Raw genomic sequence first — 121433 nt, 5'->3', positions numbered from 1 at the left:
TGTATAATTTCAGTATGGATACAGAGCCGCATTTTGCACCTCAACCTCGTGAGCGGCAGGCTCCTCCAGAGCCTCGCGCCCGGCAGGCCCCGCCCCCACCGCGGCGAGCTACAGCCCAGCCGCCACCACAGCCCCGGGAGCGCCATGCACCACCACCACCCCGCGAGAGACAGCCGCCCCCACCACCCCGTGAAAGACAACCACCACCGCAACCAAAACATTAGACCTCAGAGAGACATTGCTGTAAATAATAGTTGTACAAGCAAAGACTTAATATTATAACCTTATTATGCTTTTATGTAAATTGTATCATAATCTAGTACCTAATATATTGTAATTTAAAGAGAATTTATTATCTTTTAGGCATACTTTCTGAACAAAGTTAGATTATGATGAATATATTTTTAACCTTTAGGCGCACAAGTGTTGTGTCATGGCTTATGACATTGTGAAATTTTTAAGTCTGAGATAATGAGCCTTTTGTCTGTAATTGATGACAATATTATCTTTATTCATAACAAAAGTATTTAGAGTCTGCATTAAAAATACATTGTTATAATGTACCAACTAAAATACAAAACTTGGTAACCTCTTTTTTAAGTGCATATACAACCATTAGTTACCTAACTTAAATCGTGTATATCTAAGGGATTAATAATTGTGATCTTATTAATCTATGCAAGTTTCCTTGTGTACATAAAAAGTCCGTGCTTTGTTATGCCCCATTGGACAGGGAGTTTCCCTGGAATCATACAGAGATAACTAAACACTATTTTATTACAAATTTTATTAATTTTTAAGAAGTAAGAATATCTTGTTGGCTATTGTTAAACTAAGTTGCATTTACGAAATTTTATTAACATTCAAGTGATTTTGCATGTATAAATAATAAAGTAACTTTTACTTATTATTATTTCCGTTTTATTTATCAAACGTAAATTGTTCTTTTGGGAGTTCCCCTGCATTATTCATTATCAAGTGTGACCAGTTATGAAATTATGTGTGTTTGTAAAGTAAACTTTATGCTGTGGTAACACAGTCGAACAAGGCAGCGTGTTTAAATGGCTGTAGAAATCATTATACTTAAATATAATAAAATTCCCCTATGCAGTTAGTTCAATTCAATATCGACTAACTGCACGTTTTGCGCAGCGCAGCGGTTAACGTGGTCACCTCGCCGCAATGATTATAGCGCCACGTGTGGCGGGTTCGAATCTCACCCGGTACAAATGTTTGTGTGATAAGCACGAGTATTTATTCTGAGCCTGGTTGTAAATGTTTCTATATAAGTATGTATTTTGGAAGTTTAAAATTGTGTTTATCAGTTTTCTGGCTACCATAGTACAGTAGTCAGGAATCAGGTGACGAAACTCACACCCAGTTGTCCAATGATATTAATTTACTAAGGAGACTTTCTATAAGTAGGTATATATATCGAAAACATAAGTATGTAGCCTATTATTTACAACGTCGTACCGTGACTAATTCAAAATACTTGGTAGATGATGACAATTTGTGAAATACTTAGAAAACACAGCTGATAGCAGTTACCAGAATTTATCAGTAGCAGTACCTACGCATTCAATTAGGATTGACATGAAGACTGGTCCGTATCGCACATGCACAGTTTCAGTCGTGGACACAGGACTCGCGTGGGCGAAGGAAGTTCATAATCTACACGTGCCGTGATAAATCACCAAATCCTCATTCAACTCGGTGGACTCGAGATTGTGACACTCATATTCCTGAAAATGATTCGGCATACATCTTTTATATTTGTGTTATTGGCTTGTAGTGCTCTATCGCGGAATATTAAACCGCGAGAAGGACTAGTGGCGCCAGTGGTCGAGCTCTCGAGTGTGGAGAAACGAAGTGTCGTGATACAGAGTGCGTTTGATGAAGATTCACCTACTTGGAACAGTAGCTGTCCAGACGGATTCCAGCTTGACATCTCTGGCACTTGCCGCGAAGTGTGGGTCGAAGACTGGGACTATGATGCGCGACGTTAAAGAAATAATGATTTGTATTTAATAACTCCCGTCTCGCTTGCCTATCTACCTCTAAAGAAAACTACTTAACAATACTTTGGTAATAGTGAAACGCCGATTTTGCCACAATAAAAAATGAGATGAAACAACTACAATTTGTGGTTTTTATACATTTTTTATACCTCCCCTAAATACCAATAATTTAACATGGATAATAAGCATCGTATCACAGTAGGTAGTGCCTATATCGTTTTGTCTACCGACCACAGTACCTATATGAGTATCTACCAGAAGTATGAAAATACAGTGAGATACCTACCTATAACAATCTATTTTCGTAAACAAACATTATAGTCACGTTACATACTCAAAGTACCTACTTACTGCTATAAATAAAATGTAATGTTAGTTATTAACCTTGATTATGGCTAAACCAGATAAAATAACAATTCCAAATATTCACCGATCATTATTATCAGATGATTGACCTTGCAACTAAGTTAATTTTGTAGCAAGTAGATACTCAGCTAGTACATAATTAGACGATTACATACATTATACGCAGTAATACCTATGATACATTTATACAAAGCCTTAGACGAGCCTGGATTTATAGCTAAGCTAGGTAGTTACTTAGATGTAAAAGAAGCAAGAGAAGTTTGCAAGGAGGACGTTCAAGTTGCGTTCTCCTGTGGGAAAAGGCATGATTTTATGTACCTACATATATGTAGGTAGGTATGTACTTAAGTATTAAAATAGCATAATTAAGAGTTTAGGAGGGGCATAAAGAAGATCGTTAGTAGGTAGGTAATGTATATAGGTATTAATGAGACGAAAAACTTGTAACAAAATTTATTTTGCGATGACAAAAATCACCCGTGTAAATGTCATTATCACTCGTTCTGCGATGCTGTACAGCTTATGAATTAGTAGTAGGTAGTATATGTCAGTAAGTAGGCTAGCTTTTATTCCCGAGGTCTTCCAGGCAGGAGAGCGATGTACTTCCATGTATCAAGCTGGCCGAGTACGGGGTTGGCGAGGGCTGGCAAGTGCTTGGCAACCGCTGTAGAGATGGCACCCTGGAATCTGTTGACGTAGTCCACAAGCACTTCGTCGATCACGGCGTTCACGATACCGTCGATGTCACCACCGCCGATGGCTCCGGTAAGTTGAGACTGAAATATGAGAAAGAATTAGGCAGGTATCTATATCAGCATTGCATGCTCAACATTCTTCAAGAACTTGAATTTTTTTGTGATTCAGTTGGAAGTATTTTTACCGTTATTCAGTAACTCTCATGGTAACTTGGCCGTTACGTCTAGTGCCATAAAGTTTATATGAAATATAGGTACTCAGGCTTTTAGTAAAAATTATGTAATGATGTAAAAAGAAAAAAAAAATTCTGTCACTAACGAACTATGTATAATGTTTCATTATTTGAGGTTTTCTTACCTTGAATGAAGGAATTTCGAAGGCTGCGTTTTCGATTTTTTTGATGAGCACAGACGTGTTATTTTCACATGGTTCTAGGTAGAGTTTAGCTTGTAGGCGGAAACCTTCTGCTTTGAACCTAAAAATATAATTATGTATAACATAGTATTTTTAAAGGGTTTGTTTTTATTTGCTTGAATATTGTTCTAATCTGTAGTGTTACGAGTTAATAATACAAATTTAATTTTGTTTGAAGGACAAGAATTGCTAGAAATACTTTAATATAGCTTGATAATAAAAGTGCAGTTAGACTCACACTGCGCTTCCTTTGCCGTAAAGAGGGATAGCTGTGAGGAAGTCACCGATGAGGTCGTAGTGTTCTGAAATAAAAATATAAATAAACGTTAGTCATTTAACTTTTTGAGGCTAAATAATAGAGTAACTTTCAGAGTATGTTTGTACGTTTATTTGCTACAGATTTTGATAGAGAGAAAGAAGTTAGTTGTAAAGAAGCAAATAAGTATAAAGTTATTGATTTCATAAAATGTACTGTGACTTAATAGCACACCAAAAACTGTACGTAACTAGTGAACTGGTAATTAACAAAATAAAAACGAGCGTCCATAGACAGTAGACAATGAAAAGCATGCCGAGTTTTCCACTTTTCCCTATTTTGATAAGGTCGGTCTGCTAGCTTTTAAAGAAATAATTAGAAATTGTGCGAAAATCTGATCAGCGCCTCTAGCGGGCACCGTAGGAACTTTTTTTGCAATACATACAAGCGATAAATAAATATCACCGACTGTAGAAAAATCATGCTACGGAATATAGTGTGTAATAACAAAAGCAATATTGTCACGTTTATTAGCAAAAAAAATTATAAAAACACATGTATTGAGTCATTATCAACGATTAGATCAAACGTCATTGATAACGCACAATTAACCTTAATATTAACCCTGACTCACGTTAATCTAGCATTGTTATTTTTCATGCGGAGATAAAAATAAATACTTTGATTTGATTTCCTCGAAATATGATGAGGAGGAAGTAATTATAAAGCGGCTTAAGACTAACTATTAAGTGATGCTTAAGTAGCGGAATATTTTGAATACTTACAATAATAAAATTAAAAATATTCCTAAGTAGGTAGGTAAGGTACCTAGATTATCTAAACACACAGCTAGTCTCAAGACCTAGTCTTTTGTATTAAGTATATTCACAAAAAGCTACATACGCTTTCTGTAACAATGAGGTTTGAAATAAAAAAAGGAATAATCAAGTATCATAAGTTGGAATACACCGACATAATCTAATTGAAATATTGTAACCCTTAAAAAAAAGAGGCGAGGAGTGAAGGTCGTCTCTTCATCTTTTAGGATAGACCTAGACCGCCGGACATAGCTTGAAAGCAGTGGAAAGCTATGGGGAGACCTTTGCTTTAATAATAACTCTTAAAAAAAACCGTGTGTACGCATGCGTGTGCTCCGTCATTGTACGTTCCGCTCAATTACCCCGTCTATAGATGTCAACTTGGCTCCTCAGTACAAGATTTGTCTACATTAATACATTGTATGTACTTCGGTATGTAAGTATACAAGTACCATTAGTACATACGTATTACATAGCCTCAAGTTGCATCCGTGACTCGGCCCCACGACGCAGCGTTCATTATCTTTTACGTAGAAACGAATACACGTCAGCCATTGAATAGCTAATATCGTATTTTGATTAAGTACTTAATAACAAGTGAACACCAACAATATGTTTTGATTAAAACAATGAGTTGAGTTAAATTGCGTTTAGACTAGACTTTTTTTTAATGTACCTACGTACTTATATTACGAGTAGGTACAAGATTTTTTGTATCGCAATCATACGAGTAAATGTCTTTTGGTCTATAAAGACACACTGTACCTTTATAATTCTACGCCAGACAGAATAAAAAATGCAATACTTTCCGCACATATCAGAGCTACAGCATTCTACAGGTTTATAAAAGCTCCTCTGCTATCTACTTTCATTCAGCATTTATCATCATTATTTATAACTCATTTTAAATGCAGGTCATAATTATATCACGTTATCATGACATCATAGTCACCTGCACCAAATCAATGATATCATAACCATATCTGCACAAATATCTACCTTAATTAAAAATGCTTTTGTAAAAGTGTTATCTTACCAGCAGAAACATCGATGGAGGGCACAGAGATGTCCAGGTCGAAGGTAAGGTCACCCACGTTCAAGCGAGACCTGTGCACCACGAAACCACCGATACCAGTGGCGAGAATGTTCTTCAGATCCAAGTCGAGGCTGGAGAGAAAACCACATTTTAAAACAATACATAATAAACAAACTTAATGAGATAATGAGCTTTTTCCTCTGCAATCCGTTCAAAAGTAAATCTCAACATTCATCCGTCTGTACATCCTTCTATATGTAGGTAGGTACTATTGCGAAACTATATTTGTCGATTCTGATTATTTGTTTTGCCTGTTATGTAACAAATCAAAACAAACAAGGAAACAATCGACTATCAACAAAAAATACATCAAAAAAAAATTTGCCAGAATGCCTATTTTAAATTGTATGAGACTAGTATGAATGGTTTATAATTTTGTTACCGCTTCGAAAGTTCTAAACCAGTGGTTCCTAACCAGTATTTGGCGGACCGCCGGTGGACCGCCGGAGAAGTCAAAATGTGGTCCGCGAATGATTACCCTATTGATTAGCGAATTAAAATTTCCGGATGATTTTTACAGTTTATTTTTAAGATACTTACATAGATGGTCCCTGCAAACTAGAATAGTATAAAAGTGGTCCCGGATTAAGAAAAGGTTGGGAACCCATGTTCTAAACGGTTAATTCGTTGGTATCTTACTTGATAAGTCCAGCAGGAACCTCCAAGTGAATGTGTTCAAGTTCGAGAGGGTCCAGAGGTGGGATGTCGAAGAGTGAGGAGCCATTGTTGATGATGCGTCGCACGTACGAGATCAGCTGACGGATCAACTGGTTCACGGCCTGGTCCAACACCCAGTTGCGGCTTTCAGCCGTATCTGACGAAACATTATTTTACATAAATCATACATACATAATATCACGCCTGTTATATCCGAAAGGGCAGGCAGAGGTGCATGAAATACATCGACGTTTCGCCATTAATTATGTTAGCCTTATGTAAAAGGGAGCGAGCATATTGCCATTAACCGGACGTTACCGAACTCCGGGTTACTATTGAGAAATATTCTAATAAAGGTACATTTATAATAGCACTTTGCCTAACGCGGGAATCGAACCCTCAATCAAAGACATGATCAGCATTCGAATACACTACCGATCGCGCCAGAGAGGCAGTCAAAATCATAGATTACATTATAGGCATCTGCTTAAGGAAAAATTAACTATGACGACAATAATAATACGTTTATTACGCATTTCGATATGTAATTATCCTATCTGAATGATCTCTAAAAACCTATAATCAGTCAAGCGATATTGAATATCTTGTATCAGTTGTTGCGTACTAGTATGATATGATCTAGTTTCTGTAAAAATCTTCTTTGGGGGTAACCAAAAGAAGTCACAGAAAAGAAATTACAAATAACAGAAAAGATTTAGTAAGATTTAGTAGTTTAGTAGTAAAGATTAGTAGCAAAGATTTAGTAGATTTATTTAAGGTTCAGTCCTATTTTTTTAAAACTGCTGTATTACTTGAATGCAAAACTATAAACGATTAAGAACTTTGCTAAGAAGTCCAATTAAGATCAAATATGTATTGTCAATTCTTCTCAATTATTATTAGGTATGTAGGTATAGGTGTTTTCTCGAACTTAAGCTTTAGCATGCATCGGAACAGTGAAAATGATAGACAGTTGTAATGAGTTGTATAATTATTGCACGTCATATGTAACTTGTCATCGTTCTTGTGCATGTACATATGTTTAAGATACGTAGTTTCAATTAGCTAGATATTTCCCAGGTACACTAAACTACCACTTTTGATAACCCATCATTGCTTTAATAGAACTTATGTAACAAACAGTCAAAGGATTAGTCATCATATTCGTTGATATATAACAAAATAAAAGACTCGGAATGAAGTGTCGGTGACAGACAGACAGACGTGACGAATTTAAAAAGATTTCCGTTTTCGCCATTCAGCTACGGAATCCTAAAAAGAACGTTCTAGCTGATGTGATTACTCACGGTTCCGCTTGACTTACATGAAGACGACAGATAGACAAAATGAAAAAAGCCACAACATTTAAATGAAGATTGCTTAATATCTGTATGATGTCTTGGTATAACAGTACCAATGTAAATGTAAAACACTCCAGAAAGCAGTTATTTAAACAGATACTTAAACCTTGTTTCTATAAGTAGGTAGGTATATCTATAGTTGAAGTAATTATAAAACTTACTCGCGTCAACGTGGTTTGGTTTCTCAGCATTGGGCGCCGCGGCCGCCAAGGCACACAACATCAATACCAGTATAAGTTTCATTCTGAAACAATTACATATTTTACGTTGACACTGGCGGAAATGATTATAGTCATTAAAATTGTGCATCACCATGTAATGGCGATCGTATCTCATCCTAAAATATAAGTGGATAGGTATATAGTATGGCTAATAAACATTTTTTGACCATAATCTGACTACATTAGGTCCAAGTGAACAGGTAATGATTGCATATGTTTCGTGTACAATAGAGACTATTTATACTAGTTATTCAGGTTTAAATAATAATGATATTAAGTGTAAGCTAGTTATTTACTCATTATTCAGTAAAATGTAGGTCCTTGACGATATAGTGAGCGTACTCTAGGTATAATTCGCAATGAGTCTTTGGTATTACCCTGACAACATGAATGTGTGGTAATACCTCATATCTGTGAATAACATAATAAAATAATGACAAAGAGGATTCACCTCTTTTGACTAACCCTATCCTTTTAATACTTAATTCTCAGTTCTTTGTATTAACTAACTAGCTGACCCGCGCAACTTCGCTTGCGTCACGTAAGAGAAAATAACATTTTTCGTTACTACTCCGCTTCTAATGGCCATAGCGTGATGATATAGCCTATAGCCTTCCTCGATAAATGGGCTATCTAACAGTGAAAGAATTTTTCAAATCGGACCAGTAGTTCCTGAGATTAGCGCGTTCAAACAAACAAACAAACTGTTCAGCTTAGTATAGATGTAAAAATAATTGCACTTAATTGTATTTCCTGGATGTACCCGAAATATTTTTGGGACAAACTTGATAAACGATTAACGTTTTATGGTGGAAGTTAGATTATGCACATTTCCTGACACGATTTTTATACCTCCCACTCAATGGAACTTTTTTATAATTTTGCAATATCTAATTGCAATCGAAGTATCTTTACTTCAAGCGACCTTATTGTATGTATTTTAAAAGATACTTCGCTGCTTCTGATGTGCGCGTGCCAGGTCCACTTCCCTAATTGAAAGTCGCTTGCTTATTTTGGATTACGTCAAGAATCGTTCGAAGGAGTCTCAGGCAAGGCATGCAAGGTGTTTCTCTTCACCGTTATAGCAAGTGCTTCGTTTATCATTTTAAATACACAATAAACTTCGAAAAGCCATTGCACTTGTTGTAATGTAGATGTTTGTTTTTGTAAATAGTAAAGTTTCAAGAATAACTCACCTAGCGGTTTTCACGACACACAAATTCACACTGTACGTCTTCCGTACCAACTCGGTACCTATAAAATTCCCGATCAGCAGTGATTTCCTTCATCAATCATATCAATATTAAATAACCAGATAAAAGTCATCAGTGTCGTATTAAGACACTTATCAGGATTAATCGTAGTACCCATTGTTGTTTTTTTAGCAGTTGTTGAAAGAATAAGAATATATTAATTGACGATTATAACAAAAAGAGCTTAATCAAGTAGCAAGGAGTAATCGTAAGATTGTGCTATCTTTATAATTAATTGATTTGTTTTATCAATTACGTTGAAGGAAAAAAACGGCAAAAAAGTTATTTGCGGAGTAGTTTCTTTCTTCCATGTATTTGTAGACATCTCTTCAACTTCAACGCTTCGACACCAGGCGACAGAAAACATAGGTACTTATCTACCTGATATTTTATTATAAAAAGCATAAAATAAGTTTAGACCTAAGAACGAAGTGCTCAAACTACGACTATACACAGTACGTGGTCTAGATTTAGAACGAAACATTATGCTTACTTAGGCATACACACCAACAAAATATAAAGCTTATGATCTGACACATACTATGTTAATGATTCGAGCAGAACTGAATATGTCTGGTCGCCTAGAAAGTGCATCTTTTACCTTTTACTTTTTAGTTGACTATCACAAATTTTGATGGCTTGTTGCCGGTCTTACTACATCAAGTATCGGCTAATTGAACACTGTAAAATGTTGACAGATTTGTTCTCTTATTCTTTTTTTAATTTTATCAATCGGATAATCTATCCTTGACTGATAATCTGACTGATACTTACCTTCTTATTCATATATAATATACACGCAACCATAGCTGAAAATGTTTCCACGTTTTACAGACTGCAAGTTCGGAAGTTGCATTTATCGACATAGGTACCAGCTACTGCTCGCGACTTTCTCCGCATGAAATAATTTTCTGGGGTATAAAACATACTAGAGGCTGTTCCGGATATTTATATTATCTGTGAACCAAAGTTAATAAAAAATCTTAAAGTGGTTTTTGCGTCAAAGAGTAAGAAACAAACATATATCTATAACTTTGTTGATATTAATTATTTTAGTATAATTTCTAACTTTTTGGCAGTGATTTCTTTCCGAAAGGAGAGGTTAGAGGAAGGATAATGAGTTTCCACAAACGTGAAAACCCTGCAGACAGCCTATTCCTATGTCATAAATAACAATGCCTTTAATCAATAAGAGGTAACAAACAACTCGGCGGTTATTGTCCTGAGACAGGAATATTTCATGTATTTATTCCTATAAATATATTTTTAAAATTTATGAATCAAGTTACGGTTGACGCATGTCGGTGCTTTAGGTACCTGTGTAGATTTACAATCCAATCCATTCTACCAAGAGTTTATTTATAAAATCATCTCATTTAAAATAAAAGAAAACCTATGACCTTTGGTACATTCGATTAAAGTTTTAGTTCTGTTGACATTCTGCATGTAAATAAACTAGTTTATTTTTAGATTAAAACACCTTGCTGCTTTTTTATACACGATTAAAGTATGGAATTACTTTTTGTACTTATTAACTAATAATGCCAATTATACAAATATAACTCGTGCAACAATCTTTATTGTACTTATATCTTTCTACTTTGTAGTTTATCAACCTGCCAAATGTCATTTTAACTGGCCGTGGAAACTGAATAAGGACTAAGTAAGGACTAAAGAGACTACCTACCTGACGCATTTTTTACGTTTTAAGCAAGACTTTCCAGGTTCTGGCGAAGGAAGATTCAGACCATATCTTACTATTTTAAGTCTAAGGAGAAGATATTAAACTGGAATATGCGTGTTTACGTTTTTTGTGTTCACATCATTGGTCCCGCGATGACGTCATGAGGTCTATTAATATTCTGTATTTATGTAGGTACTCCGTCCGAATGGATTACTGTCTGATAAATAAATTATATTATTATTATATTATACTTACATCCGCCATATAACAGGTAGGTACAGGAATCCTGTTTGTTTGACGTACACAGGTAACAAATACAAACCAAACATGGAATATTTAATACATCAGTATTTTAATGGGATTATATTAATTGAACATCTTATATTTAACGTTATATACTTAATAATCTCATTATTATTTCTATCAACAAATTCATTCAGCCATACTTCACTGGTGCCTTACAATCTAGGTATAACTCACTTCGACAATCACATTGTGCTTATTTATTCATTCTAGGACACAGCACTTTCAACACTTTCGATTTGTCCATCATCACTAAAGTCCATTAATCTTTTTTAACACATTCTCCGTTTATCTTCACGTAGCCGGCGGGACACGGGTCACCGTTGAACGACGACCTCTCACCCAAGTCCACAACAGCAGGGACTCCATCTGAACTATTGCTGTTAGGCTTCACTGGCACATTGACACTGCTTGCATTCGTATGAGGCGGTACAACAACATTTACTTTGTCATTCGAAGGTTTCCTCAACTCAACATTAACATCGTTGTTTACCTCAGCACTGTCGTGCCTACTCTCATTATCTGTTATGTCCAAAGGTCGATTCATCTTTGCTGGTATCTTGGACGATATAAAAAGTTTTCGCTTCGGTTCGTTCCCTCTCACGGTCGGCGGTGTAAGGTTATAGTTGTCACTTCCGTTGGGCAGCGGCGGATGACTGCGATCAGCTGGTCTGTATGCGTTCGTGTACAGCCGTGGTGTAGTACTCTGATATCTCCCGAGTTCTCGATGTAAAACCGGTCCGTGCTTGTATGCGGGTGCGGGCCTGAGGTTCGTAACTTGTGACGCGACTGCCTCCTGGCCGTGGATTTTTCCTACTGCTATAATAACGAATACGATGACTAACTCACTCATGACAGGATAATTATCAGTTAGGTACAGTTATAGGACTAGTACGTTATGTTTCAACAATTTAGCGAATTTATATCAAGTGTAACGGCTAGGAATGTGCTTATTGGGAAACAGCTGGAGGCGTAATAAGGAATCTGTTTGTTGTTCATTTGGCTTCACGCTTTTTGCACTTAAGGCCAAGACATTAAGTTAATTATGGTTTCGTGAGGGCAATAAATGGAAAATCATCGCTAAGTAGCTCCACTAACGTCACACGCTAGAATGTGTGGAATAATTTACGGCTATCAAATTTAAAGCAAACGAATGCGTAATACTCAAAGGTGGGATTTACAAATGACTTTAGATTCCCCTAAAAAAACCGTGTTTAACTTATCAAAATACGTTTTATTATTTATTATTCAGGAGGCATTTCATAACAATCATCTACATTGCGTAGGTACCTATGTATAAATAAACCTCAGGTCTAAGACTCACATCATTGCTATGTAGCAAACATACAAATGCGCCGTTCACAATAAAAGACATAGGTATACTTACAAGGAAAATAAAGTAAATATCCTGTGTATAAAAGTTGTGATTGATGACATCATTACATAGAGATTTTACGATGATGAACAACCAACAAACATAAAATATAAACAAAAATAGCATTTATTCGAACACCCGATATAATTATTTTCAAAGGCGTTCTGTATTCGCCTTAAAAGGTTAATCATAATTCATAGACGAGATATAAACTAGCGATTGTCTTCATAATAACTACTTCGGAGGCAAAATAGTATTTAGAAAAACCTTTTTGTATTCTATGCAATTCCTCATCTGCATGTTGTGTAACTGCATATACTGCATTAAATACAATCAAGCACGATAAAGTTTTTCCTCTCTTAATTCGAATCAAGTAAAGTAACTGCGCCTTGTAATTTATAGCGGAACTACGGCCTACATAAATATTCAGTAGCTGTCTAGGTAGTGTTAAGTAGGTGGTTGGCATTGAAAACACAGTTATTAATTATGGCATTTAATTATAGACATAAATTACAATTTCGTATTTCTTAAAGTTACATTTTAGTTCACTTAACTTTTATTTTTCTTTGTTGTCTATCCTTATGTCTATCGGTAGGTCTTCGTCGGCATCGGCATCCGCTGGTTTAGGTTTACTGTTATCGTTGGTCTCTCGTTTCGGGGCATTGACTTCTATTTTGTCACCACCGTAGATGTATTCGTTAGGATTGAGCGGCACGAACAGAGGATAATCGTCAGCACCAGCCGGATTTTTAGTAGTTTTTTCTACCTTGTCATTATTATTGTGTTCATCTGTTTTGTGTCCGCTATCGTTCGGTTTTTCGTTGTTATAATGTCCGTAATTATTTCCACTGGGAGGTTTACTTACAGTGTCATCGGTAGGATTTTTTACAGGCTTGTTGATGACGTGTTCTGTAGTTTGTTCGTCGTAATTTGGTCTGTCTTGATTAGGGTTTTCAGTAGGACGAGAAGGCCGATTATAGTGTCCATAGTTATTTGGGTTTTTGTTTCCATACTGGTTGTTATAACTTCCTTGCTGGTTGTTATTATTCCCGTAGTTATTGTTGGGATTGCCGTATTGGTTGTTGGGATTCCCATATTGGTTGTTAGGATTCCCATACTGGTTATTGGGTCTGTCGTACTGATTGTTCGGGTTGCCGTATTGATTGTTCGGCTTCCAATTGGGCTTGTTCGGATTGCCGTAATTACCGTTACCTTGATTGTGGTTGTGCCCGTAGCCGTTGCCATTCTGGTTTCCATAGCCGTTGCCATTCTGGTTTCCATAGCCGTTGCCATTGCCATTTTGATGGCCATAACCGTTGCCATTGCCGTTCTGATGTCCATAGCCGTTGCCATTGCCGTAACCGTTCTGATGTCCATAAGCATTCCCATTGCCGTTACCGTGCTGGTGCCCATAACCATTCCCGTTTCCATATCCATAGGAGTTGTGGTTGTGTCCCGGCTTATTATGTGGCCTGTTGTTGCCGCCATTTTGATTTTGCTCTTCCTCAGTTTCCTTTATAACCACTATAACAGTTTGATCTGGTTTCCCTGGGCGGTCGTTGTATGAAGGTTTGCGATGTCCTCCTTGTTGTCCATGTCCATGAGCGTTGAAACTTACTTGTCCGCCCGCATTAGCACCGTGAGATATTCCCAAAAACGCACCAGCTGCCTCGTGAACTTTCGAATTCACTTCTAAAGCTCCATTTATAAGTCCTTCTATCAGCGATCCTTCACAAAGAGTCACAGCTGTCACCACAAACAAAATGAAAACAGATTTCATTTTGCAAAACAAATAAATTAAACGATAATGAAGAGATGCGCTCGCTCAGGATGTCTTGCCGAGTGCGATGTACGTTTACGTGTGCACACACTAAGGAGTCATCTTCACAATAGTACTGATATTTTTATAAACCAGTTTTTGACTCGCTTATTTATGTAGAAAAAACATATTAAAATATGCAAAGGTTTTCAAACATCCCCTCGCTTTGTCCGTTTCCATTATACTACGACAACAAACGATGAAATATAATTATCACGCTATTATTTTATTAGTGGGTATATGTAAAAATTAACACTGTAAGTAGTTAGGTTTATGAAGTATTATGCAAAAGTTGAGAGGTTATTTACATATCCTTGTTTGATAATTGTGAAACAATGCTCTATATTACATTTTTTATACTTGGGATAATTTTCAGTATAATTTTCCTGTATGTCGTCACTTTATTGTGTACAGTAGTTGCGTGATTTGTGTACATTGACGCGATACCTCGCTACTTAGTTATAACTCGTCAGAATACTCGATATTAAACCCGTTTGCTCGTGGACAGTCGGTTCACCTTGATTTTGTACTTGAGTTCGAAAAACACGTCATGAGGTCACACAAGGAGCTGTCTCGACACAAAATCAGTGTTAAAACTCGATTTCGAATTCCAATGTCGAATGGAAAAACGTGACCTGGAAATAATAGTCTTACTCATCATAATATATGCGTGGAATCCTAGTGCCGTCTGTAAATTATGCGGGAAAACCCGATCAATTGGACGATCAAGTCTGCAACACTTATGTCCGGTTTCTGAGTACATTTAGCGGTAATTTATCAATTCAATTGCGTTTTTCTTTATGAGTTTAAACGCTATTGAATAGATAACCTACCGCTAGATGTACATCAGAAACCGGGGGTTAATAGTCTGAATTAAAAAACAAGCAAATGCTTGAAATTTTACTGTATTTTTTTATTTACTTCACCATAACAACTTTGAATTATGCTACAAACAGGTAAACGCAAACAGGTTTTCTAATGTATGCAGTCTTTAAAACTTAAGTAGAATGCGAAAATCTTAAATAAAAATCAAATGTTAATGTTTATTTATGAAAATTAATGTTAATTAAAATGATGTCATTGATTCGTAGGTATTTCCTAGAAACCATATAGCCTAATGCCTATTGGTCTTTGAGTAAAGAGAAACTTATTTAGATTTTGTTGGCCTAAGTAGATATTATCAATTTTTACACACGACGACCACCCTTGCCTTGAACATAACTTTCAAAATTTTTCCTAAAAGTTCTTTGTACAATGCAGTCTGCACTCGTTCTTATAATTTTACTTTAATATGATTAAAGATTATTTGATGATGATCATAATAAAAACGTAGATTACCTGCAAAACTGGTTAGGTAGCATCATAATATTTTAATTAATTTACCTTTGGAACTAATCAAGTCAAAAGTCCTATTAAAAATAATAGCTGACGATTAACCAAATCAATCTTAATTAATTTGATTATTTACTTCTAAGGGATATATAAAAACATATGTAAAATCTCATCACATTTGTTAGTTTAACATAAACATTAATTAAGAATAAATATAATTTAGTAGCTGTACCTAATTATGAAAGTGAACGAAACAGAACGCCTGCTAGAAATCTATTATTTCAGTGCCTGACCTTTTTGATATAGCATTAACGTATCTAGGTGTGATGTAGTAGAATAAGTTCTTGTCCATAATTTCTTGATTTCTCAATGTTGTCTACTATTGGATGGATGCGATTGGGTACTTGCAGATTACCTAAATTGAAGCAAAGTTACAGAGGCCCAAATCAGCCCAAAGTTTCAAAAGTTACGTACGACAGCCAGAAAAGGATCTCGATCGGTGGGAGCACGGATCCTGAATCCCGATTTGATGCTATGATGACTTGTAGTGTTCTGAATGAAATTTATTAAAAGTTTAACTAATTCTTGCGACTAGTCTAACTAATCCTCGTGAGAAAATCCCTTTTTATTTTTGAATCAATAACTGAAATGGTTTCTAAATCTGAAATGGTACATTCTTATTGCCTATAGATTTTCACATTCAGGCGTAGGACAATCATTTTGTTATTTCCAAAAACTAAGCAAGAAAATAAATTAATTCAACTCTTTTGACCAATTATTCGTATGAGACATAAAAATAAAACACGAAATTTAATTAAACTTTATTGCCAAGCATTTGCAAGACGTCATTAATGTATTCAATAACAGTGTCACTGTATGTAGCAGTGATGTATTTACTGAATCTGTTCAGATAGTTAGCGAGGAGGTCTTCTATCAACGCGCTGATGATGTCGTCTATATTGTGGTCGAACTCTGTGTTAGACTGTAACAGATTTGAAATTGATTATGAACTTTCCCACCGAGTGCTAGCAATTCGGACTAACTAATAGGTAAGGTAGGTAAGCTGTTTTCGTTGATCTCAGATTACCCAATGTTACCGAAGAGTTTTATGAAAGCTAAAATTGTGAAATACTTAGTATGTGCTGAGCTAAGTGCCATATACATACGTTGTTCGGGGCATGTTACGAAGCTCTAGACCATTAAGAACGTTTTAACAGAAACCGAAAACTAATATCTGATGTTTTAATTGACATCTCAAATATAATTATAGTTAAAACTAGCTGACCCGTGCGGCTCCGCTCGCGTGAATTTCGTACTGTTGCTTATTCGTTTGAGCACGCGAATTGCGAAGCACTCGATACACCTACACATAAAAATGTTAACAACTCTTTTGTCATCTAATGGTTATTTACGAAAGGGACCCGAAAGGCACACAATGTGACACAGGCTCAGGCAGGCCTGATTTCCTGTGGTTACCTTCTTTTTCGCTCTCGTCTGTATCCGTAGCAGTTTACAGTGTAAAATATAATACCTTATAATAGACTGACCATTGCTTACCCGTCTGGATTCAGAATATTATTATAGGTCCTATCTGCGCCGGAGCTCTTCAGACGCGTAAAAATGTATACTTGCGATGATACGTCCGAAACCGCGTAACCCGTAATTATTTTTTATACTTATATCATCCGTTGTTTATTTTTTAAAACTTACCACATAGTCTGTTTCATAGCTATCCAATTAATTTCCTTAATGCAACCAATTAATTTGGTTATTAAATAATTATGTGATTCGAACAACAACGCCATCTGTCAGTTGCGGCGAACAACGACAACAAACGAAATTACTCGGTTTGCCATCTAGGATATCCCGATCGCACCGGACCCACGTAAACCAACACTTTTGTGTAATATATCATACAACATTTATGTTCGAAAATCTTATAAATGTATAGCCTGTTTTAAAGGTATTTTTTTTTACAATAAAGCAATCAAAATAAATTCATTAGGAAAAACATGCTGTGTTGCGGACTAAAACGCCATCTATTGGTTGGTGCAAACAATAGGTATCGATACGGCAGGCACCGCGTTAACTATATGCGGATGTTGTGAAATGTATTGCAACGCCATCTATGGTCTCTTTAGGGAAACGCAGGTTCAAACGATTTCTAGGTATTTTTTCAATTTTCTAAAAATCTTTGAAATTTTATGCTATAAAAAGTATCCTAGAAATTGCTCCACTACTTATTCTACGCATATACCAAATTTCAGTGCATTCTATCCGGTAGTTTTTACGTGATAGCGACACATACAGACGGAGGACAGACAGACAGACAGACAGACAGACAGAAAAGAAAATTATAAATTGCAGATTCGGTATCAGTATCCGTTACCAAACATCCCCCATTGGTTTTTTTTTAAATATATTCAATGTACAGAATTGACCTCTCTACAGATTTATTATAAGTATAGAAATAGATAAGGCATCATAAAATATCTTCGTGTCGCCATGCTCAGGTAAAGTGGCCAAAAGACTGGCAGCATTGCCACTTTAAATGACACTTTTAATATAGTTTTTACACATTATTGTATTATGATTCTTACCACAATGCGTTCTATGCTGAAGTCTCCGTCCTCGAGTTTGTCCAGGAGTATCGAGTTAAACGACGGTTTCAAATGTAGTGTTCCCCAGAATTTCATGTTGTAGATCTCAAAACTGTAACATTATTAAATCATATGTAGATACATTAATCATGCGATTTCTAAACCACTTTAGACCTTTATGGAAAAGAAACTCTATCACTTTTCGAAAAAATAATTTAATCAATATGAGCAATGTTTAAACTAAGACGTGTATTTCAAAAACCTTTTCTTATATACTTACTGAGCTACACCTTTTCCTTTGATTGGTACCGCGTAGTAAATATTCCCGTCGAGCTCATAATAATCTGTAATAAGGACAAGAAGATGTCACGTCAGGAATAGTTAAGTATAAGTTTAAGACTCACCGCCATATCGTTTGTCGTTGTTGTGCTTTGTTTGGCCATAGACCTTAGAACGTGTATATGATGAAGTCCAACCGTTGTTGAAGGGGAGATCTAACTGTCGAACTACGGTTGGACTTCACCAGTTACCTATATATTAAAAAAAAATAGCCCTCTATAATGTCCCACTGCTGGGTACTGCCTCTCTTGTATTAAAAAAAAGTTAGGTAACTTTATGGATTAAATCCCTTAGTGCCTTAAAAATATTAAATTAAATAGCTTCATTACCTGTATGTAATTTCAGTACAGGAATCAATATATTAAATCCTATTGTGGGTTCTGTGGTAGAGAGGTTAATGTCCAAAATACGCACATCACTCAAACCAGACAAGCTTCCTTTTGAAATGCTCACATTCGCACTGAAAAAAAGGAAAATTAAATAAAATAAGAACCAATTAAAACGGGTTTGATATTTTTAAATCGTTTGAACACACTTCTGAAAGTAGATTTTAATAAATAGCTTGAATGAAACATTGAACTACGCATGTCTTGGAACCTTTGGGTTTGCTATCTGCAACTTATTCAAATCCATATGTATTATGTGATGAACTAATTCGAGCATAAGAGTAACTTTGAACTTCTCAGGAATACCTAAACATAAATTTTCAAATTATTTTGTTACAGTAATTCGCGATCGAGTAAAAATGAATTTCGTAAACGAGTTGTTAACAACAATACCTTCTAGAAAGGAATATTATTGTTAAGACTTTAAGAATCCATTGGAATTCCTGCTTCAAATACTTATTCAATTACCTAAATATTTCTCCAGGTACACTCAACTCGACTCCGTTGAACTCCAATGGATCCGGAATAGCGATATCAATGTCTATTTCACCGAGTTTCTTTACATTTCTTATTAGTTCAGTGACCCCAATACCTGCCTCCGTATCTAGCCGTTCAATAGGATTCACATCTGAAATAACATGAATGATTATTTACTTCTTAATAATAGACTAACGAATAAATCTAGTGTACAAAGTAATCATGCCAATAAATATACCTACATCATTGTAAAAATCATAGAAAATGATATTGTTATATTTACACCGAATAAAAAAAATCCTTCTCTATTTAATAAAAGAAAATACAACCAAACTTTTCAACTCATATCCTCATTCTTAACAATATCGTTGATCAGATAAAATCACTGGCCATTAATCGTCAAAAAACTTTGAAAAAGCCATTAAAGATTTATTTTTATTTACATTTTTAAATTGTAAATGGCTTGGAGGTGTTTTTTTTCCCTAGTTTAGGCCAGTATTTTTTAGCGGAGATAATTATAATAGATCAAACTTTTTACTTAATTATGACACTATAAACAAAATATATCAAAATAAAAAAAAATGTTGCAGTTACACTAATTCTGTATATAAATAATAATATGCTTAACAAATAAACTAGTTTATTTTTTATCCAACTTGGTGTTTGATCATTTTTACGAAAAATCAAATAGTTTTCATTAAACCTAACAATGGAAATAATAGTACAAATGGCGGCCTTATCGCTATTGTATTTATGGGAGTTGCATAGTTTATATGATTGTTATTGTAGGGGTTACATGTTCTTGTTTGAACCAGCACCTTTGTCAAATAAAGATTTAAAAAAAAAACCTAACAATGGAATATTTTTAACATAGAAGTACGTACCAACACATAACACGCTTTGATTTAAAATGGTTAACAGAAATATAGACGCAATTAAAAAGGTCATGATTAAAATTATATTATTTGTTTTTGTATAACGTCTTTACTGTTTAGCCCACAATTCAGAATCTAATTGACCACACAATAAATTTTTGTTTACCAAATGTTTGTATTATAGTTTTATCAAATGCACTTTCGTAACCGGATTCTTAACTGATAATTTTATAGATTACCTACTGTGTAAGGCTCCGTCATCTGTTTTCTTATAAAATTGGTTAACTTAGTATGATTGTTTACCATTATTTTTGTCATCGAAGTGACGAAAAATGTTTTAAAATTATATTAATCTGAACTTCTAAAGTATTTTTAATGCTTATTTTAAATATGAAACGAAAATTTTACTAATCATGAAAAAGGTAAATGAGTTTTCATTTACAGGGAAACTTCATCGGAAACTACGTTACGTCGCGGCCCGTAACTGTTTATTTACATTAATAACATCAAAGGTCTGTTGCATCAAAGGGATTCCATACGTTTACATACAGTAGTAATATTTACAATCATTATTATTCATTACCTTCGTCATAATTACCACGATAGTTTGTATTAGGTATATTCAACAACATTTTTAAGTTATAATAATACGAGAACTTTATCAGAGGGTTCATCGTTTTCTAAAACAAAAATCCCATACTTACCTATTCATATTTAATTGAATTTTGACAAAATAATACAAGGATGCTCATAAATCTACCCACACATGTAAAATCGTTGGAAACATAGATTAACACAAAAACGAAGTCGTCAAACTGCATTATAAACTACATCGTAAATGTCAAGGCAGTACAAATGATGTTAATAAATTAAACCGAACATTTCATTCAGTGAAGTCTCATAGTCTGCAACCAATGCACAAACTGAATGCGCGCCAACCTGCCTGCATGCTCGCTCTAATTGTTGGACAGTTCAATGTTTTTCACGGTCAGTGGCAAAGCCAATATTCCTTTACATACTTTTGTTACAGTCGTAAATAACCATTTGTATTCTAATTGAATTATTTTTCCCATGCCGACTAGAATTACACAATGATCCAAATGTTATTTAGGTCCTTGACACGATTTAAAAGATAAAATGTTTTTAAATGCATATCTGTGACTGAATCGGCGCACCCGTCTTGGTGAGACTAGGATTTTATGTGTGTATTGTCGAGTGTGACATTGCATAACGTAGCCATAACAGAGGTACGAGACAAACGATTGTGTTCCCTAAAAAGGCATTCTAATGTTTATGGCGTACTCTACAATTGAAGAATGATCATGTTCGAAACTACGATAGACATAATATGTATGGATCATTGACCTGGACGACCTAGAAATATATTTTATAACAATTGTACACCCACGATACAGACGTCTCGATTACGTACAATTTTTCCTTGTTTTGGTAAAAAACATCGCCACTCATAACCACCGTGTAGCACATTGCACTATGCTGTCGTTACGCTGTTTTTGTTTTTCCTGAAAAGGCAATACAAGGATTGTGCTCTCATATTATCTTCGAGTTAATTACTATTTACAGCTTTTATGCGTATTATATTATACCTTGGGTGTCACATCCTTCTTAAGACTTAAGTTCCAACGCGACAAAACTCGTGCCTATACTTGGAGGGTTGAGTAACATAAATTAGGACTTACGTCATATGTTCAGCTTTTAATAGCCACTAGGTATGTCCTAAATTTCATATTCTGACGTACCAATTGACACAAAAATTCACCCGGGTCAATATGTTGACACACTTACAACTGTTTTTATGAACAAGTCTATGTGATCACTGATCATATTTTAATTACGTTTGTTGTTTTTATCTCTACCTGAAAGAGAGCGATTGTAATTGTTTGTAAACTTAGATTCGTAAAACTGTCCAAGCTGGTGCCAGCTTGGACAGTTTTAACAAGCAGTTATTATACAAAAATAGGCTCTTATAACTGTGTCTCCAAGTTAATACGAGTATATTAATACGGACTTGTCTTTAGCAACCGTGACCAAAGCTTAGCTTGAAGTCTAGAATCTAGGGCTTGACATGTAGCTACTATTCCTACGACTAGTAAAGCAACGGGGCAATACTAGCATCTTATTTATAGCTCAGTTTACAGTCCAATTATGTCAACAGAGGATGCACACGTCAGCTTATGAGTGATATAACGTGCATCCATACAACTGTCCCGTGGATTGCTTCATCGATAGTTACGACCAGACCACCACGATTTATTGCCTTCTAATATTTCTGTTACGAATGAGTGCTCTAGCCTCCATGCCAGATGTCAAACTCACGTCATGTACAACAAACAACCGTTGACATAACTAATAGAGGAGCATGAAACTCGTAAATCAATTAATACCCAACACTTTGACCGTAAAATTATTTTTTATTCCCAATTTAGCGTTTGATGATCGGTTTGTGAGCGTTTCTAGAATTGGGTCACTGAATTGTAGCAGAAATGGAGCATAACGAAAGGAAGCGAGTAGTAATTAATACGATGGTAATTAAATTCTAGGTGCGTACGAATGTACGTTACGCGAAGATCCTTAGATCTCATTTGTTTGGCGACTATGTAGTTGTAACTTGTATTGGTCTATTGGTTGAAGCAAATTATCGCTCTAGGAATTTGAATTTATTTCTTCAATACAAGAATTTCCTTCCCTATTTACAAAAAAAATCTAGTTCAGTACAATAACCGCTTAACTACGGTAAGCGTGTAAATGAATCGTTATTTGAGTAGTTACCGTCTTCGTGTTGAAACTATAAATCTATAAGTCGAACGGTTTAGTTAAAAATAACTAACAGTTGGTGTGAAAACAATAAATTCTTCTAATTCGTATCTGCTTCCCGTTGATATAGGAGCTCTGAGCTCTATTCTCGTCAAGGTCGTGTTGTACTTGGCCCTACAGGTAGGTACTATAAGCCCCGCCTACCTGAAGAAACGTAAGTACTACGGCGTAGGATGAGTATAGAACTATGGAAGCGCGCAATATAATTATTATTTAATTTTGTCTTAGCTTATTTGCTAGAAAATGCTTCAAAGTCAAGGAAATCTAAGGAATACATTATATTCAAAAATTACAAAAATTAGATAAGGGCCCAGTTTACTGAAAAAAATGTTCCCTAATAGAAAAGGGATTGATTCAGGTTTAGAGGTTGGTCAATATTTTTATAATGTACCTAATTGTTACTTGTGATAGATTTTTTCGTCAACAGCAAAGCTTATTTTAGAAGTATTTTACTTAATTAAAAAGTAGAGTTCACCTACTGGTTGACTATGTACCCATTCACAATTGTGCCTAGAACGCCTGAATAACCCTAGACTAGTAGTCACAGAAAATTTTATTAGAGTAATTAAATTGGTCTATCATAAAAGCTTTAGACAACTTTGTCAATGTATAGGCTGCTATTTATTCTGTGCACAGAGACTTCATCTCGTTCAGTATTCGATGGACTGTGCCGGAACACCATAGAGCGCTCGCATCGAGACACCCGAAAAAGTTCTAACTAGCGGGAAAATATGACAATGTTTTAAAAATATTCGGCCAGTGATTTGTGGGTTCTATTTTCAAAATTGAGTGGTTTTTAAATTGTCGACATGTGGCGAACTGTTTTACTACTTTCGGTTTTATTGTATACGATTGTTACGCACGTTACGACAGCGCCGGCGTATTACCATCACAGTGAGTTGAGTTACATTATTTTGGATTTACGTGGTTTTTCTGTTTCTTAGTTATAATTATCTCGTACTTAACAGAAATCTTACAATTCATACTGTCTTTGGGAAATTCAAGATGAGCATTATCCATAAGGCATCTAAGTGTAACTTAATTGAATCCGAAAAGTGATTTTTACGTGAGCTTTTAAAGTTGGCAATCAATTTTAACGATCACTTACCTGACTGGTGTACCTACAAAATCTTCGAGACATTTTAATTTTACCAATTGATAATTACAAGAGTTTTGACTAATATTTTTGTACTTTTAAAGCCTAACGTACTTACTTATGATGGTATGATCGTACCCAGATAGATAGAAGAACTTTATGTAGAGCTTCCAATGTTAGACCTAGTACCCTTCTGTCAACTTTACCTCTTTCATCTTAATAGGATAGGATGCTGTCACGATACCATACTTTACATACCTATATGACATGTATTCAAGAGATATATCCGATATTGATACAATTTTTAATTATACATTTACCTACCTACTGTAAGTAAGTATTTGTTCAATTAATTGCCATAATCATGCTCGAAAGATAATGATAAATGGTCGTTTAACGTTCAAAGATCATAGTGTTGTCGTCTTCCAAAAGTTCAAGAGCGGAACAAATAGGTGTCTATTGCTCTTATCCACAACGAATTCAGGACCAATTTACAGATGCTTCGTAATTGACTGACCTACTTTTTTTATCTGGTAGATAATATTTAGGGTTCCATAAGATTAACGGGTTTTTTTTATAAAAATGTTCACCTGTGTTCGTACGTAATTTATTTTCACTTAGGTTCCCAGCTTGTACTTACTCTTAATTATATTTACCGCCATGGTTATGATCAAAATTTTTGTCACCGTCTAGCCTTTCCGTTAAACACACATTGTCTGTGCCTCCACGTGTGTAATATTATACTATACCTATTAGGTGAACCTCAAATTGTTAGGGTCTTAAAGCCTTTCGGGATTAGGTACATTTTTTTTATTTTTAAGGTCATTTTTTTACTAAAGGCAGCTTTTGCAATGGAATTTATTTTCGTGTCGCGGGATTACAATCTACAACCATCGGACAAAAACTACGACAGTCCCAAAAAATAAATTGTGGATCACATAAGGATTTACTGCTCGTGGGAATCGAATGAACTCTTCAATGACCACCCTAACTACTACGCAACGGATGTCAGCAAATTATTTTTCTGTACTATTTTATGAGCATCACGTTTTCTTACCTTTTAGCTCGTGGACCTGCATACAGCATAAGCAATGTGCCAGATCATCGTAGTAAACAGCCGTACATAGAGGTGCGTAACTCTACGTACCATGGTAGCGGGCCGCGAGAGGAAGCGCGAGCGATGTGCTCCGTCAAGACGCAAGAAGTCAACGCCACTGCTAACGCTACCATTACCAGGAGGCTACACGGAGTTGTGACTTCTAGTAAGTCAAATTTTATCTCCATTTTTTAAAAAGATTTAGAAACAATACAACGGATAAATGTATGTTATACATAAAACTAAATATCTATTAAGTACCTTAGGGCGCGCTCCCACTGTGTCGTGACGACAGACAATCATGTAGTTTTAAGTGTCGTGGTTTATATGTTTAAATGGAGGTGTTCACATATAGAACGACACGACTTACTGTCGTCTACGACATTTTTTGCAGTGATGACAGATTATCGTGACAGTGGGGACGGCTAGATACGACAGTCACTAAACGATAAAAATAATTTACAGCAAACAATAGTTATGTCGTAACGTAAGGAAGTGATAAATTAAACCACTGCACGACAGATTTTTGGTATTGCTAACTAGTGATCTTAAGGACGGTCAGACAGCAGTAAAAGCGTCATAAATTATACCACATGAAACTTTACTTTCTTTTGTCTACAGGAGAGCTACATTCTTCCATTCAACGGCTAGAAGTGATCATATTCGGTCAGATGCAGCAGCTGTGGCAGAGTCTGGACGCATTACGAGCTCAGATAGCGGGCACGAGCGGTAACGCGCTGCCAGCCTACCCCGATAGACGAACTATTTCATTCAGATATCAACCTCGGAGCTGAATATATCTACTTACTTACCTAAGTTATTTCAGGACCACCAAGACTAACAATTACTTTAATTAACACTGCTGTTCATGACGAAAATGGTTTTTCAGTATGCCAACCCACATGTTACGTAAAACTTACGGCTAAGCCTCATTCTTTCAAATGTGACAGTGATGAGTTATATGCCTATATGTTTATACCTTATACTTTCTTTTATGAAATTTAAAATAGAATGCGATGCGATGACAGACAACGTAAAAATAAATTAAAAAAAAAAACGATACTTCAAAATGTAATGAGCAATCGCACTTGCATCGTGTTTGTAATCTTGCGTCGCGTTCGTTGCATAGGAAAAACAATGTTTTAGAAGCTTGACTAATCCTTAAATCTTTAATCAAGTAAGATGAATGACCTCTGCAAATATTGAGATAATTGGTTTACTCTTAACTCTGGGAATCGTATTCAGAAGGTCAACACAAATTAGAGATGTGCTAATGAAACTATAGTGATTAGGTGCGATATTGCGATGTATGCCTGATTTATAACTCACCAAAGAATAAGGGATATCTTTTGATACTAATTATAATAATAAAAATGTATTTGTTATATGAATATGACAGAATTATAATTTTTGTACAATTTATTCATCAGTAATTCTAAGGATAATAAATATGGTAGCAATTTTAGAATTGAGGGTATTTCTTTTTCCTTTGAAAAATTTTAACTATTTGTGCGACGCGTTTTTAGTCTCTTGTGGCTCGCAGCCTTACTAGAGCAATGATAGCTCATAGCATGCAAAAAGGATGTCGTCATAAATAAAAATACAAAGTTTTTATAAAGTTCCATTTATTAACAATTAGTAACTGAATATTTCAGCAGCTTACGCGAACTTTCACGTCGGTGTGGCTCCTCCTACTCCTACTAGTGTTACTAGTTCGCGCAATAACAATAAACAAATACCTCGTTAGTTACAAGTTAAATGAGTTTAATTCTAATGTCGTTATTAATAAATATTAACAAACATATTATTATGCATTTATGTCTTATATTATATTTAGAAATTTGCATTAGAATGCATGTACTTATAGAAAATACAGAGATTCTCTTAATTCATAATTTAAATACCGTTATTTTAATGGCGCCGTTTTCAGTAAATAATCGAACAACTGCAGTTATTATATAATGCATGTCTACACTAACTTATTATATCTCATGGACGGATGTATTGATTGAAGATTTGCGAAAAACTTAATTTTGTTCGTTCACAATCAGTCGTAGCTACTCTTGGAGTTCGGGTTTGTGTATTACTCAATAAAGATGGATAAGAAATCTAATCAAACTTTATACAAGTGTTGAATGACACATTTCAATTATACTGTACACTTTTGTTCAGATAATAAAGTTACAGAATGAACATAATCCATGATTTAATTCACAAGTGGCTAATAAATCAATATTTTGTACAACATGTTTTAGATTAGCTAACCCCTTTGGAAGACAACACGAACACATCGAAACCAATGAATATGAAAGATGTTATAATTTGAAAAAGTTGTTTATTTTAATACACGAACACACAATTGCGGTATACGTTTTAACGTGCACTGTAAACGATTGTTTATCGATTGTCTTCCAAAGGATGTTAGCGTGTGTGTAGTGCGCGTATGTGATCAAGCCGCGCTGGCCTGCAAGTAGCGGCGCAGTTCCTCCTGCGTGTCGAAGATCATGACGGGGAACGGCGAGCCGGGCACGTGGCGGCCCGCCCATCGGACCTCTACTCGGTAGTCGCCTGGCTCCGTCGGAGAGAACTGCACGTAGAGAACAGATTTCATGAGTCATTTAATACCACAGAGAAAATAAAAAAACTTTCAAAAAAGGAAGTCAATATATTTCTATCTAGGGAGCTTATAGATTGGAAACAATTGTTAAGCGATAGCAAAGATGCGTTTTTTCGAAGAAATAGATAAAGATCTAGGCAACAACATTTGGCTAGGCGACATTGAAACGATTGTCTAACAAAGGAGACTGGTCTAGTATTAAAGCAAAAATTCACATATTATATATGAGAATTTGCTACCATCCAACATTTTATTCCCATTTGATGACAAAATACACCTTTTTGTTTATGTCAATATAATTTATCAGATAAGTGCATACGATACCTGTAATGAAACTACAGTTTGCGTAATGTAACAATGACATTTCGACATCGTATCAAATATTAAAAACACATGCAATCATGCCGTTTAGTATGATTTATCAATTAGTCATGTGAATCAGTATTTCATCACGTTATACATGTTGTAAATAGGTTCGAGTGCGTAATTATCTGATAATAGCTTTAATTTTATCTGAATCTTTATTTAGTTCAGACAGCCGTGATTTGGAAAAACTAAATAATAATAATTAAGAAGTGAGTAGTGTAAGATAAACTATAGAATAAAACAATGAATACATTGTTTAATATGGCTTAGGAAGTCAAAAGTTGGCTAAGGAACAGCGAAACGAACGTCATTCATATCAATACTAAATGCAGATTTTTGTTGTAGTTGCTTTGTAAGCGAACGTGAGTCCCGTACATCGGACGTAGGTTTTCTACTTTAATACGCAACAACAACAGTGCGCTCCATCGACGTCAGGTTAGGAAGGAATCAAGACTTAAGAGTACGAAAGCTAATATTATTATAACGAATAGAAATTTCAGTACGTTACTTACTTTACAAAGTATGGTGCGGTCCTTCTGGCTCTCCCGCTGCATCTCGACGCGGAAGGCTCCCTTGGGCCCGCGCACCCGCACGGTGAGCTGGCCGGCGCCCGCGCCGCGCGTGTCGCACAAGAACCGCGACTGGAACGTCGCCAGTACGCCTGGCTCCACGCCCGGACCGTACACACGGACCTATGAAAACACCAACAAATATTTAGGACGTGTTCATAAAATAAAGCGAATTTACAGTTTAGTAATTATGTTAATTATTTGATTTATGTACTGCTGACTGCATATAGGTAAATCATGTGGTTCGGCTATTGGATAAGATCGTTTCGCGGGTCAGATAAAGTGCTGTCAGGCTTTAATTAATATTAGAATTTTAATTCATGCAGCAATTTGTTCGCTACTTATTATTCTGACAGCATATAATAAATGGCGAAACGCGGGTGTAACTCATGTATACGGCTGCATTTTTGAGTTCAACAGGCGTGTATAAATATTTATATGATGTATTTTTGATACTGTTTCGGTATTTTGTCTTACCTTGGAGGGGTCGGGTGCTCCAGCGACTTTGAGCACGAAGGGCGAGCCGGGCACGTGCTCACCAGCGAACTGTATACTGAGCATGTGTCGGCCCGCCTCCGCCGGCTTCACGTTCAGCGTGAACGTGCCGTCACCGTGTTCGTATAGTTCACAGTACGCCACCTGAACACAAACAAATAATATATGTAAATATATAAATCTTTTCAAGTAATATACTTATGTCAATCACGCTGGCTGTTATTCAGCCAGCGTGATTGACATAAGTATGTCAATCATGCTGTATAGTGGGTTGGTACGTAGGTTCTCTCATCTTTGAAACAAAAAAAGTTTAAATGTCTCTTTATTAGTTTTGATAGATTCTTGATTGATGTTTTGTCACAGTTCTCTAGACTAGGTACCATCTAACCAACTACGATAGTATTTAGATTGAAGAAATTAAATATGTATGTATATTCAGAGAGGCTAATTAGCCGTACATTTCCGACACATTACGCTACATAAAATGCGAAGGCGTCGGATTTGGATCCTCAAATACCAGAATTTATATCAATTTTGTAGCGTAAAAGTAAAGTAGTGTGTGTACCTTGTTGGGTCCGGTGCAGTGCGCGGTGAGCTCGCCGGGCCCGGCGCGGCGCGTGTCGAGCCAGGCGCGGATGTCGCGGCCCAGCACGCCGCCCGCCAGCCCCGAGCCCGAGCACACCACGCGCGACGCGTCGCCGCTCTCCGCGCCGCCCGACACGTTCACCGTGAGCGGACAACCTGCACCACATCATACACGTTAGTAATCAATATAGTTAGTAATAATGCGCGTGATATAACGTATACGTAAATACAAGTACCTTTGCTTGATTTTGTGTTTTAAGCTGCATGTAAAAATAAAACAAATAACAGTTGAAATATGTCTTATTGAATACTACTATGTGCGTATGTACACATATACGTCATAGGTAACGTATACGTCGACATTTACATTTCCACAAGCAGTTTTATCAGTTGTTTCGGAACTGAAGCCCTAAGTTTTTATCATTAAAAGATACATACGGCGGACTACTAAGATCACATATACATATTATCTCATCTTTTATAATAATATTGGCAATATTGGCAATCGTGACTCACCTTTGACAAGTCTTCCAGCCCATAACACTCTAAGCTGATGTTCTCCCGGTTGTCTGGGTGTGTATGTAGCTCGCCATAGTCCAGGACCAGCGGCTGCTAGCGCAACGGGAATGTTGTCGCCGTCGGGAGACATCAATGACGCCTCCGGAGCGCCCGGACCGGCTGCGCTACCATCTATAGGAAAAAAAGGAAAATTCATTATGAGGTTTCTAAAATCTCTCTGGTTTATTTTGCAATAGATTTTTCGTCTTTTAGGCTTATTATTATTACATTTGGTATTTAGTCTACAACCACACTAGGTTATCATTTAGACTTATTTAGAACTTCAAACGAATAATTGGTAATGAGAAATTTTAGGATTGGTGCTAATCAATTGAGTAGTCATTAAAGATCCCTGGCATATGAGCTTTCGATCTCAGTTTACGAACATTAAAGAAAGCAATGTGAATTATATATAATGAGATTTTCACCTATAGTGAATACGGCGGGTGTATGTGGCGCAGCATGTGCCAGCCCACGTCCAGCGAGCGTGACGCGGTCGGCACTGGCCCCCGGCGCTAATAGAGCCCGCCTCGGCGCGCCCGCTACCAGAGCACCGTTGTATGTTAACTCTAGCTCCTGTTCTCCGCCCGCACCGCCGCCGTTAGAACCAGGGGACTCGCCTGACAGTGTCACTACTGCACGACCTGATACTGTTTCTACACCTGGGAACAAACGAATAAAATTATTGATAATCGCAAAGAATAAACACATCCACTTAACATTATAGGAGTAATAGAACATTTCGAGTATGAACCAAATTTTAGTTAATGTTACATATAGTTAAAAAGTATTTTACACAGACGAAACCGTGTGCAAAGTAAAGTCAAGGAAGTATTTCTTTTTCAATATAGGCTGTAAGAATATGTTATAAACGTAAACTTACGTTGATGCCTGCCAGCTAGTAGGCACTCTAGCGTGCCGGGACCTGCATTGCTAGTGTCAAGAACAAGCTTGGACGGCGCTCGCACACGTCCTGAACCGTCCGCGCCCCATCCACCGACAGGCACGATTGCTGATGTGTCTATTACCTAAAATAAATTTAAGAAATTAATATCTTGATCGAGTTCCTCTTTATTTTTTTGGCAAATAGTTGGATAGTCTAATTTTTATACTGTTCCTTGAACGATTGTCATCAGAATTATATATATAAATATCAATCTCATATCATTCATCTTCAAAATCTCATATAATCAAAATCATATATCATATATATATAATAATAGTATAAAAGTATAGACTCTATCTCAATGATTAATCAAGTTACTATTACTTATACGGTAACTCCGGCGATCTTTGTCAAACAATACTTTAGGTTTCTTAAACGTTCCTGTAGGTCTTCCAATTGGCTACATATTATTTAAATAATAAAATGTATTTAGAGTGGTAGTACAAACCTTAACAGAGAACGGACTGCCAGGCAGTGGTCCTGTGCTGGTGAATATCCTGACTTCATATAGTCCTACTACTAATGGTATGTAAGCGCAGAGCCACTCTCGAGGCGCACCTGCCACCACTCGGCACTCTAATAAACCGGACTCTTGGTTGTCATCTTTGTCTTCTGTCGTTAATCTTTCAACCTGAAAACATAATTCTTTATTTAATATTTATTATGTAAAATATACAAGTCTGGAAGTCTAGGGAGAGGCCTTTGCTCAGCAGTGAGACACAGAAATTGGCTAGATAAAAAATATATATATATATATACAAAACACTACTGAATAGTTTAAGGCACATTTATGAGAAACGAAGTCACATAAATGTTTATTTTGCACGTACCAAAATTAAATTTCTAATTTCTGGGTCAGACATTTTGTATACAAATGTTATTTTTTTATATTAATTCAATGTTTAAGATTTCATTAAAACAAATCAAAAAACATTGTAAAGGGTATCGGTAGCTTAGAACTTGCGAATATTTATCTAACGAGATTTAGACATATTATCAAGAGCAAGTAGCCAATTGGACTAGTAATAAAGTTCCCTATTTATTACGAGTTGGAAATGTCAGTTGTAAGTACCTGTACAGTGGGCGGCGTGTCTTCTGTGCAGTGTATGGTGAAGGCAGCTTCCTTGCCGACATGAGCGTGCGCCAGCCCCGTGCCCGCGCAGCGCGCCACGCTGCTGCTGCGCCCGCTCAAGATGCCTAGCGATACTGGACTGCCCGATACATTTGCACCTGGGACAAATTATACCACATATTATGATTGTTATAACGAACTTTATTCCGAAAAATATTCTTTAAAAAGTATTTTGAGTTTAAATATAGCTCAATTTTTATAAGAGATGCGCGAAACGTAGGCTTTCGTATTAAAACTAAGTCGTATATCTTTAGTTTTATTTCAGATTTAATTTCGAACTTAACTGTGAAAGTATACCAGAAAATCGGGACAAAAATGAATTATTTTTGCTTTGGTTACGCTCAGTTAGCATTATATTATTATAATTCATATCAATAAAAAAATATATATAAAAAACGCGTGTTTACCTCCATAAGTGATGTATATCCGGTAGTGCGCGGGCACGGTGGGCCGCAGGCGCACGCGGTACGTGTGTCCGTCCTCGCGGATGTCCACGGGCAGCCGCACGCGCCGCTCGCCCATCGCCTCGCACACCACTTCTAGTTCCGCTACACCCGCGTCTTTTGTGTCCACTGCAAAGAAAGATTTCATTGTAGTATTAGACAAGGTATTCATACAATTTGAGGTAAAAGTAATAGATCTATCGAAAAAATACAGATCTAATTTCCTTATGTCCTTTCCTATGTTCCTTGTGTCCATAAGGTGTCGTAATTTGCATTTAACTAAGATGCAAAGAAATCGACTTTTGCACTTTCTTAATACTAAAGTTTGTTAATAATAAACGTGGTGAACTTGAAGGGCTCTTCATCACTTTAACAAATGCAAGTTTTAAACCCATTTATGTTTATGTGAGGAAAAATATTTACCTGTGAAATTGATAGGTGTCTGTGCAATAATGTTTCCTGTAGGTAGTCCTGATATAATCACTCTGTTCGGATCAAATGATTCACACGTGTACGGGCTGCCAGATACCGGCTTTGATAAGTGTAGTACTTCTGCAAATATACAAAGAAAATAATGAATAAGATGCTGACGACGATAGACAACGGAGTCTTAGCAATGGGGTCAAATTTAAGTCTTTTTGGAAATGCTATCTCACCTATGGTGCTCTGTCCGACTTCAGTGATAGTATATTCAGCTTGCAACAGTCCCGACTTGGTCTGATAACATCTTACAGGCAGTGCTCTCGAGCCAGGGCCGGAGACAACAACGTCGAACTCTCTCGCCGGCCGGCCGAGTGTGTCGATACTGAACGACGCCACTTTGTTCACTTGCGCTTGGTATAAACCGAGCCCGGATGCTGCAACCTGCGTTATGAACGATCATTGGATAAAATTGTGCTGATAGATTTAGAAGTATTTAGGTTATTAGTTTCGTTTGTGGTTTTAATGGCCGATGATTCATTTTCTAATAATATAAATGGGTCTGATTCTGATTTTGGGATATCAAATATTTTTCTAGTCAACTGAGATCTTGAATCTTGCTTCGTCGAAAGCAGGAAGCGCTAACGGTTGCATACATTCCACAGGTCATTCGCTTGGCTTTTTCTAAGGTGGCACACTAGCTCCCGATGATAGTACAGGTACGTACCTCCTGCGAGTGGTGCGCGGGCTGCACGTCGACGATGAGCGGCAGGTTGGCGACGGGCGCGCCGCTCCACAGCAGCGTGAGGCGGTGCGGCGCGGCGCGCGCGGGGTGCCACACCACCTCCTGGCGCGCGCCGCCGCGCCGCCGGACCGAGTGCGGCACGCCCGCGCCGCCGCACGTCACGCGACCCGACAGACGACCGTTGCCTGCGCCGCTCGTGTTCACTGCACACACACAAAGTCTCTTAAACGAAAGTTGTACACACACAAAACCTCTTTGAGAGTAGTTACACATAACACACAAAACGACGTCAATGTTGCGCGTACGTCCATTAAACGCTTACACCGGACAAACACCACTGTGAACTGCATTTAAGTAGTCGTTAGAACTCAACTCGGCGACTCAAACAATACATTGTTGCAAGTATAATACGTCTGAACAAAAATGCATGGCGATCACATCTACAGAGATCATTGCACAACCCACAATCTTCGTTAGGAAGTTAAGAAGTTAAAAAAACAAAGTAGATGAACTCACCGGTGAGTACAGCCGGTCGGTGCGCCACCGCGTCTCCAATAGACAGTACTTTGACGGCGGAAGCGTCGAGCGCCTCCACATCGGCTACCGGTCCCCTTGAACTCCTCACCACGTATCTTCCCACGCGACTGGCCGGGAACGTTAGCAGGCCGGTGTCTTCTAGATGTGCTTCAGCCACTCTCGTTCCGGTTGGTGATATTACTTCTACGTCTGATAAGTTCTCGTCTATTTCTACTGTGGCTACTCCACCTGCATGTACAAAATAGTATGTAAATAAAATGCAGTCAGACACATCACTCAACTCTTAAGGATGGTGTTTTTGTCCCTTTCACATGTCATTGTATCAGAGTGCCAGAAGTGTTTTTGAAGTTCATTTAATAATTAAAAATGTGTTAGAAGTTTACCTGTTACCCAAGTTTAAATTATCATTGCATGTAACTTAAAACAAGTCGTGATACTACGTATTGCGTCAAAATACTTAATAAATAACACCTCTAATATATATATTTTTCAAATAGTTAAACGTTACTTACCGATTTGTACATAAGTATGTGGTTCGCTGACTCGACAAACAAACGGACTGCCAGGTACAGGCTGTTCATTGAACGTGACGGACACACGATGCGGCTCCCGCGACACCGGCACGAACGTCACGTCGTACAAACCTCGGGCAACTGCCACCACCTGTATATAACACAATACAATATAACAAACATCATCATGGCTTAGCCTCTCTTCCAAACTATGCTGGAGTCGGCTTCCAGTCTCACCGGATGCAGCTGAATACTAGTGATTTACATGAAGCGACTGCCTAACGTTAACGACTGTCAAAAATCTTCGATATTGACAGCCGGGACCCACAATTTTACATGCCTTCCGAAACACGGAGGAACCCGATATGTATAAGATGGTCACCCATCTACAGAACAACCTCGGCAAGCGTAGCTTAACCTCAGAGATCCACGCAGCTGTTGTTAACTAAGTCACGAGCTCCTCACTAAGCCACGAGCTCCTCAATATAACAAACACATGTTATTATTTGTATTAGATTATAATAACAGGTGCTATTTACACAACGTTTTGTTGTCGTTCACTGAATCGTGTGTGAGAGTATGGTTTAGTGTTTATGTTTATTCTAAATGAAAAATAAAGCTTTGTTTAGATCGTAAAGTAAATAAACACGCGTCCTCGTTTGTTAAATCTTTACATCACGAAAACACTAACTTACAATATCATTGTTAGCTAATGAAATTCATATTATCTGCAAGTAATAAGATTATCTTTAAGAATCTTTAATTCTTCTTTCGCTATTTCAGGCTAACAATCAGACAGCTAGTTAAATTAAATTGTAACATTTGTTTTTCATACATTTTGCTGTCACTATATCTAGCAAATAAGTATCTTACACTAATTTATAAACTGTAAACCTGGCGTAAGTTTGTAAGATATCCAAAATAGTGTAAGAATGCCTTACCTCTGCTTTAACAGTAGTGGATGGTGTAGAGACGACAAGCTCGAGCGTGCCTTCACCCGCTCCGGCGGCGTCCACACTGAACGTGACCGGCTTGCCCACTTCCACCCCTCGCTCCTCATCCACGCCGTCATCTAAGCTCAGTCCTTCCAGAGTACCCTCCAGTTCTGTAAATATTTCATTGATAATACATAACACTATAGTACATTCACTGATATGTTCCCAATAAAATAAGGCGACTTAGCTGACTATTCCATTTTTGACAAAGGGAGTTAAGAAAGAAAAACATGGAGACAATATGGAGAAATAACTATTAAAAAGACAACCTCTACAGCCTGAAACGTCTTATTACACAAGTTGAAAATACAGTTTAAGGGCCACTTTTGTTCCCCGATAATTGTAATATTGGAAATGTAAATGCGAAACCATAATAGTAAGTCATTAACAACGGATAAAACAATTGTTACATACCTCCAGGTCCCAATCCAGTGACCCTAACACGTCTAACATCATACACGTTGCAGGTAAACGGAGAACCAGGTACGTGTCGTCCTGCACAGGTGACCTGCACGGTGTGTCGGCCCACCGCCTCGGGCGTATACGTGGCCGTGTACCGACCCTCGCCCGTAGGAGAGATGCGGGCACGCACGTTCGTACCGCCCGGACCAGCTACGTATACTGTTGGCTCACCCGCTGTATAACAAAGACACTATTTTATTACCATGAAAATAGATTGTGATTAGTTTCAGGTATCTTGAATAAGCCCGCATCGTTTTTAAAAAGAAAAAATACGTAAAATCTATAATATTCTGTAGAATCTGTATCACATATGGTGTTTTTTTATAGACTTGCGGATAGTCTATTGCACTACAGTAGTTAAAAAACTGAGTTCCGTTGTTCTATTTTCAGGTTAACTAATAAACTTAGAGCTTGAATATAGATTTGTTAAAAGAACAACAATATTTAAAGTACACTCGTATATAAAAAAGGTATAATTTATGCCATAGGCTTACAAAAACCACACCGACATAACAAATTTATCCACTGGTGAACACAAAAACAAATGCAAACTACATGATAATGTGAAGTGAACACCCACTTGTCAACAGCACAACGTTAAACTTGCTAGTTGTTTTCAGTCTACAAGCTAACTTGTATAAGGTGACGTACAATGACATTTTACACAACTCCTCAGAAACGAGCGCAAGTGGCCACTCCGCGACGTCATCTGTTACACTAACACTCAGCGAGCCACTTGTCCCACACATTTTCTTACAATAAGCCCTCGTATAAACAATGATGCGATACACAAACAATACATAACAACAAGCCATTATGCCTAGTTCTAACCTAAACAATGTTGACTTTGAACGTTCATCAATATTTACACTAACTGATTTTGTATTGCTTAATGTGACGTAATTATAAATCAAAACTTTAGGTTTTACACTTTACCAATATATTACAGTTCTGTGCTGTTTTTATAAAGGATTCTTCCTTTATAAAAACAGCAGTTAGGCAAAAAAATTATAAGTATAGAGACTAGTGTTGATAGGATCACCAAAGTGTAGATATTTACCAGTGATCGCAGCTGACATTTATTTAACTTTTTTTTAAGTTATTTGTGCTTTTGTTAGTGAAAACTTGTAATTGGCTATATCTTGTATTTTAAGTTTGTGTATTCATACTGTTTAGCGTTTTCGTATAAATCGTAAAATTGGACTTATTGCATTGATATAAAATGATATAGACGATATAGTGAACATTATATACTTACAAAGGAAGCCAGTAAGGTGTATATCGGCCGGTTCAGCTCTAGGCGCGGACACCAGGCCGGGGCCCGAGGCTCGCGCGTCCCCGGCCGGCGCGGGCGCGGTCACGGCGCAAGTGAAGGGCGAGCCGGGGACCGCCTGGCCGTTGAAGCGGACCGACAGTGTGTGCGGCGCTGCTTCTACTGGCTTGAAGTTTACCTAAGAGGGCAGAATGATAATAATATGAATTATTAGACTATGACTCTAGGTATCTAGTAAAAGAATTTTAATTTATCATCATTATATTTAAGGGAACCTTAAAGTTTATTAGGTTTGTTCGAAAGTATTTCTAACAAATGTATGATATATTTTATTTTATCCTGCAACTCAAGGACGTGCACCACCTGCAGTGTTTCCTAAAAAAGGTGCACGGTGGGATAAGCGTTCACTTGTTTCATTAATGCGCTTATCTTGGGAAGTAAATTTATTTTTACTACTGTTGCACATTTTGCTAAAGATACAAAGCGTAGCCTTATTTAAGATCTCTGGGGAAAAAATAGCACTTCTTTTGGTTATAAAGATATCTTTTAAATAAAAGCTATTAAACATTAAGTTGTGACATATAGAAATAAAGTAACTTCAATAAAAACTGCGAGCCATAGCTACTCGACTCACAATATAAAGCTCTTACCTTAAATCTGGCATTTCCTTCACTTTGTACATAGTTCGGCACATTCCTTCCATTCACAGCGACTATTATTTCTAAGTTGCCAGCACCTGAAACGGAAGACAATCTCCTTAAATATCTACACATTTTTATATAAAGAGCTAATGTACTGAAGAGTTTCAAACACATCGTTACTGTCGTAAAGCTTTAAAAGTATTAAATTAGTTGTCAGTATGCATGTGCTTATTATATCGGGACTCACAGGATAAATTTGTGATTAATTGTGTAGAGGTGAATGCATAATTGATTGATAATAATTATGATTATATTGTTACTGCAATTTATTGCGTAGGACATGAGCAATGACAATGACGTAACAGTAGAAAGGTAAATGACGTTTGATAGCGGTAAATTCACTGGAATACTAAACTTCGGATCCATTACATCAATGCAGGTAAAACAAACAACATAATCGGCTACTTGGCTAGTAGATAATAAGACAATTTTTAAAAATGATTGCCACTCAATTATCACGTCTTTAAGAGTATTAAATGAGTGATAAACATGTGGATTCTCTCAGTTCAGGCAGTCAACATGACTTAGAAATTTTGGATGTACATTTTACTTGGACGAGTTTTACATTTTTTTGTCAACTCAATCAAGTACCCTTTTCATTGTCTACAAATATTGTCATTGCCCATGTGAACAATCAATTTCCACTAATAAATATTACGTATACTAGAAAGAAGTTTACCAGCATGTGAAGCGTTGATGGTGAAGGAGACAGGTCTGCCGACGACTCCGGGCGAGATGTCGGTGACGTTGACTCGTGCCGCGCTGTATGCCTTCACTAGGAATGGACTGCCCTCCACGTGCCCGCCCATTGCACCCGCGCGCACCTGAACATGATTATACAAAATATTACATCAAAATACTTCAAATTGTGATATTTATAAAGTATTACATAAAGGCTCCTATATAATAAGTCTATAAGAACTGTTGTAACATTCAGCTTCTCATACCATTGACGATTACCCACAGGTAATCTTCAAAGCTAAGCAAATTATATTTCGTCAGTTTTTATGCATTCGCTATTACTTTTTCTATCAGCTTATCTATCCGTAACTAATTATTAGTGGAACCTAATGTAAGAAGTTATTACCTCAATGCTGTGATCGCCAACGTCGACAGGTATGAATGAAATGGTATATCGTTTGCTAGCTTCATTTTCCCCGATAGTTTCTTCAGCTGATACCTACAAACAAACAAAAAAACATTTCAACAAGACACAGGCAGCACAATTTTGGCAATATTGTTCTCTTTGACTTGACAATTTAGAAATGAAATGCAAGTTGCTCGTGAAAAGGTAGGCAAGAGAGTCACAGTTCGCTCTCTTTAATTGCCAACTACTATTGTAACCCTTTTTGATTTACTGTATGAAGTATCGAGATAAAAGTCAAATAAAAAGCTTTTAACAGTAATGTCAGTATTAGTTACCTGCACTGGCACCGGTCGCCTGGCTGGTCCGAGCACCTCCACGTGTGGTGAAGTGGGCGAGTCCACGCTGAACGTATACGCCTCGCTGACGGACACCTTGTCGGGCGACTCTCCTGAGCCCGCGCCGATCACCCGCGCCGGTGCTGACACGTGACACACGAACGGACTACCTGTAAGGTACAAATGTTTTAGTCAAAGGTTATTTTCAAAAAGATGCTATTCCACCATTCGCCCTTCTAAAAAAAATTAACTGTCTACCGATTTGGGAGAGATGATGGATTGGGATAGATAGATAGGGAAGATACTAGGACCCGCTTCAGGAACATAACATACCCTTAAAGCACTATAAAAAAAAACTACCAGGCATGCAAAAACTCCTTAATTAAATTCTTTAGCTGTTAAACAGTCTTTCTAAGGTTGCATGATAAGTAAAAATAATAGCTAAACAAAAGTACTTACCAGGCACATGATCTCCATTGAACCGTAACTCCACAGTATGAGGACGAGGGTCTCGTGGTGTGAAACTAATCGCGTACGTGTGAGCGCCTTGCGCCGCCGCAGCCGTTGGTACACGCCCACCGTTTACTGTCACCTCCAAGTTGCCGGGACCCGCTGCCATCGTCTCCACTGTACCAAGGAAAGATCAAATTAGTTATTCCGTCTTAATTGACTCAGTTCGAATTGCTACTATTCTATGCAAAATGTATGTGAATAAATTCTTCGATTTGTGTTTGCCACTTACCCAAGAATGTGACTGGTTTACCGACGGTGCCATGCGTGACATCCTTGACTCGGATAGCAGTAACATCATACACCTAAAATAACACAACAATAATTGATTAAAACTATAATTTGTACAATACAGTCCCTTTTGAACTACCCAGTGAAAATAGAAGGCAGTACAGTTTGAACAATAGATATTAAAGGTAAAAATAGTGTTCTGACCTTGAGATGGAAGGGGCTGGCGGGTATGGGCACGGAGTCGACGAGCACGTTGAGGCGGTGCTCGCCCACGGCGCGCGGCACGAACTCGGCGCGGAACACGGCCGCGCCCGCCGCCGCCACGGCCGCCGGCACGGACGCGCCGTTGGGCCCTGCGCGCCAAGTGCACGTCACTCTCCGCCCCGCCCTAACGCTCCCTACTACCCCCCTCCCCCCACGACTCGGCGATGTTAGAGTTAGGGCGAAGCGGATGAGCTTATCGAATATGAATGTTACATCGTCGGGTTATTTCAGTATCTGCAACTGAAATCTTGTCATATTTACGCGATTTGTTGTCATATATAGAATGATCTTATGTCTACTGGTTAGTGATAATCCTAACGTTTCTACATAGTAAACGTGTTAGTAGTTGTTAGTACTAATATCTAAGCTTTATTAGGTGAAGATGTGTTAGTGCAGCGAAGCTGTCATGATATTATTTAAATGATAAGTACTTCGAAATATAGTTTTTTTTTATCTTTTATATAACTCCTTTGAACCTATCGACCTCCCAAATTCCCTTTAACGTCTTATTTTTTTCAGATATCCAATAATACTTATTGGTACTTTTCTCATTTATACCACCCTGAAAAAACAATCAGACAATTACCATACATTCTTAGCACAAGAAGCAACATAGCGAAATGGAAATGTTAAAAGATTGTTAACAGTACAGTGAAAAGCTGATATAGCATTGCTGACATATCTTGGTAGTTACATACATAAAGAGTAAATTAGTACAGCCTAAATCTAATATTACTCATAAACTCATAAAAAAATAACATAAATTTTGGTAATGAAACTTTCATATTATTGCAGTATAAACAAACTCATAGTTGCAAACAGTTAGTTGGACTCTTACATACTTCTATATAAAACAACCAATTACTGACTGAGTAACATACATAGAACACTGACTAAGCCTTCATAGTTCAATGTGTTTCTTCAACACATGGGTTTTGAGACAGTGTTGTTAGCTCACCCTCAACATTGACTTCAATCTGGTCTAATGTGGCAGTGGGGTGGTGCAGTGTGAGCGCGGCCGGCTGGTGCAGCGGCGCGGGGCCCGGCACTGTGACGCGGGCGCCGCCGCCACCGCCCTCTGACACTTGGATTATAAGTGGACAGCCTGGCACTCGCATCTGAAATTATTCATTAAATCTTAGAAGCAAGTAATAACCAAATGCAGAGACTATATTACTGCTGAAATCAATATTTGTGTATCCAAAATAGTTTTTGGAATAGTAGCATTTTGGGTCTACTAGTTTATAATTATTCTTATCTTGTCTTTCTTAATAGTAAGTGAATACTCCTGGGGAAGTCTATTCAGATACAACTGTGTATCACAAAGTTCAATAGCTTATATATTTGTGCATCTAACATAATAAGTAATGTAGAGTTACTTACTTTGTTAAAAGATACATTGACAACATGGTCGCAGGCTTCTGTTGGAGTGAATGACACCATGAAGCGAGCATTTCCCTGAAAAACATTACAATTAAAATAAATTATTACTTAGCAAACAATATATCAAAGTATTATTAAATTAAGAAACAAGCATCAGACTATTAAATACTTGATAAACTGAACTACTTAACTATAACACTAAATAGAAGCAATCATGTCTACCTCTGTAACTGGTATAACACTCACAGAATAGGAAGGACACTTAATAATCACATTTTTTTTATCTGTGCAATGAAATTCTTTTGTTTTTATAATGTATTAAGTTATGACTTACCTGAGGATGAACTTGTGTAGGAATATTAAGACCTCTGGCTGCGACAGTGATCTCAAGATTTCCTTCTCCAGCCTGAGCAGCATCTACAGCCAGCTGCACAGGTACTCCGACACGTGCTGATGTGCCGCCGTTCACACTAACTAGCTTACTGTCATATGCTTTGCACACAAATGGAGTGCCCTGAAAAGTAAAGAATTTTTTTAAGTCCTTGAAGAATACTGCAATTAAAAAGTAGTTGCATTCATTACGTTCACTGTAAGACTTAGTTATTATTACTTTGTTAATAAGTCGTTTACAAAATTAAGTGGCATTGTTTAAATCATCTTAACGATGCGGTTCCTTATCACACGAAAGTAAAGAATAATAAAGTAAATATTATATACAAAGGAATACTTACTGGTACAATCTGAGTGTTGTATTGTGCAGTGAGAGTATGTGGGCCCACATTTTTTGGTGTAAAACTAGCCACTAGGCCAGTCACTGCATCTCCTGTAAGCCGAACTGGAACGTCGCCTCTTGGGCCACGCACCGTTACTGTTAGTTCGCCACCAGCCGAACCTTCCACTCGTACTGAACATGATGCTAATTCTCCAACTGGAATCAATTCTGTAGGAGATACGAATAGTAAATAAATGTGATATCAATTAAATTAAATTCTTATCTACTTCGCGCCATTTTCCATTTCACATGACAGTTTTGGACGGATAAGAAATGACACATAACTAAACGTTCAAAAACCAGAGCGGCTGAAATAAAAGGGATTTTATATGTGTAAACTATTTTTTATATGAATATTATTAAGTGTAATCTTACGTTTATTTAGTGTACTTAATTAAAAGTGACCGATTCTTCTAATATTATTAACAAGAAAAATATTTATGAGCTGAATCATAGCGATACTGGCTGTGTAAAATATAAAAATACAATAAATGCCCTTATAACAAAGAAGGAAACCTATTATTTTTAAAATTAAAATAAAAAATATTATTTTTAAATAAGTTATAATGGCGTTAGGCCTATTTTTTGACACGTTAATGCCAGGATTACAGCAGTATAAAGAATATTTTTTATTAAAATTTCTCTTAGTATTTTCTTTTTTTTTTATAAAATAAAAATACACAACTGCGTTTTTTACGCAATGATACATAGACGAGAAGATTTTATTAATGCTAATTCATAACAATACTGGCTGCATGACCAAAAAATACAATACATGCCTTTAGAACAAAGAAGGAAACCTATTATTTTTAAATGAGTTAAATGGCGATATTGCGAATTTTTTGACGCGTTGATGCCAGCCTTACGACAGTATATAAATAATAATTTTATTAAATTGTTATCAGTCTCTTTTCTTTTTTTATATATTAAAAAAAATGTATAGGTATAACCGCGCCTTTTACGTCAACAATACATTATTAAGCATTTTATCATTATTTGGGATAAAACAAAACATATCATAGGTTTTGTTTTATCGCTCTGAAAGGGTTTTTGTACATAATTTCAAGTTGGAATTGAGTTTATTGAATTAATATTGATTGATTACTAACCCACTTGTGACGTATCGATAGTGACTCTTTGGGCAGGCGCTACGTGGAAGATAAACGGTGAGGATGGCACTGGCTCTCCATTGAATTTGATATCTACTCTGTGAGGCGTTGCTGCTTCTGGACGCCAAAACACGAGGCACCTTCCTCCGCCGACCACCTGATGAATGATAAAGAAATAAGTTAGTTCAATAATATTTGCTCCAGGCTAATTAATATATAATCACTTGTGATAATAACTCGGGACTTTATTTTACGGTTAATAGTACCTACTTAAAGAATAGCAGTCTTGGCAGCCCCTTACTGTCGCTTTGAGGTTTTATATTGATGTGACGGGAGCAGTGGTTAAGTTTGTTTGTTTTTCTTAATATTCATAGTTTTGTTAAGTGAATAAACTTAGGAATATGTAATATCATTATTTTTACCACAGAGTCATGAGAGATTATGATTCACGCAAATAGTGGTGTAGTTTAATGGCCACATTGGTGGCATTCTTGCGTCTTCCCTCGGGTACATACATATTAAATACTGCAGTGACCAATTCGCATGGTAATTTTGTGACTACAACTTTTTACGGCCACTAGTATAAACTAGGCCGAACGACCTCTAAAACTAGGGAGTGCAGAGATACATCTGTAATCCGTTCAAATATTCACCGCTCACGGACATACGATTGTTTCCAGTGCCTATATGTGTCTCACCACTGAATATAAGATGGAGTAGCCAATAATACCCGCCTTTTGTCTGATTGATCGACTTTGTTTAGCAAAAGATATATTTGTCTGCGAAACAGCTACATCGCTACTGAAGTTGGTTGGAAGATTTGGCTATTTTGGATTTAATGCTTGCATGAAAAGATGTCAAAAGACAAACTTAGGTCTCAATTTAAGTAAGTACTTAACTACTATTGTAGAAAGACTAAAATAAAATAACGCTGTATCTTGCGTTTCAATCAATTAAGTATTTCGTAAAATCAAGCTTCATAATTTAACACTCGATAACGTGGAACCGGTAAATTAAAACACAAAATTAAATTAGCAAAATGTTCCGGTTAATATAAATTAAACTGGGTAAGGCGATTGTGAGGGCCTCGTTTAAAGTTAGAGATTAATGTCGTAAGCTCACCTGCACGTGATTAGGGACCTCGCCTTCGTTTATTGAGATTTCCAACTGTCCTTCTCCCGCCGCGCTGGCATCAACTAAAACACAAAGTTTTATATCAATTTCACATTTCTTCGCTGCACATAACTACATTCTGAGGTCTAAATTGAACGATGACCATAATCATTACTTATTGCAACTTCAAGTTACACAAATTATCTACATTCTTATGTAATTTAAAGGTAAATATGCTCGGGAAATAACTAGGATAGGCATAAAAGGTCAAAGTGTGTTGTGTAATGGTTAGAATCAGCAATAAGTATGTATCGAACTTCTACCATTTGTACTATTTATAGCACGAAAATTTAATTCCAAGTTAAAATTGTTAAAGGATATTAAATTTTATTTAAAGATTCATTCGTTGTAGTAATGTTTCTACTCCAGATTAAGTCTGGTTGGTAAACAGCGAACTGGCAATTACTTATACGAAATTTATTAAGTTCCATTAACAAAACTTTAAAATTGGAGTCATCGATGAAGTTGAAATACCGAACATAAAACGGCTGACTGCTTTTAAAGTATTTTACTATATTAAATTTGCAAGGGCAATTAATAAAGAATTTTATCGTCATATTTGTAACATATTGGTATTTTATTTATCCGTAGGTATAGGGCACAACAGTGTGTTGCGTCGACGCATCGTGTACATTACCAACGCTTGTCCACGAATCATAAAATACTAATGTTATGTGACGTCGTTTTTACAATGAGTCGTCGCAACGCAATGTTGTGGCTTCACCCTAAGATTACGTTTGTTATATTCTTACCTCTAAATTGGCATTGTTGTCCGACCACCGCGTTTCCAACGTCTGTGACTTTGATGAGGCTGGCGTCGTACACCTTGGCTACAAGCGGACCTGCTGCTAGTTTATCATCAGCAATGGATACCTGTTACAAATTCAGTGTTAAAATTTAATTATTTATCGCATAGTTAGTGGTCATTGGTCAATCTTGTATTTAAGTTCAGCTATGATTTAACTGGGACCGACATTTAACGTCCCTTCCGAAGCACTGAGATGTTTAGACAATACTATTAAATGGCCATCTGTGTTAGTGTTAAAAGTGGGAATAAACTGATATAAAGTACAATGTTTCATAGGCTCGGAATTCGTTTAATAACTGGCGACCTTAAAATATTCTCCCTAGAAAATGTTTACTAATACGAGTAGAGTGTAGGTAGCGAACGTGTTAATAGTTTAATAAATCATCGACAATTATCGTTTGGATAGTTTTTATAGCATAGCGATATAAATGCCTCATTTGCCAAGTTGCCAATTAACTAAACGTTGATTCAAGCGATGATATCAAACGATCGCCAACACAATAATACCTAAACATGTTAAAATGTTTTACGGCATTATATTTTTAGAACGGAAGCCTACGTTTTCAAGACCTTTTAGTTAGGGTGAAGGTCAAAGTTCACCCTTTGGCATTTCAAGGCAAATGTAGTTAAATTTTACTAAATTAAGATATTTTTCTTAAAAATAGTCTCGTTCCCAATATTTCTGCTTCTAGTTATTTTAAGTTACCAGAATAGTTACTGTAGCAGGTATTGATTTAGATAACCTACCTCAAACCTATTATTTTTAGTATGTTTTCGGAATTGTCGATAATTGATAGAGTAGGGGAAATTATAACTTTTATTAGAGCAAGCTATCTTTGGCTGTATGACTGTGTCGCTGATTCCTCTGAATTTCTTTTTAAATGTTCTATATTATTGTATATGGCATTAGCCACTTTTAGTTGTGGTCTGTTTGATTTGATATAAAAATGAGTGCGTGCTTACATCGATCAAGTGCGTGCCGACTTCTTCAGGCGTGAACTCGATGCGGTAGACCCCTGGGCGTTCAGCCACGTCCAACACTCGCGCGGTCACAGGCCGGCGAGACGGCGCCGTCACTGTTACGCCAACCTGTAAATATAAACCACTTATTTATTATTTCTGGATAAAAAATAACTAGTATAATATAAGACAAGAAGAATGTTGATAGAATATCTGGACGTTATCGATCGTGGCCTTGGATTTTCTGCTGTGAAGTTTAAGTTGAGGATCTAGAAAGTGGGAACGCTCCTCCACCGGGATCAACAATAAATACAGTTGGGAAACATTGTTATAAAAGATTATGGATAAATTAATTGAAATTATTCAACTACCCGCTGCGCACAATTGGCGTGCGGTCTTAACTAAGAATACATCGTTCTATCATTTCCCATGTGGCTCGTAAAAGGTTAATACAGGATTATGTGAGTCTCAGAGGTAATAATGTTTATCATTCAACTTTTAACACCGACTCCACGGTCAGATAATCAATACAATTATCTCTTGTTTTTTATTATCTTCTTTTTTTCTTTCTTATTTTATGTACCTACCTACTGGTTTGTATTAGTGGCCCAGACTAGTAAATGTTATGTTGTGTTACAAAAGTACCGTTGAGAAACAAGCTGACTAACAATTGTATTTTATTAATTAGATACAAGACTGGTTTAAATGAGTATACAAGACGTTTTTTATTCACAAATGCTATCATGTTACCGCTTCACTTGTTACCGACCGGTTCTATTACACACCTCTTTCATTACCGTTTATCGCGCCTTTTAAAAAATTGAATTTTTATTTAAATTGTGTTTCCACAGGTAAAAAATAAAGGTAGAAATTGCCGATAATTTAATTACAGGTTCTGAGCTTTACCGTCGACTGCGTTACAGCACGTGATGCTTGAATGAAGAGATTAATTGATACAAATTGATACGAATGAGCGCTTCACGTATCGAACTTCGTGAAAACACTATCCGTTAAAGCGCACCTCTCTATACGATAGCGCATGATTGGTTGAAGGATGTTATTTGACGCTATGAAACAGCAAGTGAATATTCCATTTAATGTTTGTTAAAAGGGAGAATAACAATTTCTTGGAGTAACTGTGTTTATGTGAGACTGATACATTTAAAACATCAGAGTCAGTCGTTGTGAGAAAATTGTGGACATGCTAACATACATACATTCTGATCTAAGAAAAAAACCTTATTTGAAGTCAGATAAAAACAAACGAAAGGAAAAGTATTACCTCATTTTTGGTGAATGTAGCTGCCCCTGGTGAAGTAGAGATCTCAAAGACGGCTGGCACTCTCGCAGGGATTAGCCGAGTGGGCTCCCCTCCGCCGCCACCCGCCGGCCCCGCCATAACCTCGACCTTCCACGGAGACCCTGTCAAAAGAACACATTCAATGAAATACAAATTTGCTTAGCCATTGCATTCGAATAGAAAATAATTAAAGCGCAGATTTTGTGCTAGTCATATTATTCATTTGTAATGTAAGTGTGCGTACATTCTTATTGTCATCCATTCTATCATTACACATGTAGTAGTCTGGCGTAGCTTTCTTATTTCCTGTGTATCGCACTTTCTACCGGTTTAGAATAAAGATGGAGGAGACTTTCCAAGAGCTTTCACTGATAGGGGATCCATATTTAGCAATGAATCACCACTAGTGACATTTTTATCTATCTGTCATTTCCGTAGATCGAAGAATACAAATCAATCCTGTCCTTCTGGTATGAAAATCAGATTTGACCATGACTGAACATTTCTAAACAACCAATCAAAACTAATTAGAGAATAGGTACAACCTAACAGTATCCTGACCTGGAACGGCTTTGTTACGACAATAGCGGCATTTAGACAGTATTTTGATTGCAATTATAAGTGTGTAACTAATCTACCGTTGAACCGAAATTTCAGTTAATAACCGAACTAAACAAACGTAGGATTCGTCGCTAAAATATCAAATACCACCCGCATTCGAATACGACATTTATACATATTTCCACTTGCTAATATTGATTACAAAACTGATAAACCCTTACTCGATGTGGGTAGCGATCGAACGTTTTCGTAGTTTGGATATAATGGCACACGACATGATAAATGGTGTAACTGATCGCACGAACGTGGGTAATATTATCATCATATTTAAGTTTCCCATATAGCCACTTTCACTATTGTACGAATATTTTATCACATTTTAACAATAGATTACCGATTCATAAATTTTGTAAATATAACTAAAATCTTTCACGAAAATTCTGATGGAAAACTAATTTTCATGAAACTGACCCATTCCACCATTATTCTGCAAAATGTGAACCCTTTAGGTAGAGTTATAAAACGCGTTCAATGCAGGTAATTGGAAAGCTTCAAAGCAATCAAGCTTATAGCTATGCAGAGTGTTTCAACGTTAAGCTTACGCATATAAATTGTGTAGGTAAACGAAAATGATAGGCAGAGAGAGACGATCAATCAAGTCGTCAAATTGCTCATAATGATGGCAGCTGGGGCGGTGCCATCCAAACTGCGCGTTTATGCAGATGTACTCGCACGTGTACACTGTAGAGGTAAACTCTTTACCTCGCATGTATTTACTAATCAAAATTATAGAAGACATTTTTAAAACAATTGCAATTGTTAAAAGCGATGCGCGATGCCTGAAAGCGAACCATGCGTTTGTATCAATTGCCAATAAAACTTTACTATCGTTTGGAAATGAAACTTTATTAGTTGATAACTAACTTTTATGAGTTAACATCATTATTGACTAGAATCGCAGCATTATTTGGTAGGTACCTACTTTAAGAAACCGCATTACGGCTATATTGTAAGTTTGACTCTAGATGAAAGTATTACTAAAACAATAGACTATGCACACTAATAAAATATCTTACGAAATGAAAAGGTCAACATGGCGGAACGTATTGCCGCGAGGTCGTTGATTAGTTAATTCTTTTTTCAATAAACCTGCAGATACAAGATATGGCAGGTGGTTGAGAAACGTTTTTTTAAATACAACATGAAGATACATGCGAAATAACTTTTAGTTACAGCTGATAAAATATGCTACGCTGGTAAAATATGTACTTGAAACGGGTTTTCACCAAATCCCCTGCCGACTGATAATGAGATGTTTTTTTCGAAAACCCCATTGCCTGAAGCGTGTAAGTTGAATGGGGATTTTCAGTCGGGAATCGCATTGTAAAAAGACCAAATATGATGAATAATAATACTCGTTAATGATAACACTTTCTTATTAGAAGACACGGCCTTGTCCTCAGCTAGAACTAATAATACATGTGGGAAGATGAACAATGGAAACAGATGAAGAACATGGGCTTGTTATTGTTGTATTTTAGATGAGTTTATCGAACTTACATTAAAGTTATTGTACCTACATTAATTATGCTTTACCCTGAAACTTTGAACAAGTATAAAATAAACATGCAGCAAATACACGTCATGTTTTTATTATTTTTGCGAACAAGTTACAGCAAACATATAAAATTGTTGCATAAATTATGCATTCTTTTTCGACGTAATAAATTATTATGATATGTTAGGTATTCAGAATTAAATGTGGATATGAAACAAAGAGAGGCTAACAAGAAAATAACTTTTGTTTTTTGTGTCTAAGGTTTAAATTATACTCGTGGTATCGGTCAGTACTTCCTAGTTTTGTCCTATGAAAAAGTGTATTAGCTATTTACGATGTACCGTAAAGTACGGCAGGGCTAGAGTTGGCGGACATAGTAAGTAGTATGAAGAGCAGGCTGGCCATCCAAGCCACACCTGTTTGAAGCCGGACTGCGCCGTTATGGCCGCCCATACTACTTCATTATATAGTTTTCTAGTTAGGTCAGGCGAATATAACTAACGGTATATGATGTAACTAGCGATTCAACCCATTTTTTACTGTACTTATCTTTTTTGTGGATTCTTTATTAATTTAACAAGCAAAAATAAACGTTTTCACTTTCTGATTTTCATCTCGGAAGGAATGCCTTACTTAGGTTCTACATTTAATATCACTAAATCATGTGTAAAGGAATACTGTAAACCGTATAGAGAGATTATAATAACGAGAACAAAATACTTATAGATAATATTATCTATAGTCTACTGCAATGTATAATGACTGCAAACCTGTCTAGCAATTTAAAGTGTGTGCTTAATTACACCGCCTACTTAGCGCGACATAAAAACTGATCTTTCGTGCTACCTACCCTAGTCCGTTGTTCTGAAAACCCAAAAAATATACAAAAGATTTTCGAGTTTAAGTGAGTGATTAAATTGGAGGAGTCCTTTATTTTATAAGAGGAATGCTCATGAACATCGTTACAAACACAAGCCGGTCTGTGAGCGGAATTGTTCATTTCTTCCGAGATTCAGCCGAGATAAAACGATGTCCATTATAAAATACATTTCTATGATTTACAAGTTGTCTCTGTGCTATGGAGGTGTGTTTGTTTGCGGTGGTGGTGACCAGTCGAGCACGACCACTAACGGCGAGTTGGCGTAAATAATGGTTTCCAATTCAATCACATCGCGATATTATCGCCTTTTAGAACACTGCTCATCGCTCAGATAACAGAAATATTAACACGGTTAAAACTTTTACATAGTCTTATTATCTTACGATAATATAACGAAAATGGAATATTGTTTCTTCATGTCGTTTAATTACTAAATCTGCCTTGAAATGTTAAAATTTAAACGTAATTAAGTTTTATGTACGGAACAAAGGTTCAAATTAGCCGTGTAATGAATTTGGTTAACTTTCTATTTTCTATTGTATTTATGTAATAGTTCGAGCAGCTTTGGCAAATATTGAATAATTTATGATACAATCAATGTGGCAACTTTAGTAGCTGATCATAAATACATGTATCTGGTAGCGGGGAACTATCAAGGTGATTCATCGCAGCTATCGGCTACCTACATCTACAAATGCTTGACTTTATAAATGTAGTAGATAACTATTAACTTCATCATGCAAATTAATACATTAACATACTTGGTAAATATTTCTTAGGGTACCGTTGCGTGTAAACTTCTAATTGGCAGTCATATGAAGTAGACTGTATTTTCTAAATGCTTTCTCATTTAAACGACCTCGGAAGACATTAGGGCAGTTCGTATTAAAAATACAATGGTATGATCGCATAGCTGTAAGTATGTATTGTCTAACACATTAATATGCGTATCAAAGTATGCAGTTATCCTTGGATTTCTATACATGATAGATAAGTTGCATTTAATTTTTGACCAGTGATTGTTGCCACTGTTACGGCCGTTCTCTATTATCTAACTTTAATAGGGTATAGGCCTTCTAAAACAGTCAAATCAACAAGATATTTCTGGTTTAAAAAAGCCTATTGTGTTATAACTTATCTATTTTTTTAGTCATATCTTTAAAAAAGAGATAGGTGTTTAAAAGTAAACATGAGATATTAACTCAAATAGTACAGGTATCAACAAAGGTGTTGTATTTTTTTGCATGAAAACCAATCCAATATCCATAGTCAGATAAAAATCATTGTTATGTAACTAGTATCGAGATTTTGTCTGTTTAACGCTTGCAAATATATTTGTAAACAATACTAGTGTTGTAGGTACTGAAGAATTTAAGTCGTATCGTCGCAGCAGTCTGCAGCGAGGTGGAAGATTAGTCTGGAATGGCTGGACAGATGACCGAGTTCAAGATCTATTCGTGTCATAAGTACTTATAACTTGTTTTCAACCGTACCTCCTTACTGTTACGTTTTCTATCAACCATTTAGGATGTGACGGATACAGCCATTTCTATAATAACTTGTAGTAATCATACTCTAACTGGATTTCAAGTGATTTAGAAATTACGAAGAAAAAGCTACTAGTTAAACATTTAGATGAGTGTTATTAAAGTTTGGCGTTATAGCCGTGTCCACGCCTATAAATGTCTGTGAATCAGTTACGATCTAACGGTAATATTCTCCACAGAAAAATGTGTTTCGTTGAATTTTATGCCCGCTGTGTTACGATATGGGCGTAAATTGTTTTGCAGATGTAATTCGTAGTTTGTACAAATTGATTTATATGTCTAGAAAAGTTAGTTTCAGCTTTATTAATGAAATATTTGTCTGATATCTAACACCGGTCGCTCTAGATGGGACAGCTAGATTTAAAACCGCTATTATCAATATCAATTAAGAATATCTACCTAAGTCTGTCTGATCTCGGCGATTTTAATTGAAAATATATTTAAATTTCTTTTGAATTATATTGATGGTACGTTAACTTGAGAGAAATTATGAATAAATAGTGTACCATAACTTGAAAGCGAGAATATAAACGGCACTATTTTTCAAATATTTATACAGTAGAAAATGTTTGCGACATTAGCTCTCACAATTTCCGTTCGTCGGTGTCGTTGTATTTAGCATAGTTGTGGATGGAGATATTTAGGTGCATGTATTCATTCGTGTCACTTGTAAAATATTAGTACATGTTTAGTGTAATATCGAGAGCAGTTTCTTATCAAACGGTTATTGTTACGAAAGTTATTAAATGGAAAGTTATCCACGATACCAAGTAGCGGACTATCGCGAATCTTAACGCTCGAGGGACTTAGTACAACAGTGTCTCGCTATGATCGCTCCTTCGCTAACTATATTATTACGCTCATTACCTACACCAAATTATATAACTATGCGATAACGTTGCATAATCGATTTATAATATGCTGGATTTATTGAGATGGGTAAGTTAAGATACATTTCATAAGAAGAGCAAGGTAGAGCAGACATATTAGCACCTAGCGGTTGGAAAATAACATTCTCACAATAGAAACATTGATTTATCAGGGATCTTATCAAGGAGCGATGGACATGATTGTAACATATTATTATATCATAAGGAGTAACAAACATATTTATAGATCCTCACAAGCCTCTAGTTTATAACAGCAAGCAATGACATACTCGCAATTTTGACGATATTCAAACCAAATCCGAATTTAATTCATTTCTATTAGCTAATTGTGTAATAGCAAATGACTAATTAGCAATGCAGATTTCTAATATAATGTGAAATTGCAACACAATTTGCGAGACAGGATATGAGTTCTCTTTACATAAACATGTGTACAGTCATTATCTAGATTATAATTACAATGGGTGTGTTGCATTGTAGCGTGTGTTGTGTGCTTATGTGCTTAACGACGGACGGTGGCGAAGTTATTCTTACCGCAGATATTATCTATCACAGAGGTGCTTAGGGTAATGACAATAAATTACGACGTACGCTCGCAGATTACCTCCAAGGTGAACAGGTCTTCGTCATCGATTTTAATTTACCAGACAATGGGCTCTGATCTTCAACATAAATATTATATCAACATGTTTTTTGCATAAATTCCCACGCATAAAATAATGTAATCTAATAAGATATTCTGTAGCCACGAGATCATCGCTGTAGACAGCCGCCGAACAAAGAACGTTTAACATTGTTGAAGCAAGTTTTTGTAGGCGTCACGGCAAGTTTCGAGTTATAATTCAAAAGAAACTTTGATTAGATATTAATTACAAGTTTCAGTTCCACTTTAAGAACCATTAGTAATATAGTTATATAGCAGACATTAAATTGTGGGGTAAGAGGTCGAGAACGCAGGTACCTGTTTAATTACTGAAGGTTCATTGGCCCTTTTAAAAGTAGGCAAGTATATTAATTATAAATTAATTAATATTGTCTAATGGAGTGAATATGTATGTGACGTGGCCGTAGTATCTATTTCACAAATTTGGAGCACTTAATTGGTATTGATTAGTGTCATTCAACATCATATGGATGTTGGCTAACTAAACTTTAGATATAAAGCATAAAGAATGTTTGGCACATGGTTTTAAGTTGTATAAAACCGAGCTCTAATCAGATACGTAAAAGTTAAACTCTGGGTCCCTGAGGTAAATATGTATACAACAGACATCATTGCCAAATGAAATGAGGCTCTGACAGGAAGAGCAGATTTTAAAGCAAAAAATAGGAATGAAACGAATTTCCACTTATATTAAACTTTGTTCTATTTAATTAACAGAGGCCTGCATAACATGTAGGACAAACTAATTAGCCTGTCGCAAGGTACGTGCATTTTGCATCTACAATACTACCTCTATAATATATCCGTATAACCCGAACTAGTTGAACGAATTCAAGTGAAATATAACACGGCTAATGCGAGTAGGTGTTAGTGAGAACAACAGTTGGTATTTTCGAACAAAGCCGTTTCTAATACCCAGTTGGTGGCTGCCGTTTCCTATTTCCTAATAGCGGCACGTTGGGCGGATGTCACGCGTCCAGCTATTGTTCCACCATCAGCGCTCGCCTTCCTACGGGAGACACCACGACCAACACGAGGGGTGGACCACAAAAGGAAATATTTTTGTTACTTTCTTTATCTATGTTGGTACGTGGTGCAATATTTTTCTATTTCCGTTGACTTTTTAACTATAAACGTCTATATTTAATTGTTTTCTAGGCAAGTAATGAGTTTTGTTTTCTGTATTTATTGGTAACATTCGTTTCTATTAAACGGATTGATCCGGTCCGGTGTGTAACTGTAAAGCGAGTTGTCGTAAGCTACTAAGTGCTCCAATTAAATTCCATGTCATTTGTCAACTCGACTCTAATATCTTATTCATCTAAACGTACATAGCCGTTAATTTAGGCGATAAATTCTAATTAATCTCTACATCCGTTAGGATCGTCGAATTAGGGCGTGATATGAAGTCTATTTCGAGTATAATAGATGATGATAACTGCACCTATTTACCCGTTTCCATCAATTTAGTGGTACACGTATTGTATTGTACCCAAGCGATTTGGTATTGTCTCGCCCGCGCCCCGTCTGGTGACCTCCTTACAGGCTCAGCCCACTTCGCACAATCAACACTGTCGAGTACTTTACCTATCCGATGCGTAAAACATGCGCGTGCGTCGTTCAACACACCTCGGATATGACCTACACTACACAGGCTACACAACCTCATTGCCTTACCCAAATGCCTGTATAAACTATCGACACGAATTTCTAAAATCTGTAGACAGCAGATGATTTGATGAAGCAAAGAATAGGTATATTAAGTATTGTTTGTATAAATTATATACATTATACATATTGTTGTATATTTACATAATAATGGCCACTTAGAGTGAAATATTTTTGTAATCATGTCATTTCAACTTTTATTAATACTGCGAATTCCGACTGCTCACCAAGTAATTTAAGTGGCACCTTTGTATTGCAAAAATTAAACGCTGTAAAGAGTATTTGATTCAGCCTTTCGGTTACAGGTTGTCTTTGGGTTAAGGTGTCTTATTTAATTTACTATTCAATGTTATATTCAATGGCGCGTAACAGTTTATAATACAAACAAAGGCTTATATAACTGATATTGTAAGAAACAACAGTTCACTCACCTAATCTAATAAACAAAGGGTAGCGAGTGCTCAGTCAAATGAGAATGATTCGCGTATCGGCCGCGCACGATACCCCTGATACAGGCGATACAGGCGATACCGTGCGACAATCGTCAAGTAGAAAGGTATTTAGACAGCTAATGCGGGCGAGCCTGTTGTCCTCGGAACGTGACTCGTCCAGCCGGCCTCCATACAGCCTCCGATAAGTTCCCGGCCGCCTGCCTTTGATGGACCTTTTCAATTACTCCGTGCCACCGCATCCGCATTCGACACCACAGCAAATATTACAAAACGTTATATTGTGGGCGATGAATATTTGTCAGCCAGTTTACGTGAGTTATGCACACTGACTAGTTAATTATGGAAATTCCTTGCACAAACAAATCGTTAATATTTAACCGAATATTTGCATTGGAATTCGTAGCGCTGAGTGCGTCGGTTTGATCGATGCCATAACATATCTGTATGCAAAGTGACGATTTTAATATGCAGAAAAACCGCCTCCTACTATATAGTGCAAATCGGCCCGGCTCGTCGGTCCACTTTTGTGATTTATTCACAGAGAAAAAAATCAGTTCTAAGACTGAACAGTTATATCCATAAAATTTTGAAACCGTTATTCATTTACCTAAATCATTTGATATCATTCTCATTTTGAATAAGTCAATTTAAAATATAATAAGTGTATGCTTGTTAAGAAACATGTTTTTCTCCCGTAGTCACGTAGTTTCGAAAGCTATGCAACGCAGTTTTTAACCTGTTTCGTGCAGGTGTCGCGTAACCTACGAACGTTTTAAGTAAAACCACGCTAGTTTTAAGTGAATTACAGGAAAAACCAATCATGGCTTGCATCTAAAACGCCTAAGTATGTTGCAACGAACCTTAATAGCTACGCCTGTTAACGTGCAAATTATTTGCGATTTATATAATTCTTTCCTGCATTTAATGCTAACAAAAAACTAGTTGTGCGTTAAACGTTAGTATACTTTTGCCCTCCACTTACAGAGTTTACTAAAACATTTTTACTGTTACTAATTACGATTTCGTGTTCACACCAAATGGGTATTAGTAACACTAAATCAACTCATAAAACAGGATTTTGTTCATTAATTTTAAATATCATAAAATATAGTAGGCATAGATGGATAATATGCATATGAAACATGCTTATTGAATTGAATATAATGTATAAATAATTAGTAGGTGATCATTTAAATTATTAGCCCCCTTACGCACTAGCGGTTAACCGCGGGAGCGGCTAGCCGCGCGGTTACAGTTAAATATGCAACTGCCTGACAAAATTGTTGGCGGTTATGTTGCGGTTCACAGGCGGTTGTATATTAAACTATAACCGCGCGGCTAGCCGCTCCCGCGGTTAACCGCTAGTGCGTAAGGGGGCTTACTAGTGATAGTGATGTATGGCATCGGTCAACTTGGATTAGTAAAATCGATCGCCGAAGAAATAACTTTAGGCTGTACGTTTAGTACGGTGACTAATTTTATTACATTAAACTGTAAAAATCAGAGATTTATGATGTAAAATATTGGTCTATGGTAAATATAACAAATCCAGTATATTATATGGGTAATTTTATGAAGTAATAATTGAACAATATGTCGTGTATTAGAAGAGCTTGAAACATCGTTTTTTAAATTATACCTACTACTGCCTACTAGTACATCTAAATGTCTGTTAGGAGTTACAGCTGAAAAAATAAAGACAGCATGTATTTTTATTCATTTTTTATTGATATTTAACAGAACAGAATTGCTTGCCATCAATTGCAGTATTCCTATTTAAAGAATAAACCACCGTCTTAAAGCCAATACAAAATGATGGTTAACATAAAAAGAGTAAAATGTAGAAAGTAAGGTTTCCTGTGAACGGGAGCAGCGCGGCTGCAACCTGATGCCTGCACCGAGCACGCAACCCGATACTCAAGAGAAACGTCTCGCTAACATCTCGCTACAATGCCTCCTATAAACGCTCTTTTAAAACGATTTTAAATCGCTAGTTTACTCAGGTTTATCGATGATTAATTTTATAGATTCTCTATCGATGTATCATAAAGCAATTCATCGATAGGAAAGTTCGTCACATCTCTTTTATATGTTGTGAGCTATGATTGATTATCGTTTTTTATCTCAGGTATAACCCTAAACACATCCCTTAACTCCGTGTGCCTTAAATGTTAACGTGGTACATGAAGTCAGGCTTACCTTATACCCGAGTGAAAAAAACCAGTCGCTTAGATAACAGAAAGTGTGGAACTACTAATACATGATTCTGTCGTTTAAATGTAAAATACGGTATAATCAGCTAGCAAATGTATAATGAATTCCGAATAGTTTCGGATTCAAACATGTTACGGTTAACGCGTAACACATAACATGGTTATGATAAAATTAAATAATGTTCCTAAATAATTGTATGCGAATGAGTTTCAAGCCATAGCATACACACGCGGAATAATTATATCCATCAGTATTATCTCGGAATAATGAATAATATAGCTTTGCATAAAAATAAATATTTACAACGTGCCGTTCTTAATTAAGTTCTGTTGCCGTTTTCATTTTAAAACTACCATTATACAACCTTTATGGCAGGTTTAAAGTACTTTATGATGGGCTCGTCTTTATTTATTTTACTGTTGGGATTTCTAATCGTGTCGATACACTCGATACTTTCCATAGCAACGATGGGAACGAGTGCCTGCCTAATATGTTAATGTGTTTTAAGAATAGTTGTTTAAGTTATCGCGAAAAAATAAACTGTTATTTTATGTATTCAATGACCAGTCCCTAACAGTTATTTATATTTTATTCATTGAATACCTTAGTTTATTTTAAAATGATGATCAACTAGCGTAACCTTTAATTCTTGCGCGAAATCTGTTGACAAACTTACGGACCTTATATTCTAAGCACACAGATTAAATAACCATATTTTGAAGGAGGTGTATACGATAAATACAAACACTAACTTAATGTACAATTAAAAAAATATAAGATATAGTAATGCCTTAATTTTAAGTGTTTTTCTCGCGTGTATTTTAGAGGACGCCAAAACCATAGTGTTCGGTCATGTTCGTTCATTTTGATACGATCTATCACCTTACGTAATTTGTTACATAACACTTTTCAATATGATAGTGTAGCAAAAGTGGATTTGCATATCTACTATTTATATCTCACAAACTTGTATCAAGAAATAGAAAATAATGTCTAAGGAAAGGTTTTAAATGTGGTTTAACCACTAACAAGAATTCAACTTAATGTTTTGCTGATCGTATTGTTTTCGAAATCCGTAATTTTACACTCGCAGTGCTCTGCAGTTCTTTGCGATTGTTGTGATAACTTTGCATACAGCATGTCGTCTTTAAAGCCTTTTTCGAACTTGAAACAAGACTTTTTTAGAACTACCTTAGTTCAGAAAAACATACATATTCCTTAGATTTATGACAATTATAATTCCATTCTTTTATCTGGGCTATTAATACATCATCCACTATCAAAGAGCAACGTTATTTCGTACATTTTATGCATGAGAAAAAGTTAAAAACAAACACGTAATATTCTTTCTCCGTTGACAAAGTACAGCACACGAGCAAACACTAGGTATATTCATAAAGACTGATTTTGACACTATCACCGACATGTTAGTTAACTTTCGTTACCAAAAAGATATTCAACATTACAAGTTAAACTTGATTTTCTATAACATTTGAAACACCTTTCCGTAGTTTAGTAAAGTTGTTCTCAAGTATTCGGTCATCATCTCTGTTCCGTGCTGTGAACACAATGACGTAACAAGAAAGTGATAGTACATGTATGTGTAATATGTTTGCATATTTAACTTGGCCGAGTAAATAACGTGCAACTTACTGCCGGGTGCTTTCTTTTACTCTGATGTAGTTACTTCTAACCGACTTCCTTTAGGGTCTTCTTAATCAATGGAATGTTATTTATGTATGGGTTCTTCAAAGGCGCTTCGATCAATTATCGTAATTTTTTGGTTTAAAAAGGGACTTTTCAAAGAATTCTGCAGTAATGGAGATGACTCTTCAGACTGTCGAGTCCCTAGCACTACCTATTTTATTTGGTTATTAGCTGTCAAAAAAACTGTTTGGTAAGATAAAACTCATTTTTGATTAAGAGCAGCAGATATGACTTATGTGATGGTATAACGTTTCATTCGTTCTGTTTGAGAGTTCCCTTATAGGCGGTGAGTTCTATTCAGTAATTCTTAAATTTATTCAAGTCATTCGACTATCTCTTTTATGAACACCCAAGTCTATGTAGAACACCATCCTTGCAATATTTACCCACCTTATGATGTTACCATAAATTACTTGCATGGTATGTCCAGTGCAATCCCATTACCACCTGATAGTCTTCTTTTATTAACTTTAAGTACTATTAAGTACTGCGGTATTTACTCGTGGTGTTACGATTAATGTCGCGTATAAAGTATGGTCACATTATAACTTGTCGAATTATAACGATGTCGTTATACTTTGTAATTAATTCTGTGGCAATCTTTGTTATAATTCGCCATTTGTATGGTTGGAATGTTAATGGTGCGATGGGTTTTGTGTGAAGTTTTTATTGGTGACACAATACGGTGTTTAAATGTATTAATAAAACTGAGTATGACTGAAGCGTCTACAGTAAATCTAGACTCTAAAATTGCAGATCAAAATTGATTACCCCGACAACCTCGAAGGTATTGCTCAAAGCTCAGTAACCTTGTTCATTACAGAGCGATAAAATAAATTTGAGCAGTGTTACGAGTGGTTTGATTCAAAGAATGAATTTATAGATGATTATCTGGTTATTGCGGGTAGTTTTTGCACACAGCTGCTACTAGTCACGCTACATCGGACCGAGCGTGCGATAGCCTGTGATGAGTGCTACCCATAAAAACTTTACATCCGTTATCTACCAAGTGTAAAAGAAAATTTTACGTGATATTAACCACTAACCTACATAGTTTTAAAGCGGATATTGGGTTGCATTAAGCGTGGGCCTCGCAAGGGGTGTGCGTGAGAAGCGGCCCTTATAAAAGAGTTCAACGCACGTCGACGCGCATTGTATGTACCCAGTCGCGCGAAACGTAGCCTAGATCCAGAATGGACATACGCACAGGTACTGGATATGGTGTACTTAACTGTCACTGATACATATTGATACACAGTGTACTGCAGGCGCCTAGCAAGTACCACCTAACTTATGTATGCTTCTAGGTATTTCTTATCGATATCAGTATGATAATTCGGTTATCCTAGTTTTATAAGGGGAGTTCTATGCTGTATACTATAAACACAATGTTCCGGAATGAAATAGAATGCCTATTCGTTTGAATGTTTAGGTTTTTACGGAATTAATTGTAACTTAATTGGGCTAATGGCATTTGAAAACAACTAGTTCTCACGCTTTGATACGAGCGACTACGTCTATAATAAATTAAATCTTATCTTGAAGCGTGGTTTTAGTACAAAGCAAGACTACATATAAATACCAATTAAGTGAAAAAGGCTGTGTATAGGTTGGCAATGACGTGTCGCGCCCACACTGATGAATACAATACGGATGTAGGAATACATGATAGGTATGCAAATACACTCACTTATCGAGGGCGGTGCGACCTCCGGAGACAAACTCGCGTCCCCTCAGCGACAGTATCTAGGGCACTGCACTGACCAGACGAAAAGAAATCACAACAATAACACTTTCATAGAACATTCACTACACCATCAAGTCTGTAATGAAATCGTCCAGCTCAACTGTTCTTGTGGCGATACGCAAAGATCAGAGAGGCACGGTGTTACGTTTCTTCAATATTTAGCACATTTGCGATACGATACGCGGCGAAAATGCATTTTGATGGTTCGGAGGCATTGCCTCGTTCGGAAGCGAGCGCGACTCAAATGTCAGACACAGGCGGTGCGCAAGCGCAGAGTCGCCCGCGCCCAGCCGCGTGACGTCACTGTGGTATTCAAAATGGCGGCGTGGAATTCGAGAGCCTACATGTAGCGACAGCAAAAGCAACCAGTTTGTCACGTTGCGAGCCCGTACGGAATATTTAGTTTCAACTTCATTATTGCCATTGCTTTTTCAGACTGTAATTAGAGCCATTTATTTTAAAATAGACGTAAATATTTTTAAATGTCAGCAACGGAACGACATTTCAAGCATAATAATGGTGACAAATAAAATATTGTTTCATACTGGTGGCAAGTCTTTGTGGATGCAACAATTAAAAACTGAACAGACAGCTATAACTTGAACTGTAGTGTCCTTGTCACACAAGGTCACTACAACTTTTTATTGGTCTCGTTAACCGTTATGAGCTTTATGCTGGTATCTTAATCATTTTGACTCAGTTTCTTTGACAATTTACAGAATAATTTTTATTCAAATGCAACTGTTGTTATTTAGATTCACTATATGTGTAAATGTAACGTGTGTGTAAAGCTTTATCCACGAGTGTTAGCACTTGTAACTGTGTCAAGTCGTGGGCAATTTGTATAGATCTCATGAAATATGGTTGTGACGTGACGTCAGCTGTTTAAGCCCGCGCTAAGCGACACCTACCCACGCTGATAAACGGAGCTAAAGCGAGAAACACACCGAACTTGCACAACTTACACAATAGTTTGTAACGCACGTTCCACCGCTTAATTATACTAAGTTGCATTTACAGACTGACATGTACACCTTTAACAGTAATATTGTATCGTTATTTACATTGTGCCAATACGTGTTTCTATGTCATGCTTTGATTTAAAATTTCGCACATAGTAATTTCTTTGTTAATTACAAATTTGCCCAACACTCAATAATTGCATACGACCAAATAAGTATTTAACATACGCAATTCTTAGCGCAAGTAATACTACCGAGAAAAAAAAAGTTTTGTAAGATTTTTAACCAGTCAGTACATAGCCCCTTTCACTGTCACGAGATGGTAAAACTTCTCGCTCGTTCTTTAGTTGGGTAAAAGAAAGAGAGGGAACATAAGGTTGTGTATGCACTTCTATTACCGCATTTAGCGCTTACAGTCGACGTCGACTCGAAGTCGAGTAGGAACTGGGGCACTGGCTATTTGTAAACTCGACTCTTTGTACGTTCACGACTGGTGGCTAGGTGATTTTATCGGAAATTTAATTGTGTTTTGTTTATATTTAACCTTCACATTTAGTCAGTCTGATGCATTTTTTTGGATTGAGATATGTCAGATGAAAAAAGTTTTGAACAAGTGTTTAATCAATCCACAGTAAGGAAATTAAATTAGAAGTATGTGATGAATAGTGCGTTTAACTCTTTTGACCTGAAGACATAATTAAGTAAACTAACACTTTTCTTATTGCCATTCTGTATTAAATAAAGACAAACAATCTGTTTTGAGATTTTCGCATAATTCCAATAATTTAACTAACATAGTTATTCTGAATGTTTCAAAAATAACAATGCCATCAAAAACATTCTGTAAAAACCTCAAGTCTCGCCGTAAAAAGTTGTGAGATCTATATAATACCAAGTCGATTAATCTATTTAGTCTCTACTTAAAGGACCTTCTGTCTTAAGTTATTACGTATGTTATTATCATGCCAATTAAAAAAAAAATACCTTTAAAACAAATAGACCGACCTGGCCATCGCATGATTTGATTATTAGTATGTAGGTATCAAACTACACAGCACGACGAGAAGTTAATGCTCCTGAAATGTTAATGGCGAATTTGTGTTTTCTTGCGATGACCAAGTCGATCTATTTGTTTTAAAGGTATTTTTTTTTAAATTGTGACAATTCAAAATTTTAACAAGTTGTCATTCTTAAACTACTGGTTCAAATTGACTGAAATTTTAAATATACCGTGTTTATACAATGACTGATTAGTTGCTGAAAATCCAGGCTTCTTGTTTTATCCACAACGAAATTATAGGGGTGTCAAAAATAGCCCGAATTGCTTCGAGAAAAGGATGTTACGGCTGTGCCGCTTTTTTTTGCTCGACTTGCGGGGGCACTTCCGTGCCCCCAGATGGTAGGACGCAAGCGGAAATAGACAAAGTGGTTGTACTCTTAGCCGGAGATCCCCGGCTAGCCTTCTTAACACAAACCTATATTTGTCTGAACAGATTCCTGCACAAACACTCTGCTTTGAACACATTTTATGTGCTGTATTGGGACACATTATTCGAAGTTTTGTTCTCGTAAAATCAAGTATTCAGGTCTGTGTGCTCTTGCTGTAATACTAGTGTCTCGTACAAGCTTTGCTTAAGCTATTTATAACAAAATATACACACATAATACAGGGTAGCCTGAAATCTAACAAGATTTTTTGTGGTTCGATACTATAAACTTAAACTTATTTTTTACGGTTTTTTATTGGATACAGGTCCTCCTAGTGAGGAAACCAATAGATAGTCTTAAGATGTAACTAGTTAACTATAAAATTATTTCACCAAGTGATGTTTATGTTTCAACAGTTTGTTTAAATATTCTAAACATTATGATTTATTTTATATACAATAAATATTTCTTTCTTAGTTACTTACATTTGAAAATTCGAAACTCTCTTATATTTTTGGTATAGATTTTATATTTTATGTCATTTTTTAGATGGACATTCTCATTGATTGTATAGATCTCCAAACATCGAAATTGATTTGGATGACAGTATCAGTTAGTTCAATATGCAATTCCGAAAAGGTCTTCAGACATTGACGATAAATGCATTTTGTGAAATTCCTCGCAAAAAGATAACGGCCCTAGAAATATGTACCTGCATTAAATGAAAATACAACAATAAACTAGGAGCAATTGATGTGAGTAGGTAAATATGGTAACGGGGGAGTAATGTGGGTGTTGTTGCCAGCTCACTAGAACTAATAATGTTCACTAGGTGTTTGCAAACAGCTTGAAGGGAGTTAGTTCCGAGTTAGTACTGTTTACTTCATACAACTTGCACCTATGTACATGTCCTTAAATAAACTTTAGTTTTCATAACTGAGATTTAATGATATTGAGGAATAGTTATTAGTTCTGCTAACGATTTTGTCGGCTTGTGAAGAATTTTCTGGTAGAGAAAACAATAAATTTAGTCTGTCTAATCTTTAGATTAATGTCACCCAAAACTGTTCAGCAGCTTTTGCGAAAACATGATTTTTGTCTGAACGGCAGTTATCGGCAATTTTAGTAATTATATGTATCGTGTTTCACAAAATGTGCCTGAGTATTTTCTTTAGTTCTAACCTTAAAGCTCAGCTCCAACTAAGTGAAAATATTATGTCCTATTATTCCAAAATACTCTCCTTGGAAGGTTCCAAAAATATTTACCTAATTCCTTGTTCAATAGTTTTTAAAATATTCAAGCATAAGCAGTTACTTGATTGATGTAAGTAGGTAAGCAGTTAGCGGCAGTGAGACCGTGTAGTCCGCGACACGATACCGACTAACTACATAGAATTAGCACGCAAACTCGTACCCGCTGATTAACTGTACCGATTTACGCATGTACTTAAACATTTAAGTACTGGTTAGTGCCAACAGCCAGCCTACGAGCCTACATAGATTCCTACGGCCCTTGCGGAATTCATTCAGATTGAGACGCTATTAACAGGATATACGGATAACTTGTTTACAATACATTTGCGTATTTATGTGTGAATCTGTGCATAGGCATGCATGTATATTTTCCTCAGTTAGACATTATATTTGCTATGCATATACCATTTAATACGTACCTAATAGAAGTTTATAAAGTTCTTAAACATAATATCGAGATGAATATTATTTACGTTGGCTGATCCTCCTACTGTTTTATTAATAAAAGTCATGTAAGCACTGATTTGTAAATATAACTGATTAAGCTATTTTGAAACTGTATGTAAGTAAAAAAGTCAAAACACTGTATAACTAATCATAATTATATTATCAGTAAGACAGTTACTTTCAATTATCAATCCAATGACGACCTATGAATCAAGTTTCGTGCATATTTATACTATTCACCATAAAGAAAGCTGGGCAACAAATCACATGTACCTCTGTAAAAAGCGTGTTAGCATTATCGTAGAAGTCTGCAAATACCTAGCGTTGTATTTCCTACATTGTTTAAATTACTTTACCGATATTGATAGTGTGGACTCCGTTACCAAAGAGTACGTTTTATCGAATCTTTTGTTATTTCAAATACAAGGAGTCACGAACCAAGTAGTTCTTGTATTTGAATGTATGTTCGCCGCATGTGGTGTCAAAAGTTTGAAATTCAATTATGTTGTGTGATGAAAGTTATGGTAACCTGATGCAGACAATCTGCAAGCCTTTATCTTAAGCCAAGCAGTATCTGTTACACCGTTGTACATATTAACAAGAAACTCTTTGTATGCAGTTTCCTCAAATTGATGTTGTTTTTAATTATTTAAAATAGAAAACGATTCAATTTATTTTTAAATTTATGATGACAAACTCGTCGCTGACAATTTTCTGAATGAACTAGCTTTTACAATATAAAGTTTGGTAGCAAAATGAATAAAAAATGATATTGGAAAGCTCACAGGTTTGCGTTGGTTAGTTATATTCGAGCTTTTCTATGACGTAAAATATAAAATAACACCTACAGAACGATGCTACTGCGTACAATATACAACATTTTTATCCGGAAAAATACATGAAAACTCCGGTACAGCTACATATATGTAGGTATATACTTCTTTGTGTTACTATATGCTTTGTCTATTTTAAAGGAGGATACAATTTACAATCACTGTTGCGTAATAGCTAATGGTACGTTTTCCCATTAGAAAAGTTGTCAATTAGAAATGCAATGTAAAATCACCGTCGCGTTGACACTTTCATGTGCACCGCCTTACGTACACTTACGTACGGTCGAGCTGGTGTTCTAACAGCCTAAGAACGAACGACATTGCGTTTCTAAGGCTCGTAATAGCTCCGAATTACACGCACCATGGAAACGCACCATACACTTTCTACATTGTGCATCAAGTACTGCTCGCTATGATTGTCGCTGTTTTACGCAATTTTACCGTAATTTAGATAATTGAACAATACTCAAAAAAATTACTTTTTATACACGTAATAGTGTGTTGTCCAAAACCAACTATTTGGAAACTATAGCCGTCTAATAAGACCAATTAAGAAAAAAGCGTTTTGGCATTTGTCCGACAAAAACAAATCTCTAATTGGTTGTTGGTATAGTAAAGATATCATAACATCACTGATCCGAGCAATTATTTTGAAACGATATCTGTAAGAAAAAAATAATCGTTGTCCAAGATATCTCATAACAAGGATACAGCCATTTCTGAACTTAGTTGCAATATTAACGGTGAATTATTTTCTTAAAAACCTGTTAGTATGAGTGGGTAGACTGCCGTCCAAAAGGCAGAATGGTTTTCAAAAGATTTAGGTTTTAAAAACAACTTTTGAGATTTTTTTGATCTAGGTTTCCGTTATATTGTATGATTCATTTAACCACTAATCCAAATACCTACAAACGGTGTTTGAGAAATGTCGTCTTTTTCCTGTTGCAGGCTGTAAATCTACATAAATTAGAGTAAAAGAATGCTAATTTATCCTAAGCGGTTGGGAAAAACCTAAACGGTTAAGACATGTTCTAGATAAGTGTGTACTTGTGTAGACACAATGCGTGCAAGTTGCGAGGAGTACTATTGTTGCAATTTTGATTTGTTTCATTCAGTGTTGGTATGATTCGCGCTCGCTCCTTTGTTCTCGTATTCCCGTAATCACGTACAATTTATACAGCGAGCGAGTTCGTGGATGAGCCCGCCTTCTCCGAATACGTTCTGTACACGAAATTGTACTCATAGGTCTATGTCTTCTTTTAATTAATGCAACGGCTCGCGCTCCTCTTTTGCAACGCAATTTTCGTGTTTCATTTTTAAAAAGATAACGAGAATGTATAGTGAGCATTAATACTGGCTGAAATCTGTTCATTTGACTGGTTTATAGTAAAAATGTTTGATGAAGAAGCTAATATATAATTACTATAGTCATGAACTCTTACATTTTTGTATCGCTAGAATTAATTGGATTGCAAATTCCATCGTTAATTTCTTTGTAAAGTCATATTGTTTGTTTATTTCTGATAATATGTAATAAGAAATAGGTATTTAGTTTCATATTTGTTGTAGTGATGAGAATGAGGTTAATTGATTTCTGCTCGCGTTCTTAGAAGCGGTCGCGTCGGAAGGAAATTTGTAAGTAAATGCAAATAGGTACGTTACATTGGTGCGCAATTACAATGTAACGCTGTAGCGCATTTACTATCAAGGGAAGGCGGTTCGTTTGTGCTACACAATACACTCGGAACATGATAACTTTCCTAATTGTATTATCATGTTTCCGCACGATTCATTGGATATGCAAAGTAAGAAAATGAAACAGTAACACGCATATGTACTTACCTAATCAGAACTATTCGTAGATATGCGATGTGTACTTCCTTGTGATACGATTTAATTGTACTAGTTTCTAGTGAAATTTAAACAATGTATTGCTGCTTCATGGAGCTTGATAATCGGCATTAAAATTGAAATACATACTTTTAGCTTCTTTTTATCTACAAAACTAACAAAACCGTAGTTTTTAATTTTGTCTTAACCCAACAGAGAATAACACAATTAATTTAGGCAAAATGTCAGCTAAGAAGTAGAATCATTCCCATCATCTCCATCCACATAAAGCCAGTGAAGGCCTCCATTCAACCGTCAGCAAAGCTTGCTCATAGTAACATAGCAAGTGGCACACCACAAAGGCTCTTGATTTTGCCGTAATTATCCAAATGTTGCTAATAAACCTATAGAAACAAATCGTCACCCACCTGGCACATGTTCATCATTGAATGTGACTCGCACGGTGTGGGGTCGCGGCATGCGCGGCGTGAACGCAGCCGCGTACCGGTGACCGCCCAGCGGTCGCACCGAGCTGGCCACCAGCGCGCCGTTACCGCCAGACACTTCGAGCTCCAGGTGACCTGGACCAGCCATACTCCCGTCCACTGGTAACATATATCACTATGTCTAAACTCCGTTCTTGGTAAAGAACAGTGGCGCGATTCTGTACAATCGGTACTAGCGAGTATCGAAAGTTTGACATTTAGAATGTACTGCCAAAATAATTACTAGCCCGTCCGTCAGAGTCGCTGATTAGATTTTCATACAAAATTTCTCGATTACAAGCTGGTTGTCAGTAGTCGATAGTCAGACAATCGAGCTGCTGTTCGTGAATGTATTTATAATGACGATTACAGTAGCTTTTTCTAAAGTACAGATTTAAATATATATTGTAATTCGGATGTTATTAATCCCACACCATGACAACACTTAGGTACAGTTTGCCAAATATTTTCTGATCCATTTGTCGATTATTATCCGGCTAAGTTAAGATCACAGAATAAACTAAGAAAAATAATCCAGGATCTACATCATTGAGATCAACGCGTTTATCTTCGCTGTTTTTCGCATTTAAGAACAATAAATACTTTGAATCGGATGAAGCCATTTATTTTAAGAACTAACATAAATCAACAAAATCATCGTAGTGTAAGCATCGGTGCGAAACGTTGTTACTTGCAGGCGATTATCATCACGTCATGCGTACACAAACAGTATGTAATTATGTTCAAGTTAATTATCTGTAGTTTAAAACTCTGTACATATAGTTCCTGTTGTCTTGATGTCTGACAATGATAATATAAATTGATGGCGTGATCATTACTTCTGGAAGTCTCTATTTTAGGCATCTGTTATTTTAACATTTAGTAGAAATTAAAAGTAATTATCTCGCTAACGATATCCGCGGAAAAAATCTGCTCCTTCCACTCAATGAAGGATAACCTTGTGAAATGAAACTTGAAAATAGCGTCCAATCTTAGCCGTTTTTGGTATTCTCCTAACTCCGCATTTAATCGCTTGATAAACGTACAAAAGAGGAACAACTTGAACAGATATTATAATCTTAATGATATCATCTCATTCCGCTGCAGACGCCATTCAACTTACCTATGAATTCAACCGGTTGTCCGACAACTCCTTTATAACTTGGTTTTACAACTATTCCTTTGGCACCTCTATTATTATCCCTTTGAATTGGTCTGCAAACAAAAACTGTTATTACAACGGCGACAAAGTAAAACGTAGCTGTAAAGTTTTTATGTATAACTATTAAATGTCTAATTACACGAAAAGTTGCACAATTTGAGCTTGTCATCAAACTTTAAGTAAAAACCACATGACAAATTGCGTCGTTCGAATTAAAAATTCTCATTTTGTTGCATAAAATTAAATTCGTTTTGAATAAAGCACACTCAGTAGTTCTTGTGAAGTATAAAATTTATGCGATCGTGAAACTGTCTCCTGTTCTCAACAGCATTATATTTTGTGAAAAGACTGAGGACAGGTACTTATCCCATTCGGTCTTTCATTCCGATCTTTTATCTCGCATAATGGAATAGAATGCATTCTTTTAGATTACAACAAAGAACTGTACCGTCAAGTTCAATTTACTTTCAATTTTATGTTTCATTGTGTGAAAGGTATTTGCATTTTGGAAATACTGTGGGAATACACCTAAGGAGTTCCGAAGTTGGTGGAAAGATTGTTTTAAAGGTAGAGCTTCGAACAAAATATTGTTGGAGAAAATGTGAACAATCAATTGGTATTGATTTTACCTGAAACGTCCGTGTGCTGCGTCCGTTTCAGTGCGGGCCCCCCCGGCCGGGTCGCGGGGGGGCCTATTGGATAAAAAAGACTGTTGCTGTTGTTTCTCCTCAACGCTACTGTACGAAGAGTCCCGGACCACGTATGTGCTCTCCCGTACTTCACGTTTACTAAATTCTTGCTGCAACAAATATATAAAGAAAATATTTAAACTTCTTAGGTCACAAAAAATGAAAAATTGTACATATCATAAAGCTAAAGATAAGTTTACTTATACGATTTTCAAGTAATGATAAGAAATAAACTGTTCTTTGGTACATTGGTCACACACAATACAGTGAAAATCGTTACTATCATGACTGCTTTGCTCGTGATGTGTAATCAACACGTCAGCCGATGAAAATGACGTGACCCCCTCGGGACTGTTCGGTGATTCGGTGAGCCAACGTAATTTACCCACTACGATTGTTTGGACATTACAAATCCCAGAATGGTCTTTCATTAAGACACTTCATACACATATAAGTAAGTTTGTATAGATTTATAAAGGTTTACTCGAAGAAAGAATGAGAACGCCGTAGTAACGGTCAAGTGAAGTCAATGGTCGTAATGTTAATCACGGGAAGTTATCCCATTGTAGCGGAGGGTCCTAAGTGACTAGCTGTAAGTGCTATAACCATGGGAGTCACGCACACTGTTTACATAGTTGAGACTTGTTCCAAACTTACACTTGTACTATTACGTAAGGGGTCAGCGTATGAAGGCGACTTCTCGGCTGTTAGTTGCGGCATCCCACACGTTGTGATTCGTATATGAACTGTACTCTACTCGTATTGTACACTGCGCCACTGTGTATGCTAAACTTAATTTTAAACTCGACGCTGTCCTAGATGTTCGCAGTATTCACTTCGGTACTGCTCCCTCTATTCGGGATTACATTCTATGGGGCGCCCCTACGTGTGTATAGACGTACCTAAGTAAAGGGTCCACGTTAGATTAAACTTTCATACGCAAAGTTCAGAAGCATCCTTTTATTTTATATCCCGACTTGCAGACCGTCCAGAAATACCTACCATATTTTACAAGTTCTGTTAACTCTGTAAACCTTTGAAAATACGAGTTTCTTTTTTTAATGTAATCTTAGCTTCTGTTTCTGATTCTGACGTGACCTGCGTTACGATTTTTTCATAAAGTAAATGAGCTTTACCAATTTGTAAAAGAAACAGTGTGGGAAATTGCAACATTTGTTTTTAGGTACAGAGTTGAGAGATTCTCATTTTCCTTGTAACTTTTTCATACACTTTATATTGAGAAACGGTATAAGAATTACGCTTGAATTTATGGTTCTTCTAGTGTAGCAGACTAACATGACTCTTTAAAAAGAACTGATGTTTTTCATTTATGTAAAAAGTCTCACAAGTCTGCCTTTATTATTCTACCATTGTTCTATTAGGTATCACTCGTTAGCTGAAATAACGCTCCACGTCTTGTCGTTTATTTATTTGTTGGTTTATTTAGGAGAGCGCGCGTATGTGTAGACAAAGAGTGGCAGTACTTACTCGGCTGGTGTAAGTGTCGGACTCCCTGTCGTCGGCCAACCGGTCGAGCTGTCTGTTGAAGGAGTCGCGTGAGTAGTCGGTGAACTTGTTGAGTTGAGTGTTGCGTTTTGTTTCGCGGTCCAGGGTGCTCTGTCCGTGGTACCGCTCCGATGGGCTGTTGGGGGACTCGAGACTACGCACACAAACGTTTATAATGCACCACATGTAAATTTACGAAAGACCGCAGACAATTAAACACAGCGATCTGTACTTGTTTTATACTTAGTTATTAAATGTTATTTACGTTTCATATTAGATTATTTAATTTTGTGGGCTATTAAGTGCAGCATGTCTTACCTGTTAGCGCTCATCATTTGTCTTGTTTTCTCCACACTTTCCCAGTCCTTCCGAGCCTGATACGGTTTCCCGCCTGGATCACCTGTGCCTAGAGTAACAATTTTGTTAATTTTATCTATTACTAGAAAGCTAGGCTCGCAAATGTCGACTAATTTAAAAAGATTATTCAGGTTGGGCACTTATTTGCATATCGTCGCTATTCTATTGGTCAGCTGTCAGATACAAATTCGGGTCGTTGATTTATAGAGCGTACGTTATCTCTTACCGAAGGGAAAATGGTGAGCTGACTTAGCGAAACATAAGTGCCTGTATAAACTGTGTTCCTAGTTATATGTATGTTTAAGTTCACGAAATTGGTAAACAACTGATGATACGTTCGATTACTATTTTGAGCTACAGTTTTGTATGATGTGCATATTAGTGCTTATTAATATCAATTCGATAATTTATGTGAAGCATGCCGACAGTTATCATGTTGTGCTAAGTCTGCGAAACTGCGGTAACAACAAGGTTATAAATACTTAACTAATTTCATCTATATATTGACTGACAAATGACCACAACTTGCTTTTTCTTTCGGCGAATATAGCAGACTGTCTTTATCCGCGACATATTTTTGAATAGATATCGTGATGCGATTTCAAGTAACTTACCTGGACTGCCAAGTCTCCTGCGTTCGTTCTCCAGCGAAGAGTAAGGGCTGCCCTGATCCAGGTTGTCCTGTGATCCGCTGTACGAGCTATACATTTTGTAGTTAGATCGTTTCTCCACTACCTTCTTTGTCGTAGTCACTGGACTGTATCGCTCGACTGGACTGCTTACTCTGTGAAATTAAAATGAGAAAATATTGGTGGTCTATCGCACTGCAAATTTTTATTTCAAATCAGGTTCAGCCGTAGCAAAGAAACTTACAGAAAGACATCTATTTTATATTAAATTGTCTTGATTGAATACTGCTCATAACACACCTATTGACAATCTACTACTACTTTAGCTAAACAATTGTTTCATTAAGAACAGAAAATAATACTTTTGTGCACTTTAGTAACATACTGTCACGTAACTAAATTGCAAGAAATGATTCATTGTCATTGTCACGTGCAGTTACAATTAACCTGTTATCAATGTTTAGTTGAGTACATGTATCATTTGAGTAATGTCCCAACTAAGGAAACAGTTTAAAATACTCTTAATACTGTTTATAAATAGTGTACTAAGTAGGTATTGCTCGTGACGTCCGCATGTGAAGGTTTCCCGGGAAAAAGTAAGTCCAGAATACAAAGAAATGTACGTTCTAGTTATTACGTATCTGTGTGCTAAATTTAAGACCTTTAAAGGGTATTTACGAGAAAGATATATCTCACTTCTTATAACTGTATTTTATGCTTTCTTTATCATGAGTAGAAACGTATTTAGCAACTTTTATCTTTTCTCCGTAGCATAGTTTATACAAACGAGACGCAGGTAATGAGACGCTATCACGTGTCAACCAATTATTTCGTATTTCTTAGAACCAGAATAGCAAAAACAACTGTATGTGGACATAGCGTATATCTCTGTAGGTCCGGTAATTGCTCACATGTAATTAGATACCATGTACCGTACCGCGATTCTGTACATCTATCGAGTATCGGCTATTGACTCGCTATCGAAAAATTTTGTATGAAAAATTGATCAGCGCCCCTAGCGGATTTTTGCAAGTAAGTACTATGTTCTTTAATGGCGCCATTTTCCACCAAACATTAAAATAAAATTAAATTAAATATTTTTTTTTTGCTGGAGCGCACTTATCGGCAATTCGAAATTCGAATTTCGAAATAAAATAATAATTCTTTCCATTTTTAATTTTCATAAATTATTTAAATATTCTATATTAGATAATTTTAGGAAGACGAGGCCAACAAGGCTGAAAAGGTATTGTCTCCTTTGCCTGCTTCAACGTAGAAAAAAAAAGACGCTGATTCTTTTTTTGTGTTGATAATGTTTCGTTGAACAACATTAATTATGATATTTTTATATTATTGATTTATTTTTACTAATACCGTTTAAAGTAGACTATAATTTTTATTTATGAGATATAATACCTTTCATGATTATTTTTTATCCACTATATAATATATTTAAAATTTAAAATTAGTTTATACACAATTATTACCAAAGAAATTTTATTTAAAGAACAAATTTTCAGAACGAATCTTTTTCTCACTTTAAATGTCAAGTTTTCGACTTTCGATACTCGATAGCACGCGATTCTCTGCCGGATTGCTGCCGGTTTCCTAACGAGTTGCTCGATAGCAATGTATGGGATTCGATAGCGTGACGTTAGTATCGAATGTACAGAATCGAGGTACCGCACACTACATGTTGTTGGCAACGGAAATAAAATAACTGTTGTTTACTTAACAATATCAGTATCACATTACGGCTTCGCGAATATCTTAAAAACGTTGTTTATTGTAAAGAAAGTTCGTGGAAACGTTTATTACAAAAGTAACAAATAAAGTCTTATTACTAGTTGTACACACAAACTATGTAATACATGACGGAGGGTTTATGAAAATTGATTTGTATTTGCAAAATAATAGCTGATTTACAACGCGAGCTTAAAATTCAATTAATTAATTAGCATACATGATACAGAGCGAATGTGTTCGTCGTAGCATGCGGACTGATGAGTAGCGGGTGTAGTGACACGCACCTGTTAATTGGGCTGGCGGTCCTGTTCAAAGGGCTGTCTTTCCTGACGAGGGGGCTCGTTGTCCGGCCCACTGGACTCGTCGCGCGGTACGGACTGCTCGCTCGATATGGACTTCCTGCCCTATTGACGTCCAACCGCGCTCCATTCCCCAAATGTTTCGTTGTTATCGGACTCGCCGTTCTGTTCCTAGGGCTCTCTGAACCGTAACGCGTGTACGTATCCCTCTTTGTAGCTTTTGAAGTGGAGTACGCAGAGTCGGTCACGTCGTAACTTTTTTCCTTGATGTCGGATCCGTAGGAGGATTTGTAATAATCGCTGGAATCACGTCTCTCCTCGCGACGATCTATTGAGCTCGTGCTGTGCTTAGTTGTGTTCGAGTCGTACAGATTGTACTGGTTCATAGGACTCTCTGATCTCAGACGTGTCACTGCAATAAACGTGCATCACTTGTTTTTGTTGTACGGATAAAACTTACGTGTTTTCAATATAAAACAAACATTGGTACATTTGTGAAAAAGGAGAAGCGAGATTCGTCTTAATTTGAACATGTATTGTACGAAGTTTATGCTATCATACTATAGTATACAGAAATAGAGGTAGTGTAGGTTAGTTTATGCAGATGGACGTTACCTGGACTAGATATCCTTGCGTAAGCTGGCGAAGGACTCGAGCTGTCCCGGGGCTTCTTCGAGCGAGATCCCACTCTAAACATGTGCGGCGATCCGTGAACGTCGTAGCCGTTGAAATATATGTACAACTGGAATACATCACAATAATACAGCAATGTTCATACAATACAAACTATGTAGTTGCAGATGATACTTGAATATGTATATCTGTGTTTGTTGCTTCGTGTTAGATGTTTTCCTCAAAGGTTATATTCTTAATAATGAGCTCCGGTATTAAAATATACGTATATTGTTTTGACAGATCAAAGAAATGTCGATCTATTTTGGGGTCTGTTTTGATTGAAAACAAATCCGTCTTCGTCGCATGTTGTTTGAACCCTCGCTTATGACGTACTTCTAATATATAAGTCTGTGTTTTCCTGCCATTCGTAGAACTTCTTGTTACGGTATGTATTTATGACACACATAAAAGTAAGTACATACAGTAAGTACGGTCTCTGCCTACGCTCATAATAAGAGAAGAGCTCAGAATAGGAGGTGTTTTCATAAATAAATTATGAATGAAAATTAAAAAATAAATGTATCAAATAAGTTTGGTGATATACAAATGCTGACGTAATAATTCCTGGTATCTACGAAACAATGTCTACTACCTGGAGAGCTTCTAAAATTCTACGTAAAGCAGAGAATGCATTAAATTGCATATTTGCTTAGTTTACAGTGTCCTATTTGTGAGTATAAAGGAGTCAGTAAACAACACAGATATAGCCTCATATTAATAACCTGTGGGTGGTAGTATAAACGAAAAAATCTAAAGTACTGTTTACGATGTCGTGGGTTGGATTCCCGGGTCAGGCAATGTGTTACATGCGTTTTAAAATCGCGGAATAAGGTGTATCTATTTACCTGTAGCGCGATTCTGTACAACTACAAAATTTCTCAATGACAGATCGGTTGACGATAGTAGTAGAGAATCGAGCTGCTGTTCCTACATCTTCGTATGACAGATAACATAGTTATAAAAAATACTCACTCTATGTTTTCCAGGAGCTTTAGGCATAAAAGTGGCGCGGTATTTAGTCGCGGACAGTTTCTCGAGCGCGCACATAACACTGCGCTTGTCATGAACGATGTCTAGTTGCAGGTCGCCTTTGACTCCACAACCACTGGTGTCCAGCTCGAAGGAGTGAGGCTTGAGAGGCTCAGCTCCTTCTAAAGCGCCAGGACTGAGGCGCACTCCGGCTGGGTCGAATACTTCGCATGTGAATGGTCCTCCCTGAAAATATATTTATTATAAAAACTGATTGAGGGAGACTGATTGAGTATTAAAGCCAATATGTTTTGCTTGTTAAACAATTTTTAGTCGACAGATGACTCCATAACAGAGCACCACTTTGTAATAGAGTCGATGTCCATTCGAGATATCACAAAATGTTTTAAATTAATAAAGGATTATTTCCATTCTACTGTTAACTTATCAAAGGTTTTTTAATAAAAAAACCTAGATAGGATATTCAAAAAGAAATAACCTTCAGTATCAAGAACTCTACATTTTTTACGTAGCTGAATAGTAATTTATTATATCTGACTTTACAGAGGCGAAAAGACATAGAACATGCATCTATATTATATTTATAATTTTCAGTAGTAGATCGTACACAATAGTGTATTTCGAGGTACCTATATAATGTACATTCATATCATTTCCTGCAACATCAGATTATTATTGACGTTGGAAGCTCTACAAAGACAGTTACCGGGAAATCGCGATTCCAATACTCGAGTAATAAGCATTTGCAATATTGCCCGTATAGGGCTTCATACATCATTTCTGGGATTGGAATTCAATATATTTCATGAATGCATCGGAAATTGTATGGTATAGTATAAATAAATGTATTTTGAGAACTCACACATGATCATCTAAACCAACCGGAGCTAGTATAATGGAATCGGATACCTAATAAACTAATTTTTATTTTTCGGAATACTTACTTATATAGATACATTTACGCCCAGACTCAAAACAAATACTCGTACTCATCACACAAATATTTGTCCGTGGTGAGAATTGAACCCAAAGTGGCCTTACGGTTATTGTGACAACTTTAACCACTGCGCCAAACGTTTTGTATATATAAATATAACTTACTTGTATATGGTCACCCTTGTAAGTGATAGCGATGGTCCATGTTCCTGCCTCGTCAGGCTGGAAGGTGGCGCTGGAGGCGGTGGTGCCGGGCGCCGAGGGTGGCGGGTGCCGAGCCTCGAGCGGCACCGCGCGCCCGCTCGGAGAGTGAGCTGTCACGTCTATGTCCTGTCTCCTAGGTGCACCTGTAACCAAATCACTGTACATTATCTATACTAATATTATAAAGCTGAAGAGTTTGTTTGTTTGTTTGAACGCGCTTATCTCAGGAACTACTTGGTCCGATTTGAAAAATTCTTTCTGTGCGCGGGTCAGCTAGTAATTTATGTAAATCAAATAATTTGTAATTGGCCACCTAAACATGGCCAGCTGCCAGACTCCACGGTACTATGGTCATTTTCGTTATTGTCTCAGCAGCCAGTTCCATGATCGTAATTTTCTAATGGATAGAATACTGAAACTGCACTTACATCTGATAAAGCTTTGAACTGCTGTGTAAAATATAGGGTTAGATAGTTTAATGTTTACGTTCTTTTATCCGGTCGTCTTTTAGCAAAGATATTAAATTTCAATAAGGTTTATTCTGCTACACTTATAAAATCGTAATCGAATAGGATTTAAAAAGCAGTATTTGGTAAGATATTAAAGGCGCTTTTGGAGCGTTTATAAAGTAGAACTTTTGTCACAATTTAATTACGTACGTGATGTAGATTCTTACCTGTGGCACTGACTAGTACTTCAACAATACTTCCTATGGCACAAGGCGCCATGCCTGGCGGTGGGACTGTCACCAATCTCGGTAGAACTCTGAAGAAGTATCTCCCGTCCACTCTGTAACATTACACGTATAAAAAAATATTTAAAAGTTCAAGTAAATTACGCTTTTACAAAACAATCAAGCAAAAAGGTATGTGCAATTGAATACATTCCAAGGAACACACATACACCGTGCATAATCGTTAAAATGCAACTCGTGAATCTTGAATTTGCATGTTAAAATAGATAATTGCGGCCGATAAATTTCCAACTAACGCGTTGCACATAGCGATCTTGAGCGATACGTGAGTCAGTAGCATGACTGCGGTGACAATAACATTTTTATTATTTAGCTATAAAATGTATAGTTTACCTGATGTCGTCAACAGTAAGGACTATTTCATGCATGCCAGCGTGCTCGGGCACGAACTCGCCGGCTCCTCGCGCGTCCAACTTCAGTCTCGACTCTTGTTCCAGAGGGTTCACGATTGACACCTTCACCTCCGATATAGACAAGTCGTTGGACACGCTCTCGATCTTTATGTAGGTCTGTAATGAGGAAGCGCGTCAGTACCTACTGCGCTCGATTGTTTGATCAGCTGCTTCGGAAATTCAAAGTCAAAGAAGTAGTTCAAGGATGATGTTGAATGTTTTTATTCAGAATATACGTCATAACTAATCCATACAAGGTAACACTCTGCGTAGTTAAAGCGTAAGTTCAAAGTTGTCCGATAATTTTGTGATTCTCATTAATCTTCCTTTTCCCGGAAATATCGCACGGGACACTTCCGGCTGTAACAGATATCGCACATTGGGGAATTTTTTAAGGCTTCCGTTTTCCCGTTTGAAGTAGAGAACCGTAAAAATACAGATAAATTAGTGATCTTAATCTTATAATACCCTCTGATGTTCTAGCTTTCGGGGCTTCCGGCTTTTATTAATTGGGGAGCATTCCAGCCGTATAAAAACGGGGAAGCGAATGTTGTAGAATACTTTATAAGGTCGTTTTATTTGATAACATTTAAAGGTAAGTTTTGACTGAAAATAGGAATATTTTGGTCAATAATGTAAGCAGTCTTACTGCTGGTTACACATAATATCGTTTAGCTACTTTGCAAAACCTACTATCGCGATTCGAGAAAGAATAAGCCTATCTCGCTTTGAAGATATGACTTAGAAACCGGCCAAAAAGGATGAATACACACTAAACACATAAACGCTACAGTGCTACTTACGGGTTCTCCAACTCTTCCGGAGGTAGAATCGAGCGCGACTCGCAGCATGTCGTGAACAGGCGGGCGAGGGGGAACGTTCCTCAAGTGCGTGGCCCAAGTCATCACTCCCAAGTGATTTACGTCACTCTGGCTCATGTCGCGAGCTGATAGCACTGGCTGGACACCTGGAGAACAAGAATAATATTTTTATGAACTGCATTTGTAAAACTACACCCTTTGACGGGTAGGCATAGGCTAAGAAAATCACTTTGGTGCACCCACACTTATAGTAGGTAGGTATTATATTTGTCATTCCCACATGCCGATGATTTGGTCCGCCTATATCTTCCTAAGAATAGTTTTAACTTCAAGAATAATAAAATAGTAAGTACCTTTATAGATAAGATCACTAAGGTTGTACTACACTATCAGTCTGATATTTAACTCTGTTCCGTCGTACAGTTGTTAAATATCATGAAATACTGTTCTAAGATTGGACAAAAAGTTTAAAGTTTAACTAATACTTTCAAGTTATCCGAGTGCCTCAGTAACGGTACCTGTTTTATTTCAAAGCCTGTAAGTGACCCGGTAATGAGACATTAGATAGATGGTCGGTGATGATCTATCACTGTCGAGGTATCTCGAACCACACCTACAGATATTAATGCGACGGTCTTATTTGTCAGTGTCATTACAATCTCCATTTAAAATATAAATAATAAATCATTAGCATTTAACTACTTAATTTTATCCTAACAATATAAAACATTCTACAAAGGTTTTGACTATTATTTATTCAATACGATAACATATAAGATGAGATACTTCATACTATCTTTACATATACTAACTAACTCACAAAAAAGACAGAATATATTTACAATTAAATAAATAAATAAATTTAACCCATTAATGTCCCACTGCTGGGCAAGGGTGTCCTCCCGTAATGAGGGAGGGGTTAGGCCTTGAGTCCACCACGCTGGCCAAGTGCGGGTTGGGGACTTTGCATGCCCTCAATAAATGTTTTTAATCAAATTTTAGGCATGCAAGGTTTCCTCACGATGTTTTCCTTCACCGTTGGAGCATGTGATAATTATTTCTAATACACACATAACTTCGAAAAGTCATTGGTGTGTTGCCTCGGGTTCGAACCTGCGACCACTTGCGTGGGAGGTATCAACTTGTACCACTCGGCTATCACTGCTCATATTTACAATTAAACAATAAAAATAAAAAATTCAAATGATTCCAAATCAAATCCATATTCATAGTTCGATATCGATCTAATGTGGGCAAATATTTAAATAGTAATTCATTGATAAGTATGATTTATTGTTCGTTCGCGGATATAAATTAGACAATCGCACTCACATTCATTAATAATAGCGACAACAATGTCAAACTATTTGATATTTATTTGTGTTTATTGTAATTGAATAACGATTTCAAAATAATGCCGACCATTTAATAAATCATTCATGTATTAAAATATATTTAACTTTATATGAACTATCGGCTCGTCCTTGCTCCGCCTAGGTTTTTGTTATAGAAAATCACATCGTACAAACTTTTTCATCTATACCAATATTATAAAGCTGAAGAGTTTGTTTGTTTGTTTGAACGCGCTAATCTCAGGAACTGCTGGTCCGATTCTAAAAATTCTTTAAGATTAGTCAGTTAGATAGCCCATTTATCGAGGAAGGCTATAAGCTATACATATATCATTACGCTACGGCCAATAGGAGCAGAGTACCAGTAATTTTTTTTAACAAAAATGGGGAGATGTTTGACCCATTCTCTCTTATGTGACGCAAGCGAAGTTGCGCGGGTCAGCTAGACTGGTGTAAAATATCATAAAATAAAAAATAAAGGTAACGCCGTCGTAAAATGGTACAGAAATCATTAACTGCGTAAACACAAACAAATAAATATTATCGCTATATTAATGTTTTTCTAATTTATTACCCAGCAAAGGTCTTCAAAGGTATATTAAAATAGTAATGTAAGTTCAGTGTAAATACATTGCATGGCTGTAGTAGACTGCAAAGTAAAGCGAATGGATCAGAAGCACAGCAACTAACTAAACGGTGTAACGTTTTTAAATTACACGTCAAACACAGTATTCACGCAAAGCTACTGCAAGCTCATAACCGTTTTAATACGTATAATGTTTTTTGAAATTAATATTGGATGTTCATTTGCATCGTAAGTTTACTGGACAGTGGTTGTAAACGACTAACTCTCGGTTTCTGAATAAACTTAGCGGTAGTTTACCTATTCAATAGCGTTTTTTATTTGAGTTTTAACGTTATTGAATAGATAAACTACGTTAGGGGGTAAGTTAGTCAAAAATCGGCCAGTTTGCACGAAGACCAGCTTGTTATTAAGGACATTATGTATTTTTTAATCAAGAGATTCGATATCGCATTCACTGACTGTTAAGCCTTCAGCAGTCTTCCGAAGGACTGAGATGACCCTGTTGCAATAAGGTACACATGAGGCCATCTATGAAATGTCAGCACCAACTGTTGCTGTACTCCATAATCGCACCATTCCGCATCAATGCGCTATATGAAAGTATGTAGTTTTGTCTATTTACCCATTTTCTTAGCAGCGTCCAAAGCCATTTGGTTGTTCTCCTCCCATCGCGCGGGTTCACGTCGCAACCGACTGGGCGGCGGTGCTGGACCTCCTATTGAACGTACCAGCTCGTTCGCTACTCGACCATCGTTCCAGTCCGTCTACAAACAAACAAATTATAATTATAAAGAATTTTATTGTATTATCTTCATTAAGAAAGACAAGGCAAAAGACATAAAGGGAAAAACTACGGCTAGTGCAACTCATCCGAAACGTCAAGTATTTAATGATACCTAATGATCGGATGATAAATAATAATATTCATAAGACGCGATTAAAATACAAATAAGGAAAATACCTGCAGAGGTTCTTAAAAGATTACATTGGTTTGCATAGAAGCTAAAACTTTTTCTACTTATTTGATAAAGGTTTGTTGAGAGTTTAGTCGCCGTTTGAGGCTGAAGGACAACACTGGTTAAACTTGATTCTAATCATTTACAGTGTAAATAATAAAAACAGACTAAAGATGATATCTACATTGTTCTTACAATGCTATTTATGCAACGTCACAGACAACTTGTATATTTTTAATCGACTAATAAACGAAGAACTTACGAAAGTTATCAAAGTTTGATAACAAGGAAACAATTTTAAAATGCTTGAATGAATGTGCTAAATAATGTAATTTCTATGGTATTTCACATACATTAATTCAAAAACCTTGAGATAAACGGGAAAGGTCGCGAGAAACCAATCATTTTCATGGTAATTTCCTAGTCCCTTGCTACTCACCGTGAAGTTTGTAATCGCTCTTTCGAGTCGAGAGTTGACCCACTCAAGTGTGGACTTGAAACCTGCGGACTCGGGCTTCATGAAGTATGACAGGTATGTCATTCCTGACAGCTCGTCTAACCACGGTGAGGCCAGGTACTCCGGCTCTAACACCATGGGTACTTCCAGCTCTCTGTGCGCGAGTCTCATGGCGCGACGACAGTTCTCCACCGCCTCGTGACGATCTGTTACAGACATAATGATTGACATCACATCTCGAGTTTCACAATCGCGTGCTATATCTGAATATCAGCAACACAAAGACCGTATTGAATGTCCTCACTGGCATATTCGATTCAACACACCATCAGTATGTACATTGTTTATTGAGTATTTTGTTCTCTACGTATATGTCCATTAATGTACGCTGGAGGACCGTTGCTTATTAATTTCATATAATCAATTTACACGCCCTTGCGGAATTTCCAATTACTTTTAAAGACTGGTCTGACGCTACCGTGTAATGAAATCTGTCATAATGAATACTGACTGAGTTCCCGCCAGTGCGGGAAAACGCCGGGCTTGCAGTAGTCGAGCAGCGCGGAGAGCAGTACACCGCTGTTCCAATCGGTCGTCAAGTTGTTGACGCGGCACTCCGGCAGTGCCGACTGCAGCCACGATAGCATCAACTTTCTGCAATCAAACATCAATAAACGTGCAATTTGCCACTCACTTCCCTTGCTAAGCTATGAACAGTGCAAAGCGCAGATCGAACGAGATCTTAGCTTTATAATTTTAGAAAACCACTTAAGTTTCCACCACCATGTTAAAGTCAGATCGTTATTTATTAGAAATCTAGCCGTCGCTCTAAGGCGAGGACAAGTTCTTTCATCATTTATACAACTTTTTGTCTTCCTTTGATTGCGTCTAACTATTGGCGAAGGAAATGAATCGATGTAATAGCATTCCTCTTTCATTCGATTTGATTAGTTTATTCAAAGACACCTAACAGCACCATGTATAGAGCAAACTGCATCAAAGTTAGTAGATTATTTCGTGTGAGAAAATCTTTATGTGGTGTTACTAAACGCCGGAGCTATTAAGCAAGCTCAGTGAGCGTATCCTAGGCGCGCTTATTTTAAACGCAGTCTAGAGGCCCGGGCAGCTGCGCCCGCGCCTAGCGCTAATTGCTATTACGCCAAATAACCATTTTCTGCTCTTTAGATACAGTACTTTTTTCAAGGTTCATTACATCATCGCGTCTTGGTGCAATTGCATCGTTTTGTGCGATAACCACACCCACCTACAATTTTTTGTATTTTATTTTCATTTAACCCAAACGCACCTACTCATTTGGCATATGTATATGAAGTAGTTATTTTAAAGGGCAATTTTGGAAGGAAAGTTGAATAATGAACTGTTTAACTATTTTGTCTTTATAACATGTAGGTATGGTAAGTGGAATATGTTTTCACTTTTCGTTAGACATTATAACCATCCTTGCGCTTGATATGACAAAAGGGCTGCACTGTCGGCTGACCACAATGTAAGTAAACAAAGGCCCGTGTCGTCAGAGCCCTGCTTTGCGGCTCTCCTCTATTCAAACCATTATGTCAAGAAGATGAGAAAAGCGAAGCCTTACAAGAATAAATAGTCTTCAAACCCAATTCACCCTGGCCTGATTCGAATATTGCTTCATAAAATACATTACATTATCTTTGAAGAGAAAATGTTATTTGTTGTCACTACACAAAACGTATTATTCAGTAAAATATCCGAATAATAATATCTACGTAGGTATACCAAAGTATAGCTCTGATTATTCAATAAAAAATCTAATGAATATATATAATAATCTTTTTATAGGTATACTAAATTGTAGCTCAGTTCCTCTGTGAAGGTTACTGGAGAAAATTTGATTTCGTGTTTGTTAACTGCATCTAACTGATCGTAAACACAATTAACATTTAACTAATAAAACTCTTTACCTTGGTGGGAATTTGCTTCGGCCGATTTGGTAGCGAACGATGAGTGACCAAATCAAACCCAATATTAATTTCAGATTTCCGTTTACGATGTCCACGTTTCCTAGAATATAAAGTATTGATTTAATTCCCATAAATAGAGGGCGATCAAAATAAGATATTCATAGAAATTCGACACATTCAATCTTTAAAAGTCTGATAATAGTTATTTGTAAACTCTAGAAGAACTAGGCCAATCTTTAACTGATGGTAAGTTAGCAATCTATCTATCTTTGCAATCGTACCGATATTAACAAGTTTGACGCCATCGTCTTCAATAGCTTGCAGCGCGTTCGTGACGTTCTCCAGTTTGTGGTGCTGGTTCGTAGGGTTGTGACTCCAGCCCTTCAATCTTCTCCCTTGAAGAGCTTCTACCAGCGCACACAGCACGGTCCCATCTCGGAAATCTTCGACTAGGTCTACAACCTACAGAAAACAAAGCATAGTGTGAAATGAAAATATAGTCAGTAGTTACTTGCGGTTTACAAAAGTGAGTCAGAAAGGCCATTTTTGTCAAAACTCGCGCTTCATTGAAAATACAATATTTACCTTTATATTCATTGGCTTTAGGGTTTCGTTGACCCAATTCCTGAAGGTGTTGGCTTGTATCTCCACCCAAAGGTCCTCGTGGCCTTTGATAGCCATGCCTTTGGCGGCGGTCCCCTCAGGGCTGCGGGCCGCGAGTCCCGCCTGTGTGATGCGGCCCGCCGAGCCCTCGGCCGAGTGCGCCCGCACGCCCCCGTGCGTCACTCGCACCCCTTCCATCCTCACGTATTACACACTACCAATCAAATAACCCCGTACTCTATTTAATATCACTTCATTTTCTTTGGCAGCACACATCGTTGTCATCTGGAAAGATAATTGACTCATGAATATTTAAGATCGGTTTCTTGATTCTACAGAACGATCTAAAATAATACGAGGAAAACTTCGCAACGGTTTGCCGTAATTTATATGGATGTAATCTTGTTCGGAAAGACCTTGCATTAAAGTTGTTCTTTGGATACAAATACATTGTTTTATTATGTACACCGTTACGACCACACCCACTCAACAAATATGCGATAAATGTTGGAGCTTATTAGCGTTCTGCGATGCTAAGTAGGTAAGTAGCAGTGAGGCAGTGACCTCCGTCGTATCACGCAGCTTGTCTCTCTCGCCAATGTCAATGAAGTCTGTACGGATCTAGAGTTTTAAGCAGATTGATGATGCATTGTCACTTTGGCTTTGATTGATGGCTCTTTCCTACAAAGGCTGACGAGACCGCGGCGCGCGTCGATGTGAGATTCTTAAAATATATGTACCTACATAGAATAAACAAATTACATTGTATTACGAACAACAAAGGGTGTTTTTTAGCAGAAGTAATGACCACCAGACCGTTTCGATGAGATAATGAATTTAATTATGAAGATTTTTATATCACAACAAAGCTGGGTTAATCTGCTTACGTGCACATCGGGGAATATTAAAATGACACAGGTAAAATCCGATACAGGTATGCTCCTAATGATTACAATGTTGGTTGAAGCCATAACTGTATCATTGAGCAAGGGAAGCATTTGACTCGGCTTGAAATACTTTTCTTTGACGCCAACATACGAGAGAACGGCAGAAGTCATCAACAATATATTGCGGTGTAAAGTACTGCGCGGTAACATCTATTACGAGAACAGTTTAGGATTACTGCCGCGATACGTCGGTAAAGATGCGGTTCTACTGACGCCATGAAAATCAGACAGTATACTTTACCTTTTTATAAAAGTTTCCTGTTAGATAACAAGTAATTATACATATGTATATTGTATTATTATGACAATGATAACAGCGGTCATGTCGACTAAGGATTAACGACACTAAAATTCTAAATGAAATAGTGTGAGAACAAGTCTCAAATAAAAACGCCGCCTTTTTCAATGATATGAAGAATTGAAATTCTCATAATTATTTCAGCATTTAGTTCGCAATTATACTTCTTAGTCAGTACTGTTGAATACGTGAGGTATGTTAATGATGAGTACGGCGCGTATATCGCGAGACCCTGCTAAGGGCCGCTGCAATTATTTCGCAGAGGATAAAGTTAACATTTGCTGAGAATATACCGTCGCAGGTTCCGTGCCACGCACTAATTAGTCGCCGAACACACTTCGCTAACATGACTGACTGCAACCAACTCAAAGTAACGCAGTTCTATTCGAAATTGTGTATCACTGAAACACAATTTTCATTTCAAAGAGCACAGTTGTTTGATACTCGTCTGCATTTTAATATGAATAGTTCTATGGAAAATGCTGAGCTGCTTTTTTCCTCCCACTATACGGTTTGTTTATACGTATTGAATCTGAGTTAGAACTGTGCCGAAAAAGTTCAAGCACCATTGCTAAATACCATGGTCATGGTACATGGGGTACCTACCACTAACAGCGAGGATTATATACGTGACTAATTCTTAAGGTTAAGATGCTTGTAAAGTGAATGGAGGACTTAGTCAGAAAATGTTCATGTTCGTTATGTGCAGAGTAATAGGTAACAAAAGATTTCTTTATTGGCAGATAGCTTTATAAATAGTATCCTGTTCTAAAGAATAATAAGTAAATAAGCAGTTACACAACACCCCTCAACTTTTGTACATTGTTTGTTATATTTGAGGACATCTCGCTACAATAGCCTTGGTATCACATTTACAAAACAAACTTATCCATTGTTTGATAAAGCTTCCTAATTTTGGTGCGGTATTTTTTATGAAACGGAACAAAATGATTATAACGACCCGTGGGAGATTTGCGCCGCGGCATCCATTAATTAGGTAGGTGTTTTCTGACACATGAAGAGATTCAAAGCAAACGTAGTATAAATAGAAGCGGGGTTTTAGATCCCTCAAGTAATCCCCGCTCGCACGCGCTCTCCGCTCCAAGACTTGGCTCGATTCGCGATTTGCTGTTCAAGCTGACATGCAAGGGACAGAGGGTTAACTTTGTTTATGGGTAATTACGGCCCTCATCTTTACTTTTTGTTTACGACGCGGGTAAACTTCCAAGGGTTTGGTATGCGCTCCTACAGGACCGTTTGAAACTACTTGATGCGAGGGTCTACAATGATAGCTCAGCCACGTTTTATAAGTCATGTAAGCGAACAATTTTATTATCCACCTTAAGCCACAAAGTCGGATTTATGCCACAGAAACTTAGCGAAATGTAGTTTAGTATAGATAGATATTTTAGTATCCTCTGTGTTGTTGAAGAAGTTTGAAGACATTGGTCGAAGAAGAATATTTAGTTGTGTCATTTGAAAATTATAACATTATTATTGGAGCTAGAAATACAAACAAAAAATAACTATCCGAATTACAAATCATGCTTCTCAAAAAACACAAAGTTTCAGTCAAAACCTCTATCATTTCCTTTTGAAAGGTTTTAATCCATTAACATAATTAATACCCAATGATTTACTAACATAATTTATGTAAATTATAACCATTCAACTGTTTGTATGGAAACTATAACTGTGACAAGAAAATAGTGTGTTTTTCCAAAGAGGAAGTGAGACATCAATCGGAACCAAGCTCTATATGTATACATACGCGATACACGCCATTTGCCTATTAACATTAATCTAGTACCCACACAATACGGGGAAGGAAGATTGCATGAGGTTTTTTATTAGATTGGGTAACGTAACGGTGTGCTCATACGAGAGTTAGTGCTTATTATGTGGTAATAATATTACTGTTTAATAGAAATTTGAAAAGAGTTGATATTAAAAACCATTACAGTAGCACGATACTCTATCACTTTTATCTACCGATAACCGGTAGCTATCGATCATTTTTGCATGAAAATCCGATCAGCGCTCCAAGCGTGCATCATAGGAACTATTTTTGCAGTACTTTTAACTGTCAAACCCTCAATGCTCGATAGTATTGATTGAAGCGTATTGCGCAAATAATATTTATATTATATTTATACCTACAGATGTATTTACTTTAAACTACGTGACGTTAATTATATTATCATGCCATGATAGAATTTTACGGGATTCGGGGTTGATAGATGACATGGAGTGTATTGATGAATACAATATGGCGAACTTTGCCTTTCAATTTGGCATATGGAATTTAATAGTATTTAGTTGCTTGTAGCAAAAAGCCAAATAAAAAACAATACTAGTGCTTTGTTTCGTTCCACTCATCAAATACCAAGCTTCCTGTTTTTATATGAAATTCTAAATAAATATTTTGCCTATAAATTGAAAACGTTCGGGTGTCCAATTTAGTTCCGTGAAATTTACAAATTCGCGCTAGCACAAAATATTTTTGCGTGCCATACAGGAAACCTAGTGCGTTACGATAGTTCTTTTTTATAGTAGGCATCTAAAATTCTAAATGTGAACTGGAATATGTTTACAATTAGTTTAAAAACCAGTTTTATTTATAAAGATAATATAATATTTACATTTTTAAGAGTACTACCTAGCAATAATCGGAAAGATCTACTTGTCTTTTTAGGTTCGCATTAAAGCCGACGAAAGAATGCAAAACGATCAATGAAACCAAGACGACTTCTAATTAACTTTATCCCGACAGTAACTAACATTTAGTACCTACATAATGTACGTGAATACATATACTTAAAAGGTCGTAGGATGATCGGCGTACTTATGGCCTAAATGTACGATACTTTATTAAGACGTCTTGCTTTTCTATCTTTGTGAAGTGATTTGGACATAGTCTTTTAAATATCAACCTTCTAGTTAACTATATTGATGCGTTACGTAAGGCTTATTCGATTCTGTTTCAAATATGATGTGTCAAAACTTTTATGTCGTCTTCAAACTTATACAATGAAGACTCATCACAATCGTTAAAGAGAACGCTTTATTTCAAATCGCTGAATCTCGTTAAAGTATTGATCAAGTACAATACATAAAACGTATATTATGATCGAGTGAAGCCCAACAAAAGAGAACAATGATTGTATTGGAGGCTGTATCGAGGCGTGGGTCGCGCCGCGTTTAAATCGGCTCACTTATTATGTAAGATATTCTATTATAACAAAACAGTGGGCAGTGTTTGCTACCACTTCCCAGCTGATGAGGCGTCACCTCTATTTTAAATGATTGACTGACATGACGTCACTGAGCACACTTTGCTCATAACTCAAATATCACATCGACGTGAACGAATACTCATTAACAGAAAGAATTTATGCTAAATTGTTAATTGCTGCTCATCATGCTATGAGGTAAACTGGTCGAGAGACATTGATTCACGTAATCTACGGTAAATATATCGTCTTTTATGGAGTGTGTCCGCAACAGTTTTATGTGTGACTTGACTAGGACTACCACATTTCCATATAATTTTCTTAGCAGATGACCTTGTTACTTTACCATGCAATGATAATAAATGTGATGTTATTAACTTAAATCTTTAACTGTCGTTTAGCATATAAATTTACTATGTTATAGATTACGGGAATAGACGGCTGTGAATGAGGTAAGGAAAGTTTGTAAGGATCACACAAAGTGGCGTTTCTTGCCTATCCCTATGAGAAAAATATTCTGTACATATGTATGTATATAGAATACGGAAATTAATACGAACACGCGTTTTAATTGGAATTCATACAATCTTAACTATTGGATAACTTTTAATATAATTCAATCAAGTTGTGCTAGGGATGCAACAAAGCAATGATAGTTGAATGGCACGGCAGTAGTTAATTATTATGCGGAGTGGAGATAGTATTAAATACAAAAGCTAGTTAGTGAAACTTACGCTAACTAGATTGGACAAGTTGTGCGTCAGGATCAATCGTCGCATAACGAAATGCAACTGGTGCTGAGAACGCTGACAATGTGATTACCTAAACCCATAAACTTAAGCTACACTTTGTTGAGAACTTGGCAATTTGTATACCTATTGTATCAGGTACCTACTACAATGAAAAGATCTACTTTTTAACGATACGACTTAAATAAATACGACTTATAGATAGTACGCAAAAACAACAAAATAACAACGAAGACGATGTCCAGAGCGATGAGGAAGGCTGACCTCACTACCATATGGAATTCATAGCATGGAAGAGATAGAGAGATTTATACGAAAAATAGTTTTAAAGTCTTTTACCCTCAAAATACAAAACAAATTAAGATGAAACTGTACAGTACTGCAGATTATAGATAAGAATAACTCATAGGCAATAATTGAAAACGCGAGAGTCAGGTCAGCTACTAAGACATAATTCAAGTAGATATACAAGCGAACATTTCTGCACAAACAGTAAACTTATTTATTTTATGACTGTGAAATTGTCCACAAAACAGCGTGGTTAGATGTTTAAGTGCATAACGGCATAGTCGCACTCACGCAACTGTTTCTAAAGAGGCTGACAATCACAACACTGCACTTGCAATATAATTTTATTAAAGTCTATCGCATACTAGATACTTGGGAATTTATATTACTTTGCATGTAATAAAATTTAATCTAACCTCTAAGTGAATTGCAGGAATGCTTTGTTGCCAACGAAAATTCAATAAACATTTCGCAATCTGACAATCAAGTCGTCAAATGTTCCGACATTATTACGTTTAATAACAATTTTCGTATATTTCGTATGTTGCCCTATTTATAAATTGTACGCAATGATTTTAATTTAAAAAGTAATAAATGGAGATGCAAGGCATTTTTCCTTATAATAAAAATCTGTTTCAACTCAAGCATAACGTAAAAACGACAGATCGAAGTGAAACTACGAAAGAAAATGGAAATCTTGATAATTTTATCCCTTAGAAAAAACTAAGTGAGTACATGAAACCAGGTTTAAACACAGCCATATTAGGTATTGCTAGGGCTAATCTCTGTATCGTGACTAAAACATTCCATCGTTATTAATACATATATTAAGTCAGAAGGACATGATCATGAGGTGACATGACTAAAGTCGCCCACTGGCGAGTTATTTGAATAAATCATAAGTGATGACTGTATCTTAATTCGTTGAAAAACACGATGATTTTTTCCGGTTTAAGAGCTCTAAGGTATTTATAATTAGCTGTTGCTAATTCGTCCTACGGAGTGATAGAGTCCTTGATATTTTCATAACGAGTATATTGGAATATCTTTTTTATTTCGTATGTGTATAATTAGTAGTTTAATGGAGGAGAGAAGAGGAGGGAAGAGGAGACGTAAGCAATACTTTACAATTATTGGTTTTTAAAAGACCATTTTAAACTGTCGTATTTTTCTTAAAAATTTGGTATATAAGGTGCGATCTGGACCCGACGAATGTGTTATCAAGTCGCTATCTACAATTTTATATGGATCATCCGATCGTGATCATCCTGCAAACAGCGGGTAACGATTTTTGATACTCCATGATGGGCTCCCAAATGATCGTCCTAGTCTTCCCCACAAACTCTTTATAAGGAAAACGTACATTCTAAGAAAAATCTATTCAGAACCAAACTTAACAGGATGTCAGAGATTAAGGAATGTCGTCGCTTGCGGAACTAAGCTATAAAAAAGTGTTTTTACAAGTTAATGTAGTTCATTACATGTTTATTACACAAAAAGGTTAGCAGTGGGCCGGTATTGGGTGTCGATGAGGCTGAGCCACCCACCGGGCTTGTGATTTGAATCACTTTATGGCGGCTGATACACAGAGCTGATTATTATGATACGCACAACGTTAACTACAGATTCAGACGCTAAATGTCACCGGGACATTAGCGATGAATTTCAAGCTTTCAAGTTGATTATTATGTTTTGAAGTAAAGCTGTTTTTAAAATCGTTGGGGTAAGATCGACTTTTGATCCTCGAAATGATGGTCTTTCTTCAATTATATCCCTTAGGGATACTTTATTGGTGCTCTGTGAAAATTACAAATATAATAATGTACAAGTAGGTAAATAAGTTACGAATAAATGATCAAGAAAAAGTTATGTAGAGTTCCACACTAGTTTTACTTCCTTTAACCATAACGAAACCACTACTTGTTATTATTTAAAAGTAAATACACCTAATAACGTACTCGTCCAAGTAATAGCGTTATTGTTCAATAAATAATTGGCATCGCTACATCTCCCTCCTTTACATACATAATGTTGTTTTATCCGCTCACACGAACGTGACGCGACGTAGATTGATCACATGTCGTGATACTAAATATAAGTACCTACGTACATCCATCGTAAGTATTCAGTACTCAACCAACTTTTATAGAACAAGAATAAGTAATCTCAACTAAAAGTTTTTTACAAATAAGTGAAATTAAAGGAGAGTTCTTCCTTTTCTTTTATGTCATTTAGACGTTGGGGTCACGGCATATTTGTATGGAAATGTGGCAGTTAAAGAACGTTGTAACAATTCAAGTCTGTTGTAGCGGGGACTGGCTGAAGTTTTCAGATGAAATGAAGGAAATTTTGTCAACATCTAAGCTCGGCCTCGCTCGCCGATCAAGTTGTAGGGTCAGTCAATTCAACCGAATTCCGTAAAAGTTGTCTATTTCATCTAGATATAACTAATAATGTTCCATTATTTAAATTATATTATCTATTTATAATACTTCCTCCTACAGATGATTGAATAATAGAAACAACTGCAAGTACAACATTGAAGACACAAATAAGCACATTGTAAGCGTTTGTTTACTCGCATATTTATGTACATGTATAACACATATTTATGCAGACTATTACCATCGTAATAGAATAAATGTACCGTCTAATGTTTGTTATATATTGTGCAGCGATAAATAACGTATATTAACTGTTATGTGTGCATGTATCAGGCTGGTAGGAAGTGTATTATGTAGACGGTTCCGTTCCGTCACCGCCGTCACACGAGCCACTCAAGCGCACGCCTTCAACACGCACTCTTCCGATGCATATTTCAATTAGATGGAATATTTCATGGCACATTCTGAGAACTTTTAGTTTTCTATAGCGTTGTTGATGTTAAAGTATTGTTGCTTACGCTTGTCCTGCATTTAGAAGTTATTCTACAACTACAGTAGCTCGATTCTATACTGTTATCAACTACCGAAATCGGACTAGTTATCGAGACATTTTACAGACATTTTAGACATTTTTTGAAAATCTGTTTAGCGCCTCTACTGGGCTCCGTAAAAACTACTTTGGCAGTACATTTTAAATGTCAAACTCTTGATATACGACAGTACCGACTCTAGAGAAATGCGCTACCGTTTATATTCAAATGACGAAAGTAATCATAAATTTTTGTGCCGGCTTTAAGAATTGTGGCGTCATATAAAATTGATTGAAAGTTTAGTTTTCCGCTCAAAGCTACCATAATATTTAATTAAGATACGAGGTAAATGGTAAGTAGTATTTTTCTTTTAGTTAATAGAGTATCAAAGGCATTAAAAGTAAAAGGTACTATCACTTACAAAAACTTTGATGGCGTTTTAATTTTAAGGTTTTTTATTAGTTTATAATACGTCGTAAACTCACCCGTCACGCCTATAATCCTCGTGAGAGTCAGCAGTGCTCTACTTTTTATAATGTGAAATAATTAGTGATATAATTACATCTATACTTAATATTATAAAGCTGAAGAGTTTGTTTGTTTGTTTGTTTGTTTGAACGCGATAATCTCAGGAACTACTGGTCCGATTTGAAAAATTCTTTCAGTGTTAGATAGCCCATTTATCGAGGAAGGCTTTAGGCTATATAACATCACGCTACGGTCATTAGGAGCGGAGTAGCAACGAGAAATGTTACAAAAACGGGGAACATTTTTACCAATTCTCTTAGGTGACGCAAGCGAAGTTGCGCGGGTCAGCTAGTATTATATAAATTATATAGTTGGAAGCTATAACAGCGTGTAAATATGCGGTTCAAATTAATAGTAATGGTGTTACTTTATAGCCAGTAGTTTGACCTGAGTTCGTACCTATATTATGTTTAACCTGTGGTATGCTGAAGCACTTATTAGTACTTGAAACAGTGCGGTACTACTGTTCCTATTTCATTCAAAGAGTTAATTAGTAGGTTTTTGTTGTTAGTGACTAGAATTGGGAAAATTACGTCTATAGTTATTAATGCATAGGTCCTAACTGATTCGTCTCTGTGTAACTCACTTAAAAGTAACTATGAGTTTGTATAAAGCTCTTTCCATAAATCACTACTGGTGGTATTGTCAGTCATTGTAACGTCTTATATAAGTGCTAAACCTTCATTCATTGAAATAGTCCCATTAGGTCATGGAATAAAATAAATATCTTTTAATTTGAAAAAATAATCGCGAGGGTGTTGACATCGTCGTACGTGTGCATTTTTACAAAGGATCCCTAGTTACAGGAATTATCTCCTAGCGTTTTAATACGTTACTCGAGAGATTTCAGAGGGTTACGGATTATGTTAATTAGGGGCTGGTGACAGATAAGCGGCCGTGTAAATCAATCGATTGCCAAGGGTGAGCTTAGTCATGGTCAAGAGGCACATGGGTGATGAATTTTGTTTTTGAATGATGTAGAAATGAGTCTGTAGGTATCAAATGTATTATCACCCCTGTTCTAATGAGGGTTTTCGTGCAGATGTATGTCATTTTTATATTTCAAAAGTTACTGATTTTGCTAAATGTCTTGCCCGCTAAGTTCAATTATTTTTAATAATTATTTAAAAATAAAATATTACGATAGCTATATTCGATTAAATATCTATATATATATCTTCTCTTGTTTTTAGAATATTCCCTTTGAAAACCATGAATAAATTTAGTTTAAACTGGGTTGTATAACATTTTGTAATAGGTGAACAGTTGAACACCCACTTTACTAGTTCACAGTAAAATTAAATGAAGTAGAGCGACCCACAAACAAATTATAAAAAGTATTGCCGAATGTTAAATAATAGAAATTACTCTATTATTTCTCAGGTCACGGCGACTAATCTTCAATGTCTTATACTACGAATAAATTAACCTTTATGACATTTCGAGGTGGTTCAAAATCGTACCAATAATGCGAAAGTTTGTTACTCTTTTACGCCAAAAGTATTGACCGGATTTTGATATCAGTTAATACTCGAATAGTTTTTGGCCTGGATTAGCTCATGGAATACTTTTTACAATCAGATCAGAACCTTGTAGGTTAAAGATACGAAATATTTAGCTACCATAGGACTATCGTACTTTCTTATAGTCCTTCACTGTAATAGTTTAAATTCCTTTATCACTATTGCGGCAAAACTAAAGCGAATAGTTACGATCCAAAATAATGTTGACCTAATAATGGATATGATTTCACAACTTCACTGCAGTTCACGTTAAATAAATAAGGTTATTGCCAACTAGTCACTAAGCAATGTATCTACTAAACGTCATTCACGCAAAATCAAACAAAAAATTTGTTGCAATCATTTGAATTATAAATCACGAGGTTATTATAATATTCAAATTGGTACCAAATAACCAAGTCGTAAAAAATTAAGAAATTTTAATAAAAAATTACGCTCATGAAATATCTTGTAGATATCAATAGCTTATAAAAATGCAAAAAAATGCAGATGCCGATTAATAAATTCAGTTAATTGGCTGTTTTTTTCTAACAACAGCTGACACTTCACGAAACGAGATAGAAAGTAGATAGCGTAGAATTATGCACATTATTTACTAAGATGACTGAGCATGCTCCGGTCCGCTGGAGAAGTGAACCTGTGTAGATCGACAGATGCGTGTATTGAAACAGTCCTGTGCAGTTTTGCATACTTCATGATGCGTCTGAATAACGTAGATATACATACGTTAGTCAGTAGTACTATAGCGCAATTCTCTATAGTCGATACTGTAGAGTATCGAGAGTTTGACATTTAAAATGTGCTGTCAAAACAGTTTCTTCGGGGTCCGCTAGAGGCACTGGACCAATTTTCGTGCCAAATTTCTCGATAGCTAGCCGGTTGTCAATAGTGGTACAGAATCAAGCTACTGAGTAGACCACTCTAGTAGACCGTAGTGTATTTGACTTTAGTAAAGAGTTTGGCTTGAATAACTATTCAAACCAAACGCTAGGAAACGTCACTAGGAAAACTTTTCTAGTGAAATTAATGTCAGTATATAGCCTCGGTAAAAATAATTTAACATTTCTTCTTTCCTTTGACTTGAAGTTTCTTACAACATACAGATGCGTCCAAACCATACCCATACACTTTGACAATTCACGTTAATTAGTATTTTGAATCACAGGATTAGAAGTTATGGCTGTCAGTGCATAATATTAAGATTACGTCATAAAAAATTGCGAATGAATTTATAAATAAGACGCACAAATTTAATTGTGATGTAAATATTCTCACCAAGTATGTCAAGATCGTTTAAATCTCAAGTTTTTAATCAATGCTTACTAGGCAGATAGTCTGCTCGGATATTTTATTAACAATATCAAATGTATCTTGTACATTTAGACATATTAGAATTTTGTTTAAAAAAAAAATACTTTATTTATACGAAATTACGTAACTCCACTAAGGCTTTTGTTTCGTAAAAATGGTATATTATATTTGTACGAAATTAGGAAAGTCCACTAACCTAAATCATAAAGAGTAGTCAAACCCTACAGATTCAGTTCATTGTTCGTTTATTTTTCAATCTCGCTAACAATACAATACATAAAGGTAACACTAACGACCTTAGTTAGGTATTTTTCTTGAATCGTGAACGAAGTAGGTGTGTGTACAAAAGGAATAAAACCGAGGGGGTGCTAAAATTGTATAATTTTATTTTTAACAAGCGGCTGGCTAACGACGTGCTTCGTGCTCGGTTGCGTCCGATAATGTGCAAACCACGTAGAAACACCTATCTATATAATGTATATTATAAGTGATTAAATACCTCTACGGCGTTTAACAACGCGCTGAAATCGGAAAATAGAGATATCAAATAATACATTTCAACAGTAATGTCAGTAATGTGACCCAGTCATGTGGAATATATTGGCATTTTCATACTCACTATTTGAAGAACGAAGTAATTTAACGATGAATTAAATTTACGTTTTTGTAATAAAATGCATGAGATTGGTTCATCTTCAGTACAGCTAGTTTTACACAATACATTTTTTGGTTGTGTTCGAGAGAAAAGTAAAAAATAACGTATTGTTTTACACCATTTCCGAATGACTTCAAGGCAAAGGTAAATTAAGTAATTGAACTTTGATAAGATGATCATGAAGATGGATCAATAATAATTGTCCGTAATAATAACGAATTGATTTTAATTGAATGATAATTTCGTCTTAGTTGTCGTCATAACTTAAAAAAATTGACTTTATTACACTATGTCGATTTTAAACATTGTTCTCAAACTTAATTCGGCCTGGCATATCATTTGAAGGTGACCGTTGACCCCAACTTACTTATACTTTTTGTCAATGCTCAATGCAAATGTTTAAAAAACTAGTTCTTGAGGTTAAGAATAAAGACAACATTAAAGTAAACACATTTGTTGATAAACGTAACAGTTTAAATCATCAGAGTCTAGTATCAAAATTCCAGTAATATTATCGGAGATATAGAGTGAGATATTTAGCAATAAATATTACGTTAAGAGTACGTTTTGTCATAAGAGGAAAAGTGTTTTAAAAATTCACAGCTATGTTTTCAATAATTGACGTCAGAAGATTTCAAGGGCTCAAGCGTCACACAGCCTTCGTTATAAGTAACCCACAAAACGAAATAAACCGAGACTACTAACAGACTTACTATTATAGAAACAAAAATAAATATCTACATAATAACATTCCTCGTCATCTCCGAATACTTAGCAGACGTTAATATTTCATTCACTTGAACTTTGTTACTCATGTGCGAACTATTGTGTACAGACAATACTGTCTTAAGGTTTTTATCATAGTTTTAAGTATTTGTCACTCTGTGTAATTGTCACTAATCATTGATTTATAACAAGGTGACGACACGTGCGCGGGTGGGTGGAGTGCGAACAGGATGATGTCATTAAATCTACATTTCTTAATATTTCTCACTTTCTGCACTTGGGAAATGTTCAGAATGCGCAGCCTTCGATGACACACTACTCCATTTAACTTATGTTATGCAAGCGACAAACCGGTCAGCTGCAATAATAGCCGAGTCATTCACAAAATCAGATGCACCTGCCTCGAATACTACGATCATAGTATCAGTGAACACTATAAACATTACCTGCCATTAAGCACTACGCTAATTTTGTCAATGACTCGATACAAATGAACGCTAAACTAAGCAGCACGGCTAACTTACAAATGCCCTTGTTGATCCTAAAACAGCAGATTAAGGTACAAAACAAGGTATTTATCACACTGTTTACCTCATTGGTCAATATTTAGGAGCACATCACAAGATCTTTCTGTCACTTCACTGTGTTAGCACTAGTATTTGGTTTGTTTTGAAGGTTTTAAGCACACAAGTGTTCGTACTATGTGTTGTGTAAGCGCGTATGGGCGCCGAGCATGCGCGGGCGAGGCACTAGCCGCGAGGAGTGACGGAGGCAGCAGGTTGCGCGGGAGTGCCGCGCCCCTCGCCCCGCGGAACAAGGCTGCCCCTGCGCCGCCGCCGCCGCCGCCGCGCACAGGTATTCCGACTGTGACGACAACGTGCCCATTTATGTCTTTGGACATGGTTGATGGCCATAACGGCCATATGGTGTCTTGCACTCGGTGCGATTAAGTTTTTTCAATGGAATTCAGTAATAGTTGTGAATTACGTCGAGGTGTGGGAAATTGTACCCATAAGAACTCGAAAATTACTTTTCTTCCTGTCGTCAGTTATACTATGTGCAAGTATATCTATAGCACATAACATAATGTTCTGTAATTACGTGTGAGTTAGATAACATTTAGTTTGGATTGTCGAGTTCAAAAATAATCGTGTGTTAGCAGTACTTACTAAGTTTGATGTATTCGTATTAAGTTAGTCATTTTTATGTTTATTGATGATTCCGGAACAGTAGTAACATGACTGTATGTGTACAATATTACACGACATAATATTATACGTTCATTTGTTATTATGCAGATCGTAAAAACAATGTAATAAAATAATGTTGGAAACGATTTATGTCGTACGAATAGGCTTTATGGACGACTCTATATGGTATGTTCGTTTATTACATAATTTACTGTCAAATGTATGTCAAATATAACAACATAAATATGTTAGAATTGATTTGATATCGACGTTTGTCATATGTAGGTAGAGAACTATTTCATTATGATATTTCTGATTAAGGCTCCTTTTTAGTCCATTCATTCTTTTCTTTGTAAGATAGGTATTATGCAAGATGTGAGCGTCTGTCTTCTCTAAAAGTTGTGAGCGGTCCTCATTTGCTAACCACTGATAACTTTTAGATTAAATTAGACACTTATGAAAATTTCGAAAGTGGTTTACTACAATATCGATTTCTTACTTAAATCCCTTTTCAAAGATATGAATAAATAGTTTTTACATTTGGATATTTAACCATTAAAATAAGTTTAAAAGACTGTAGAAAAAAATATGTTAATCATGTTACATGTTTAGTACCTATATACCTACACAATAGTTTCCATGTATCCGGGTAAAGGAAACATCAATACAAAGGCAAGTCGAAATGACAATTGAACGAATTCTCGCGGAAGAACCCGTAGCGATTGTCTTCGACCATTCTTATTAAGGAGCTAGAAGAGCCCGACACATGTTTTAGGAAATTTATGTAATAAACACATGTGCACGACACACGGTCGCGAGACGTCACCCAGCGCGAGGGAATTATTGTCAACGTTTCGTACGAGCACAGAGCACACCAACTAAGTAGATATTCGTAGAATTTATTAGTGTTTGTTGTGTAAAGGAAAGGAAAATGTTTTCGTAATTTATGTGGGCATAAATTATTAATACACCGCCCTCCGCAAGCGCGTGCAGCTATCTGTAGAAGAGTTAAATTGGATTCAAGGGTCGCAGAAGGTTTAATTTGATGCGGGTTTGGTCGAGCGGGACCCTTTATGTTAAAGAGAATTTGTCGATTTTAAATTCTTCGCAATATTTTGCCGCTTTGACAGCGCTACCCGTCCTTCCATAAAGCCCGAAAAATCCGTATCATATAAAATATGAACGCAATGTCACCATTTATTCGACATGACAGTGGATACATTTAAAAAGCGAACAAAAACACAGACGTAACCGAAGAATTCATAAATATCGATCGTTCATTTCCTCTCGAAGTCCGTATAACGATACGATGTTGTTTCAAATGATAGAGACGCGTGCGCCAGTGCACGGATGTTGAGAATTGTCAGGCGAGGGAGGAGGCCGAGCCATCCTAACTCGTGAATAAATTTGAATGAATGAACAGAGGACACGACGACATTTGGCCTTACAGGCCACAGGTGCCGACGCTCTATGTATCCATAAAATCGCCTCCGCCGAAGGTACGGGAAAATCTGTGCAAAAAATACAACACGAATTAATGAATTTTGTTTCAGAGGCGCTATCACGATTCCTATTGTTTTGAATATTAAACAGGTACAAAGACATATCATTACCGGTACACTTATTTAACCAATTAATAAATAAGATAAGACTACTTGCCCACAGATAGCTTAAGCTCATTGTGCAAGACCTACATAAACGGTCCTGCGAGTTCTTGATGTAAGTAATTGATTCTTGAATAATTTGTAAGCTTGCAATTTCGTCTTGCGGCTACATGATAAATAGTTTCGCCTTTTTGCTTTTCTCTTATATCATATTTTCTACACGTATATAATGCTCCTGGGATAGACTATAAAAATATCCGTAATAATAAACAAATAATATCAACAAACAATTAAGTCATGTTTACACAAATTTATTGTCATTTCATAAATATATTCGACGTACAAAAATCCATGATTTGATACAATCTAACTGGGAATACTGAAACTGCAATTGAATTTTCATGTTTACTGGGCGCAGGTGAAATGTTTCAAGAAAAATTTTCAATAAATGAAAAATGGAATTGGTTTGCTGCCGGGAAACGTATACACTTGTCGACATCTTTCTATTTCACTGTTTTCTCTGTGGAACAGAAATATGTACTATTCTATAAAATGGAGGAATTTTATTTTATTTTTTAAAGATTCTCTAGGGCTGTCCTTTGTGTTCTAATTAAACGCGTTGCGGGCTCTAGAGCGACGTGGCTTTCAACGTGCTCTGGCTTCAATGAACTGGGGATCAGCACGTGGTCGCCTCTCCGCAGCTAATAAAAGTTCACAAGTTTTTGTAAAAACTGCTTCGTTTGACCAAAAGCCTTTATTTAACATACTATTGACATACATTCCCTTTTAGAACCTTTTCGCGGGCTAAAGATGAGTCAGTGAGGTCGGTTATGATGACCGCTCGTTGAATGATGTCACCAGTATTTACGTACAAGCGAGCATGTTAAAAAAGACCGTTGTTACGTGCAAATAGCGTGTCATAAATATCTGTGAGTGCTCAGGAAACGAGTTCACTGATTTATCCCAAGTATGAAATGAGAGGCCAGTAACAAAATGACGACCCGACCGTGCTATTTGATTGATTGATAAGGGTAAGCAACTTGGAAGCAATCTTTTCTTGAATGGGTGACCATTTACAATAAATGATTTTCCTCTTTGCCGTAGAATTTGAGTAGAGCCATAGATACTTGCTGCAATAAACACATTTATGGTTGTTAAATAAAATAGGAAATGCAGAATACGACGGTCAAGCCAATGCCAAAACCAAAATGTCTGTGAATATTCCAAAGGCTTTTTTAATCTTTAATAGCCAAAAGCGCGAAAAATAGGACAATATTATTTTTTAACTAACGACAATATTTCACTTACTCCACACTTATACTGGAACTCACATAACTTAGGAAATGTGTTGCTGAAACCACTACATTACATGTTCTAATAATGTTTGGTACTTACAATACTTTCTAACAAGTAATTACGTGTATACGCACAGGAACCGAGTTGGGCCACACCGAAGCACCGCCCGTATAAATGTTATACTAACGAGTAATTATAGTAAATGGCTTTAGTTTTCTCCATACAATATGCATGTGAAACTGAAATTAATTACAGTTTTGAAACGTTCCCAACAAACAAGTGGCCCACTTTTGATACGCTTCGGACATGTTATGTTATTATGAATGTTGTTAATTACTTTTCGATGAGCTATCCTTGCAAAGCGTTCTTTGATCACAGGTGGGCAGATAGAGTAATGAGTATTTACTACTTATATCATTATATGGTATTGTGACGACATGCGAAACTATGTTTTTACTTATTATTTCTTTGATTTAACGTCAATACTATCATAAAGAAAAATTTATAGAAAGAAGAGCATGAGAAACGTATTTTAACGTTATCAAAATGTCAATATTTATTGTTCTTGTATTGTAATCCGAACGAATTACTAGTCTAGTGTACCAAAACACAATGCGATACATTATACAGCTTCTCCAGCCAACTCCTATCCATCCACATGGTACTGATTAATTGAACCATCCTGCAGAATTCTGACATCTGTCTAAACGTCGCCAAATGGTCGGCAACAGTACTATCCAAGACAATAGCCACTTCAGGTATCGCTTCCCTCATTCACATCTAACCGCAGAACATATCACATTTCCATCTACATTCTACAATAATGTCTGTTTCAACTAACCAATCCAGTTTCCTTGTTGTCCTACAGCATTGTAATGAAAAGCGGTTTTGTATGCACGTAGCGGTGCGGATGGGGCACAAGTGAATTAAAACTTGTGCCTGTCCACGAGCGATGCGCCTGTAAACTGATCAACGCACAATTACATGGTCCAGTCTACGTCAATAACGCCGTTACTGTAACTATGTTTTACTGGTTTACTGGAAATTTCAAAAGGTATTTAAGGGAGGCAATTAAATTTCACGCCCACCACATTGGATAAGTATGGATCGGCAAATGTTACAAATCTATCAAAGTGATTCCCAAATTCTTTTATATGTAGTTTTGCGTATGTCATTTCATTAATGTCTTTGTCTTTTCTTAGACCTACTCATATCGAGCTATAAAACTTTAAACAACTCTACATCAACTAGGTACTCAAAATATCTTGTTTTGGATATAATTTTTTATACGCCAATAATCATTAAAATACAACCGAGATAATATGTATGGACGTTCATTTTAAGGCAACAACAGTATTATTTCAAGATCAACCGCAGTTCAATTTAAATTAAAACAAATATTCCATTCAGAAAGGTGTGTTATCTTTATGAAATAATGAAAATAAAACCAGAATGTTTTATAAGACAATAGTGTAACGGCAAATGAGCCGGTCTCGTTACGAACCCGTGTCGGGTAACTGAATTGCAATTTATAGCTTTCTCGTTGTTTTTCATAATTTATAAGATTAGCGATGCGGCGGCGTCGCAAGACCATTATAAATTTCAAATAAGCTTGATTTATAGTGTAACAATAAAAACTAATGTTTTAATTACAAGCCAAATTCATTATGTTTTGTTCTTCTCGCTAATTGGCACTGAGTAAACATGGCGACGAGACTTTGCTTTGAGATCTTGTACACAGAAATATAATAACAGAGGGGACCTCAAACTTTGTACAACAACGTGTGCAAGAGCGCCGTCTCGTTGCGGAAATAATTGTATAATGTTTCTTTCAATCTAATTATCAACATGATTGATGACAAAAAACATTACCGAACATTATTGTTTTGCACCAAAGTAAGATTATTGTTATAAAGTCATATTAAAATATGTGCTCGCTCATAATAAAATATATGTTACATTGCGTCTGATTAAAGACATGATATTCAGCGTACCTATACATTCTAAAACAACTCAAATAGAGGATATTATTATACAAGTTTCCGTATAAAGATAACTGCGGTCAAAAGTCCTAACTTAAAACGATTGCGAAAGCAAACTAAGTTCAAGTATTTAATTTAAGATATAAAAATACAAAAGTAACCCGAATAAAACATAAAACTTCTAAGTTTATTCAAGTTTAGAACACTAGAACGTATTTAATTCAAAGTAATTCATACATTTTGTAGAAGAGAAGTTGGTTGGCCTCGTGTACATTGGCGTGGCGCATTAACTTTAAACATTTCGTTTTATAACTGCGCACCTACTACACTATGCAATGAAAGCAACTTTCAGTTAATTTACTAAGTAGTGCAATACTAACCTGAGCTACATGCAGCCTCTATTTATTTAGTTATTGTATCGTAATTTAAACATCCACTCGGCCGTTACCGCGAGAGTGGAGCTCCGTGTACTATCAAAACAACTGCGGCACAACTTTAAGTACGATAATTGTTCTTGAGATTTTATAAAGTTAGTTTGTACTGTGCAGTGTTGAATATAAGTTATCGTTCGGTACATAGGTGTAGTCAAGTAAGGAACTTAGATATTCTAGGGACACGTTGTCGTCCACTCAAAGCTACGTGATTCGCTTGGAGAAAACGATCGGCAAACACTTCCGTGGTTTGTAGAAATACATGTGCTGAGGAGAAAGAGCAGGAACTGTTTGACCTGCACCTATATTTACTATTGATGCTCTATCTTTACACAAGTTATCGAGTGCTTTTGCATTTTGTCCAATGGAAACTGAATATCGTCGATATTACTACCTCATTACAATTTCTGTTCGTGTCCATTTCTACAAACAGTGAATGACAGGAATGATCAGAATTATAAAACTTTTATATGTTTCGACATAAACACACGTCAATACAAGAACTTGGTATATTTTCGCAACGAGATATACGAGACACGAGTATGCAATTGTAAAAAATGTGCGAAAGTAGTGTGACCGGCTACTTATTAGCAAAAAGAGCATACTTCATTTATATCAGTGTATCCGCTACGAAATACACGTCCTTAATATACGGCCAATGTAATATCACAGTCACGTAGACGCAGTATAAATCCTAACTTGATTCAGAGAGCTGTGACACACGAATTGCATGACGTCTGCCGCCCGATCATTATAACTTGCCCTGTAGTTCTACTTGAATAGGATCTGATAATAAGCCGGGCCACAGCAATACGCAATGACAGGGATATGAATACATATCAGAAAGTTCCGAGATATGTTTCTCTATTTTGGTAAATAACATCAGCTTATAACGTTTTGAAATTTATTTTTATGCTTATTGAATCTTAAATTCTAATTTAATTGTGATGGTAATCTTCAGTCTTGTGTCTTCGAGTGACGAGCAGCCTAAATCACTGAACAGGATTAAATATTTGATAATAATAATGTTAATCGTAAGTACAAACACGCCAGCAGACGGTGACTGCATGCAAATACCGTGTTATAAGTTACGTAAGTGATAATGTAAGTGTGTCAACAACTATACATAACCTGTCATTTACCTATACCTACGTATAGGTAGGTAGGTATACATATAAATAAAGTCGTTCGGTCGTCGGAAAAACTCGCGTTTGTATTTACGACGTTTTTCATTTCTTCGGCACAGTTGAATTAACATTTTTATGGTTCGGCAGCAAACGGCATAAAACCCCGCTCATTAGACAACAGCAGGGAACTTTACGCTTTGGTGCGCTATCGAAATTATAGTCCCCGATTTCGCATCTAATTCGAAAAATCAGCGATGGGGAATATTTTCTTTTATACTTTCTCCTCTCTTTTTATACATTTTTTATGATTGCCATAAACAGAGAATGAAGTTAAGATTGTATTGGCGTCTAATCTTTGCAAATAATCTAAAAAGTAGGGACAATGTTAACCATGATAACGTTTGATAGGTACAATTATTGATCTGTATTATGTTAGCATTTTTGTAATGGTCCTATTATTTCAAAGTACCGTTATAAATCATAATAAAGCTCAAAAACATAAATAAAAATGAACTCAAGTGCCCTCCCCATGGCAACAACACTCGAAGAGCCATGACGATCGGCGAATAGATGGAAAACATCTAACGGACAATTAAAATAAAATCCCTTGTTATTCCCGTTAACAAATCATTTGTACATTTTTAGGATGAAACGGCCATTTATTCGGTGGAAAACTGTTTCGTAAATGGGTACTTGTTGAATTTCTTGCACTTGAGCCGGTAATTAGTTTTGGATTGGTGGCGGCGAGCGGCGAGCGGTGCGGCGGCGCCTGGCTGCGATGGCTGGGCGGACGGCGCGCGGCGGACGTAGCGCAAAAATCACAAAGCCGCCTATTATAATGGATTTAGGGAGAAATTGTCGCGCCACTGTCCGGACTACGGACACTTGAATTAATGAGACTACTCCAGAAATCCTAAAATAGCTGGCAACTGTATTCACAGGCTAATAACTTATTTGCAGTCACAGTTTTAACTGACGAATTTAAAAAGTACTCCTTTATTCTGTTTTAAATGGAAATCTTTTACTTTACTGTGGATTTAAGCAGTGAGCTTTGACGTTAAGAGGGTTAAGTCTTAACAGATAGAATTCTCATTAATTACTTGAAGTATTTAAATACGCATTAAGTATGCAGTTAAGTTATGATGAGCTTAATCGTGCTTTGTTGAAATGACCGCAATGAAATGTCTTTGTGTAGAAATAAGAATAGTAGTCTGAAAATCGCCCAATGAGAGAATTAATTAGCAGTAAACAATGACATAAAATTACTTGATTTTCTATATCAGTATACAAAGTGGTTTTATTGTTGAATGTGTGTATTGCGTGTGTTCTGAGGCGAGCTAACATTGTGAGCGCCTGTCGCGGCGGTGGTGTGACGCTAGGAGTCAACAATTTGCCTTCGGTTACAAACCTCGCACCAATTTTCATTGTGAGCACGTTTCATTTGTCACGCTGTCACGCCACACCTATCCGCAATGGTATTAAATGATAATTAATAATGACAAATGTTTTGACACTATTCAAAGACTTCTGCTTCGTTAGGAGACAAACAATTACTTTGATTTAAATTATAAAGCCAGGAAACAATGAATTACTCATTTATGCCACTATTTCAGTGTTCTGGTTTACACTCAACTACTTATTTATACGTCGGAAACGTTATTTTGCTGTAAATAATTCTACAGACATTAGTATATCTATGTAATTGTAGTATAAATATGACGTGGCTTGACTATTCAAATCGTTATAAAACGTATGTCGTTAGCTAGCGATCCTCTCCAGTTTCGTTTGAAGTAGAGTCAGGATTAAAACTACTCAATGGTAGAACATAAAGTTTTACATAAACTACATGAGCCGTTTGTTTCAGCTCGAAGCAAACTTTCCGCTTAAACCAAACTAGGATAATACATTTTATGCTATTAAAATACACACTAACTTCGAACCATTCTCTCTGCGGGGTAGGGAACGTAATCTGTGACGTCGTTGGAGCGAACTACTCACACGTTTCCCTGAACACATTACCGTTATATAGTACGTACATATTATTATAGTCATATAGTGACAACTAATCCCTGTCAAATATACTCAAATACAATTACCGAACACAATTAGCTTGCCAAATTAATTTGCCACATAAATAGCATAGACGCTAGTATATAATTATGCGATGTTGAATACAATCTATTTGTTGTCAAAACATCCATTACGCCGCCGTAGCCGCGTTTCAATAACCTAATCTGATACAATAGATATAGAGAACGCGGCTTGTATTGACAGTATCTAATAAACACAATGTACCAATACCATTTACAGGACACATGAAATTCACATAGCTAGAAGTAATTTAGGTGTATTATCCCGTGGCCACCGAATTGTTCAGTCATTGTAATTAACAGATACATAACCCAATATCGGAACCATCTAGGGTAAAATGAGACGCACTTGAAACGTAACTCAAATGATTGGCAGTTAGATTTTATTTGGACATTTGATGCAGGATCAATACTGTTGTCGGTATACGTATGTATATCTAACAAATAACGTCACCGCGGCGGGAATTTCCACAATTTTCACACCGATTTCGAGAAATAAAGGTCGAACCGTCATTAACAGGGATAAAAGGCGGAAGCGCACATAAAGGGTTGACCCGTAGTATTTTACTGATAGGTGTGTTGTCGCCAAACTCATTGTGTCCAGCTCTGCGCAATGTGTTATTAAGGTATCAAACATCTCTTCGTCAAAATATACAACAGCAATAAACGCATAAACATAAAGTTTAGTAAATGTAGGTATGTAGGTATATGAGCAGTGACGTTCTTCCGTGACTATTAGCCAAAAGCCACAAAAAAGAAGGGTTGGTTGCCTTTATGCACTACCTAATTGTTAACCAAGCGACCTCAATCAAAACACTTCTAAATTGATTAACTACGTTATTGTAGTAATCGTTTTCACTAAATCACCTTAGTCAAGTGGAAAGCCTATTCAATAGATCGTATCATTCTTTGACAATAAAAAATAAAAGCAAAATATTAATAAATTGTCCACAAAAAGCTATTTGTTGTACGTTGCTGAAAATGTTGGTCGACTGTACTGAATGTGAGCGACGCAATTCAACGCACAATAAAATGTTAACTTTATTTATATTTCAAAACTGAAATGTAAAATATCTAAAGCGATCAGTACGCGCCAGATAAAATGTTACCACGGATTTTAACGTCACAAAATGATTTTTAACGATCCTCTCTCAAAAAAATCCTACCTATAAATTGGCTGATAAAAGAAGACTCTTTATTATTTGCTGTGGTTTATTGATCAATCCTTTGTAAACATTATATCGTTAAACTCGTTCACTCGTATCGTTATGTCAGAAAAAGAACTGCACTAAATAACACATGAATTAATAATAAGATAAGATATAAGATGCTCTAAGATATCATTAAAAATTTCAATACATTAAACAAACTGTCGTTTCCGAATATGTTCACATTTCAGTTATTTATTTTGTAACTGTATCGTGCTACGAGAGAGATTATACAGAATATGCGTCACACTAATGTTCTCTGTTGATTAATATAACATTAATAGTATATAGACGGAGCCTGATGCCTCTAATACTGTCCCACAGTGTCCCATGACAAGAATTGATGGGTTAGTGGGGAGGTGTTTGTTACCAATATCATACACGCGCACAACTACCTATATTATTGTGGCACAATATTTATGCTGCTGCATGAGATATCACATCGAAGTATTGATCGTGTGTCCATTTTGTAACCCACGTGAATTTTATGAGCTTGAATCTAAAATAGAATATTGTAGCTGTGGGCTACAACGGTCCGATGCACGCCCCAGTAATATACATGACCGCTTCACTATAACAAATATAACAACCTAAAATTTTAAGTAATAATTAGTATTGTATTACAAACTACAAATAGAGATACTCTTTTGTCATTTGAATAATTACAACACAATAAATGTATACCATTCCAAAAGTTTCGTGTTAATTTTAATATAATTTACATTTCAAATCCATTCGGAATGCTTGTTTAAGTACAAAAGTAGAGAAAAGTTTGTTAAAATATATAACAAGTCGGCAAATGATGTGCAAATTTGCGTCGTGATGAGACTTCATTTCCATACCGTCAGCTACATAACTTAACCAAGGAAGGCATATTTGATGCTCCGCGCGAGGCCTCGGGTTAATATTGATGTTCATAAATACCCATCGTATTTTGCCCTCCTTTTAATATTTTAAATACACCACCGTGACAAATGCGATGTTTTGTGTGATTCGGTTGACCTAAATAAGATTTTGTTGCGGCGTTAAGAATATTTTCCTTGAAAGCGACCTGATTTTGATAAAAGATGGAAGGAATATCGTCTCTTTCACACACAAAAAGTAATAAAGCAAAACATAAATAGTAACAAAGCAAAAGTTTAGTGTTTAAAGTTCACGGATCGCAGTACAGATCACAAATGAAACTAGAGCGTATAAAAGCGCGCATGAACTCAAGACGACATTTAATTAGTTCGGAGGAAGTATGCATATCTTCGGATCACTAACTCGCCAAGTACTTGCAAATGTAATGGAGTTTTTAATTAGTACCACTTGCTCCCACGGCGGATGGCAATGTTGTCGATAAACAGCGACAAGTACATCCACCTTTTCCTTTTTGTTCGGAAACTTAAAGGCGTATCATGTATCGTTACATATTTATGAGGTAGCAAAACTTTGAATTGCAGTTCTTTACAGTTTCTCACACCAAGTTGAATTGGTGAGATCATAGAGACGCGACACCGCCTGAAAAGAAAAGAAAAAGTTGTGTTACTTAAAGATGTTTATTTGTGTACATTCCACGGGTATTTATTGATCGTTCTCGCACAAAACCGATGAATCTTTCTGCAAAGAAACGGTATGTTTTCTCTTTCAATTAGCGCACCTGCGACCTATCACAAATATAATCTTCTTCGACGGGACAATTTCATAAAAGTGGTATAAAAAGTGCGGCATCTCCCCTCTGAGCATCGCGGATGATAAAGTGCATTGGAGAGCAGTGAATGGCGGCACCGCTTCACCGGCTCGCTCTGCCACGGCTTTGTGTCGCCGATAAGTTGTCAAGCTGTATCCAACCTCCAACGCTCGATAAAAATACGAAAAGGTACCGTGTCACTGTACCAAGCTGAGGTTAACTTAAGTTTTAAATGCTGCCCTTTTACACAAGATCATATATTTGGTCAAAAAATTTAAGGCTAGACTTAGACTCAAACTTCTAATAGGGTCTCAATCAAATGTATGACAGTATGTCTTATAAAAAACATGTTAAAGAATAGTTCTTATTCTGTCAAAAGTGATTAAAGTTTCGTAATAATGTCTACTAGTGAGAGAATGCCGATTCATAAACACTATGAACTAAAAGTAAGTTGCTGTCAGTATTGAGGCAGGCACTCGTTCAACAGAAGGTGTGAGCGGTATATTTGTTTGCGAATACAATCGCTACAGGCGCAACGTTACAAATAACCTCGGCGTCACTCACCGCAGCACTGATAATGCCACGCTTTTTGTTTTCCCCAAGTATTCGCTGTCGAGATAATTTTCATTTATATTAAATTTCGCAAAAAATAGAAGAAGGAAGACAATAAAATATTCAACGAGTGATTTTCTCGCTTTTTTCCATTTCAAGGGGGATTTCGACTAAACGCTGTTCTTATGTTTGCTAATCATTTGAATTCAGTCGATTTATGAAAGGTTCTGTACCTCGGTATATTTATGACGGTTCCGATTCACCGTTTTTAATTTTGTCTTTTATATTTAATGCAGGCAAATACTTCGAAATTCGTTTTATAAAGTCCAAGGAACAAAATGTCAATGGTACTATGAGCTAACTTTCATAATCCTGCTGTACATTAGGTACATGATATTTATTCTCTGTGATGTCATCTTAAAGTTCCACGTTTAGCCTATCTCTGTCCGAATGCTACACAGTGATGGTCCAGCTAATGACAGGCCAACATGGAGGAAGCTTATTAACAGGCTAATGAAGGCATTATACTGGAGCCACTATCTCTTACTGAGCGAACTACGTATAGATAACAATACGTACGTTTTGTTTCTTTAGTGTTTGGACACGACTTCCTAATTTGAGAACAGCAATTGTATTACAACGGAAAAATGTATGGAGTCGCTAAGTTACAGTAAAGGTAATCCAATTTGAGGATGTCTTTTTAGTATAATTTTGGATTTCAAGTTAAAATGGTTGTTGTGAAAATGCAGAATTAGCAAGACGCTTTTTACGAAATTATAAAATTATAAAGCGACATACGTACGTGTACACCTATATACTAATTCATGTATTTTGTATTTATTTTAACTCCATCTTGATACAATAGAACTTGAGTATCATTGTAAATATTAGCTCCCCGCGTTGGCCGACAAGTTTCATACAAATAACTGAACTAATTTATGTGTCATTTGACTTTTGCCGCCCACGTAAGGTCTGCAGAAGAAACAAGGGCAAGCAACAAGGCAACGCATATTTCATCGCGGTATAACGTCAAGTAATTGAGAAATAGGGAAAAACTTCGCTTCCAGCGTGGGTAGCTATTAGTTATTTTTATTTCCTTTTTACATTTCCCTTCGTTGTTCAGGTTCCAATGCACATCAAGTTTAATAGACTTAAAGCTTATATCGTCTAAGACGTACTTAGAGTCTGTTATGACAGAGTTTTATAACTACTTAGCAGTTTGTATTCCATGAGTCTTCGAACACTTGTTGCAAGATTGACTTGTTTGTTTACTCGTTTACAAGTTTTTCTGTTTATTGAAGATGTTTTTCTTTATTGTATCGAGATTGATAGTATCTGTGCCGTTATTGATATAGATTTTATGTAAGTTTCTTATATACTGAGTACAATATCGATTAACTTGTCACTATATCATGCTAGGTACTTGGGTAGTTACTCAATATTTGTTAGTTTGCGTACGACTTGTAAGAATGGGAACTGCTCAAATTAGTGATTATGATATTATTATCTGTGTCATTAGGTCTTTATATTCTTTATTGTCTACCTATCAATGAGACTAACTGCTTCAACCGATACAAAATGCTGCTGTAAAAAATATGCCTATCATAAAATATTTTTTGACTGCCCCAAAATCATCATTTGAAAATTAGTCTAAAATTAAGCTTACCTCCCAAATTTTAGTAATATTTTCAGCAAGTTCAATGTCTTAAAGCAGCATTAATATTATCACATCAAATACATTTAAGTAGTAGGTAAGTAGGTTCAGTTCCCTCGTGTTTTCCGCAGCGGATCAGCGATCCGAACGGATGGTAATTGCCAATACTTGACTTATCTTAAGTGCTCCTTGTAAGCTTGATTGAATAATATTTTGAGTTCACTCCGACTTCAGATATGCTTTCATCGTCCAGCTAACGATGTTCGTGTATTAATTTACAGCTTAACCGAGAGACGAAAGACTACTTATGCCCGAGTACATTTAGCGGCAGTTTATCTTTTCAATAGCGTTTTTTTTATATGAGTTTAAACGTTATTGAATAGATAAACTACCGCTTAATGTACCCCAGAAACCGGGGGTTATTCAAGTTGTTGATACTAAAATTATTTATTAACTTACTTTTAGGATTGCTTCTGTGGTTCAAAAATAACTGAACTAATTTGTGTGTCACTTGACTATTGCCTCCCACGTTAGTTAATTCGCTAATCTTAGGTTAGATTCCATAGTGGTCCCAAGTATTATTGGATGTTTTTATCTTCTGCTCAATAGCAGCTCTGTTTGTTTTGTTGCCTGTTTGCAGCAGTCTGTTTTGTAATGTACCGATGACATGAGACCTACAAAAGACCTAATTGGAGAAATGTAGATTTTATTTGAGCCAAGTATCATAAGAGATAATAGTGTTATTACCTGCAGCTGAATTACAAAACCTAGCCTGTTTTATAAAAAATCTAGTGTTTTTTTGTCACAAATTAAACTCTAGAATTGATAGTATATGGAATTCTCAGTATCTAATTGATTAATCAATCAATTTGGTCGCAGGATTCATCATAATTACCTGCGCCGCGCAATAGATGTCCAATTACTGTATCACATGTCCAGCGTTTACAATGAACTGAATAGATGTATTAGCATGTTAGATCCCGTGTGGTTCACTTGTGGTCATCATGACGAATTTGACACTTGTATTCATAATAAACTGGCCTGTATTTGGACAATTATTGGACATACGACTGTTATGCAAACACGGACCTTATTGCTTTATCATGTACTAACTTCGCTTGCGTCAAATAAGAGAGAATGGGTGAAATTTTTCCCCGTTTTTGTAACATTTATTACTGGTACTCTGCTCCTATTGGTCGTAGCGTGATGATATATAGCCTATAGCCTTCCTCGATAAATGGGCTATCTAACGCTGAAATATTTTTTCAAATCGGACCAGTAGTTCCTGAGATTAGCGCGTTCAAACAAACAAACAAACAAACTCTTCAGCTTTATAATATTAGTATAGATATATTATTTACTAGCTGACCCACGCAACTTCGCTTGCGTCACATTAGAGAGAATGGGTCATAATTTTCCCCGTTTTCGTAACATTTTTTATTGCTACTCTGCTCCTATTGGTCGTAGCGTAATGATATATAGCCTATAACCTTCCTCAATAAATTGACTATCTAACACTGAAAGATTTTTTCAAATCGGACCAGTAGTTCCTGAGATTAGCGCGTTCAAACAAACAAACAAACAAACAAACAAACAAACTCTTCAGCTTTATAATATTAAGTATAGATATTACTAGCTGACGCGCAACTTCGCTTGCGTCACCTAAGAGAATGGGTCAAAATTTTCCCCGTTTTTGTAACATTTTTCGTTGCTACTCCGCTCCTAATGACCGTAGCGTGATGTTATATAGCCTTTAGCCTTCCTCGATAAATGGGCTATCTAACACTGAAATATTTTTTCAAATCGGACCAGTAGTTCCTGAGATTAGCGCGTTCAAACAAACAAACAAACAAACAAACAATCAAACAAACAAACTCTTCAGCTTTATTATATTAGTATAGATATATAGTATAGATGTTTAAATTGCACTTCAAAGACGACTAATTAATATTGCTTTCAAGTAATAGAAGAAAAATATTTTATATATTTTCATAAGAGCACACGAGTCTGAATATAAAATGCTGCAATGGATGCTTCCCAGAACACCCTTCGTAGAATCTTATTTTACACGTTAGTGTTATTATAAATTCTGAGAACCAGTGTAAGCTGTAGTTCTCAATATAACACGATAAAGGTACGCTTCTTCGAAAGACTTATATCTTTATATCTAGACTTTCAAGTCTAGATTAGACAGAAATAAACATCCGTATATCTGATATCAAACTGTAGTACTGTAGCGTAAGGTCTTGCTAAAATATTGTCATACTAGAAATTGGTCCATGCATAGGTAAATTTATTGTAAAACAGCCAGTGCATTCACATTTGCAGTATTCAGTAGGAACAAGGCATGTCCGAGTGACGTGCAGACAGCGCGCGCGGCGCGGCATGAAGGCGCTGCCGTCTGCCGCACACTACGACACTTGCCGCGCAATTCGTCAAGAGTCCGCTGTACCGTAACTAGAGCTCTACTAGTCTGTACCGCTGCTTTTTGTTCACAAGCAAAATAAACAACACAGAATGCAAAACAAGCGAGCGATACGATACTCTGATGCACACCGAACGCTATTGATAGTGCTTGAAATATGCTCCGTCATTTTGTCTGCAGCTGAAACGAGCTACGTTGTTAGACAAGATGTATTGTGCGTATAAATTCGGATGAGTTATTGGTCGAGTACAGTTCACTTGTTTTGTAAATAGAGCGGATAGGCGAGTGAGAGGAGAGGCTCGAGTTGTAAACCGCGCGGATAATAAAGGACGGCACACTTATGTGTTTTTAACAAAGTTGCCACTACGGAAATAAAATGAGATTTTAGGAGCACATGCTAGCGTTGGCCGTCTGCCACGAGACGGACTTAAAGAAAATTTACTGCCCACAAAAATTTAGCCTCGCTACAACACGGCCTCCTCTCCGGGACGCACCGGTTAGATTAAAGTTTTGTTAATATGGAAAGGTTGCTGCGCCGCGCGATTTCCCGAGAGATTAAAATGAACACATTTCAGATTTCCGAACTCTACCCAACTTTGAGTAGTTCGGCACAATGGTCAGATGTGATAAGAACGCTCACCTAGATCTATGCGTGGGTATATCACGGGCTTTGTTAAGTTACTACGGCACAGTATATAATATAACATACATACATTCGACCTCAAGAAGATCCGTAAATTATAAAAGTTTATTTAATGAGCTCTGCATTAATATTATCAGTTTTCTCTTTTTAGGAACTTATCGGTAATAATTTTGACGATAACTAGGTTGTGGAAATAAAAAATTACTTTAATATTATTCTCCCTGGTTAATTAAACTAAAAACAATAAATAAGAATCACCTCCAAAAACCCCTCAAAGAAAAAAGAACACGTTTTATCAACAGGGAAAGATGTTTTCAGAATCTGTGTGATATAACTCAATGCCAATCAGTATAGTTAGCGGCCGCCTTAGGAGCTTGCAGACAATCTCGGCAAATGGTGCCATTAGCTGAATGCGTACAGCTCGGAGCGGGTAACGAGCGGCTTAGCTCCGTCCGTGGCCGCGATCATTCAACAATTTGAATAATACATGAAACACTCTCACCTCGCATCTACAAACTTACTAGGAAACCTGGAGTTGTGAGAGTGCTTTGAGCGTGCAACGTGCAACCGTCCGCCGGCTCCTAATGATTAATATCAGTTCGATAAGCTCCGTACAAATGAAGTGACAGAGACAGGGCGATAGTTTTCTCACGAGCGGGTAATTAATCAAGAAGCAGAGCAGCACTGGTAGTGCCGCCGCAGACGATAAATCATCCAGCCGGACTCTAACGAGGACTCCTCGAAGCTTCGCCTATGAATTTACCTACACCTCTATGTATTACTAACTAGCTGAGGATCAAGAATTCATTTGGACGCTCATACTTTCACGGCGAAATTATTTTCTGATGGAAGCGAAAATAGAAAACTATTTTACACAGTGTTTGAAGTGTCTACACCGACCTGTCGTACGTTTCCTAGCGATATGAGATACTGTCAGGCATGGTGGTGTGGCGCTATCGAGTGAATACCAATGCGACCGATAGAAGTTTATGTTCTAACAACTCTAACATGAAATTGTAAAAGTGGTAGATTTTCATACAAATTCCCTAACATTACTTGACCTAAGCATGTGGTACTTCAGCCATTCTGGGGTAAAATTATACCATAATCTAATGCTATTCTTGAGTCGCAGTAAGGTTTTTTTAAATGCTGCTTAAATAGTCTTTAATGTTGAAAGCTGTTGTCGCTACTAAGTGTATTTATATTATTTCAGTCTAAATAGATGTAATGCTCCATATATTTTTGCTAACAAGTCTATTTTTCGAAACACAAAAGATAGGAAACGTTATGCAACTAAAATTAAAAACTGCATGCGACTACAAAATGCAAACCAAATGTTTACGAAACCGCCATGCGTCGGTTTCAAAACTCCAATTTAATTAAGTTCCGTCGATTGTTATTTACTACAATGTGTGGTGTATTTTCTTTTTAGGTCACCACGGGAGCAGCAGTATTTCATAATAGCGACAGCCGCGACAACAGCTTTCGAATAAATAAAAAGCTAAAAATTGGAAACAAAGTTTCCATCAATGGTTTGTGAACATGTTTTGGGGTCAGTATTCTAGGCTAGCTGTTGGGAAATACAAAATTTGTACTGTGCTCTCGTTAAAATTCTATTTGAGGAATTCTCAGCATCTGCAAATTAAATCATGCGGCGTTTAATTTCATTGCCGCTATTTGAGGAAATTATTAATGCCATCAAAAACATTCTGTAAAAACCTCAAGTCTCGCCGTAAAAAGTTCTGAGATCTATATAATACCAAGTCGATTAATCTATTTAGTCTCTACTTAAAGGACCTTCTGTCTTAAGTTATTACGTATGTTATTATCATGCCAATTTAAAAAAAATACCTTTAAAACAAATAGACCGACCTGGCCATCGCATGATTTGATTATTAGTATGTATCACACTACACAGCACGACGAGAAGTTAATGTTCCTGAAATGTTAATGGCGAATTTGTGTTTTCTTGCGATGACCAAGTCGATCTATTTGTTTTAAAGGTATTTTTTTTAAATTGGCATGATAATAACATACGTAATAACTTAAGACAGAAGGTCCTTTAAGTAGAGACTAAATAGATTAATCGACTTGGTATTATATAGATCTCAGAACTTTTTACGGCGAGACTTGAGGTTTTTACAGAATGTTTTTGATGGCATCTCACTTCTTTTTGTAGAGCGAACATAAGTCCGATTTGTATGGAAAGACGTTTTTTTTTTTCATAATTCAACATATTTTCCTATGGGAATGTTGTTCAGTTTCATGGGCTAAACACCCTTACCCACCCTATGCCCCCTCCCGTTATGCCTCATATAGTAGGTACCTATTTACACCTATTTATTGTATTTTCTACAGTAATAATCATTCATTAACTGCAAATGTAACCTTGTAATCTTATACATTTATATGGGATTACAAAGTTATTGTTGCAGTTGGTGTATTTAGAAAACTGGACTGAAATCACAAAATATTAAATTTTTCCTATGATTAAAACACTAAACCCTATTTGTATTCTAAATTTTAAGCTTCTAAGTCTGCTAGAAGTACCTTAGACTTTTGATGATCGGTGAGTCAGTGAGTCAGTGAGTCAGTGAATCAGTGAGTGACAAAATTCAAAATTTTAACAAGTTGTCATTCTTAAACTACTGGTTCAAATTGACTGAAATTTTAAATATACCGTGTTTATACAATGACTGATTAATTGCTGATAATCCAGGGTTCTTGTTTTATCCACAACGAAATTATAGGGGTGTCAAAAATAGGCCGAATTGCTTCGAGAAAAGGATGTTACGGCCGTGCCGCTTTTTTTTTGCTCGACTTGCGGGGGCACTTCCGTGCCCCCAGATCAAATATTATTTGCAAGCAAAATATTTTTTCGTACTACTGTAATATCGGCAATATTATTCGTCAAATGGTGTTCAGGTGTGGTTGGGTAGGGTCAGTACTCGCTGACGCGATGTCGGAGCGGGGTAGCCGCAGTGCGGTCCACCGCACTCCCGCTCGCCATGCCTGAAATGTTGCACGCTATATCTACCATGTGTCTTTGAATTTTTAAACACCGCAACATGAGATAGATATATTTACTCTTAATTACTGCTCCAGGAATACGGCTGCGGTGATGTTGCAGCATGTTATACCAGCGCTGTTCAAGTTTTTTGGAAGGATAACATGAATAAATTATTAGGATTTTGCAAGACTGGATGTTGTAATATAACCGGAATATTTAACCTTTGTTTTTTAAATGAGTGTTTATTACATGGGTCTAGTATACTTGCTAATAGATTTTATCTACCTTTAAATTCATTTAAATAATAGGTTTTCGCAGCTAATGTTTCTGAACAAATTATATTAAAATATTATACCGCAGACAGCTGCAAAGATGACGTTACAACAGAAACATGAGTAAAACTGCGTCTGCGACTAATTCAATTAATACTTGCTTCATGAGCCAGAATGTTTTTAGAACTTGAAAGAGATTACATCAAAACTTTCTAAATTTTAATCTTAACTTTGGTATTTTTTCGCTGAGA

The 121433-nt window shown here is 36.4% G+C and overlaps 5 protein-coding genes across 5 annotated transcripts; 1 reads left to right on the top strand and 4 right to left on the bottom strand.

Moving 5' to 3' along the window:
- Window positions 1-2825: 2825 nt before the first annotated feature.
- LOC142978198 (uncharacterized) lies at window positions 2826-9234 on the bottom strand. Its single transcript, XM_076122532.1, has 7 exons — window positions 9103-9234; window positions 7847-7929; window positions 6307-6481; window positions 5608-5738; window positions 3736-3799; window positions 3441-3558; window positions 2826-3163 (listed from the first exon to the last, which is right to left on the bottom strand). Exons 2-7 carry the CDS (start codon window positions 7926-7928, stop codon window positions 2954-2956), a joined length of 780 nt encoding a protein of 259 aa, XP_075978647.1. The 5' UTR covers window position 7929; window positions 9103-9234; the 3' UTR covers window positions 2826-2953.
- A 3764-nt stretch (window positions 9235-12998) lies between these two features.
- Window positions 12999-14549, bottom strand: LOC142980653 (uncharacterized). The gene has a single exon (XM_076126163.1). The coding sequence runs from the start codon at window positions 14299-14301 to the stop codon at window positions 13078-13080; it is 1224 nt and encodes a 407-aa protein (XP_075982278.1). The 5' UTR covers window positions 14302-14549; the 3' UTR covers window positions 12999-13077.
- Window positions 14550-16486: 1937 nt separating this feature from the next.
- LOC142986251 (uncharacterized) lies at window positions 16487-20472 on the bottom strand. Its single transcript, XM_076134647.1, has 6 exons — window positions 20359-20472; window positions 19466-19625; window positions 18941-19071; window positions 18553-18616; window positions 18273-18384; window positions 16487-16654 (listed from the first exon to the last, which is right to left on the bottom strand). Exons 1-6 carry the CDS (start codon window positions 20420-20422, stop codon window positions 16487-16489), a joined length of 699 nt encoding a protein of 232 aa, XP_075990762.1. The 5' UTR covers window positions 20423-20472.
- A 3376-nt stretch (window positions 20473-23848) lies between these two features.
- On the top strand, window positions 23849-26844 carry LOC142978188 (uncharacterized). Its single transcript, XM_076122521.1, has 3 exons — window positions 23849-24078; window positions 25345-25542; window positions 25998-26844. The coding sequence occupies exons 1-3, from the start codon at window positions 23994-23996 to the stop codon at window positions 26168-26170; spliced, it is 456 nt and encodes a 151-aa protein (XP_075978636.1). The 5' UTR covers window positions 23849-23993; the 3' UTR covers window positions 26171-26844.
- A 140-nt stretch (window positions 26845-26984) lies between these two features.
- jbug (filamin-type immunoglobulin domains fbug) lies at window positions 26985-100812 on the bottom strand. Its single transcript, XM_076126155.1, has 54 exons — window positions 100618-100812; window positions 86837-87139; window positions 86533-86713; window positions 86252-86351; window positions 84814-84956; window positions 84285-84508; window positions 83512-83653; window positions 80934-81097; window positions 80072-80247; window positions 79661-79773; window positions 78946-79127; window positions 77827-78069; window positions 76795-76921; window positions 76165-76591; window positions 74120-74289; window positions 73467-73554; window positions 73131-73302; window positions 71583-71752; window positions 70915-71006; window positions 69735-69911; window positions 48647-48786; window positions 47368-47493; window positions 46349-46469; window positions 45546-45619; window positions 44424-44580; window positions 43274-43482; window positions 42877-43056; window positions 42543-42617; window positions 42118-42277; window positions 41100-41248; window positions 40897-40969; window positions 40614-40781; window positions 40155-40324; window positions 39820-39912; window positions 39412-39556; window positions 38682-38767; window positions 38017-38209; window positions 36711-36932; window positions 36243-36406; window positions 35302-35452; window positions 34769-35017; window positions 34235-34455; window positions 33744-33951; window positions 33511-33639; window positions 33052-33216; window positions 32585-32742; window positions 31961-32143; window positions 31450-31594; window positions 30995-31228; window positions 30525-30698; window positions 29989-30164; window positions 29406-29567; window positions 28872-29051; window positions 26985-27963 (listed from the first exon to the last, which is right to left on the bottom strand). The coding sequence occupies exons 2-54, from the start codon at window positions 87050-87052 to the stop codon at window positions 27826-27828; spliced, it is 8685 nt and encodes a 2894-aa protein (XP_075982270.1). The 5' UTR covers window positions 87053-87139; window positions 100618-100812; the 3' UTR covers window positions 26985-27825.
- Window positions 100813-121433: the final 20621 nt, after the last annotated feature.

Source organism: Anticarsia gemmatalis, chromosome 2 (assembly GCF_050436995.1).
Source record: "Anticarsia gemmatalis isolate Benzon Research Colony breed Stoneville strain chromosome 2, ilAntGemm2 primary, whole genome shotgun sequence".
NCBI lineage: Eukaryota > Metazoa > Arthropoda > Insecta > Lepidoptera > Erebidae > Anticarsia > Anticarsia gemmatalis.
The sequence above is the reverse complement of the archived record's forward strand: the minus strand, read 5'-3'. Positions and strand labels throughout refer to the sequence as shown.

Excerpts from the sequence above, each read along its gene's own strand:
- LOC142978198 (XM_076122532.1), bottom strand. The coding sequence starts at position 7,928 with ATGAAACTTATACTGGTATTGATGTTGTGTGCCTTGGCGGCCGCGGCG. Across the intron at positions 3,800-5,607 it reads CTCCATCGATGTTTCTGCTG|AACACTACGACCTCATCGGT; the intron begins GTAAGATAACAC and ends TTTTTATTTCAG. Across the intron at positions 3,559-3,735 it reads TACGGCAAAGGAAGCGCAGT|GTTCAAAGCAGAAGGTTTCC; the intron begins GTGAGTCTAACT and ends TTATATTTTTAG.
- LOC142980653 (XM_076126163.1), bottom strand. The coding sequence starts at position 14,301 with ATGAAATCTGTTTTCATTTTGTTTGTGGTGACAGCTGTGACTCTTTGT.
- LOC142986251 (XM_076134647.1), bottom strand. The coding sequence starts at position 20,422 with ATGACCTTTTTAATTGCGTCTATATTTCTGTTAACCATTTTAAATCAA. Across the intron at positions 19,626-20,358 it reads TCAAAGCGTGTTATGTGTTG|ATGTGAATCCTATTGAACGG; the intron begins GTACGTACTTCT and ends ATGTTATTTCAG. Across the intron at positions 18,617-18,940 it reads TGTACTGAAATTACATACAG|ATTATTATGAGCTCGACGGG; the intron begins GTAATGAAGCTA and ends TCCTTATTACAG.
- LOC142978188 (XM_076122521.1), top strand. The coding sequence starts at position 23,994 with ATGTGGCGAACTGTTTTACTACTTTCGGTTTTATTGTATACGATTGTT. Across the intron at positions 24,079-25,344 it reads GCCGGCGTATTACCATCACA|CTCGTGGACCTGCATACAGC; the intron begins GTGAGTTGAGTT and ends CTTACCTTTTAG. Across the intron at positions 25,543-25,997 it reads ACACGGAGTTGTGACTTCTA|GAGAGCTACATTCTTCCATT; the intron begins GTAAGTCAAATT and ends TTTTGTCTACAG.
- jbug (XM_076126155.1), bottom strand. The coding sequence starts at position 87,052 with ATGGAAGGGGTGCGAGTGACGCACGGGGGCGTGCGGGCGCACTCGGCC. Across the intron at positions 41,249-42,117 it reads GATTGAAGTCAATGTTGAGG|GGCCCAACGGCGCGTCCGTG; the intron begins GTGAGCTAACAA and ends CTTGGCGCGCAG. Across the intron at positions 30,165-30,524 it reads GGCTGGAAGACTTGTCAAAG|GTTGTCCGCTCACGGTGAAC; the intron begins GTGAGTCACGAT and ends GATGTGGTGCAG.